Raw genomic sequence first — 144,179 nt, 5'->3', positions numbered from 1 at the left:
AAATTTAAAAACCCTCCTCATGATTAAAAGAAAAATGAAGTCATTTAAATTACAATGTAATAACGATCCTATCACATCCAAAAAAAAACTCGGATTAAAACCAAATATATTTGTTACAAACAAAAGATAAGAAAGCAAGCTTAATAACCACAAGAACAAGTATGCAAATATACATATGTGTACAAGTGTGTTGAGTATGTACATTTTTTTATTTTCGTGGATTTGCATACTGAAAACATGACCACAGAAAAAATGATAGTTCATATGCCAAGGAAATTACCAGCGAGCACTTGAATAAGATTAAGGATAGGAGAGGTAGGCCGTAGGCCAATATCAAGGTTAGGCTGTGGTCGATATTCAGGCAAGAATGTAGTAGTTATTAGCCTACAATTATTAGTATCGCCCATTTGGATTGAAAGGAGAGGGAGGGAGGGGGAGTGGAGGGGAATAGAGTATAATTAGTTGAAAATATACTAATTTTAAGCCAACTTTACTCTATTATACACTACTCTCCCTCCCTCTCCTACAATCCAAACAAATCATTTAGTGACAATGTTATTTAAATGTACAAGGGAAGGGAAAAAACAGAGAGAGGGAGAAAGAAAAACTACCAAAAAAAAAAAAAGAGAGAGAGAGAGAAAGATCCATAGTCTTTGGGGTGGATTTGTCCTAGATGAAAAGAGAGAGCTGAGAGTTTCAGTTGTGTGTAGGCTGTAGTTGACTAGTTGTCATGTGAAGTGGGTAAAAATAAAAATAAAAATGCAAAATTGACCTTCTAACTTTCACCGTTTTTCATTTCAGTCCTCTAACTTTCAATATTGTCAATTTAGTCCTCTAATTTTCAATTTTTGCCAATGTAGGGTTTCGTTACAACTCAGTTAATGACTGCCATTAGAACTGCTGAAACGACAAAGTTTTGAATGTTTTTATTTTTTATTTATTTATAAATTCGGAATTAGAAAAAAAAATCTTAAAAAAAAAAAAACATTAAGTCGTTGCCCTTCCCTTGAAATCAAAACAAAGAAATCACAATCCCTAACTTAGAGAAATTGGGGAAACGATTTGAGAAATAGAGATGAAGAAAATCTGGGTTGTTCGTCTCTAATTGCTAGCAGAGTTGCTAGCTGAGGAGTAGTGAGAGGGAAATTAATCTTCGCTTTCGGACCACGCAACGACAACGCTGCGGTGTCGTATGCACGAGCAACATCCTCCGCAGAATCGAAGGTGTCGAGCCACACACCTGTCTTCTTCCATGGATCTCGAATCTCGATCATGAAACGACCCTATGGCCGTTTCCTTACACCTCTGTATTTAACGTTGTTGCTGTTATTGTTGTTATCAGTTGATGTTCTAATGAATTGGTTGAATGTTGTTGTTTTGGTTGGATCTGCGGTTGTTGGTGCTCTTTGCCGCATGGAGAAAAGGATAATAAAAAAAGGGGGGGTTGGTGTGTAGTGGTAGAGCTAAAAACATGGCTGTTTTGAGATTATATATTTTTGTGAACAAAGAATACCACCAAATTAATTAAAAAACCACTACAAACAAAGATTGAAGAAGATATCGTAGCTCCAGCTAAGATTTACATAACTCATATCGTTTCCCCAATTTCTCTAAGTTAGGGATTGTGATTTCTTTGTTTTGATTCAGGGGAAGGGGAACGACGAGAACGACAACGTCATTCCCTTTAATGTTTTTTTTTTTTTTTTTTCAAATTTTTCTTATGTTTTTTTAATTTCGAATTTATAAATAAATAAAAAATGCAAAACAGCATCATTTCATGAGTTCTAACGGTAGCCACTAATTGAGTTGTAACGGAGCCTTATTAACAAAAATTAAAAGTTGAAGGATTGAATTGAAAAAAACTGAAAGTTAGAGTACTGAAATGAAAAATTATGAAAGTTAGAAGGTTAGTTTTGTATTTTTGCCAAATAAAAATAAAAAACCAAATGATTACTGAACTGGACTATATTTAGGCCCAATAGGCCTACTTAGGGATCCATACACTATGTGCGGACAAAATATAACCTTCTCCTCCAAAAGCCCATTTCTTAAGGAAGTAGAGCTTACAATATTGATTCAATAGAGTTACAGACAGTGTGCTCACCATTGATTTTTTGCAACGATAATCCATATGCTCCGACTAATTAAATTTATGATGGAATCACTTGTGAGAAGATGGACCAACATTTCCAAGGTGTTTCAAGAGCACTTAATAATTTTCTTATATTCATTGATCAAAATATCATTGAATGGGCTAAAATTCAATGATATTTTAATTTATAGAGATAGGCTTTTGGACTAACAATTGAGGCTTAAACAATAATTCTCAGCAAAGAAAATGTCAACACGTAATAAGTACAAGTGTGATTCTCAAGAATCAAGTAATATTGTATAATAATTTTTCTTCCTCAGAGTGACTGAGGAGAGTTTACACTTAATGAATACAAGTTTAACTATTATTTGGATTCGTTGTACTTTTCTCTCTCTATTTTTTCATTTGTCTACTAGCCCTTCACTAATATGGCGGATGATTCTTTTTCAGGATATTCGTTACATCCTTCTCTTTTCCTCCTTTTGAGGCTAAGCTGAGTAGGTAATAAGTTGTGATAAAACTATTCAGGTGTCATTTGTCATTAATACCGCGTGACTAGTTGATATATACGGAACCTTTAACACATAGGTGATGGTAGTTTTGCTAGAAAGTTTCCTCCAAGACTTATGTAGGTCTTGTACTGTTACCTTCCTCAAACTCGTGTCCAACTTGGCTTGGGAACCTTGTAGCTTTCTTGGCTCGTCCAGCTCCTAGCTCCTTTCTTGGGCTAAGCGCTTCCTCAGGTTAGCTTTGATTCAGTTCTCTGGGGCTTACATAGGGCGTTTAGACCTCTAGTTGGGCCTAGCTAAAACCCATCTAAGGCCCAATGTGCTGCTAATTAGCCTCTCGGCCCTCACAATGATAATTCATCTAACAAGATTTTAGGAAGTAGGAACATAGGGAAAGAAGAACTAATGCAGACTTCAAGTACTCTCGGAACACAAAAACGTGATTTCTCCCTCATTTGATTCATCATTAATTTAATTAATAGAATTTTTTTTGTGAATGTCATGAGATGAGAGAATACCATCTGGTTGTACTTTTAAAAATGCCTAATAATTAGACACCTTCCTATGGTTATTTTTTTTGACATGGTCTTTTCAAGATTAATACGTTTAAAGCATAAGATCCTGCTAGGATGGTACCTGAAATCCCACCTCGATCAAGATTCAAGATTCCTTTTTTTTTTCCCCTTAAAAAAATTTCTCCGTAACCAGTAAAAGGACCCATCTTCTAGTTGGACATCAATGAGCAAAGCTCGCCGAATAGATTTTTTCCTGTCTATGGTTGGTCAAAGTCGTCTTCTTGACCATCACGACCAGAAATCATTGGATTTGAGAGGCAGAAAATATAATTCTTGTAATGGTGGGCCAAGGTCCAGTTGAAGTCTTAGTATAGGCTTCTTTTTCAATCCTTTAAGTAAAGAAAGCACTGGTGTTCATCTGTGTGAATTCAGATGTACTTGCTTGTATCTCAATGGGAAAAGCACAAATGAGAGATCAAGTAACACGCTTAAGACTTCACCATTTGACTTTACCGTCTGAAATAGATGAAAACTAAAGGGAGAGAAAAAGAGAGAAAGAAAAAACAGAACATAACAACAACAACAAAATTGAAAGTTTAGGACTTGGGAGGAACAAAGTTTTCGAGAGTCAAGAGTTTGAAAATAAAGATATTGACAATGATGATAGTTTAATTGATTCACATTTCACTTTCAAGCTTGCGTTCCAGAGTACTAAAGTTAGACAAGGCTATGTAGCGTTGAAAGCATAAGATATTTGGCACAATATGAGTGCTCTTTCGTGTAGGCTGCGTTTCACGCTTGGTGCTTTCATATGCATTTTTATATTATACTACTTTATATATCTTATTATTTCACTTTCTAAGAAAAGACCTTCTCTTTCAAGTTAGCATAATTAAGTAACAATATTCAAAGTACCCCCCCAATATTCTGTTCGTTCGGCTCCACTTGTTGATACTTTCACATTGGAATGACAACATAGGATTAGTACTGTAAATTTTTATAATAGGAGGTACGCTGTTTCTCAAAATAATAGTAAAATAATAAAGCAATAAAAATTGAATTATATCTTACCTTAAATTTTTATAATAGGAGGTACGCTGTTTTTCAAAATTAATAGTAAAATAAAGCAATAAAAATTGAATTATATCTTTTAAGAGAGAAATGTGACACCCAAAGAGTTTACAGAATCTATTTCACAGGGTAATATTACTGCATGTATTTGAAAGTTGAAACATACAGATAATGAGTTAGATCACTACAAATATGTTGCATTTTCTAACATGGTTTATTCTAAATGAAACTTTGGTAACAAAGTTTTACGGAATTTAAAATACTACTTTAACTAAATTTTAATTACTCAAATTTCACAACAAATTTACGAGAAGTTTCTTTATTTATTTTAAACGATTGACAATCTATGGTGTGGTGTCCATCGGCCTAAAAGCTATTGGCGTATAACATTTAACACTTAGCTAAGTTAGGTTGAGTATATAATGTAAGAACGATGTGTAAAATCTACCTTTTACTATAATTAAAAAAATAAAGGTAGATAATTAAAATAAATAATTTTTTAATTAAAAAAATAAAACTCTTGCTAATCATTTTTTTTTTTGAAACCCTCTTGATAATAAAAATTAGTTGAAGTATTAATTATATTTTTATAAAATTGTAATAACATTATTTTTGGTGCCAAATAATTTAATTTATTAATAAGACATATGGCAGGACAAGGAAAAGTATGTGGAAATCTGATGGTGATGTAATTGCCTTATGGAAATTTAATTAACATAATTTATCTATACAATTATTTAAGGGACTTCCCTTATTTGGATTCTTAATTTTCATGATTTTAAATGTCCATACATCTCTATTTTTAAGCCGAGACAAAATTAAAGGATAATCCAGTAAAAATACAACTCCAACTTCTACTAAAATATTGGCTAAAAAATAGGGCAATTTTGTATTTTATTTTTTGATAAAGATAATTGAAGTATTTGAATTCAAATAGATAACATATACGGATAGAAAATAGACATTTGAATACATGATAAGAACCGATCCGTTCTCCTCTAGTTAGGAGCTCTTCTTCTCGCATAGGGTGAGTCTACCTCTACTACAGTGTGAATAGCGCTACTTCTCTTCCTCTACGTAATTTGGCTCTTAGAGGTGAGAGTTTTGTCATCCTATTCTTGTTGTGGTCTAAACAGCATGGATTCCGATTTTATAGAGCGACTGCAATGTATTCATCTAACGGCCGAAGAGGGTAAGATTATCATTTTCCATTCAGACTATCGTGAAAAGACTTTAGAGGAATGTTCTCTCAATCTACTAGGATGCTTTTTCACTTCAAAATACATTAATCTTAGTGCTGCAAAGAATCTGCTACAATCGATTTGGAAATTGGGGAATGATTTAAAGATTACAAAAGTTGGTGACAGACTCCTTTAGTTCAAGGTCTCTTTGGAGAGTCAATTACTGTGGGTCATGAATAATGGCCCAAGAGGTTTTGATAATCACCTACTACTCTTGAGAAGGTGGAAGGCGGGTATGACGGCATTCTCAGTTACTTTCCAACACACTCCTTTTTGGGTGCTAGTTTGGGAATTATTATTTGATCTCATTACGGAACAAGCGGGATGGGATATTGGTCGGGCTATTGGACGAGTTCTAGATGTGGACAATAAGGCGATTGTTTCGGATCAAGCTCAATTATTGCGGATACGTGTGGAATTACCACTCGATAAACCAATTCGTCATGGAGTTGCAGTATTGACCCCGGAGTGTGATAAGGTGTGGGTGGTGTTCAAATATGAGCAACTCCTGGGATTGTGTTTCAACTGTGGGATGTTGGGGCACGAAGTGAAGGGGTGTAATACTGTGATAAGAAGGGAAGGAGAGGATAGCCCTTATGGCGAGTGGTTGCGAGCTAGCGCTCTAAAGCTAAAGTTCTATAAAAGCTGCCGGTCACCAAGCCCCCAAAGGCAGAACACGGCGAAGCAAACTAACGGTCAAGAATCATCGCGTGAGAGACACACTCCTGAAACCGAAACCCCCTTAAGTGATCCCAATATTTTCGGTATGGATGTGGGTGTGGGTGTGGGTGTTACAGTAAACTAGCTGGCATTAATTACGAGCATAGAGAAGAATATACTCCCCTTTCCATATACGTCAGGACCGGATCATGACTAGGGGTGGCAATTCATGTTCGCGTGTCGGGTTCGTGTCGTGTCAAGTCATGAGTATTCGACTACATAGGTCAACACTAATCCGACCTGTTTATTAAACGGGTCAAGATTTCTCAACCCTAACACGACCCATTTATTAAACGGGTCAGTCGTGTCGACCTGTTTATCAGATTTTATCAAAATGAAAAATAAAAATTAATGAAAAAACAAACAAATAAATATTTTTAATATAAAATTCAGAACTAACGAGTAACTGCATCACAAATAATCATTCAAAATTAAAGCATATCCCAATATCACAAATAATCAATCACAATATGTCAAAGAAAATAAATCACAACAACTAATAAGTTTATATACCTAGAGTTTGAAGGGTATATTGGTAAAATATCATTTAATTAAACGGGTCAAACGGGTCAAACAGGTTCTATGTGTTCAACACTAACCCAACTCATTTATTAAACGGGTTAGTCGTGTCAACCCGAATATGACACGAACCCGTTAAGCCTCAACCCATAACCTGCTAATTTCGTGTCGTGTCGTGTCGGGTTCGCGGGTCGTGTCAAATTTTGCCACCCCTAATCATGACCATAACACTCCCAGGATGCGCACGGAATGTAACTTTAAAGACTCCAATCTCGCAAATAAAGGAGCTAATAATGGGGACAGCTTGTTTTCCATTCCAATCTCCTATGTGAACGTTAGCAGCGGAGAGGCAACAAACCCTAGTGTAACACTAGAACCAACATGTGACTGTGACATGTCACGTGACCTTCTAAATATCAAAAAAATAGAGGAGAAAAAATGGAAAAGAGGGAGTCGAGGTGCACTGCAAGATACAACGGAGAAAGTAAAAACTGATAGGAAGGGAAGAAGAAAAAAAAGAGCATGTACTGCGGATGGCGAGTGTATTGACAGTGGTAGCATGAAGCGTAACAAAATTATGGAGACTTTTTCAGATTGCACAATGGTGGAGGTTGAAATCCAGCCTCGCCGAACACAATGATTGTCCTAAGTTGGAACTGTCAGGGGCTTGGGAATCTTTGTGTAGGCACTGTCCTCTCTCATCTAGTAAGAGAAAAAGCTCCCCATGTTTTGTTCCTTATGGAGACGAAACAAATAGTAGAGGAGATGAGGAAGATTCAAGAGGATTTGCGATGCGGTGCGATGCTACGTTGGCTGTACCTTGTGTTTGGAGAGTAGGATGTTTGGCTATGCTATGAAAGTCTGAGGTATCCCTAGATATTCAAACATACTCTTTGAACCATATTGACATCCACATCCTTAACGATCCGACTATACCATGGAGGCTAACAGGATTATACGGTAGACAGGAAGAACATCGGAAGCATGAATCATGGAGTTACCTGCGTCACTTGCATTCAAGAGCTTCATTATCGTGGGTGTGTATAGGGGATTACAATGAAATTTTGACATCTGATGAGAAACAAAGGGGACTACCAAAGGCAGGTCGCTTAATGGAGGACTTTCAACGTGCTTTATTACACTGTGGCCTTATTGATCTAGGCTTTAGTGGGAATAAGTTCACTTGGAGAAATGGTCGTCCTAGAGATGCTTTTGTTCAAGAGAGACTTGATAGGGCCTATGCTACAGTTGAATGGAGAGAATTATTCCCTCACAGCAAGGTTACTCACTTACAAGCGGCCTACTCGGACCATGATCCTATTTTACTCACAACTCAAGGAGCTTCACAATTGACATGACGAAAGAAGATACCAAAGCAATTTGAAGACAAATGGACTTCTCATCCTAATTGTGAGAATATAATTTTGGAAGCTTGGCACGACATAAACCCCACTGGCAGCCCCATGTTTAAGCTATTTGAAAAAATAAAAAATTGTCGCATGGCCTTAGTGGGGTGGAGTCGCAACTGGGGAAGCGCGAAGGTACGTATTGATGAAAAGTATAAGGGATTGGAGTCCCTGACAACGATGAATAATGCTGAAAATATTGGCCAGATTAATTATGTGAGGGATGAGATCAATGTACTACTACTACAAGATGAGTTGTTATGGAGGCAAAGATAAAGGGCAATTTGGCTACCAGCTAGGGATAAAAATACAAAATATTTTCATCAAAGGGCAAAACAAAGACAGAGAAAAAAATCAGATTACTGGATTTATGGATGAAAATGGAAGGTGGTGTCCCTCAGACAATGAGATTGCTACGGTGGCCGAATCATATTTCCAAAATTTATTTTCATTAGCCAACCCGAGCAACATGGAGTTTGTGTTAGAGGCGGTGGATAGGGTGGTTACCCTAGATATGAACAACACACTCCTACAGCCATACACACCGCTGGAGGTCAGGCATGCTTTGTTTCAAATGCATCCCTCCAAATCACCTGGGCCAAATGGTATGTCCCATTTCTTTTTCCAAAAGTATTGGCATATTGTTGGTAGTAATGTCATTGATGCAATATTATCTGTATTACTATTATACTCCGGATATCTCTTGCATAAGATGAATTACACTCACATTGTACTAATACCTAAGAAAAATAAGCAAAACTTGTATCTGATTTTCGAACTATCAACCTTGGGAATGTGGTGTGTAGGATTGTCTCAAAAGTGTTGGCAAACCGCTTGAAAATTATTTTGCCTAATGTAATTTCTAACTCACAAAGTGTCTTTGTTCATCAGCGGTTAATTACTGACAACACTAGTGTAGCTTATGATGTTTTGCACCGGATGAGAAATAAAAGAAAATGGAAGAAATGGTAGATGGCTATTAAATTGGATATCAGTAAGGTATATGATTGAGTTAAATGAGAGTTACTATGCAAAATTATGCTCAAACTAGGACTTGATACACAATGGCTCTAGCTAGTAATTTTGTATTTTTTTTTTTTTTTTATAAAAGTATTTGAATTCAAATAGATAACAAATACATATAAGTTTTAGACATTTGATACAAATAGGTGGTGTGAATAACGGTTTTTTTTCTTTTGTACGAGAGATAATATTACTCTTTTAGCCTTTTTTGTTTTTTGTAGGAAAAAAAATTAAATTTTTTTATTCTAGAAAAAAAATTAAAAACAAAACCACCTTATTAGTAGTATAGATAGGTAAAAAAATATTTTATATATATATAGGTCTCCACTATGCCTGGAATAAACTATAAATAAATAAATAAAAAGACTGTCTTTCAGGTAATTAGTGTTCAGATGACATGGTGGTCCCCTAATTCGGTGAGCTCTAATTGGACATCTTTAAAAATTGTGTTGAATGGACAATTTGTTATAACAATTCATTCCTTTCTTTTTCTTTTGTTTTGGTCGGAATGGGGTTGAAAAAGTCACTAGATTGGCTTGCATCTGTTTTGGTCATTCAAGTCTGATATCTATGTTTTAACTCTACTAAATTTATCATGATAAAATTCGTGGAAGTGTAATGGGCAAAGAGCCTCTCCTGCTATACCATAATCCTAATTCCTAGACCCCTTATATGTCCTATTTGTTCTGATTCTAGAAGCAATTAACATTAGAACGATGAATTAGGCTTTAATTTGTTGTAATTCATCATTAATTGTAATCTAGTCTACTTCAAATAAATTTACTTCGATGATTTTTTTTTTTATTTCAAGATGATGCACTTCAAATCAAATTACTTCGAATTAGTTTGTTTAGGAATATTTACTTCAAACCAATTTAATTTACTTCGAATCAATAACAATGGAAACAACTTAGACTTAGGCATTGAAATTAGTCACCTTAGGAACAATTGTCAATTAGAGGTTCCCATCTTTAGCTAACTTGTGCATTCGTCAACAAGTCCTCTTAAGTGAGACATTTTTAAACACTAGATCCTTACACGAATCATATTGTATTGGGTGTTGTACCTTAAATTTCACTTCAAGCAACCTGTGAAAATTAATAAGAGACCAAATGTAATTAAAAATATGTTTCTATTCATTCAATTAAAATTTTCCTATATTTAAAATACTTCGAAAAGTAAAATCACTTTCATTGAGTTCTTTTTTTCTTTTTTCTTTTTTTGACACGGCGTGGGAAATTGGGAATGCACAGTTATTACATAGTAAATAATATAATTATCTAACGCATAATATCATCTTCAATAAAAATACGGGTCAATTGCAACTTACCCACCTGTGATTTGACCGAAATTTAAGTTGTCTACCTGTAGTTTAAAATTTGATATTTTACCCATCTGAGATTAGTTTAGTTAGAATTTCATAACCCACTTCTGTTAAAAATTGGGCTATCTATGTAATTTTGCTCCTATTTTATGTCTCTCTCTTCCCAAAACATTAAAAAAAAAAAGAAAAAAAAAAAAGAAAGTAAAACGAGATCAAAGGGTGAGGGTTTAGTAAAAGTTAAGAACAAACATTAGTCTATTTTTAATATTTCCCTTTGCTTCTTAGTAGACTTTAATTGCATAGTCACCATAGTATAATAATGGAGCCCATAAAGATCCAAACACATTATGCTCGTTTGGAAGGCTCCAAATCTGGGCAGCTGAATTTTTGACAACGTTCCAAATTACGGAAATGTGTTGGTATAGAATTGATACCCCACAGTCCACACGAAGCTCTTGAAGAAAGCCTTCAATCTCTACTTTCCCCTATGTGTTTCAATTTCGGAGTTTTTGTTCTGTTCCATAACGTGGTGTTCACCTTTTTTTTTTTTTTTTTAGTCATAGACTCAATAATACAGACTACAGATTTCTGCAAAATGCATCGTACAGTTTTATCTAAACAAGTGAGTACAATTCCATTCAAGTCTTATAGAATTTAGGAGATAGCTCTTGTTCTTAATTTTTACTAAACCCACACTTTTTTATCTTGTTTTCCCTTATTCTTTTATATTTTTTATGTTTTTGAGGAGAGAAATATAAAATAGGAGCAAAATTACATATTTAGCCTAATTTTTAATAGAAGTAGGTTACATAACCCTAACTAAGCTAACCTCAGGTGGGTAAAATGTCAAATTTTAAACCACAAGTAGACAACTTAAATTTTGATCAAATCACAGATGGATAAATTATAATTAGCCTATAAAATATTTTCAAGTCAACATTAGAACCCATCTCATTTTGCAGTCAATCCAACGTATCAATGAATGCTGCCGTATTGAAATTAAATGAAATTACATTGCAATAAAATTAGGAAGAAAAACAATTTAGTGGAAACTATATTCATACTTTTTTATTATATTTGAAATTATCATGGCTATAAGAACTAGATATGACTTACTACAATATACAATAGTACATAGTCTTAAAACTCAATTGGTTAACACTTTCAAATTTCAAAAAAATTAAAAAAAAAATGACAAAGTTTAGTTACAAATTTGTAAACAAAACTACATATTTTAAAAATATAATCGTTGAAGTACACGTTCTTTATGCTCTTAATACGCATGTCAAATTTTGTGTCAATCAGATTTTATTTACTATATAATCCATTATCTTATATTTTATGCATAATTTTAAACTATAAAAACTTGTAATTTTAATTAATTTATTAATGACATAGCTATTGAACTTTATTTTTTTTATGAAATTTTGCAAATATAGAGAATATAAAAATGTGTAATCCAATGGTTGATTTGTCAAAATTTACTTACAACTAAAAGATATTGAGTAAAGTTATCACATAAGAGTACAACAAATTTTGTAACTAAATTTTGTCAAAAAAAAATTGTGTCATTTTTAATTTTCCAAATAAGTTTTGTATACTAATTTTGTTAGCTTTATTCAAATATAGCTTTAAATATAAGAAAAATGATATATCCATAATATTTTCATAATATTTTTAGAACAAATCTGAAGTGATAGGTTGTTACCAATTGTTATTATTAGGATAAAAAAATAATTTTAATAATAAATTTAAATTCTAATATTAACTAACCACTTACTATTTATTAGTGAATATATCATTTCTCTTATAAAAATGTTGTGAAGCTTCTTCCGTAAAAATAGGAGAGGGTCCTAGTCTAAATGAATCAAAACACCTTCAACGTTCAAACTAATAAGGACTTGCCGAATAGGAAGGAGTCGAACGGAGAAGGATCCTCACAAGTCACAGACCACATAGTAAAAGAAATAGAAAGCATACGTGGCGCTAAACCCCAATAACACGGACTTCAGATGCTCTCTCTCTCTCTCTCTTTCTCATCCCAGTCATAGTCTCTTTTTTTTTTTCTCTTGTTTTTTTTTTTTAAGGTTTATATGATTCACTTCGGTCTCTTTACTCTGTTAAATCCGAAATCTCAAAATTTCCCAACTGTTCAAACGCGTCAGCATGAAAGAGCTTCGAAATGTCCAATAATTCCCACCACTCCTTTATATACCAGCATTCCCTCTTCTCTCTAACTCATTCTTAAACCCTACCATCTATCTCTAACAGCTAACGATCCCCAACAAAGTTTTCTGTAACTTCCTGAATAATTAACCTTAAAACCAACTACAGTTACAAGGTGGTCAGAAGAGCTACAGGACATGGTTGTCGCAACCATGGCCTGGCTCTCTGGGGCAGCCAAGAGCCTCCATTATCGCCAACTCTTCGCTCACCGCCCCCACCAAAAATCAACCTCGTCTTCCACCCTCGGAATCCTCACATTCGACGTCGCTAAGACTATGTCTCGCCTTGTCTCTCTCTACAAATCTCTCGCTGATGATCAACTCGTAAAGCTCCGAAAAGAGATCATTAGGTCTAAAGGTGTCGCCTACTTGAACTCCAAAGACGAAGGCTTTCTTCTCAACCTCGCTTGCTCCGAACGACTCGAGGATCTCAATCAAGCCGCCATCACCGTCGCTCGGTTCGGCCAGAAATGCTCCGATTTGGGACTCAACCGCTTCGATCTCATTTACTCCGACTTAAAACTCGGGGTCATCGACCTGGGAAAACTCGAATACAACACGAAACACGTCCTTAAAATCATCGAAAGAATGGAGAAATCCATTTCCGCCACCGCCAATCTACACGCGGCGTTGGAATCTTTAGCAGAATTGGAAGCATCGGAGCGAAAAATAGAGCGGTGGAAAAACACTATCGGTCCCAAACAGATTTCGAACTTGGAATACATAAAGCAGAAAATCGTGGCTCAGAGAAAACAAGTGCAACACTACAAAGAAAGCTCGCTGTGGAATCAAGGCTTCGACAAAAGCGTCGGACACATGGCTCGAATCGTTTGCGTCATCTACGCTCGAATCTGCTCCGTTTTCGAACCCTACATTTCGGATCTACCATTTTTCTCCAACAACAGCCACCTACGCCTTGTTTCAAATCATAACAAAAGGCAAAACTTTTGGATTCGCCAAGACGATGAAAACGAAAGTGAAGACCAAGACAAGAACGAAAAGCCGAATTCGAAATCGGGTCCGATACGGAATAGCAATAAAAGGTTTATAGTCAGGTTCTTGAGTCACGAACTGAACCCATCTTCACAGGACCGTGATATCGAGTCCACGCCGACCCAACGAAACCGTGACGCGATGATGACAAATTACAACAATCACGTGTTCACGCTGGCGCCACCGCACACGGTCGGTGGTTCCGGGCTATCGCTGCGGTACGCGAATGTGATAATATGTGCGGAGCAGTGTTTGTACGCGCCGGCGACGATTGGAGAGGAGGCGCGTGAGGCATTGTACGAGATGTTACCGGCGAGGCTGAAGGGGACAGTGAGAGCGAAGCTGAAGAGCAACCTATTGAAAAGGGACGATGAGGATTGCGATGGACACTCGCTCGCAGAAGGGTGGAGGGACGCGTTGGAAGAGATCATGGGGTGGCTGGTGCCTTTGGCTCATGACACGATGACGTGGCAGGCGGAGAGGAACATGGAGAGGCAGAAGTTCGATTCGAAGCCGAGAGTGTTGTTGTTGCAGACACTGCATTACTCAGATTTGGAGAAGACGGAGGCCGCCATTGTTGAGGTTTTGGTGGGGTTGAGTTGTATATATACGTACGAGAATCGTTGCTTGCCTGGAAGGCCTGCTACAGTTCAGTTTATATGAACATCGCTGTTCTTTTTACATTACCATCAATTTTTTTTTTTTAAATTAATTAATTTACGATATTCTTTAATTTCTTTTAGACTGTTTCTTTAAAAAAAAAATCTTTTAGATTGAGTGTGGAAAGAAAGAAAGAAACAAAGAAAAAGAAAGGTGTGTGGTTACTTGTTCTTTTTTCTTTTTTCTTTTTTTTTTTGAGAAAGAATAAAAAATAAGAAATGCTTGGATTATGTTTGCGTTGATTGTTTCAAGAATATTTCGAGGATTGAACCTGAAGGAGTTAGGTGAATAATAATAATAATATGTTACCTTTCCTTCATTTGTTTTGGGTAGATTTTTTAAATTGCTTTCATATATGTTTATTGTCTGAACCCAGTCAGCTGATTACAATTACAAATAAATAGTGAGAAAGGGGGGAATATGCTTTGCCAATGGGCACATTAGAACTTACCAAAAGAAAACTGCGTGACTCAAGAACCATATACACAATTTAACTCTCTAAAATTAGATCAGTAGATTCAATACATATGTTTAGATGTAAATTATTAGCTTGATTGGATGATTCATAGCTTAGGTAGTAAAAAGAGTTTTATTGTACTTGCAGTTGTACATAAAGTTAACTTAATCCTCTCTCTCTCTCTCTCTCTCTCAATAGTTCTTATTGTCAAGAAATCCAAAGGATAAGTCTTTTGGACATATATGATTGAAATCCATTTATTTAAAAGATACTCCTATGTTAACTTTTATTATAGGATTAATTACAGTTAACATACTAGTGGTTAGGTCGATTTTTGATAGTGCATACTTGTAATTTGAAAAGTATTACTTAACACATGTGAAGTGATTTCCATTAGACATCTGTAATCTACCTCTCCCTTTCCATTAGAAAAAACACTTTTAAGACGCAAAATAGAATAGAAAACGGATCAAAAACTGACTCATGAGAACCTTTTTTTAATTACCATTATATTGGACAAATCTAAACCAAATTTTCAATAAATCAAATCTACTCATGCAAGAAATCATAAAGGAAAATTTTATATTTATCTCATCTCCAACGTCTATCAAGTTTAGATCAACAGGTCATAACCTTTATTGCCTTCCATCATCAAATCGAATAGTTCTTATATCACGGACTAAAGTGGGAGTGAAAAAAAGAGAGAAGCAACGAAAAAGTAAACACATACTCACTAGATTAGAGTTCCAAAGACAAAGAACCAACAAAGAAAGAGAAGCAAAAAAGAGGATTTCTTGTGAAATTAGGGATTTTTGGAGTTTCAAAGAATCTAGGGTTTCATATATCAGTATTGAAGAGCACTTGTTCATGTATGGTTGTGTGGTTGTGATCCAGTTAGTAATACATGTCTTGATTTTTATTTTATTTTATTTTATTTTTTGTTGTTTTGGGGCGAAGTCTGCATTAGGCGTGGGCACAATTGAGTTTTGATTTTAACTGGAGTAATGGGAGATCAAGGTGGTTTTGATTTGGAGGACAAAAAAAAAAGAAGAAGTTAAGGAGAAATTACGAATAGTAGAGGAGGTGACATTTTGACTAGAAAAACTAGAACTGAAAGATAGAAAGAGAACCCAACATGCATGAAAACCAAGTTCTATATCTGCATCAAAATGTTCTTATGCGTGTCTGTGATTTTACTTGGGTTTGAAATAGTGTCTTACTTGAAAAGTTGGTGATAAGGATAATTTTGTAGTTAGACCATGACAAGGAAAACAGGCGACGAACCCAACGATCCTGTCGGCAGCGCTTGCCATAAGTGACTGCATCATGAAGTCTATAGCTTCATAACGACTGACGACTCTAACAAAGGGACGACGCCGTAAGCTAACAACTTTGACAAAGGGACGACACCATAAGTTGACGAGAACAAGCTGAAGAGGATAAGCTAATCTCTGCCTAGTCTGGTATAGCCTTGCTTGATCTCCACGCATACATGTATAAGAAAACTTCTTGTGTTGCACACTTAACCCTAATCAAGAAAACTCCCATAAGGAAAAGAACTCCAGGAGATATACAAGGAAAAGAACTCCTGGATACTACTGGCCGACTATGCAGAAGGACGCTCAAACTTATGTTAAAGCCTGCGACAAATGTCAAAGGTTCAGCAATATCATCGGACAACCAACGAAAGAGCTGACCCTGGTAACAGCTCCGTGACTGTTCGCTTAATAAGGACTGGACATCATGGGTCCATTCCCGATAGCAGTAAGGCAGCTGAAGTTCCTAATAGTCGATATAGACTATTTCACTAAATGGGTGGAAGCTGAAGCCCTGGCCATTATCACTGAAAAGAACGTACGAAACTTTGTTTGGAAAAACATAATTTGTAGGTACGGAATCCCTAGGGTCTTGGTCTCGGACAACGGAAAATAATTTGACAATGACTCCTTTAGAGACTTTTGCTCACAGTTAGGAATCAAGAACCACTACTCCTCCCCTACCCACCCTCAAGCCAACGGACAAGTTGAAGTCACGAATCAATCCTTGCTTCGAATCATCAAGATTCGGCTTGAGGCAGCAAAGGGCTTATGGCTAGAAGAGTTGCCCAACGTCCTATGGGCGTACAGGATGACTGCCAAAACCCCCACAGGAGAGACTCCATTTCGACTAACATATGAAAGTGAAGTTGTCATCCCAGCAGAGGTCAGACTCACGAGCTATAGGGTGGACAATCACAACAAGTAGAGGAACAACGAAAGCCATACGTCTACAACTTGATCTAGCTGACGAGGTCAGGGCGACAGCTGAATAGAGACTTGTGCGATACCAGGACCTCATGGCCAAATATTACAACTCCCAGGTCGAGCACCGAGACTTCAAAGTTGGAGACCTCATCCTAAGGAAAGTGATGGGCGCCGCGAGAGATCCCACACAAGGAAAGCTCAACCCAAACTGGGAAGGACCCTACAGAATAACGTCATGGTTAAGGAAGGGCACCTACCACTTAGAGACACTTGACGGGCAGAAGCTACGCCACCTATGGAATGCCGAACATCTCAAGAAGTACTACCAGTAGAAGACAGCATAAAGAACGCTACTCCTCATTCCCAATCTATTTCTTTTAGTCATTTATCTTAGTTTACTTTTGCCTATAGTACTTTTCAAGCCCAAAGGGCTGAAGTTTATTCATTTTGGAACACTGTTCTACTTATATATGCATTCATCATAATAAAAGGAGTTTATTCAGAAACAATTAGCGTATTTGTTGTGTAGACGACCTTATTATTAAGTCCAAGTGGACGATCTTATTATTAAGTTCACAAAGTAAATGAGCATAGTACTTAGTCCACAAAGTGGACAAGTCTACTGTTAATTCCACAAAATGGACGAACTTATCACTAAGTCCACAAAGTGGACAAGCCTACTGCTCAGTCCACAAAGTGGACGAAATTATCTCTAAGTCCACAAAGTGGACGAGTCTACTATTAAGTCCACAAAATGGACGAATTTATTACTAATTCCACAAAGTGGACGAGCTTACTGCTTAGTCCACAAAGTGGACGAAATTATCACTAAGTTCACAAAATGGACGAGTTTACTGTTAAGTCCTCAAAATAGACGAACTTATCACTAAGTCCACAAAGTGGACGAGTCTACTGTTAAGTCCACAAAATGGACGAACTTATCACTGAGTCCACAAGGTGGACGAGTCTCCTAGTTTGTCCACAAAATGGACGAATTTAGCACTATGTCCATAAAATGGACAAACTTATCACAAATCTACAAACTAGATGAATTTAATATAAAGTCCACCATGTGGACGGGTTTATTAAGTCCACAAAGTGGATAAGTTCAATATAACGTCCACTAAGTGGACGAGTTCATTACAAAACCTACAAAATGAATGAATTTATTAGAATCCACAAAGTGGACAAGTAGTCAACTAAAAGAAAGCTGACGCCATTATCCGTAAGTTGACAGATCCATGATGAGTACCCAAAGTGACGGGTTGAAATCAGTAAAGAAGACGAGCCTAAGGATAACCTAAGTAGACGTCTTCGCCCTATTTCACTAAGAACCCTAGCATACAAGTGCAAAAGATAAACACACACATGCCAAATAAAAAGTAATGCATATATACTAAAAGTGACGGGCAAAAACTGATTTTTACAAGAAAAAGCCCAAAAACAAGAAGGCGTCAAACACTGTCTGAAATTAGCTTACATTTTACAATAAAGAAAGAAAAAGCTTAAGTTCATGGAACCGGCAAGTCTTGAGACTTTTCGTCACCCTTTGGAAGAAGGGCCTGGACGCCTGGAGTGGAAGGATCTTCAGCATCAAGGTCTTCAACATGAGGATTGGCTGATGGAGTCAAGGTGACGGGCTTGTCCACAACAAGCTGGGCAAGGATGATACTATCATCTTTTGGGTATGCCTCGAGCTTAGTAGCATCATCACTTTCCTCAAAGATAGTATCACCCACAGGAGTCGACGGTAAAGGCTTGTTCATACTAACTTTGGATAAATCCAAGTCAGGGTAGATGGACTTGACCTCCTTTAGGTAGTCCTCAAACCCCGTCACCGTAGTAGATAGCACAAGCATCTATGAAGGGCTGCGAATCCTTAAATTCCGCCACGGCGTCGCTCTTGGCCGTCTCCACCTGGCTTGAAAGAGCCTTCAACTCTTTTTCTACCGTTTCTTTAGCCTCTTGTTCCTTTTTCCTCTGACGACCCTCCTCCTCCAGCTCTCAAGTTAGCTCCTTCACTTTCTGATGTAAATCGCGGACAACATCCTTGTATTGCTTTTGGGCGTCAGCTAGGTTCTTAATGCGCATATGCAAATAGGTGATCACTCCCTTCTTAAAGATGCCCCTATCCTACAAAGCCTTCATATGAACCAATGCCTATGCAACGAAAACGCTGTCAGTAACGCAAAAAAGAAGAAGAAACGCTAATAAAGAATAAAGTCACATACCCGGGAAAGGTCAAAGAGACCTAATGCCCTCGACTCTTCCGTCACTTGCTCGGCACAAGGATCTAATTCCTCATTCTTGAGGACGGACTCCATCACCTCAATAGTATAGTCCTTGTGGGTAAGAACGCGACAGACACGTTCCTGAGTGACGGGGCCAAATGACGTCATTAACCCCTTGCCCGCTCCATGACTCGGCATCAGGGGCGATGTCTTCTTGGGGTGTTTGCCCTCAAGGATGACAATGGCTTTCTTGGAGGGATGTTCGTCCTTCCCGTTAACTTTTATTTTGTTAGCTGTCTTCCCGACAACTTTAGGGGCTAACGAAGACGTCCCCTCCCCCATTGCTTTCTTCTCCTCTTCCTTCCTCTTAGCAATAGCTGCGTGAACCGTTTGCCTAGCTGTCTCCATTTTTGCAAAAGATGAGAAGCGAGAATCAAAACAGGAGAAAACGATGAAAAAAAAAAAGAGACAAGAGAAATCAAGGGATGCGTACGTCAACGGGAGTAGGCATTTAACTTATGAGCTTTTGGCGTCGGCTCTGGACCTCCACAGTAAAAAATGTAAAGTGTCAAGTGTAATCAGGTCTCGACACTTCCGCTCATCCAATGAGATGGTTGTTACCCGACGGATAAAGTCCTCTTGTTCCGCTATGATATGTGGATGAACGCTAGCTGGAAAAAAAAAAAAGTAGACGGTGTTAGAACTTTGGAATAAATAGACTAAGTAAAGAAGCAAACAGGATCAACTTGTGTCCCTGACATAAGCCCAAGTGTTGTCAAAACCGTGGGGCATCGACTCACACTCCTCCTGACGGGACACCCAGTTCGTCCTCTCGACAAAAAAGTACCTGCCCTTTTAATTCCTATTTGAATCGAGCATATCCATCACCAACTTTAGTTCTTTTTTCCTTACTATGAAATGATATATCCCCTAGGACGAGGAGATATGCTAGGGTCAGGAGCACCAAAAGAACTTGTCAAGGGTTAATTGACGGTTCCCGCCACTTAGACGACCCCACAAGATCTCAGCCCCAATAAATATCCACCAAGCATTAGGGGTAATCTGGCTGACAGATAAACCCAAAAAATTAGCCAACTGATGATGAAGTGCCATCAGCAACAACCTTAATCCTGCTACGAACATGGCGTCGTACATGCCAACATCTGCGGTTTGCCCTAAATAACATTTCTCGCCCTTCTCAGGGAGACGGATTGGGATATCGTCTGGAATTTGGTAACGGACAGGTAAATTATTGAGGGTCATCCTCAGGGACTCTCGAGGTGCACTCTAAGACCTCCTTACCACCTTTGTTTTCACCCCCATCACCCGTTCTCTCCCCTTCCTCTTCACCAGTCTTTTTGTCTCCGTCACTTACTCTTTCTTCCTCCCTTTCATCATCCTCGTCTTCGCCCTCACTCACCTCACCTTCTCTACAACTCTCCACTTCCTCGTTAGAAGAATGGGCTGACGTTTCCCTCTCTAATGACCAGGAAAAGCCCTCCTTGGGCTCACAATCTGACTGGAAGAGGATACACCATAAGCTAACGACATCATAAGCTGACGAGTACAAGCTGAAAAGGATAAGTGAATCCCTGTCTGGTCTGAAATAGTCTTGCTTAATCTCCATGCATACGTGTATAAGAAGACTTCTTACGCCTCACGCTTAACCCTAATCAAGAAGACTTCCACAAGGAAAAGAATTCTAGGAGATATAAAAAACCCTCATATATCAAAGTACACATAATTCATCCCAGATCTGGCACTCTAAAGTTGCAAACAAGAAATTTCTCTAACTTAACCGCTGGAGGGTATTTGGCCAGTACCACACCGATACTCCTTATAAGGTTTTTAGCTTTTGTGTTGTGCAGGATCTATATCAAGAGCATGTGAGGACCGTGTGACTTACTGACAATTTTCGACATCATCAATTGGCATTTTAGAGCCCCAAAATTGCTTCAATATCAATTGCAAATTTTGTCGGCAACACCATTAGGTGTCAAGCATGTGTTGATTGGATTTATTCTCAGTGGGTTTTGTTTTGTGTGACATATCTTGCCAATGCTTTTTATTGTCCTTTTTTTTTTAATCCAAAGCATTGATATTTTACTGGTCTATATTAGTAAAACCATTTTATGAAATTTTTTATAAAAAAGTGAAAAAGTAACTGACTTTCTTGATAATTTTTTCTATTTTTTATAAAATATTTCCTAAAATAGATGATTAATGTATGTTCAAAGGATACACATTAACCGGACACTATTAGTATATATGTTAAGAAAAATGAAGAAATCAACTTCCTCTTTCTTATCAAATGATTTTTGTTTTTTTTTTTTTAATAGAGAATTTCAATCTATGGTATCCGCTCATGATAATAGTTGTTTTGTCGTTAGGCTAAGACACCGATCGGTTTTTGGTATAGACATAAATTGAACCTCAGATTTCTTATTTAACCATCAGAAACTTTATCAGTTGAACTAACTAAAACTCACATTATTTTTGTCTTCTAATAGTTGACAATTGGGTTATTTCCTCTACCACTTCAATACTGATTTACTCACACCTCATTGTAAAAAACTCATCATATATATTTATATTGAGTGTGAATTTTGAAAATCTAACCGTTAGACTGCATGTTCTTCTTGCTTACAAAATTTCAAGAAAATAAATAATCAATTGCTATGTCATCAAATAAATGTTATAATTTCAAGTTTTTATAATCTAAAATTGTATATAAAAAATAAGTTAATTAATCAAAATAGTAAATAATATCCAATTTAAACAAAATTTGATATGTATATTAAGAACATACGAAAAATGAAATTCAACAGCTAAATTTTTAAAATTTACTCTCAATATAAATATATACTCCTTCGGAATAATTTTGTGGTTTTGGAAATCAAAGAAAATGATGACCTTGAGTTGCACCAAGTCTAAAACCAAGTGGATTTATCGTTTGTCCCATAATTTCCCGATGACTTTGTTCGCCGACTTTCAATTGACTGGCCCAGAGATCCCACTCTGATGGAAGCAAAGTAAGGCCTCTTTTGCTTTAGTGAGTAGGAGTAGACCATTTTAATCATGTCTAGCTAGTGTCTACATCCAAATTGAGTAAAGCCTGACAAAGAAGAGCAGTGTGGATGAAAGAGCCGAAAAAGACAATCTGCTGCAACTAGATCCCTCTCATTTCATGGTGAAGTTCTCCAAGAAGATAGAACTCAAAACTGAAAAAGGTCGAGCTCAATTATTGCCCGCTCCACTACATACTGCAATTATTCCCAAACAACAAAAACTGAATCATCATAAAAACGAAAATGAGATGTCTTCAGCCCTTGAGTTGTGAAACGTGTCCTCCCAAATAGAACCAAAATAAACTCTGAGGGCATTCACATTTGGTACTGTAAATTATATATATATATATATATATATATATATATATATATATATATATATATATATATAGATAAAAGAGAATTTTAGTATTAATGCATCAAACAATAATTATTGAAAAAAAAAATTGCAATAGTGCTACAGCACTAGCTCAATTCTAAGAAAAAAAAACTAATATTTTATTCACTTTATTAATTCTTATCTCTCTCATCGGGTTTTAGATTTTTGTTTTTATTTGGGTTTTGAAATATATTATTTTATTGTGTAGAAATATTATTTTAATGTGTTGTATTGTAAAATAAAAGTTGAAATGTTGAAAGTATTGTAAAATAGTATGGTATAATTAATAAAGTAATTTTTTAAGATAGTAAAATAAGATGTGATAGAATTTTGATATGAGAATGCTCTTATTGGTTTGGACTTTACCACGTGACTAGTTTATTACATAACAGCCATTAGCCAGAAAAGTAGAGGAGGAATTTCATAGAAGAAGTTTATCGACTTTCAATTTTTTTTTTTTTTTTTGCATTTTTTTTTTGAGTAGGTTTTGCATTTTTCATTGTCGTGGTTTTGGCGACAGATACAATAACCATCTAGTCCATCTCGAAGGATGGAGATTTAGAGAAACTCCCTTTTATTTTTACCAATGACAATTTATTCATTATGATTTAGATTTATATAACAAATAATCTCATATTATAGTTGTAAGTGCACAATTTGTACCCAGTCCTATCACTAGATGGACCGAGGCCCAAAGAGCCTTATACAATAAAATTTGTAGAACGTGGGCTTGAAACCTAGGTTTATGGATATTAGATAACAAACAAACAGGCTAGATTGCCGCAACTACGCAATTAGAATATAAGAATAATAGAAATTCTCCTCGAATACAAGCCAAGGATGATTGGGATTGCTCTTCTCTCTTTTTAATGAAGTATATTAATCAAGAAGCAGAAAAAAGTCCCCTCTCTTTCCTACTTCCTCCTCTTTTATATCACTCCTTCTTCTTCCATTTACCTTCCACGTGTAGCACAAATTATCAATTGGGATACTTGTCCTATCCACCGCCCTCTTCCAGTCTTTAAACAATAGCTGGAAGGCTGAACCTTACTGTTCAGAGGTCATTTCCCCATTAATTCGGCCAGGGAGGTAGGTGCAGGGTCTTTAATGCAGTGGTAGCAGCTTTTTCCCTTGATCTTTCTCATACGTTACTTCTCTCCACAACTATATGGAACACATCTTTACCCATCAGACCTTTCAGAATTCTCTCCCAATGCATGATGACACGTCATACGGTCTTTAGCTGACTTGGCAGAGGAGACGCCTCTCCTCGGACGACCTCACCAGTCTATCTAGCTCAAGTCGACTTGTGGGCTTCGAAGGCTCTGCTCGAATAAGGTCGTACCACCAAATTAGGCCCAAGGCCCAAATGCATATTTTAACCATTTCACCCCCACAATAGCCCCTCAAAACTTCATTTTTCTCCCCATCCGAGGAGAGAAGTGGAGTTTTGAACCATCACCACAACCTTCACACGCTTTGCGAATCGCCACACGTGAAAGGGTCACCTCGCTTCTTTTACACCGCTTTTGACGCTTCGAAATCCGTAGTGCCCACATTAATGGCTACAAGTTACATCTTATTCCCCATGTTCAACGGTGAGATGCACATCTAACAGTCCAGATCCCTTCTCAAAATTTGAGTGAGATAACTCCGATTCAATGCTGCCTCCCACACGCCAAAACACCTAGGAAACAGAATTCCAATCTATCACTTCAGAAATCAATCAAATCTAAGAATTACCTATTCTCTTTCCTATCAAGAAGCTCGTGAAGAATCATCTACTTATTTCCTGTAAGTTCTTAAATCTTTTTTATTCATTTCTCCTCGGCCATTACTCATATCCTCGCCTTCCCTAAATCTCTATTCTTACCACCACCAAATGGGTAGATTCAAGTGTCTGGTAGATACTGATGCCTGAATGGAGGGTTTCCGAGCCAAATACCGTATTCCCCAAGACGTAGGCTTAAGATATTGCCCTTCAAAAGCCATAGGTAACGCTAGGGAAGAGGGAGAAGTTATCATCCCCATCATTGCATTCCTAGAGGGTGGGATGACCCTTCCCATGAAAAACGTAACCAGCGAGTACCTACGTAACCATAGGTTATGCCCAGATCAATGTACACCCAACGTGTTTAGAATCTTAGGTTGTGTCGATACTTTAAATGAGCAAATGGGTCTGAACCTCACATGGCACGACGTCGTTTATATGTACAAGTGCCATAAACTTAAAGACGTAGGGTATTACCTTAAATCCAGATCTAGCATCGTTAGGCTCATATCTTGCCTTCCCAAATCCAATAAAGGCATGACAGACAACTACCTAATCGCTTCGGGAAATTGGTCTGACGGTCCTCATTACCCAGTCAAATGGGGAGACCCAGGTGTGACTCCATAGGAGTTAGATTCCCTAACCTATGATTTAGTCCTATTCACTTCACCATTTCTGGTTACATCGTATATTATTACATCTTTATTTGGCATTTATTATTGATCTAACCATGCTTGTCTCCTAGGATGTTCTTGCAGACAAACAAATGTACGGCCTCGTCTAAGTCTTTGTAGCGTCGCAAACCTCAATCGCGTTCTTCGATCCGAAGTGTTCATAAGCGAAGATCTACAAGTGAGGGCAGCCCATTTGATATTAGGATACGACCCTTTATTAGACGACTTCCAGGAGATTGGCAACGCGATCACTACGGGTGACCAGAGACATAAAAGGATAGATATTTCAAGACAAGGCTTTCTTTCTGCCAACAAATTGCCAGACGACCCTTCTATCATCCTGTACTCATGCCCCATTGCAGCAATTCCTCTTTCGGCGCATTTCCAGGCAACGACCATCCGAGAAGAGCCAATATCTTGGCAACAGTCACTCGAGGAGGGAATAGATCAATTCCAGCTTGAGCAAGCTGAGAGACCCCTAGAAAGCCACATTGTCACCATTTCGAACGAAGAAAACGAACCCTCGGAAGGTTCCGACATAAAAGGCTTTGTACCAGCGCAAGTTGATACTAGTGACGTAGAAGAAGATATGGCCTACTTTGAGGATGCTGATGTCCAAGAGAGGTACACAAGCTCCCAAAAAGGGTGTGGTTGGATCTCAACCTCCTCCCATGCTGCCACCACCTCCTCCTATTTCTGACCCTAAGATTCCAGCCTCCGACCCCAAAAAGAAAAGGAAGAACGAGGCCGAGGAGGCAGAGAGGGCAAAACAAAAGAAACTTAAGCAATAGCAACAAAACGTTGCCAAGGGTAGAACACGTGCCCCTTCTATTAAGAGTGGGGAAGGCCATGACGTGGCCGAGGTGCGCCGAACGCAAGCCAATTGGTCTCCTACGCTAGAACTAGATGGGGCTCCCATATCTGGCCAGTCTAGCATCAGAGCATTCCAGCAAGGACATGCTCACCACCTCGTGAATGCCCTGGAACATTCTCTCCTTCTACCAAGGTATATGGAGGCTTTAGACAAGATGAGCCAACCACACCTTTTTCTCTCCCTAAAAAGGGATTTAGCTCTAGTAAGTACCCTTCAATTACTTGTATCCCGTTACTTCATTATCTTTCTATATAATATCCTTCGTATACGTTTCCATATTGTTTATGTCATTATGTGCTTGTTTACTATTTCAACACAAGCCATCCAAGAAGTGTTTGCTGCGGAGAAATTGGTGGAAGACTCCCGAAAAAAGGCTACAGCCGAACTCCAGGTTAGAGTCGAGACCGAGAAGGCTTTAGGCCTTGCCAAGGCGGACAACGAGGATCTGGCCAAGGAGTTGGCAGATGAGAAGAGAGAAAGAAATGGCACCGAGGCCAGCCTCAAAACAACCAAGACTCAAGTGGAGGGGCAAAGTAAGCTGCTACGCCAAAAGGACGAAGAACTATCCAAGGCTCAACAAGAAAATTCAGGGTTAAAGGAAGAGCTTGCTAGAGCGAAGGAAGAGGTTCGCACCCTCAAGAAGACCATGGAGGATGTCAAGAAGGCTTCTTACAATGAAGGGGTCGAGGCGACAGAAACCCGACTAACAGAGGAGTTGGTAGAGTTATGTAGGGAATATTGCCAACAAGTATGGGCAGAAGCCCTGAACGTGGCAGGAATCCCCATGACCTTTAAGTTGAGGAAACCTGAGAACATTTGGATCCCCCAGGATATCTAAGTGCTCGAAAAACTTCGTCCTATCATACCTACCCTCGAGACAGTGCCCTCAACACAACCATCCATCATTCAAGAAACCATTCCAACTCCTAAAGAACCTACTGGTTCCGACAAAGAGAAGGAACAAGGTGACGAAGCCGAGAAGCGTCCAAGCGAGGATGTCGAGCCAAATGTTCCTCCACGAATGGCAAAGGACAAAGGAAAATAAGTCCAAACCTCGTTCGAAGTGGAATTTAAGCAAACAGAGGGGGAGGACAAAACAAAAGAAGCTGCCAACAAGTCCAAGCAGGACTCCCTCGCCAAAACTTAAGGCATAGGCCAATTAGGACCCTTTTCTTTATACAATAATAATTTTTTGTATTAGGGTTGTTATCTTGATCTTTTTATCTCAAATTTTCTATTCCAATGTACCTCTGGATAGAATTAATGAGAAATCTAAAAGGTTGTTGTTTAACTCATTGCCAATCATTGATATTGAAATACTAATTCCTTTCACCATAATGTAAATTATATGCATGGAACAATTAACTCAATATTCCAATGCGCAGTGAAGCCTTTGCAACGCCTCTGTCATCAATTTTATCAATTTTAATAATCAGTAGATAAATTATGGATCGAAATTGTAATATATGAAGTACAACAACACATAGTCGAATATGAATGAACATTTCTACATTTAAATAAGAGAAATACAGTCTAAGACTTAATTTGGTATTCAGAGTGGGGCATAAAGTAAACCGTCAAATTTACCATGGTTTACCAATACGCCAATTTCCACGAGGTATGTGGTCAGAGGACCATGCATAACCAAGTTTCTGTTTGATACTTAGAATAATGAATCGAGATGTTAATTTTCCCAAAGTAGAAGTTCTACAGACTCGACATAACCAAGGTTCTATTTAACATTCAATAAGATATCAATTTTCATAAGGTATGTGGTCCGAGGACCAAGCATGACCAAGTTTCAGTTTGATACTTAGAATAATGAATTAAAATACAACATAATGATAATTGAACAAAAATGACAAAAGTGTCTTTCATTAATAATAATACCTCCGTAGGTTATTTACATTCCAAGGACGTTGTACAACTTTTTTCATCTAAGTCTACTAAGCGATATGACCTTATACCTGCCACTAAAGTGATTCGGTATGGTCCTTCCGAGGTAGGTGCTAGCTTTCCCCACGCTGGATTCTTGGAGGTACCCATGACTTTTCTCAAGACCAAATCCCCAGGAGCAAGCGGCCTTAGTTTCACGTGATCATCATATCCTCGTTTGAATTTGTGCTGATAATAAGCCACTCAAACCATGCGACCTTTCGCCGTTCCTCAACCAGATCCAGGCTTTGCTCCAGCAAACTGTCATTATTTTCTAGGCTGAAAGAGCTTGTCCTCAAGGTCAGAAACCCAGTTTCTAAAGGGATCACGACCTCGGCCCCATAGGTCATGGAGAAGGGCGTTTCTCCTGTGGACCTTCATGGTGTAGTTTGATACGTACACAGGATATGTGGTAATTCTTCCACCCACCTTCCGTTTGCATCATCCAACCTCTTCTTCAGTCCATTTACTATCACCTTGTTAATAGTCTCGGCCTGCCCATTTTCCTGAGGATAAGCTAGAGTGGAGTATCTATTCGTGATACCCATATCACCATAGTATTTTTTGAAAGCTTTGCTATCAAACTGCAAGCCATTATCTGAAATAAGTGTATGGGGTACTCTAAACCTTGTGACGATGTTCTTCCAAACAAATTTCTTTGCATCCACATCCCTAATATTTGAAAAATGCTCTGCTTCAACCCATTTGGTAAAGTAATCGGTCCCTACGAGTAACCATCTTTTATTTCCCACCACTATATCCAATCTCCATTGTGCGAACGACCACTAACTAGATAGAGGGATAAGTACACCACCGGGTTGGTGAATGTTAGGAGCAAATATCTGGCACTAGTCACATTTCCTAGCGTAATCCTAAGCCTCTCTCTGCATATTGGGCCACTAATATCCCTAGGTCAGAGCCCTATGGGCTAAGGTTCTTCCTCCAGTATAACTTCCACAAATCCCCTCGTGCAATTCTTCCAAAAGTGTCTCCGTTGCTTCAGGGTGTACACACAGCAAGTATGGTCTAGAAAATGAGCGTTTATACAGCTTCTGATCTTTGGACAACTAGAATCGAGGTGCCTTTTGACAAACTTTATCTGCTTTAAACTTCTCTTCAAGCAAAACATCGCTTTTTAGAAAAGAAACTATAGGGTCCATCCAGCTAGGTCCGAGCCTTACCTGATGAATACAGATGGCACTTGCAGTTGTCAGAGCAGGTTTCAATAAGTCTTCGACGAGGATGATCCTAGGCAAACTCTGAGCCGAGGATGTTGCCAGGGTGGCCAATGAATCCGCATGTGTGTTTCCACTTCTAGAAACATGCGTCAGGATAAAAGAATCAAATTTGGATTGCAAATATTTGACCTTGGTCAGATATTCTTGCATTCTCGGATCTCTGGCCTCTATTGTCCCCATCACTTGGCCCACGACTAACTGAGAATCCGAGGACACATGAACTGACTTTCCCCCCATTTTCTAGACCATATCCATGCCAATTAAGACAGTTTCGTACTCAGCTTCATTATTAGTGGCCGAGAATGCCAATCTCAACGATTTCTTAAAAGTAATTCCTTCAGGGGATACCAAAACAAGTCTGACACCTGACCTTCTCTGGTTTGACGTCCCATCAACATATACTTTCCAAACCAGAAGCCCCTTGCACTTGATAACGCCAACTGATTTTTTATCCATGTGCAACTTCTTTGTAGTTTCTTCTAACGAAGGTTCGGCGAATTCGGTCACCAAATCAGCAAGGACTTGGCCCTTCACAGAGGTGCGAGGAATATACTTGATATCAAAGGCTCCTAGAATAGTCCCCTACTTGGCTATCCTCCCTAAATAGTCAGCACTTCGCAATACCGACTTGAGGGAAAGTTGAGTCAAAACAACAACAGTGTGGAGTGTGGGATTGGAAGTAATAAGGAAGTTTATGCGTGGCATGCACTACGACCAGAATCGCCTTTTCCAAAGGTAAATAACGCACCTCAGCTTCATTCAAAGATTTGCTTACGTAGTAAAACCGGTCTCTGTACACCACTATCGTCCCATATTAAAATCAAACTGACAGCATGAATAGCCATAACTAAATATGCAAACAAGACTTCATCGACCTCTGGCCGAGACATGACGGGTGGTTAGGAAAGATACTCCTTAAGTTGTTGAAAAGCTAAAGCACACTCTTCGGTCCATTCAAATCCTTTCCACTTATTCAGCAACTGGAAGAAAGGTTTGCATCTATCAGCAGATCGAGAGATAAACCTGTTGAGAGCAGCAGTCATCCTAGTCAACTTTTGAACTTCCTTTGGATTTCGAGGTGGTTGTAGGCCATGGATAGCCCTGACTTGTGCCATATTTACCTCTATTCCTCTATGAGTCACCATGTAGCCTAGGAACTTACCAGGGCCCACCCCAAAAGAGCACTTAGAGGCATTAAGGCACAACTTGTACTTCCTAAAAGTTCGAAATGTGTCATCTAAATCTTTCACATGCACAAATACCGTCTTGCTTTTTACCACCATATCATCCACATATACCTCAATAGTCTTTCCGAGCTGCGACTCGAACATCCTAGTCATCATCCTTTGGTAAGTAGCCCCTGTATTTTTCAAACCAAATGGCATCACTTTATAGTGATAATTTCCCGTATGAGTAATGGAGGCGGTCTTCTCCTAGTCATTTGGTGCCAAAGGTATTTGGTGATAGCCTTGGAAGGTATCCAAAAAACTTATCCGAGGATGCCCAACTGTAGCATCCATCAGCTAATCGATGCGGGGCATTGGAAACGAGTCTTTAGGACAGGCTTTGTTCAGGTCTGTGAAGTCCACAGATACCCTCCACTTCCCGTTCTTCTTTTTTACTATGACTGTGTGCGCCAACCATTCTGGGTAAAAAACTTCTTTAATAGCCCTAGCCCTTTTAAGCTTGAGCACCTTTTCTTTGATGGCCTCGACATGTTCTTTGGAAGAACGCCGATGTGGTTGCCTCCTAGGAACAACAACAGGATTGACGTTCAAATGATGGCAAATGAAGCTAAGATCAACCCCCAGAGCCTCGTAGGGATCCCATGCAAAAACATCAACATTTTTTTTCAAAAACATCACCAACTCCATCTTTTCTCGATGTGGTAGCCGAACCCCAACCTGAAAGAACCTATCTGGGTCATCATTGATAAGAAATCTTTTTGACTCTTCACACGTTGCCTCTTTTGCTGTCACCGCACTGATTGCATTCAGAGTCGTTAATTGTTATAAGTCTTCTGCAGCCGAGGCTGAGGATTTGGGTTCGGCCTAATGTAGCACTACAGTCGATATGCATTGCCTTGCTACTGATTGGATCCTAAGAATTTCTTCAATCAGTCCACCCGAGGGGAACTTCACCTTAACATGTAAAATCGAGGAAACAGCACCCAGAGCATGCAACCAAGGCCTCGCGACAATGGCCGTGTATGGGGAATAAGCATCAACCACAATAAAATCTACGTCAACTGTTTTGGGACCTGACTGCACAGGCAAGCGAATTTGTCTCTTTGGTATGAAAGCCTTCCCTTCAAAACTTATTAATGGTGAATCATAAGGAGTAAGGTCTTCGAGCTTTAAATTAAGCCCTTTAAACAAATCGGGGTACATAATATCTGCCCCACTGCCCTGATCAACCATTACTCTCCTCACGTCATAGTTACCTATCTTTAGTGTAACCACCAGGGCGTTGTCATGCGGTTGAATGGTCCCAACCTTACCCTCATTCAAGAATCCCAAAATAGGTGGAGTACCCCCTTTAATCCTCTTTAGCCTCGAGCCAAACTCCTCGGAAAGTGTATGTGACACTGTCATCACCCTTGCAGGACAGGAGCCAGTCCTTCTAGGAGCAATGAAGATGACATTAATCGTTCCCAAGGGCAATCGAGATGAGTTGTTCATTTGGTTATTTGAACCTGAATGGCTTCCTTGTCCATTGGGCTGATGCAAATGTTGCTTCAATTTTCCTTCACTAACCAGCTGTTCTAAATGGTTCCAAAGTGTCTGGCAATTCTCGGTTGTATGACCTACATCCTAATGATATTGGCAAATAAGATTCTAGTTCCGCTTCGTAGGATCTCTAGCCATTTTACTAGGCCATTTGAAGTATGGCTCCTTCCGGATGCTCTCTAGCAACTGATGTACCGATTCTCAGAATATAGTGTTGACTGCTTGTGGTGTGGCCAACCCAAACGGCCCAGAGAAATCTCTCCTCGGCCTATTGTTATTATATCTATCTGACTTGAAATCCCTTCTCTCCTGAGGGATAACCTTCGCTTTCCCCTTACCTTGTTGTTGATTTTCCTCAACTCTTTTATACTCGTCAATATGATCCATGAGCCGACGTACACTCCGTACGGGTTTTTTGGTCAAAGATTTCCTTAAGTCGTGATCAGTTAGGAGGCTCACCTTGAAAGTGTTAATCGCCACTTCGTCAAAATCGCCATCGATTTCATTAAACATCTCCCAGTATCTATCAAAATACGTTTTCAAGGTCTTACCCTCCCTCATGACCATAGACAACAATGAATCCAAAGGCCGAGGAACTCTGCTGCATGTAATGAATCGAGACGCAAATGCCCTAGTGAGTTCCATGAAAGAATCAACAAAACTCGCCTTCAGTCCATTAAACCATCTCATAGCAACAGGTCCCAAGCTAGAGGGAAAAACTTTGCACATTAAAGTCTCGTTCTGAGAATGTACTGCCATCCTCTAATTGAAATGGCTCACATGCTCAACTGGGTCCGTCCTGCCATTATAGATGGTGAAAGTGGGCTGAGTAAACCACCGTGGAAGCTTTCACTTTTCAATCCTGTGTGAGAAAGGGGACTTGGAGAACTGGTGCAACACCCTGCTTATAGCGCCGTTTCCTAAGCCCTTGGAGGGAAAATTTTTATGCCTACAACCTGGAAGCTCGTCCTTCTCGTATGAGAAGATTTCGCTAGGAAGAGACCTGGATCTTGGACTGTAACTGCTTCCTAGGGAGCCATCATAAGAAGGATCAGAAAGAGACGGCGTCCACCTCCGTCTCGCACGGCAGAACCTTTTCTTGAGGTGGTCAATCTCCTTCTGCATAGCCTTAGCATCATCCTCATGGGTGGCTTTGCTTCCACCACGCGAATGGCCTCCTCCGGGGTGCACTGTATGCACACTTCCCTCTCGATCCCTCTCACGTTCGAGATGCTCAAAATGATCTTCACGCTGGGACCCTTGAGACTCTGCATGATGCGGATCTGAGCCTGCCATAGTGTTCCAATTCCTTAAGAACTAGATTCTCACAGACGACGCCAATTATAAGTGCACAATTTGTACCCAGTCCAATCACTAAATGGACCGAGGCCCAAAGAGCCTTATACAATAAAATTTGTACAGCGTGGGTTTGAAACCTAGGTTTATGGATATTGGATAACAAACAAACAGGTTAGATTGCCACAACTACGCAATTAGAATATAAGAATAACAGAAATTCTCCTCGGACACAAGTTGAGGATGATTGGGATTGGTCTTCTCTCTTTTTAATGAAGTATATTAATCAAGAAGCAGAAAAAAGTCCCCTCTCTTTCCTACTTCCTCCTCTTTTATATCACTCCTTCTTCTTCCCTTTACCTTCCACGTGTAGCACAAATTATTAATTGGGATACTTGTCCCATCCACCGCCCTCTTCTAGTCTTCAAACAATAGCTAGAAGGCTGAACCTTACTATTCAAAGGTCATTTCCCCATTAATGCGGCTAGGGAGGTAGGTGCAGGGTCTTTAATGCGATGGTATCAGCTTTTTCCCTTGATCTTTCTCATACCTTACTTCTCTCCACAACTATATGGAACACATCTTTACCCATCAGACCTTCCAAAATTCTCTCCCAATGCATGATGACACGTCATACGGTCTTTAGTTGACTTGGCAGCGGAGATGCCTCTCCTCGGATGACCTCACCAGTCAATCTAGCACGAGTCGACTTGTGGGCTTCGAAGGCTCTGCTCGGACAGGGTCGTACCACCAAATCAGGCCTAAGGCCCAAATGCATATTTTAACCATTTCACCCCCACAATAGTTATTTATGTTGATTATAAATAAAATCAAATAACTATTTTTCTAATTAAATTCTAGTCTAGAATAACTTTAAAATAATGCTTATTAATTAGACATTGGTTATGTGATAAATTTTTTAAAATTAAATCAAAAGTAATAACCACAAGAGGTGTATTTTTTAAAAATAGAGAGGAGTTTCTAACACTCCCCAAAAAGTTAGTGCATATATAATACTTGACTACCATGACCAAAGCCATGCCTGATTTTGCTCAGCAACAAAAAGCAAAGTCCACAAGGGGCCTCTAGGGTAAGTGCAATACTACTATTTGTCTATTTTGATTTGTTTTATAAGAAAAGCCAAGCTCACATAAAATAAAATAAAAACATTGATTAATATATGATTCAATATTTTTTTTTCAATTTATTCACAAAAGTGGGGGTAAAAATTATCAAAATTTGAGGGGAGAAAAGAGAAGCTTTAAACCGTAGCCTCAAACCAACCAAAGTTCCGAGAGGCATCGATTTTGCTTGTAATCAAACCACTATCTATATAATACTAACTAATAAGGTGATGGATGGGTCCGTCTAAGCCCACATTCCAAAACCAGCGTCCGTCTAATACCAGCAATTCCTATTTGTGTGGCCGTTAGCAAATTCGTAACGTAATCGCAAGCCAAAATCCGCAGTATTTCCATTTCCATTTTACCTTTCACTTTCTCCAAACTCCCACTATATATATTATGTCCCTCTCACCCTCAACACTTACACAGTGAAAACTAGAGAACAGAGAAAACTCAGTTCCATTTCGTCTTCTACCTCTCTACCCTCCAACGTACCTACTTGACCACAACCGTAGGGGACCTTCAATGGCTGCTGCTTCAGTTCCAACTGTAGGAGCTGTTAACAGAGCACCGGTACTACTATGTTTTTCCCGCCCTTTTTTTACTACTATGTAGTATTACTCAATTTCCTTTAATTTTTCTTTTTTTCTTTTTTTCTTTTTTTTCACCGAATAAATTTATTGAATTTGCTCTCTTTTTGGTGAGCTTTTTTCATTGTTTCCATCGAGAATTCTCAATCATGCATTTCTGAATATTTGCTTCAGAGTTTTAAGTTTTAACTTCGCCTCTGTTCTCAATTCATTATACTTTATCAAAATTATTTAATGGAATCAGTGATTTCATTTGGAGCTTTTACTATATTGGGTGTAAAGAAAGGTGCATGTTTTTTGCAGCTGAAATTGAATGACTTTGGGACTGGAGCTTTGGTTCCAAGCTCGGCATTCTGGGGCAACAGCTTGAAGAAAGTGAGCCCCAAGATCACCAACCAGAAAATATCTTCTGGGAGTTTCAAGGCTGTTGCGGAGTACGATGAGCAAAAGCAGACATCCAAGGACAAATGGGGAGGACTTGCCTTTGACACTTCGGACGACCAGCAGGACATCACTCGAGGAAAGGGAATGGTGGACACAGTTTTTCAAGCTGCCATGGGTTCTGGGACTCACTATGCTGTCATGAGCTCCTATGATTATATCAGTGCTGGTCTTCGCCAGTAAGTACTTAGGATGTTGATAAGTGGTATTTCAAATCATTGCTCAGATAGGTTTTCGGTGTTTTATTTGTGTTAGATTAAATAATTAAATTCGCAGTTTCTTAATGGTTTAAGATTTTGGGAGAACTGGTAATTTATTAAGTTGTGATAGCTAGTACCTCGATTAACATAGTTGGAGACGAATTTTGGGTCAGATGGATTTGTGTATTTTGATTCTCTGAGTTTGGTTGGATTTAGATTTAGTAATAGAACACTGTTGAACTTTTTTTCCAGATTCAAACTTGACAACAACATGGATGGATTTTACATTGCACCCGCATTCATGGACAAGTTGGTTGTTCACATCACCAAGAACTTCTTGAACTTGCCAAACATTAAGGTTGGTAATAGAACGCTTTAAAGTACCAGTAATTTGTTAGTTGTTACACATTTATGACAATTTTTTAGAATTTTGGATGATTGGTGAGTAATTGTGACAGGTTCCTCTCATCTTGGGTATCTGGGGAGGCAAAGGTCAGGGAAAATCATTCCAATGTGAGCTTGTCTTTGCAAAAATGGGAATCAAGTGAGTCAAATTTTTTTTTCCTGCATTTCGTCTTCTGTTAATGTAGCAAGTCTTCCAGACAGAAATTATGAAATATTATATATAAATATTGGGAAGATTCTGGCCTACTTGGAAAAGTGTTGAACTTTCAAATTTTTGTTCAGCCCCATCGTGATGAGTGCCGGAGAATTGGAAAGTGGGAATGCTGGAGAGCCTGCAAAATTGATTAGGCAAAGGTATCGCGAAGCAGCAGACATTATCAACAAGGGAAAAATGTGCTGCCTATTCATCAATGACCTTGATGCTGGAGCGGGTAGGATGGGTGCAACTACCCAATACACTGTCAACAATCAGATGGTGAATGCCACTCTTATGAACATTGCTGATAACCCAACCAGTGTCCAACTTCCCGGTATGTACAATAAGGTGGAAAATCCACGCGTTCCCGTCATAGTCACTGGTAATGACTTCTCCACATTGTATGCCCCTCTGATCCGTGATGGTCGTATGGAAAAGTTCTACTGGGCACCTACACGGGAAGACTGCATTGGCGTCTGCACGGGCATATTTCGGACAAATGGTGTACCTAAGGAGGGCATAGTGAAGCTTGTTGACACCTTCCCTGGACAGTCCATTGGTAAATATATGAATTGATTAGTAAATTAATTCTGTCTCATGCGCATAGCTTTAAGCCTTTAATTATTTGTATATAGATAAATGAAAAGGCAGAAGTCATGTTGATCATATATTAAAATTTAGATACAACAACTGTTTTATCATGATTCATGAGTGACTAAAGACTTGACAAATAGTATTCATATGAAATGCTGACTGGGATAGAAAAGGAACATATGCTTTACTGAAGTACTTTTAGGTGAAGGTTTTATCAAAGAACATGACATAGAAGGAATAGAAAATGACTAGATGGAACTATTAAAAAAAGTTAGAAGAAGCTTTCTAGTTTGTTTAAAGAGGCAGGGAAAAGAACAGACAGGATGAGTTTGTACTTTTTAGTATTATTTTTTTGGCCTTGGACTGTCTCTAGTTACATAGTAAACCATCCTAGTTAAATTGACATGGTAGACAAGACCTTAACCGTTTTCAATATGACCATAAGATATGGAAACTACTGGACTTTTTTGTTTTCTTAATCTGTTGGGTGGTTGTAATTATATGCTATTAAATTTGAGACCTGTGAAACTAATGAACCCAAATGAAGTGATTAATATCTTTGAGTTTGTATGCAGATTTCTTTGGTGCTCTCAGGGCAAGAATCTATGATGATGAAGTGAGGAAATGGATATCTGGCGTGGGTGTAGAGAACGTAGGTAAACGGCTCGTGAACTCAAAGGAGGGACCTCCAACCTTTGATCAACCAGAAATTACACTTGAGAAGCTCCTTGAGTATGGAAACATGCTTGTTCAAGAGCAGGAGAATGTAAAGAGAGTTCAATTGGCTGAGAAGTACTTGAATGAGGCAGCTCTTGGAGATGCAAATGAAGATGCTATCAAGAATGGAAACTTCTACGATTAGATTCTTAATCCTAAAGGCCTTGATGGAAAGTTTGCATCTGGCTTTAGGATTATATAGGATGGAACAAAGATTAGAGAAGAGATTATTTAAGATTTTAATAATTGTTTGGATGCAGGCAAAACAGCCCAACAATTTAAACTTCCTGTTCGGGAAGGCTGCACTGATCCATCTGCTGCAAACTTTGATCCAACAGCTAGGAGTGATGATGGTTCCTGCCTGTATCAATTTTAAGTCTGTTCCAGGCATTTGAGTATAAATTGCAAAGGGAAAATAACCTCCGAGAATGGGTGTACCAACTCTATTCAACAAAAATTGTTAAAAAAAAAAAAACCCCTCTATTTAACAAAAATACTGTGTTGTAATTGTGTAGAAGTGAAAATAAGTTTCCTTTTAAATTCTCTTTTCTTTGTTTCCCTCTCAAAGAGTTCTTTGTTTCTAATATCAATTCAAGGTTGTCAAAGCGACTTTTGTTGATAATGCAACTTGTATATTGGATCTTTTAGTAACACGCTGCAGGTTAGGTGTGAAGAAAGGAATCCATAGCGAGCTGCCATACTATAGAGAACATGATATCACCTTATCACTCATGGAATATCCATTGATTATCCTTTGAGCTGCCATACCTCATTCTCAACCTTATCCATACTACCCCAATTGCATATTTTGCTCAAGCCCTTGGTACCCTTGTATGGAATTAGAGCTCTAGTATTTGTACAGCATTTTCGGCCTATAAATTTTTCTGTTCTAATCTTTTCAATTCTATATGGTCATTGATTGTTACACTCTTTATTGTACATTGTCCGTACACATCACTTATTTTACATTTTAAATATATATATATATCAATAAAATATATAGACATTGCACATAAAATAATGGACGTTTTATGTACAAAGTGTTAATCAAGATAAAGAGAACAATTACCAATTCTAAATCTAGAAAATCATGGACTTGATTTGGAAATCACAATATCTACCTAAAATATGTAATGAAAATGTGCGGGTACAATTGTATTCTAACAAGACATGTGATCTTCTCTCACTCTACACATTTGTTCTAAGAATTGTTCCATGTGTACTTCTCAAGAGTCTCCCATTCATTTATTAAGAAAATCTTTAGACCAAACTAGTATGGCACCAATTTAGCCTTCTAAATCAAAAAGGGAAGTTCTGACAACATATGAGTAATCTTATAGAAAGACTAGCTGAGCAAACAGCCAGGCTAGAACAATTTAAATATTCTTATTCTTAAATTTTAAAGGGCGTAAGATTGGATTTTGAAAATGATCTTGAAAAATCAAAAAATTATGTCAATATAACACCAAATTTAGAAAGAACCAAAAGAAGTATGATGTTTGAAAAAACAAAGGGTTTGCCCCTTTGTGATATTTTTGACAACATACAACAAAAAATTTAAAATCATTGACTAAGATATAACAAAATCCTGCTCTGATATCACAAATATATCTATCTTTGAGATGGTATACTGATGAAGCCGAAAAAATCACCAGCAAGTTGCAAGCACTATCCAACTCGAGTCAACACCTGCAAAGAGAAAACAAAGAGACCTAAAAGAGAGCACCGGTGTGGTGCCGGCCAAAAACCCTCCGAAGGTCAAGTTAGAATTTCTTTTCAACCCTAGAGTGCCAGAGTTGAGTTAAATGTGCGTACCTCGATATCTAGGGTTTCTAGGGTATTTATATTGGCGTAAAATTGCCTTTCACTTTAGGATGCAACTTCCTCCTTGAGTTCTTTTCCATATAGGGGTCTTCTCAAACGTGTGATGCAAGAAGTTCAAGTGTACACGTTTGCGTGGAGATAAAGCGAAAGTCGACTCAAACATATCAAGTGACATACAACCTGGAATCTATAACTAATTCATATATGACGGATACAACAAAAATTCAACCGTCCTATTTGCGTCACCAACAGTGTCGATCCGTCTTCCTACTCTCCGTCCCTCCAAGTTCAATGGAGATATCTGTCTCCTATTTTTATCCCCTTCAGTTGCCCCCTTCAGTCCTTGGATCCGTCTTTGAAACCTGACGGATTCATGGAATGACTCATAAAGCAACGTATTGAGATAGGACGGTCTTAGTGTAACATGACGGAGGACACGTGGCCTGTACTTCTGACGATGGACACGTGGTCCTTATGGATTGGCTGTTTCCCCAAAACAAGGCGACGCTTTGTATTCCGTGCCCTTCGTTCTATAAAAGCCTGCCGTTTCTCCCTTCATTTTCTCTTCTTATCAGAAATTTGTGAGCAGAGCGCCCCCGTCATTACTACCGTGCATTCTTGTCGTTCGGCTAATCTGATCCGTCGTCTTGCATTGAAAGCCATCTCGATCCGGTATGTACTCCAAACCCTTCTCCCGTCTTTTTCTTTATTTTACTGTTTATTCATGCACTTTAGACCCGTCAGCGTCTTAGGTTATATCGTCATAAATGTAGGTTATGTCTAGTGCGTCAAGTAATCAGTCGTTTGTCCGCGACGGGGCGGGCTACGATGAAAGATTCCCGTCAGGTCCAAGAGAACCTGACACTTCAAGTGAAGAAAGGAATCCGTCCAGTACCTCTTCTTCCCTAGATCTGGAGACGAATAGTTCAGAGTCGTCAAGTAGTGACCTAGACGGTGTGGATCCCCCCCGTTCAATCTACGATTGGACCGGACGGTCTCAGAGAGTTCATCCTGCTACCCCTCTGGACGGTAAACGATTTTAGGTCCACAATCACCGAATCCCACCTCCAAACACTTAGGACCAAGTATCAAATACCAGATAACATCCGTCTACGTCTTCCCGAAAAGTCTGAAAAATGTTACTATAAGGGGGTGGACGGTGTTGGGATCTATGAGCAAGCCTTAAAGGCGAGGCTCAGATTTCCATTGAGCTCTCTCCACCGTCATCTTCTTCAGTACCTCGGTCTATCTGTCACCCAGATCTCCCCAAACGCCTGGAGAGTATTCATCGGGGTAGAAGTTTTGTATGGGGCAATGTCTGACGGTTCTCGAAGGTTGATGGTGGAAGAATTCTTCCACTATTATCGTCCGACGGAGATCGTCAAGTCAAAAGGGATGTACAGTTTTGTGGCCAGAAGCCCATTGTTGAGGCTCGTCAGTGACACACCGGACTCAAATAGAGACTGGAAGAGTCGTTATTTCTTTTTGGAAGGGGACGAATGGATGTGTCGTCCTGGGGATAGAACATACATGCCCGTTGACACTACATGGGGCATAATGCCTCCGTCGGGTATGCCATTGCTTTAGTTTCCGTCCAATTGATCTTTAGAAAGTTAGTTTATTTTATTATTATTTTTTAAGGTCTAACCGTCTTTGTTGCAGCTCGGGACCGTCCACAAGTTAACTTAGAGCAGTGGAGTTTTCTGAAGAGGATTTTCAACAAGACAAAGCTCCAGGAGAGGACGTGCGCACAACTCGTCACCCTCGACACTCTCCACTAGTACTATGACGGTCCTGATCCTTCGTCCGCCGCCCGTCGTTACGACACCAGAGTTAGAAAACGTAAGTTAGCTGTAATTTGCTCCGTCTTATTTTAGTGTCGTCATTTTTGCTTCTATTCACACCCGTCTTTGATTTGCAGAGATGGACGCTGCCAAGAGAAGAGCCTTCATCAAACAACAGGCAGCGAAGAAAAAACAAGAAGGTGGCCAAGCTAAGGGGACGGTTCCATCCCTTCCGTCAAAACGTAACCAACAAGAGAAGGTGGATCGTCCTACTAAGAAGTAGAGGACCACACCAGAGCCCGTCGTGGCGTTGGAGGCTGAGAAGGCACCCGTCAAGCATGGAAAGGGCAAGGGCTTGATGAAGGGTCCAGCTCCCACAGGAGAGAAAGCACCCGTCCTTTTTAGGGAAGACTCAAGCTACACCCTGGGAAACGTCTCATCCATCCTGACGGCTGACGACTATGAAGACCTCGGCAATCACGCGATGGAGGCGATGGGAGAGACGGGTCTCTTTAATATTGCGCAGGTATTTTTAAATTCGTCTAACTTTGTTATGCTCATACTTATCCGTCATTTACACGGTATTGTACTTTGCTTTCAGGCCATGCTGATGATGAAGGAATTAATGGGCCGTTGCGTCAATCATGAGACAACAATGGACCGTCTAAGGAAGAAGAACAAGACGATGGAGGATGAGCTTCACGAGTTGAAGACATACAAGATTAACATGGACAAAAAACTCAAATGCTCGGAGCAGGTCAGAGGCGAGGTGGAGAAGGAGAATGAGCACTTGCGCGAAATTTTGAAAGACAAGGAGAAGGAATTGACGGACACAAAGACTAAACTCCATAATGCGAAGGAGATAGCCGTCCAGGAATATCGCGACTCCGACCTCCTTCTGACAGAGCTTGGGAGCTCCTTTGCTGACGGATTCGACGAAGCCATCCGTCAGGTGAAGTCGTCGTATCCTAACCTGGACGTATCCCACATTTCAATCGAAGCTCAAGGGTAAACACTTGCACAGTCCGTCCGTTCAGAAAGCACAGACGAAGTGTTTGCCGTCACTACTCTAGCTGACGAAGGTGAAACTCTTCCTCCAAGTCAACCAAACGACAGTCCATTGATTGGGAATTCTTCGCCAAAGAATGAGTAGTAATAATTTTTTTTTTTTTTATCTGTAAAAATTCTTACCGTTGTAAGCGAACTTGTTGAACCGTCGTTTGTAATTATACAATTTAACTTATCGAATCTTTTATTGCCTGTTTGCTTGCTTATTGTCCGTCGCACATTATATGCACGTTTATCTCATTTAGATAACCCGTCTATTGTGAAGAATTTTAGACGTCCGTCCTTTATTTGGGCTGGACTTTCGGATGTATTTCTTGAGACCCGTCCACTTTGTGAACTAGGTTTTTCATCCCTTTGGGATGATCCGTCCACTTTGTGGACTTGTAGGTTTTCATCCCTTTGGGATAATCCGTCCACTTTGTGAACTAGGTTTTTCATCTTTGGGATGATCCGTCCACTTTGTGGACTTATAGAACTTTCATCCCTTTGGGATAATCCGTCCACTTTGTGGACTTGTAGAATTTCATCCTTTGGATGATCCGTCCACTTTGTGGGCTCGTAGGCTTTCATCCTTTGGATGAATCCGTCCACTTTGTGGGCATGTAGAATTTTCATCCTTTGGATGATCCGTCCACTCTGTGGACTTGTAGACTTTCATCCTTTGGATGATCCGTCCACTTTGTGGACTTGCAGAATTTTCATCCTTTGGATGATCTGTCCACTCTGTGGACTTGTAGAATTTCATCCTTTGGATGATCCGTCCACTTTGTGGACTTGTAGAACTTTCATCCCTTTGGGATAATCCGTCCACTTTGTGGACTTGTAGAATTTCATCATTTGGATGATCCGTCCACTTTGTGGACTTGTAGAATTTCAACACCATGCATTTCATATTTTCTAAATAAAATTCCTCTCCTTATATCAGTTCAACAGACCAAATTGTTTATGGAAAAGAAAACTTGGGTTCTAGTAAGTAAAAACTATGAATGTTTAAAATTAAACTGAAAATAAAGCGGTAGACATTGTCTTATGACTACTGCACTACTGGTAGTACTTCTTCAGGTGCTCCGTGTTCCAGGGATGGCCCAATTTCCTTCCGTCTAACGTCTCCAAGTAGTACGTTCCTTTCCTATGCCATGAGATAATTCTATACGGGCCTTCCCAGATAGGACCCAACTTTCCCAGGGATGCATCCTTTGTAGCGCCAAGCACTTTTCGTAATACCAGATCTCCCACCTTGAAGTCCCAGTGCCGGACCTTGGAGTTGTAGTGTTTTGCCATCATGTCCTGGTACCGCGCCAGTCTCTGTGCCGCTGCTGCCCTGACCTCATCTACAAGGTCAAGCTCTAGACGCAATGCTTCATTATTCTTGCTCTCGTCATAGCTTTCCACGCGGTAGCTCGTTATTCCCACTTCTGCCGGTATGAGGGCCTCAGTACCATACACCAATCGAAACGGTGTCTCTCCTGTTGGCGTCCTTGCTATTGTTCGGTACGCCCACAGAACACTTGGTAGTACGTCCGGCCATATGCCCTTTGCCCCCTCGAGCCGGGTCTTGATAATCTTTAACAAGGACCGGTTCGTGACTTCAACTTGTCCGTTGGCCTGTGGGTGGGCGGGTGACGAGTAGTGATTTTTGATTCCCAACTGAAAACAAAAGTCCCGGAATGCATCGTAGTCGAATTGCTTCCCGTTGTCTGAAACGAGCACTCTTGGAATCCCATATCTGCAAATAATACTTCTCCATACAAAGCTGCGAATGTTTTTCTCCGTGATTGTAGCAAGAGCTTCTGCCTCCACCCATTTGGTGAAGTAGTCAATACCAACCACCAAGAACTTCAGTTGTCTTACCACTATTGGGAATGGACCCATGATGTCCAATCCCCATTGTGCGAACGGCCATGGAGCGGTCATAGGTGTGAGTTCCACCGTTGGCCGTCTAATGAGATTGCCAAACCGTTGACACTTGTCGCAGGCTCTGACGTACGTATGGGCATCCTTTTGCATTGTCAGCCAGTAATATCCCGTTCGTAGTAGCTTGTGCACCAAAGACCTTGACCCAGAGTGGTTCCCACAAATTCCTTCATGAACCTCCCTCATCACGTAGTCTGCTTCCTCACGGCCAAGGCATCTTAGGTATGGTCGGGAGAATCCTCTTTTGTAGAGGATGTCTTTAATCAGGATAAATCAGGCAGCCTTAACCTTCAATTTCCTCGCGTCTTCTTTGCTATCTGGCAGCTTGCCGCTTTTGAGGTACGTCATAATTGGAACCGTCCAATCGTCTTTAGCACTTACTTCATGCATTCTAACGTTGTCTAATAGCGATGAATGTTGGATGAAGGACAATACCTGTTCTGGGGCAACCATAGGTTCAACCAAAGCAGCCTTTGCGAGTCGATCCGCCTCTTGGTTCTCTTCTCTTGGGATCTGAACTATCGTGAATTGGAGGTCACTCGTTCGACCCTTCACTTCCCCGAGGTACCTTCTCATTCGTTCATTCCTACAATCATAACTCCCATTAACTTGACTGGCTACGATTTGAGAATCGGAGTAGACCACCGCCTTCCTAGCCCCAGCCGTTATCGCAAGCTCCAATCCTGCCACCAGGGCCTCATACTCTGCTTCGTTATTTGTAGTGGTGAATTCCAGACGGATCATGCATTCGATCTTATCTCCTTCCGGGGTGTGGAGTACAACCCCGATTCCTCCTGCATGCTTGTTAGAAGATCCATCTGTGTGAATTCTCCATGTGGGCGTCTCTTCTGCCCCCTGCTCCTTAGGTCTAGTGAATTCCGCAATGAAGTCTGCCAGTATCTGTCCTTTCACAGCTGTTCATGGCTGGTATTAGATATCGTACTCACTCAGCTCGATAGCCCACAAAGCCATCCGTCCTGCAGATTCAGGATTGTTCATTGCTCTCCGCAAGGGCTGATCCGTCAGGACTTTTATGGTATGTGCTTGAAAATAGGGCTTGAGTTTTCAAGCTGCAGTTACAAGAGCGAAAGCGAGTTTCTCCATCCGCGGGTATCTTTCCTCTACGCCTCTTAGCGCCCGGCTAATAAAGTATACGGGCTTTTGTATCTTCCCTTCCTCTGTGATGAGAGCTGCACTTACCGCTGCTGATGAGACGGCAAGGTACAAGAACAATTGCTCCCCTGGCGTGGACGGATTAAGCAATGGCGAGGCAGAGAGATATGCCTTCAACTCCTCAAATGCCCTTTGGCATTCTTCCGTCCACTCGAAAGATCTCCTTAGCATTCTGAAGAAAGGGAGACACTTGTCCATCGCTCTCGATACGAACCTATTTAAGGCTGCTATCTTCCCTGTCAAGCTTTGCACTTCCTTCACCGTCCTCGGAGGAGATAGTTCCATAATCGCTTTCACTTTCTCTGGGTTGACTTCAATGCCCCGCTGGGACACCATGAATCCTAAGAATTTTCCAGCGGTAACTCCGAATGCGCATTTGCTTGGATTCAGGTTCATTTTATACGTCCGAAGAGTGTTGAAAGTCTCCTGGAGGTCCCTCAGATGATCAGACACCTTCACGCTTTTCACCAACATATCATCTACGTAAACCTGGACATTTCTGCCAATTTGGTGCGCGAACATTTTGTTCATTAATCGTTGATACGTGGCTCCCGCGTTCTTGAGCCCGAACGGCATCACCTTGTAGCAAAAAAGCCCATGGCTTGTCACAAATGATGTTTTCTCTTGATCAGTTTTATCCAATTTAATTTGATTATACCCTGAGAAGGTGTCCATGAAGCTCAACAGTTCATGTCTTGCGGTGGATTCCACTAAGGTGTCAATGCGCGGGAGTGGGTAACTGTCTTTAGGGCATGCTCTATTCAGATCCGTGAAGTCAACACACATTCTCCACTTCCCATTTGATTTCTTGACCATTACCACATTGGCCAGCCAATCAGGGTAGTACACCTCCCTTATGAAGTTTGCTTCTCGTAGCTTCTGTACTTCCTCTGCCACGGCTCGATCCCGTTCGGGGGCGAACACTCGCTTCTTTTGTCGAACTGGAGAGAAAGAAGGTGATACGTTCAATTTGTGAGCTATGATTGCTGGATCTATTCCCAGCATGTCGTCATGGCTCCATGCAAACACGTCTTGGTTCTCTTTGAGGAATAACATAAGCGAATGTCGAACCGTTTGGTCGACTGAGGTTCCGATCCTAGTGGTCCGGTCGGGCCTTGAATCATCCAATCGTACCTCCTCCAATTCCTCCACGGGTTCTGCTACTGTTCTCTGTTCCTCGATGTTCATTGCCTGTACATGGTCATCCATCTCCATCATGACAACGTAACATTCCCGCGCAGCCACCTGATTTCCGCGCAGTTCTCCAACTCCGTATTCGGTGGGAAACTTGATCATCAGATGGTAGGTAGAGGTGACGGCCTTCCATGCATTGAGAGTGGGTCGTCCAAGTATGGCATTATATGCTGAGGAGCAATCAACCACGAGAAAGGAAACATCCTTGATTATTTGATGCGGGTAGTCTCCTACGGTCATCGCCAACGTGACGGATCCTAAAGGATAGACCTGGGTTCCTCCAAAGCCAATGAGGGGCATGCATGCCGGGATCAGGCACTCTTTAGCAATCCCCATCTTCTGGAACGCGGGGTAGTAAAGGATATTTGCTGAGCTCCCGTTGTCCACCAAAACTCGGTGGATGTTGAAGTCCCCTGCATGTATGCTAACCACGAGCGCGTCGTCATGGGGGTGGTGAAGGCGCCGGGCCTCCTCTTCCGAAAACTCGATGCTAGAGCTGTTCCGTCGCGTTCCTTCTGGTGAGGAGCCCGTCGACTGGACGCTTTGTACCGTTCGTAAATAGGTCTTTCTGGCCTTTTTAGATGACCCTGCTAAAATACTGCCCCCTATTATCATCCGTATGTCTGCTACCGGTGGTCTGGGACGTTCGTTTTCCCGTCGGGGATTTTGTTCATGGTTTTGATCCGTTCTCTCCTTCCTGACGAACCTCTGCAACCTACCCTGCCTAATGAGGGCTTCAATTTGCTGTTTCAAGTCATAGCAGTCCACCGTATCGTGACCATGATCGCCATGAAAGCGGCAATACCTGTCTCTTGGCCTCTTATTAGGATCTCCCTTCAGCTTGCCAAGGAACGTCAAAGTTCCTTCGTCCTTAATCTGCATCAACACCTGGTCAATTGGGGCGGTGAGAGGGGTGAAGTTTGTAAACCTTCCTGTAGGCGGCTTGGGTCGCCGATCCTCCCGATGTTCTATGGTTCTTGCCCTTTTGTGCCCCTTGCCTGGTTGCATATCTTCCGGCCTTTCCCTCTTTTTGGGCTTGTCTTCTCTAGAGAGCAAGGCGTCCTCTGCGTTCATATACTTTGTCGCCCTGTAATACACGTCGGACATAGTCTTTGGGTCATTCTTGTATAAAGAGAACAGGTACTTACCCTTCCATAGCCCATTCGTGAATGCTACCACAAGTATCTTGTCATCGGCCTCGTCTATCTGGAGGGATTCTCTGTTGAATCGGTCGAGGTATGATCTCAAGGTCTCGCCTTCTCGCTGCCTGATGTTCAACAAACACGCAGTGGATTTCTTATGCCGGTGACTCCCAATGAAGTGGGATACAAACTGCGCGCCTAGTTCCTTAAAAGTGCTGATGGAGTTAGGCGCTAGCCTACTGTACCAGTCCCTTGCAGGTCCTTTCAATGTGGTGAGGAAAGGCCTGCACATGACTTCATCTGGCACGCCCTGAAGATGCATCAGGGTCTTGAAAGATTCCAAGTGATCCAAAGAGTCCTTGGATCCGTCATGGTTCTCAATGTTTGGCATGCGAAATTTTGGAGGAAAGGGGCACGAAGTCACGGGCGTTGTGAATGGCGAATCTGTTCTGTGGACTAGGTCGTCCAAGTTGCTAGATATTCGTCCCCTCAAGGCGCTCATCATCACGTCCATACGTTCCCTCATCTGCTGCATCTCAGCTGCGATGTGAGGTGGTAGGGAGTCCGTGACGGACGGCGAGTTTGTCTACGGCCGCTCCGGTCTAGTCGGTCTGCTGCTAACCTTCGTGCCCGACAACCGGCTCCTCCGGCTCGCGACTTCCTGGTCTTCCTCTGGTGCACTTTGATGTGCATTCCTTTGTCGCAGTTGCTCTTCTAAGTCATGATTCTGCTTAGTGAGGCGCTCAACAGCCGCAGCAAGCGTTTCGACTTGCCTTTCTAGCGCTGTAGCATGCGGTTCTTCGCCCTGATTGTTGATTGTCGCCATCGATCTGGTGAGTACCATGCAACTTTTTGTCTTAGGAATAGAGCAAAGGCTAAATAGTCCTTCCTACGCCCTCTTCTTCCCACAGACGGCGCCAACTGATGAAGCCGAAAAAATCACCAGCAAGTTGCAAGCACTCTCCAACTCGAGTCAACACCTACAAAGAGAAAACAAAGAGACCTAAAAGAGAGCACCGGTGTGGTGCCGGCCAAAAACCCTCCGAAGGTCAAGTTAGAATTTTTTTTCAACCCTAGAGTGCCAGAGTTGAGTTAAATGTGCGTACCTCGATATCTAGGATTTCTGGGGTATTTATATTGGCATAGAATTGCCTTTCCTTTTAGGATGCAACTTCCTCCTTGAGTTCTTTTCCATATAGGGGTCTTCTCAAACGTGTGATGCAAGAAGTTCAAGTGTACACGTTTGCGTGGAGATAAAACGAAAGTCGACTCAAACATATCAAGTGACATACAACCTGGAATCTATACTAATTCATATATGATGGATACAACAAAAATTCAACCGTCCTATTTGCGTCACCAACAGTGTCGATCCGTCTTCCTACTCTTCATCCCTCCAAGTTCAATGGAGATATCCGTCTCCTATTTTTATCCCCTTCATATACCAAAGTTAACAGTCGTTATTAATAACGAAGAATGTATATTGTCTATTGAAGATATAGAATGGGGAATAACTAATCAAGTGATTTTCAAGTTTTATCATCAGATAAATGGTAGCAGTTCCCAGCTATGATCAAATCAATGCTCTCTTATTTAGCCAATAATATAAGATGGGCAAAATATTACACCTTCTGGATAACAAGTTCAGTAAGATGGAGAGAGACAAATTCCTCCAACCATATCGAATATGGTTCTTAAAGGCCACATATTAAGAAGATTTTACCGAAAGAAAAATTAATTCATTTGTCCAATATTGGACAAATTAATAGAGCAAGAGAATCAAAGAGACAACCAACTTTTGAAAAGTTATTATGACAGATGGTAGAAGGCAAATAAAGTTTCACTCCAAAGTAGCTTGGAGAGAAATTCTTCAACTCTTTATCTATTTTTATATTGAGTATTAATTTTAAAAATCTAACAATTGGATTACATATTCTTATTATAACCTTCATGCTTGCAACATTTTAAAAAGATTAAAGATTAGTTGTTATGTCTTTAAACAAGTGTAAAAGTTTCAAGTTTTTGTGATCTAAAATTTTGTATAAAAGATAAAGTTTATTGATCGAATAACAAAATAACATCCAATTTAAATGAAACTTGATATGCATGTTAAAAATATAAGGAACAATAATTAGATTTTCAAAATTCATACCTAAAAAGAGATATATAAGAAGTTTGAAGAGTTTATCTTCAAACTAATTTATTACATTATTATCAATTGGCAGACGTCAACAAAAGATCAAGTTATGGGTAGAAAATTTGCTAGAAAACATAGTTTTGAGAATAAATCTTGATGTGCTATATATGATATACCCCTTTTCGCAGACGATATCAAAGTATCACGTTAAATAGATGAAAGCCAAAGTCCTACAAGTCTTTTTTTTTTTTGATAGGAAAAGTCCTACTACTCTTATCTCTTCACCAGAAATGAATGATGCAGTAACCTCATTAACCATATGAACGAATAAGGTAAGCATACCAAAAGTAGGACCCCTTCATAACAGTAAAATGTCAAGTATGCGTGGTGGATACTCTTGTAATCACCAAAATATTAAGACGTAGATATCCATTTGGGGACATGTATTGTCCTATTCCTTGTTTTCTTCCTAGCTTTGTTCAAAGCTAGTGTGCCAAAATTGTACTTAGTGACCGTTTGGATCCGGATTATAATTGCTGCGTTTTGCGTTTTCTCCTTTTTTTTTTTCTTTTTTTTTTTCAACGTGCATAAACAATGACTGGTACTGTCTATGCACGTTATTTCACTGTACCGGTTACTGTTAATGAACAGTAACTAGTACTGTTCAGCACTGTGTGGAAGACAAAGTTACTGTTTATGCACAGTTCACGCATTGTTCATGGGACTTACAAGTATTTTATTCAAAAAAAAAATATATTAAAAATAGGTCACATGGTACTATTTACACATTTAAAAATTATTTTGCTATAGTATTTTTAATTTTCCATTTTTAACAATAAGTTCTATCCAAACCAACGTTTACTCTTTTAAGTTGCTTGCTAAATTCCATTATAGCTATTTTCAAATAATTGCACTTCAACTACAAGGACATGTAGTCCTTTGGATAAATATTGGGATTTGCCTGCTTGCATCTCCTTCTTTTCCATAATAGGGATGCTACTCTTTGTAAATGGGCTACAATGTGATCACCAAGCCCAAATTAAATGGGGTCTGGGTTTATATTCCAGTAAGCTTAGAAACCTGGCGATAATGGCAAAGCCAACCGGGAAGCTTTCCTTATTGGGTTAGACACATGGCCCAGGCATGAATTCTTCACAGAATCTCGAATTAATTGCCAAAATCCGAAAGCAAATTATTGCTTTCGTAATTGGGCCTAGCTTAGATTGTGTTGGCCTGCCTTTCCGAGAGGTCAACAAATGCCGTCATACTATGGGGAAAAGAGTGCAACACTTAGTTTTGCTCCAAAAAGAAGTGGAACACTTTGTAATCTATATTGAACATCCCAATGCAGCTATTTTGGTTTGCAGTTTTGCTCATGATAACTCAAATCTGTTTATTCATATAAGAAAAAAAGACTCAAATCTGTATTATAATCGTACTGTTATGTCTTTGACTTGTTGATTTTGTTAGATGAAGCATTATTAAGTAATAACTACCAAAAGAATAAGATAAAGTAATATTTTAAAGTGCATTAGACACGCATCTGACTACACTATATATCCTCCATCTTATTAAAAATCAGTATAAAAATGGACCAGATGACCAGAGGCATATTTTAATACCAAACATTATCGATGATAGCCAAATCCAGCTTGTAGTTTTGAAGAAAACCACCTGGAGAATTTAACCATGTCAGAAACAACCAACCAGTGTTTGTTTCGAAACACGCCAGTGCTTTGCTGCGGTCCATCCCTAACTACATCTAAATTAATACTACTTTATAACATTTGTATTATTATTTATACCGTTTTTCCCTCCGTACAAAAATTTCAACGGACTAAAGTTAATCACAATTTTTGTAACAATTATTTGCCTAATAAACTGTGAGTTATAGAAAAAATAATAAATTTATATGATAGTAATACTAAAAAGCAATCAATCATAATTTACCATGTAGGATAATTATGACAAAAATTGACTTAGTTTGTGTCACTAGGTTTACTTTACACTGTATCATAATTTGAAACTTAATCTAAGCTTTTTCTACCTTGTAAACTATTGCAAGTAAATGTGTTGAGCCAAAGAGAGTGTCCATGAGCCAAAAACAAATATGGAGTCTCGCTTTTTTTTTTTTTAGTAAGTATATGGAGTCTCACTTATTACCAAACCACTAATGGTAATTATTTATGGGGTCGCAGACTCGTAGGTAGGTGGATTTACTTTCTTTTTTTTAAAAGGTCACCAACCAATCAAACAGACCTTTAGATCAAGCCGGCGGTGAAGAAAGAACCTTTAGGATAAAGATATGAAGGAAAGATACTAATAAGAGAGGCACACATTCCACATGGTAGCTATGTTCTAAATAAAAGTCATACAAGCTACTGTCTCTCTCATCATAGCGTGGGCGTGACACATATAGTCCCAACTAAACCTGTTTCATACCCAAGATTTAAATATTTTCCTGTACAAGTTGATATAAATCATGATTAAATTAGTAAACTAGAGTGGGTTCTAGCTAGATCAACTGGTAAAGTCTCTGATGATTGTATAAGAGATTTAGGGTTCAATCTCCGCTTACACCAAAAATTAATTGGTGTGAGTGTCTTGGTCTGATGATAAAGAGTTATCATCAGGAGCGGATGCCATAGGTTGAAACTCTCTAAAAAAAATTAGTAAACTAGATTATGTTAATATATTATTATAACCCAAAGTTTGGTAGCCTAGTCAATTTGCATTTCTTTTCCGTCAATCTAGAATTATAAAGTGGGTAAGTGGGTTTGAATTTTGAAGTTTTATTCCCTCTTCTTCAATCACCTTTCATGTTTCAAAGCTTAAGACCTTAAAATAATGAACTGGCTGTTATTGCAGACTAGAGTACTTCTTGATGCTGAGATTAAAATTTAGATTCCTCTACACCTGATAACGATAACATTATGTTTGTAATTATGTAGCTTATTTGGTGTTCCACATAATGAAATAAACAACCAAAAGAAAACCAACTTGGGTTTTATTTGATGGTGTTAAAGCAATCACATCACTCCCTCTAAAATCTTCAACAACAAAAAAACTACCAATTTTACACATTTTGAGTAAAAAAACACCAACATCAGTAGGTGTAAAAATATGCAAAATTGTGCAAATCCATCCACGAGCTACAATAACTGTATTTATTTACATGGTTACTACAGCTTGTTTATCCATTATTTTATTAATTTCCATTCGCTCATTTTTTTCTCTCTCTTCTCCGTGCTCAACAAACCCAGCTAACTGCTCATCTTCTTCTTTTTCCTCAAATGCACACAAACACACCCACACACAAACACATCCACACAGACAAATAACACAGAGATACACTTGCTCCAAAAAAAAAAAAAACAGAGATACACAAACACAAATCAGTGCTTGATCAGAAAGATCGGTGCTTGACTGGATCGGAGCTCGTGGATGTGGATCGGAGCTCGTGGTTCGTGGATCGTAGATCGTGGATTGTGGATCGGATTTCGGAGCTCGTGGATCGTGGATCGGAGCGGATCGAAGCTAGGGAGAGTTGATCGAGAGGGAGAGTTTTCAGGGGAGAGGGAGAGTTTTTCAGGGGAGAGATGGGTATAGAGAGAGAGAGCAACAAACAAAAATGGGTAGAGAGAGAGAGAGGCGTGTATATATATCCGGGTAGTTAGAGAAATAAAAAAAAATGTGAAGAAATTGATTATTTAATTAAAAGATGTGTAGAATAGATGAACTGATCTGGGTGTTTTGTAAAATTAGATGTGTAAAATAGAAAAAGTAGATTTTTAGTGTAAAAATAAATGTGTAAAATAAAAAAACTGATGTGGTTGCTCTTATATCCTATTCACTAGCTCAGATATGCAATTTGTGAAGGATTGCTTTGTGATGCATTACTTTTGTAGAGAAGCTTTAATCATTGCAACAATAACACGCTTGATATAATTGTATTGGGTCACAGTAGCATTTTTATATTCATGCATGCTCTATTATAATGTGCTTGTTCAAAGACATGAATTCCTTGAAAAGCATAAGACTAAACAATGCGGAAAGTGGCAACATTGATTGGGGACACTCTCCTTTATATTGATGAATTAAGATTCCTCTCCACCTACTGCAAATAAAGAGAAACATTTCAAAGCGAATTCCTTAATGTTTTCAAACATAATATTATTAATTCAAATACGGTTACCACAAAAATGGACAACATTGTTTCTCAGTCTAAGGCCATCATTGAACTGGGATGATATATAACTACAGTTTCAATGTTCAAAGCTAGCAATGACATCTAACAAAAAAGAAAAGTGTCAATGAAATACCACCACTATTCTTGCAATTTTAAATCTGAGGCACGTTTTTTTTTACCTCATGACAGCTTAAGAGCATCAGCATGAGTAGTGAAAAAAAAAAATTTAATATTTGGCATTACAAAAAATTACTTTATCTATTTTACCACTTTATTTTACAAAATACTCAAGTTTTATTTTAGCATTCAACACATGAATATAGTATAAGCAACAAAATAAAATAATATATCCACTACAATAAACAATAATCACAACTACCACCACCACCACTGTGAGGATACTTCCCCAATTAATCGGATTTATCCGCTTTGGGGAGCCAGTCCCTCACGGTTTATCGGCTCGTCCCCGAGTGCAGGCAGGATTTTCACCTCGACCAAGGGCTGGCCTTGTAATCGCAGGCTTGACACCAAGTCCCACATCGGTTAGAGTTCCCTCCCACACATGGTTTATAAGCTTCTGGAGCGACCATGTGTGTACCACTACAACACATGTGTAGTAGTGGTACACACATGGTCGCTCCAGAAGCTTATAAACCATGTGTGGGAGGGAACTCTAACCGATGTGGGACTTGGTGTCAAGCCTGCGATTACAAGGCCAGCCCTTGGTCGAGGTGAAAATCCTGCTTGCACTCGGGGACGAACCGATAAACCGTGAGGGAACACATGGTTTATAAGCCTGCGATTACAAGGCCAGCCCTTGGTCGAGGTGAAAATCCTGCCTGCACTCGGGGACGAGCCGATAAACCGTGAGGGACTGGCTCCCCAAAGCGGATAAATCCAATTAATTGGGGAAGTATCCTCACAACCACCACCACATATTAGCAAATAATTGCCTAGTTAATATTTTTTTAATCCCGACTTTTCTCTAACATATATATATATATAAATTTTTAATAGGTGCAATGGCAAAATGAGAAAAGAAAGGAAGAGAACAAATAAATAAAGGAAATGATTTAATAATCTGAAAAATATAATTTTTTTTGTTTAACATCTTAGCTATAGTGCACTACCAAAGATGGTTATGCGCTACAGCTCAATAGCAAAAAAAATTAGCTTTTCCTCTATTGATGTAGCCCACTTTTGTTATATTTGGTTGTTAAATTTAGCACTTTAGCACTACCAATAATAATGCTCTAAGGACGCTACATTTATTGCATCAAAATTTTTTGTATATTAAAACTTCATTCCTAAATCCTAAGCTCAAGATGAGCATGTATGAAGCTGTACATTAAAATAAAACATAAAATATAGGTTCTAATTAGCTCAATTGGTAAAGTTATATATATCTTCAAATAAAAAATTTAGGATTCAAATCTAACCTACAAAAAAAAATCGATTCAAATCTAACCTGCAAAAAAAAAATCAAATAGTGTCTTAACTTGATGATAAAAACAATTATCATGGAGTAGACGCTAAATTCTACCATATCTATAAAGAATAAAATAAATAAAAGCATGAAATTGCCATTTGCGATTTGCCCATTTTATATCAAGAGATTGCACTATGAGTTACTATTATCAAAATTCAATGTCTATTGTGAGTTTTGATGCAAGGGCTAAGAGCATTCACATTTGAGTGTCTAAAAAAATACTCATTTTACCATCTAAAAACCTAATTTCACTATTTTACCATCTAAAAACCTGATTTCACTATTTTACCAATACATTCTACAACTCACCCAACATCCCTTTTTTATTCACATCATACCCAACCCTAATTTTTTTTTCACTCTCTTTTGATATCTTCGTCTCTATCTCTCTCTTCTACCAAGCAACTGTTACTCTACTACCTACCAAAATCACCCACAACCCATACCAAAAACAACTTGATGAAGTTGTATTTCGTTGATTTGCTAGGATTCGTCCAGATGGCTCCTGGAGGCACTCTGACGGACCTGTGGGAGCAGGGATTGAATCAAATGGTCACCGGTGTGGTGCCTGCCACAACACCTCCGATGATAAAGTCAGTACGGAAAAAAGACAGTTGTTGAGATATTAGGAATAAAAATAGCTAAAATTGTGATGTAGTTCTTTTTTTGTATGTACCTTGTTTTGGTGTTGAAAGGGTTTTATATACCCTTGGGGATTGTATCCGTTGGGGCATTAATGCCTCTTCTGATAACGTCTTCAGGGGAGTAATGGGAGTTAATGCCTTCCCGTTAGTTCGTCCAGCTGGTCTTGTAACGGTTGAGGCTTTATTGGCAGCATTCAATGGCCTTAACTCTTCCTCTGATGATGACGATAACGGGTTATGTTCGTCCTTGAGGCCACCTCGTCCATGTTTCACCTCGTCAGTCCCATCAGATGCCCCCCGGGTTTCACGATCGTCAGTGACGATTGTGGAAACCCGAACGGTTTTTTATTTTATTTTATTTTTTATGGTTCCGTGCCGCATTGAATGCGTGGTGGCGGCGTTATGTGGGTTGTGGCCACGTGGCATGATGTGGTTGGCGGAGAATTATGTCCCTTGGGTTTCCGCCGATTTCGATTTCACCTTCATTTGGTTTTAAACTTCTTCTCCCTTGCTTTATCTTGCATTTTTCTCATTCTTATTTTGTCTTAGCTATTTCTTTCTCACCCATTTCTTCATCTCCCTCTGGTGGTGCGCGTTGGGCTTCTTGTTTCTTTTTTGAGGTATGCTTCTTATTCTATTTCTCTTTTCCCTTTTTTTGTTTTTTTTGTTTTTGCAGGCGTTTTATTACCTTTTCCTTTTGGTTTCTTCTTTTTGTTGTTTTTAAGTACTTTACAATTTTACTTTGCTTTGTTTGGGTGTCGATGGTCGGTAGCTTAGAAGTTAGAAAAACTTGCCCTTCGATTTCCTTTCTTTTTGCTCGTTTAGGAGGGTCCTTAGGTGTTTTTCCCAATTTGGAGGGTTTCGTTTTTGCGGGTAGTGGCTTAGGCATTGTTTTGGGCGATTTGTTTCCATAGCCGCCGGTCGGTCGGCGGTTTGAGGGTTTGGTGAAGAAACAACGGCCGATGTACGAAGTTAGGTCTAGCGATCTTGAGACGGGGTTATCGTCTAGTGGGGATCTTATGGAAGGGGGATACTTGCTGCGTCGTCCTTGAGAGAGATTAAGGCTTTCCACGCCCTCGTGGAGGCGTGTGGGCTAGATGCCGATGCCGTGGGTAGGTTTAGGGATAGGTTTCGGTTCCGGAGCGAGTTCGGGTTCGTCGGCCTTCGACGATGATAGGGCTGTCGGTTTTCCGGTGAAGTGTGCTTCTATGAGGCCGCTTTCACTTGTGGATTAAGGCTCCCCGTTCACCCGTTTGTGATGGAGCTTTTAGCTTACTTGGGTATTGCTCCTAGGCGGCTTATGCCCAATTCGTGGAGGATAGTAGTCAGGTTGTATGGAGATATGGTTGGCTGCTAATGGGGATATGATCAAGGTGAACGAGCTTGTGTACTTGTACCGTTTGAAAGAGTCGAAGGAGTATGGGTATTATGAGCTAGTACCTTGGGAGAGAAGAACGAGAATCGTCAAGGGCTTACCCTCGTCCTTCGGATGCGGAAGTCAGATTTATATTTGTGTCGGGGGACGACTTTGAGACCCCCTGCAACCGAGGATTGGGGAGATATCCCCGATTGCTTCGTCGGTGGGGAACCGAGCTTTATGTGCGTCGGTATCCTTTCCTTTCCCTTCTTTATTGAATCCGATGTTATCGTTGCTAATCTCTCCTCTTTTTTTGCAGTCAAAAGGAGGCCGAAACTAAAAGCGAGGTACAAGGAGTGTGTCGAGGCAGCCATTGTGTATGCTCGGTCCATGGCCAGGGACGACTTGGTAGATCCTCGGACGCTCGCTTTTTACAATTTAGGCCCCGATCCATCTTCCTTCGTCCTCGGAGCCTCGATATTGAAGGGAAAAAGAGTAAGTGTTTGGGTTCGTCGGATCTACATTCGTATTTATTTGTTCTGTTTTTGACAATACTTTCTTCTATGGCGAGAGATGACGACTAAATTTAATAAGGGTATGTACGAGAAAATGCGATCCAAGAAGGACGAACCTTTGTCCAACATAGGGAAGAAAGTGGTCCGGGTGAAAGGGAAAGTTGCTTCCGTCACCCAGATTACTTCTTCTACCCCCGTGGTTTCGGGTGCCGACACTACGAGGACGGCCTCGCCGGCTACTTCAATAGAAGAGATCCCGACCCACAGCGAAGAGGCCTCGTACGGCGGAGAGGGGGAAGGAGACTACATCTTCGTCGACCATTTGGGATGACGAGAAGGCGGCGATGGACCGGGCTCGCGGAGTCGTGAGCTGGAGAAGACTGAAAGTGTTCTCGGGCATGCCCGCAAGTGAATTGATGGGTCGTCATCTCCGAAGCTCGTCCGGGTAACATACGTGTCTTTTACGTTGGTTTATTTTGAGCTAAATGTGTGTGTATAAACTAACATGTATATTTTTAGGTCTTTGGGAAATGTTCACCTCTCTTCGAGTATCTTGCTCGGGGGAGGTTAAGGTTGAGTCTTCGTTTGTCTCGGATCAAGGTCTTGGAGATGGAGAATTCAAAGATGAAGAGAGAACTAATTGCTTCGATGGAGAACGCCCGACAAGCCGGGGAGGAAGCTAGGAAGTTAAGTGACAGGCGAAGGTAGAGCGAGCGGCTCGTGCTTGAAAAAGACGGGGAGTTGGCGAGTTTGCGAAGGAAAAAATCAAAGTCGTTGCTACCACAGCGATTGAAGTTTTCCGGCGGACGGAGGAGTACAACTCTGTACTCTAGTGGTACTTCAAAGGGTTCGAGCTTCTACGGAGGAAATACTTGCCTCAAGCATCCTTACAGGATCGACACGGAGACCTTGGATATGGAAGAGGTAGGCAGGGAAATCTCGAGTGACGAGGCTGCTCAAGCCACGGTGGCGACGCTCCGAAGGCCTTCACGATGTCCCGATCCTTGAAGCTCCTGCTCCCGACGTCCCCGGCGAAGACGATATTGATCCGGACGTTTGAACCTGTTTTTGACCAGCAAAAATTACCTCTCTCTTTTTTTTTTTTTTTTTTGTGCCCGATGTTGTAGGGCTTGCTTTCCAGAACATTTTAAAGGTTTCTATGTGTATTTTTAGCCCAGTGTTTATGGGTTTCTTTTTCGTTTTTCGCACAAACAATGGCCTCTGGTTTTTAGGCTTTTATAATATAATATCTACTTTCACATGTTCTGCTATATAGAAATTTTTTTTTTTGCATCCGTCAGTAATGTTCGATCATTTAATGGGAACATTATTACTTAAGGCTTCTCATGTTTTTTTGTGTGGTCTTCGTCAGTAGTGTACATCCGTCGGTGCAGAATTTATTTAGACAAAAGTTCTGTGCTTTTGCCTTCGTCAGTAATGTACATCCGTCAATGCGGAATCTTATTACTTAGACAAAAGTTCTGTGCTTTTGCCTTCGTCAGTAATGTACATCCGTCAATGCGGAATTTTATTACTTAGACAAAAGTTCTGTGCTTTTGCCTTCGTCAGTAATGTACATCCGTCAATGCGGAATCTTATTACTTAGACAAAAGTTCTGTGCTTTTGCCTTCGTCAGTAATGTACATCCGTCAATGCGGAATTTATTACTTAGGAAAATTTTGTATTTCCAATTCTGCGATACTTTTGGTATGAGCACATCGTTTGAACCATCATTTCATTAATTTTGAGGAATTGGTACATTCTTGATCTATATCTATTGGTGGTACTTCTTCAAATGTTCTATGTTCCGGGGTCGTGGGAGTCTTTGTCCGGTCTAGGGTCTCCAAATGATAGCTACCTTGTCGGGAGTAGTGCACGACCCTATAAGGTCCTTCCCACGTGGGACCGAGCTTCCCGTGGGCGGAGTTTTTAGTTGCGGTAGTCACCTTGCGTAGGACGAGATCGCCAATTTCTAGTCTTCGAGCTTGACCCTTTTGTTATAATACTCATTCATCTTCGTTGGTACTTCTTCGTTACGTCGAGGCCTTATCCCTAACTTCGTCTAGGCAATCCAGATTGATTCGAAGTTGGTCGTCGTTGTCCTCCTCGTGGAACACTTCTCGCCCGATCTTGGCCATCCCTACCTCGACGGGAATTACGGCTTCGGTGCCATAGGTGAGCTTTGAAAGGTGTCTCTCCCGTTGGGGTTCTTGCCGTCGTTACGTAGGCCCACGAAGACATTGGGAAATTCTTCGGCCATGCACCCTTGGCTTCGTCTAGCCGGGCTTTGAGGATCTGGCGGGGTTCGATTAGTTACTTCGTTTGTCCGTTTGTGCGGGTGTCCGGGTGACGAGAATTTGTTCTTGATGCGAGTCCCGAGCGAAGTCCCTAAATCCACAGGCTGTCGAGCGTCGGCCATTATCCGAAATAAGCTTGTTCTTGGAATCCCGAACACACGGACTATATTTCTCCACACGAAGTTACGGATTCTTGCTTCGTGATCGTTGCTATTGCCTCGGCTTCGACCCATTTAGTGAAGTAATCAATAGCGACGAGCAAGAACCTTACTGTCCTTTTCCACGGGGGTAATGGGCCGACGATATCAATCCCCCATTGTGCGAATGGCCACGGGGAGGTAATCGTCGTCATCTTTCCTTTGGCTGGCCTTTGGACATTCCCGAACCTCGGCACTTATCGCACCTCTTGACGAGCTCGTGGCATCTTCTGCATGGTTGGCAGAAATATCTGTTCTAACAACTTTGCTTACACCGGGGATCTAGGCCGGCATGGTCTCCGCAAATCCCTTCGTGGATTTCGTGGAGGACGTACTTGGCTTCTTCCTCGTCAAGACACTACGGAGTAAGGCAAGGAAAATCCTCTTTTGTATAAGGTATCATTCAAAATTGTAAACACGGCCGCTCTTGCTTTAACCACGGCTTCGGCGGGTCACGAGGGAGATGCCCGTCTTGGAGATATGAGACGATCGGTTCCATCCATCCACCTATGTTACGGATGGAGAATACATGGACTTCTTCGATCTTTGGGGTGTTTCGAATCTCCATGAGAATTTCCTTGTTCGTTGGTTCTTCTATAGACGAGGCCATCTTGGCGACCTCGTCGCCTCTGCCTCGGCTTCTCGGGATCTGGCGAAATTCAATTTGTCGAACCCACGAGCTAGATGTCGACCAACTTGAGGTACTTACTGCATCCTTTCTTCCTTCGCCTCATACTCTTCCATGATCTGCCCTATCACTAGTTTCGAGTCACTCTTGAATGAGCAAGTTCTTAATCCCGAGAGCATTGCCAAGTCTTAGTCCCGTCGGTATGCCTTCGTATTCAGCCTCGTTGTTGGTTGCCGGGAATTTTAATTGGACACCATATTGGAGTTTTCTCCATTGGGGGTGTTTATAATGATCCCTACTCCTCCCCTCTTACAGGTGACGATCCGTCGGTCTGAGATCGTCCTTGTCCCACCTCGTCCATGCCGTCACCATCGTACGGGAGGGTGGTCGCTATGAAGTCCGCTAGAGCTTGCGCCTTGATGGCCGTTACGGGATGGTATTCGATGTCGGGCTGGTGAGTTCGATTGCCCACATTTGGACCATTCTCCATTGTGCTTCGGGCTTGTTCATGGATTTCTTTGATGGGTTGATCCGTCATTACAAGGATAGGATGTGCTTCGAAGTATGGTCGTAGCTTTCGCGAAGCCCTTTATTAGGGCGAAGACAATCTTCTCAATCACAGGGTATTTGGCCTCTTGCTCCTTAGAAGGCTTAGTGACATAATAAAGCGGAAGGCTTGCTTCTTGTTTTCTTCCGGATTAAGGCACACTTGACGGTTTGTGGATGAGGCTGAGGTATAAATAAAGGCTCTCTCTGTTTTTGAGGGACTCAGATGGGAGGGCTGCTAGGTAGCGCTTGAGTTCTTGAAAAGGGCGCCTCGCACTCGTCGATCCGGGCGAACGCTTGTTTCAACGTTTTGAAAAATGGGAGACATTTGTCCGTCGCTTTAGAGACGAACCTATTCGAGCGACTATCCTTCTGTGAGCTTGGGACTTCTTTGGTGGTTTTGGGAGATGCCATGTCGAGTATCGCTTGCACTTTCTCCGGATTTGCTTCTATTCCCTTTTGGGATACCATGAACCCTAAGAATTTTCCGAAGCTACCCCGAAAACACACTTGGGGTTGAGCTTCATCTGGTATTTTCGGAGGGTATTAAATGTCTCTCCGGTCGTCCGGAGTGAGTCCACTCTTCTTTGCTCTTGACGAGCATATCGTCCACATACACTTCCATATTTCTTCCAATTTGCTGTTGAACATCTTGTTCACCAATCTTTGGTACGTTGCCCCTGCGTTCTTCGGTCAGAAGGGCATTACCTTATGTGATGAGAGTCCTTGGCTTGTAATGAAAGCGGTTTTTTCACGATCATCCTCGGCCATTTTTATCTGGTTGTAACATGAAAATGCATCCATGAATGTTAGTAATTTATGTCCGTAGTAGAGTCTACCAAGCTGATCTATCCTCGGCGAGGGGAAAACTATCTTTCGGGCGAGGCTTTGTTTAGGTGCAGTGAAGTCTACGCACATTCTCCATTTTCCATTTGCTTTCTTCACTAACACGACGTTGGCCGGCCATTCGGGATAATAAACTTCTCGGATGAAGTACGCAACGACAATGCGACGTTAACTTCTTCCATGATTGCTTGGTTTCGTTCGGGGGCAAAGACCGTCGTTTCTATTTGGACGGGTTTCTTCTCGGGATACGTCTTCAACTCGTCTTTGGATTATCGGCACGGTATGCCACGGCATATCTTCGTGACTCCATGCAAATACGTCCAAATTTTCTTTAAGGAAACGAACGAGTTCACTCCTCATCTCGGGAGTTATGGTTGTACCTATCCTTGTCACCTTTGAGTTTTCCCCCTCAACGAGTTCCACCGTTTCCAGGGCTTCTATTTTGTCTTCTTTTTCTCTCTCGATCGTCCATGTGTGGTTTTCTCCTGACTAACACGGCACCGGTAACATTCTCTGGCCAAGACTTGGTCTCCTTTTACCTCACCGACTCCATCTTCGGTTGGGAATTTTATCTTTAGGCAGTAGGTGGACGTTGCTGCCTTCCACTGGTTGAGCGTGGGCCTACCAATGATCACATTGTACGAAGAAGGGCAGTCCACAACCCGGGAAGTCCGGATGGCGGGTCGCTGCTTCGGGTAGGCGCCTATCGTTACTTTTAGTGTCACAATGCCCTTGGGGTATACCTGTCACCGCTAAAGGCGACGAGGGGGACTCGAACGGACGCGGTCTACCGGGACCTAGCTTCAATTGTTGGAAGGCCGACGGGTACATAATGTCCGCGAGCTACCGTTGTCGACTAGGATCCTTTTAGTATTGAATCCTTCAATTGTGAGTGCTATCACTAGAGGGTCGTTATGGGGTTGCACGACCCCCTTGCGTCCTCTTCACCGAAGAATATATCTTGGTTCGTCCGTCTTTGTTTCAATGGGGGTCCCGTATGGACCTTTGTTTACTTGTCTACGGTATGCTTTTCTTGAGGGACTTGCACGATCCCCCGCAAAAGGTCCTCACTGCTATCGTGCTTATCTCTCCGATCACTTCTTGTGGTTGGGATTGGCGACCTTCATTTTTGGACGAGGGCTCTCGTTGGCTCGTGTTGCCCTCTGAACTGTTGGAGTCCCCCTTCCTCACGTACTTCGAAGTTTTCCTTTACGTATCAATTCTTCTATACGTCGCTTTCGGATCTCGGCAATCTTGTGTAATGGTCGTGGTCCTTGTGGAATGCGGTATTTGCTTTTGTCTCGCACATTTGGTGACGAGTGCGGGGGCTTCGGCCACTTCGGGTGGTGTTGATCTGGATGCATTGCCAAAATTTTGTCAACGGGCATAATTAAAGGAGTAAATTTTACCGGTCGTGGAGCTTTCTCGTCTTTTCGTACGTCGATGTCGCCTCCCCGGCGACTTGGACGTTCCCTGCTTTTGCCCCCTGCGTTCGTCTTCCTTCCTTCCTTCCGTCCTTAGCTTTCCCTCGTCTACGATGGCCGCCGGTGCGTCCTCGGCATTCATGTGCACTTTTGAGCTTTCAACAACATCTCTGCCATCGTCGGGGTGGATTCTTTGCTAACGAGACGACGAATTCTCTGGACTTGAGTCTGCCTTAAATGTCGTCAAGCTGGACTTTATCGTACGCATCGTCCACCTCTAGAGTCTCCGAGTGAAGCGTTTCACATACGATCGCAAGGTCTCCCTCTCCTTGCTTAATAGTGAGTAAGTGATCCGGCGTGGTCTTTTGGGAGGACGTTGCCCCCGACGAAATGGCGCGGAAAGCACTACTCGAATTTTGCTGAAAATTGTCGATGGACGAAGTGGGCAATCTCGTGAACCATTCTCGTCCGGCTCCCTTCGACGTAGTGGGGAATGAACGACACATGATTTCGTTAGGGGGCTGTTGAAGGCCTAAGGTCGTTTTGAAGGTGTTAAGGTGATCTTGGGGGTCTTTGAGCCGTCGAAACTCAGGCGGGGTAGCGAAATTTCGGCGGTGCTTGGTCGTTCCGGCTTGCCATGGTAAATGGGGAGTCCGTCGCTCGACCATTTTATCCGGGCTTCGATCCGTCTTTTCTTTGATCGCGTTTCTTAATTCATCCATCTCCTTCCTCATTTCTGGAGGATGTCGAGTCTTGCTCTTACGGGGTTACCGTTCTCCGTCGGCCACTTCTCCCATGGCTATCCCCTTCGTCCTCTTGAACGACTCTTGACCGGTTCTCTTCTTGTTGTAACCTCTTGTCTCATCTCTTGATTGTCTTGTAAGTTCTTCGACGGTGGTGCAAGATTTCGGACTTTGCGCCAAGGCCGATGAGTCTGGTTGGATTCCATGCAGGTTGGTAGGAGCTTTGTGTTCTTGTTGTATGAGAAAGTCGATTCCACGAGACGGCGCCAAGGCGATGAAGTTGTATTTCGTTGATTTGCTAGGATTCGTCCGGATGGCTCTGGAGGCAACTCGACGGACTGTGGGAGCAGGGATTGAATCAAATGGTCACCGGTGTGGTGCCTGCCACAACACCTCCGATGATAAAGTCAGTACGGAAAAAAGACAGTTGTTGAGATATTAGGAATAAAAATAGCTAAAATTGTGATGTAGTTCTTTTTTTGTATGTACCTTGTTTTGGTGTTGAAAGGGTTTTATATACCCTTGGGGATTGTATCCGTTGGGGCATTAATGCCTCTTCTGATAACGTCTTCAGGGGAGTAATGGGAGTTAATGCCTTCAGTTAGTTCGTCCAGCTGGTCTTGTAACGGTTGAGGCTTTATTGGCAGCATTCAATGGCCTTAACTCTTCCTCTGATGATGACGATAACGGGTTATGTTCGTCCTTGAGGCCACCTCGTCCATGTTTCACCTCGTCAGTCCCATCAGAACTAAACCCCCATTACAAATCCAACAAACAACTGTGAACCACCATTCACCTGGCAAATCCAAAAACAACCTATTGAACCCATACCAAACCACCACAACCACAGCACCACCAACCATCACAATAAACCTATTGAAAAAGCCACAATCAGAACAAATGCCACTGTGTCGTGCCAATCTCTAGCAGGGCAGGGTAATTTACACCATCAAACATTGATCTACACCACTGCATGCTGATCTCCATGCAAGGTTTGTGTTGAGAGAGAGAGAGAGAGAGAGAGAGAGAGAGAGAGAGAGAGAGAATTCCTACATGACAATGTCTTCTACCCAGGTTGGCCCACCGAGGTGAGCCTTGGGTCCAAAAAGAGGGTAAAAGCTTGCTTTCGATTTACACAATAAAATACTATATTTTAGGTTTACAAACTTAGCTATAATGATTCCTATATTTATTGTTCATAATTGCTAAAAATTGTTTAACAATACCCACTCGGTTAAAGCTCAATTTGATTGTGTGGTTGTAAAATAGCAATTTGGAGAGTTTTACACCCCAAAATGCTAATGCTCTAATTCAGAGGCACTAGTTGAAATCATGGGTCTCATAGTCGGAATTGCATGAAATTTGGCAAGCTGAAGCGAAACGGCCTTCTAAGCAACAGTCGTTGCATTGCCACGAGGTACCCCTGAAAATGACGAATTCCTTCATTTAAGCCCCGAAAATTGTAATTTTTCCGTTTATAGTAATATTTGTTTCCTTAATAACTTTTTACTTAAAAGTTAGAATAAGGTCTCGCTTGTTTTTGGATAACCCTTAAGGCCAATAGTTTATGATTCTGCATTTAACTTCATTTTGCCATTTTTGGTAAATTTTAGAATTTTGTCACCTAATCACATAATAAATGTGAATTAGGGTTTTAGACATTTTTCTTAGTATTTATATGTTTTGTAACTGTTAGAAGCAAGGAGATTATTATCAATAAACACATACGTTTTGTCAAATTTTCTTCTGGTGGATTCTAGTTTTTATCTTCTTGTGAATTCAGGGAAACCCCTCGTGGATTTGAGATTTACTACCAGAAACTAACAGTTTAGTTTCTGTTTATTAAGAAAGTATCGTGTGTACTTTCTTCAGACTTCCATGACATCAGATAAAAAAGAAAGAAAATGTTAAAATTGCTACTTTATTTTCAACCTTACTAAAGAGAAAAAAGAGGCTGAGAAAATAAGCTATAATATATTTTTTCAAATAGTTAAATTTTAGAGTATAAAAAATTTATAATTTAACCCTTATTAACACAAAACAAGCCATAATAAATTTAAAAAATCTAAACTCATTCCCGTCATGTTAGGCTAAGGTCGCCTAATCCCACTCCACGACCTTTACGGTTAGGAAAAACCTACACGGAACGAAACCAGGAATAGGGGGCCAAAATTGCCAATCTCACTAAAAGAGAACAAGACACCGCCTAGGCGTCACAATTTTGTGTCCTGCTCAGTTTACTAAGATAAAGACGCCTCTGTCTCTCGTGCTCATAATTGTTGAGTTGTGAGCTCGGATGAGATCCAGAGCTCTCTGTTCTCTTCTACTGTGTCAATGATATAGGATTCCGGCTGCAAAATCAAAACCCATCTTTATATACCATCCCATTCCAATTCCATTTTTACCATTTACTCCCACTTCATCATCTGAAACTGTGTGCCCATGTAATGTGACCAATTGCTGTCTTAAGGTTACGAACTTCCTAGAAACTCATCACAAATTCAAATCTCCTGCGCCAACCTTTTATTAAACACAACCCTCATTACAATTAGTGCTATCAAATACACATGCTTTACCATTCTTGCACTTCCCTCATAGTAAATGACTAAATTCTAAACTCACCTACCCTTTCAAAAATCTTAATGCCCATTTCATTCACATGCCTTAAGATTCTCTTCCTAAACATGGCCACACTTCTTAGATTGTTCTTTTCTCTTATCTTCCTTTCAATCCCTGTTTCATCCCAGCTTAACCAATTTTTCTTTGCTGGATTCAAAGATGTGGGCACCAACATAACCTTAAATGGAATCGCTGAGATCCAAAAAACTGGCATTCTTAAATTAACCAACGAGACCGGTCGGTTAATGGGTCATGCTTTCTATACCTCTCCATTTCAGTTCAAGAACTCCACCAATGGTAAAGCTTTCTCTTTTTCCACATCTTTTGCTTTTACCATAGTCCCCGAGTATCCAAAGCTCGGAGGCCACGGCCTTGCTTTCACAATCGCAACCACTAAGGATATACAAGCTCATCCAAGCCAGTACCTTGGCCTTTTCAATCCTAGCGATGTGGGAAATTCCTCAGATCATCTCTTCGCAGTTGAGTTCGACACTGTCCAAGACTTCGAGTTCGGAGACATCAACGACAACCATGTTGGAATCGACATCAATAGCTTAACCTCCAATGCCTCAGCCACCGCAGCATACTTCACCGACAACTCAACAAAACAAGACCTTAACCTCAAGAGTGGGAAAGCTATTCAAGCTTGGATCGACTACGATTCAGTTCAAAATGTTCTCAACGTTACCATTTCGCCATTTTCTGCAAAACCCAGTAAGCCAATCCTATCTTTTCCTTTAGATCTCTCACCAATCCTTCAAGAATCCATGTACGTTGGCTTCTCTGCTTCGACGGGTTTGCTTGCGAGCTCACACTACGTTTTGGGCTGGAGCTTCAAGATTAATGGGCAAGCTCCAGCTCTTGATCTCTCTTCTCTGCCTTCACTACCTGGACTCAAGAAGCAACAGCACACAGCTCTAAAAGTAGGTATTTCTGTTTCAGCTATTGTTCTTGCACTATCTGCAATTTTCGTTGCTATATACTTGTTTAGGAAGATTAAGAACGCCGACATAGTCGAAGATTGGGAGCTCGAACTAGGCCCACATCGTTATTCTTACCAAGAACTAAAGAAAGCAACCAATGGTTTCGGAGAAAAAGGACTACTTGGTAGTGGTGGTTTTGGTCTAGTTTACAAAGGTACGCTTCCGAATTCAAAAACCCAAGTTGCTGTTAAGAGAATCTCCCACAAATCCCAACAGGGTTTGCGTGAATTCGTATCGGAAATCGCTAGCATCGGTCGACTTCGCCACCGGAATTTGGTTCAATTATTGGGTTGGTGTCGTAAACGCGATGATCTTCTTCTTGTGTATGATTTTATGGCTAATGGGAGCTTAGATAATTCCTTGTTTGATGAGCCAAAAACAGTTCTTTCTTGGGAGCAAAGGTTCACCATCATAAAGGGTGTTGCTTCTGGGCTTTTGTATCTACACGAAGGCTATGAACAAGTTGTGATTCACAGAGATGTTAAGGCTAGCAACGTGTTACTAGACAATGAGCTCAATGGAAGACTAGGCGATTTTGGACTAGCAAGATTGTGTGAACACGGGTCGAACCCAGGTACTACTCGGGTCGTTGGCACGTTAGGCTATCTTGCACCAGAGTTGCCTAGAACAGGCAAGGCCACAACATGTTCAGATGTGTTTGCATTTGGTGCACTTTTGCTCGAGGTTGCCTGTGGGCGTAGGCCCATTGAGCCCAAAGCGATGCCGGAAGAGTTGGTCTTGGTCGATTGGGTTTGGGACAGGTTCATTGAAGGAAAGCTACTTGCTGTGGTGGACCCAAGGTTGAATGGTGATTTTGATGAGAGTGAGGTGGTGGTGGTGTTGAAGTTGGGGCTAATGTGTTCAAATAATGCACCAATGGCACGGCCTAGTATGAGACAAGTGGTGAGGTACTTGGAAGGAGAGGCTAACATCTCGGATGATTTGAGAGCCCCAAGTGAGTTCAATAATGGGAAGGGTCATGTGGAAGGGTTTGATGATTTTGTGCACTCATTTGCATCTTCCTCGTTTGGTAAGATGAACTCGTTCTCATCCACAATGAACAGAAATAGAAGTGTTAGTTTTGCTTCTCTTTCTACTTCGCCTCACTCCCTTCTCCAAGGCAGAGGGGAAACTAGGTAGTGACTAGTGACCAGTGACACAAAATTTAGCAGAAAAGTCTTTCTTCTTCTTCTTTTCTTTTTTTATTTTTTGAAAAAAAAAAAAAAAAAAAAACCCTTGTGAGATTCCATTTGATTTTTTTGAAAACCTTCCAAGGAAGTTTTTGACTTGAAGGAAAAAAAAATCCAAGAAATTCATATGCAAATGGTTGATTTTGTGTGCTAAACTAATAATATAGCATGTTTCACAATGAGTGAACCTCAGTACCTTTGAAGGATGAGCTAACATCTCCTGTTGTAATATCATTTCTCTTTCACAAAATTTGTAAAAGTGAAGGTTTTGTGGGTAATTACTCTCAAAATCATTTTCTTGTACACAATATTGCATTTTGTATGACTACAACAAACTTCTCCTCCTCGAATATAGCCATTGTGGTTTTTGTTATCTTATGCATGTGAAAAATGTCTAAGAGATTAATTTGCAGTTTTAGCTTGCTTAATGTTGTCTAAAGAAGCGAGCTTAACGGTATTAATTTTAAATTAAATCACTTATAGCTATTTCAAAATGTAATTTGCAGACAAGCTTTTTCAAAAACAAATTCCAATTGTTCAATTTATTTTTCTAGTGATAAACGTTAGGAATGATTCAAAATAAGGTAAAAAGATGAGTGTTGTTGAGTGCCTAACACATTTCTTATGCATAATTGAGCTTTTAAGTACATATCTTTTGATTCGAGACATGTTTCTGTTTCCTAATTTAGCTTTAAGTACCCTTAGGATCTCTATTAAGAAATAAAATATATTAGACAACTAATCATACTTAGAAATTTCATAATCGGTGACAACTCTGAAAATCATATACACCTATCGCCCTACGCTTCAAAATTCAAAACCGCCACCAAGATTCTAAAATGGTGGGGTCGACCCTGAAACCGGTAGTCGACAATAGTCACAATACCACTAGATCGAGTTTCGATCTACTCACTTCCACGTGTTTGTAAATGGTATTCATTCCTATGTAAAAAATTTACACATTGTAGCATTATAAACCAGTCCTAAACTGGTCCTAGTATTATAAGGAATGATGGCCTTACAAGTGTAGGTTTGGGCATTATAACTAGTCTGGGCCCAATGGGTTGTAACATATCTAACAAAACAGAAGAATTATTAAAGCTATTGAAACATCTCTTCACATCTTCAAGAGTCAATGGGCTTCAATACATCTACCAAAACAAAGGAATTATTTAAGGAATTATTTATAGTATTGTAACGTCTCTTAACATCTCTAATAAGCATGTTTGGTAGACTGTAATAGATACTATAATATAATAATTATTCTTATGATTTTGTTATTTTTTTAGTTTGATTATGACTTTATTACAAGAAATAGTCATTTTTTATAAATAGTTATTCTTCAAAATGAGGAATAATTATTCTTCTTTTAAAAGAGTTATATTAGCTATTCCTTAATAAGTGCAATAATTTCAAAACTTAATATAATTTCAAATAAACAAACTTTCCATATACATCTAACAATTATAAAAAAATAAAAAAATAACACATCTCTCAAATTAAAAAAAAAATAACAATTTTTAAGAAGATAATTGTATGAGTAAGATATTTAAAAATCAAAATATTTTCATTCCATTATTTTCAAGGTTCTAAAATTATATTGTTACCAAATAAATGAATAGTAATATTACATTACAGCATATTGTATGAGTAATTCTTAGGTATTCTTGGAGTAAATAAAATGCTGCTCCCTCCTCTCACATTTATGGTAGGATCCACTCATTAAATTCATGGTGGAGTCTACCATAAATGTGAGATGAGGGAGCACCATTTTTTTGTACTCTAGGAACACCTAAGAATTTTTCTATTGTATTCGTTGTAATACCTATTCCTATATAATTACCGATACCGTCTACTAAAGGTGCTCCAAGAGTAATGTTTGAATATCATGTCATATGCACATGAAAGTGCAACAAAACGTGATCTTTGTTCACAGTTTAATGTTTCAAAATAAGAATTTAATCATTACGTTACTTATCAATAGGCATTTATTATTATTATAACTAATGAAGTGTATAAATATAAGATGATTTATGCAATATTTATAGAATTTAAAATGTGGGCTTTCAACCACCATACACCTTTGGTGCGATGGTCACTTCACAAGTATAAGTACTTGTGGGGTGTAGGGGGCAAGGGCCAGGAATCAAGTCTTCAGGAGGGAGCTTCACACACATATACACTTAAATTAGACTAGAGTAGAATTCTATCTTGTATAAAAAAAAAATTGTGGGCTTTCAAAAGTTCATGCGTCAATATTAAAGAAATTTAATGAAAAGTCAAAAGTTTTTATTTTAAATCATACTAGTCACAAACCACTGCAATGCACAAGAAGATTTGTACATTAAATTAATTTCAAAAATTTTTGGTTAGAATGTTATAATTTCAAATAAATAAAAAAGAGCATTTGAGTTCAACTATAACATTTTGTCTCTTAAAATCAATATCAAAAGCAAGCAAGGTTGGCTCTATAGTGTAGGCAAATGAGGCTCTCAGCTTGTCAGTTAAAGTCCCCAAGTAGAAAAAGACCCCCAAATTGTAAATGTAAGGACACAATTCAAATTCCCAAACCACGACTGGGAGGAAATGGGCTTGAAAGGCCTCTCTTCACAATGAATTTGTAGAGGATGGGTTTGTAATCTAGATTTCAAGGATGGCTTAGACAATTACAAAAAGAACGGGCTTTGGGCCCAATGGAAGAAAACAAAGAATCGTTTGCAAAGAGTAAGACTGAGAATTCCTCCTCGGACTGTTTCCGAGGATAGTTTCTAATAGTATTTCTCAAGTTTAGATACAAATATTGATTATCATACACTTTTTCTTTCTCAAAAAGCCTCCCCCTTCTTCGTATGCCTTCCCTTCTATTTATATCCCTTTCCTTCTCTTCAACATCTTCCACTTTATGGTTGCAATCCTGATTTTCGGATACTTGTCCCATCCATTCTTCCCTAAAGCCCGCTGGGATTAGGGACCAAGTTCCAAGCTCTATGCTCAGGTCCCATCCTTCCCTCTATCAGTCAGCGTATCAATTACAGAGCTTTTAATGTATGGGCGGTGGTAGTAGCTTTACTTTAGACATTCCACCGCTCTTTTTATTGTCCTCCACGTATACTGTGTGTCCTCGACTTAATATTCCGAGGACTAATCTACTCCTCGGACGTTTTGGGACATTAAAATACTCCATGATCATTTTGATGTTTTCGGATTTGGGTTTCTAGCCCAAAAGACTTCGTTGGGCCGCCCTTCATAAATTGCTGGGCCCAATACCCCTACAGTAAACAATGTGGTTATTTATCTCATTGTAATAGTATTTACTAGTCGCTAACCCATGCTATACACGAGAACCTACCTATTTATGAGGTAAATTAAAATAATTTTATAAAATCTTAAATTGATTAAGAGATTACACCATTACATAATTTGTTTTTGTATGAATTCAATGTGTGTTACAATTTAATTAAAAGTCATTGTTTGAACATGCAATAGTTTACAAAAAATTTGTCAGACAGTTTTGTACAATGCAAAAAAAATAACTCAAAAATTCATATATTAAAACTTCTGATAGATTAAAAAATATTAAAGAATCAGATAATTCACTGCTTAAAAATTATTGAAACAAACATATATATATGTGTGTGTGTGTGTGTGTGTGACTACAAAACAGAGAAATATAAGAGATATATGTGTTACCATCAAAAGAATAATTCAGATGTTAAACCTTTTAAAAGGCCAAAAAATATTAAAGAATTATAAGATTTACTTCCTTTAAATATTTGAAACAAAACAAAATGTATATGATTACACAATAGAGAAATATAAAAGAAAAATTGATTACCTTCAAAAGAATAATACATCATATAGTCATTGAAATCTACTAAACATATTTAAATATTGCAAAAACTAATACAAATTCAGATGTTAAAACTTCCAAAAAACTCAAAAAGATATATAATTAAAGACTAAGTTATTGAAACAATTCAAAAATATATATGACTATTCAAAAGTGAAATATAAGAAAAAGAAAAAAGTACACAAACCATAAAGTAATAAGTTATAAATTTTAACGAGTCTAAATTTTAAATGATGAAACAAACGTTTGAATTTGAATTTAAGTTGGACTTGTTAGAGAGATAGAGTTTCACTCCCTGTTAAGTTTGGATTTTGGCTATTAATGTCAAAGATTAGCCATCCTCTGGTTGAAGTTGATATTGTTAATTAAAAAATGTTAAATAATTTTATTTTAAAAAAATAATTTTGTTTAAAAAAATGATAATGATGTGGTAAGCTCTAAAGAAGTCAATAAAAAGTCAAAAGTTTCGGTTATATATATATATATTAGCCAATATATAAAATAATTTTTTATCAAATGAAAAATAATAAGAAAAAAAATGTTATTTTCACAACATTTTCACAACAAATTCTAAGTGGTAGATTGTTACTAGCTATTATTGGTGGACAAAAAAGTAATTTTAGTGGTGGGTTCAAATTAAAACTAATAACAACTTAACACCTATGATTTGTTTTGAAAATATTGTAAATATAACACTTAAAAAAAAAAGGAGCAATACAAAAAAAAAAAATTCATAATAGTTGAGTTGACAAACTTTTACTAGTTCTCATTTAGGTCTACTACTGACATTACTTTTTCACTTACCACTGACATCATTTTTTTACTTACCACATCAATAGATGTGAAAATTTTTGTCAAATTTTTTGTCTATATATTTTCCTTAAAATATAATTATTCGTGATTAATGTTAATTAGTAATTTTGCATTTAAAACAAGATAATAGATTTTAAGTAATATTAAATTTTTTAAAGTTACACACACACACACACACACACACACACACACACACACACACACACATATATATATATATATATATATATATATATATATATATATATTGTAAGGTCACAATTTGTACTTAAGCCCAATAGTAGAAAGGGTATAGGCCCAAAATGCCCAATACAATAAATTTGTAGAAAATAGGTTCTACATCTAGTTGTTTATGGGCTTAATTAACAACGGTAGTGGCTCAAAATCATAAAACAGTATTGATGGGACAGTTTGTATGATGAAAAACTGTCCTCGGATTCAAGCCAAGAAGCTAGTTCTTATATTTCTTTCATCTTAAAGAAAGATTACAAAAATATCCAATCTATAGTGTTTTCTCTATTTCTCTTTGATCTCCTTTCCTGAATGTCTCCCACTCCTTTTGTATCATACTTCTTCCTTTCTACATCCTCCAAGTATGGATCAGATTACTGGTTTGAATACTTATCCCATTAGCCCTTCCCTGAAATCTTTGGAAGTAGCTGTAAGGCTGAACTTTGATACTCAGGCATCACTTCCTCATTAATACAGCTAGTGAGTTAGCTGCAGAGCATTTAATGCGGTGGTAGCAGCTTTATCTTGGATATTTCATAGCCCTTCTTCCTATCTTGTATGTCCACCATGCATACCTTTACTTACAGGATCTCTTAGAACATTGCTTTTGGATGTCGGACAACACTTTCCTACCTCGGCTTTATTTAGCCGAGGAAAGATTCCTTCTCGAACCACCTTCCAGGATGACCTTGAACAAACTTTACCTCTTGACTCACTAACACGGCCTTTTGGGTCGATATTTTCCCATCCTCGAATCATTTAATGTCCTCAGATTGGGCCTCTGACCCAATAAGCACATACACATGTAATATTGGATTTATTGTCCCTATAATAGCCCCTCGAGATTCTTATTTCTGGCTCCTCGGGAAGAAAGGAGGATCTCTCTCTCACCATAATTGTTCCGTGCCCATTATACATTATACATCATATCTTACTACGCATACGCCTTTTCAACTGCTCAAGGCACGTCCTTAATGCTTCAACACATGAGACATGTCCACAATTTAATTTTTACAGCTGTATGTCCCCCATGTTGTATGGCGTGAGATGAATCCAACGGTTATGGGTCTTATCAAAACTCGAGCCGGAATTTTCCCACTTACAGCTCCTCATTGATATAAAAATTGTCTAAATCAATTTCTTATCTCACTTTTGCGCTCATAAGCTGAACCTGCAAGTCTGTCTATCCCACTTGTGCCTTCACAGCTCCCAAGATCTAGTCCGAGGAGGGTGGTCTGTCCTGTGTAAGTCTACATAAATCTCCTCCTTTATTTTCTTGTTATCTACTTCCCTTTTTTCTCTGTCTTTCTCCTCGGCTCTGTCTTCTCTTTCTTCAATTTTCTATACCTTCTAACTTCCTTAGGAAATGGGTAGATTCCAGAATAGTGACCTTGTGTAGAATATCTTCACTCTCAATAGTTACATACAAGTATATATAACATATAAAAGCGGGATGCCCATGACGTGTACGTGTGGGATGAACTAAATCTTCATTGAATTTAATTTTTCCATTGGAAGGGGCTCGTACATGTTCTGCAGTACCCCCTGTGAATACTCCGCCGGTATGAAAGGTTCTTAATGTTAGTTGAGTGCCGGGTTCCCCAATAGATTGACCCGCGATAATACCTACAGCTTCTCCCAATTCGACCAGGCCCCCATGAGTTATTCCTAAACGAGTCATGAAGGGTATAACAAACATACCTTGTCTCCACATTGGATCAAGAACGGGGTCAAAGGGATCAAAAATCGCCAGTTCGTATAGAGCCATCGAACCGGCCCAACCAACAACTAGAGTTGTATGCATTATATGAACAGAAATCAAACGGCCTAAATCATTCAATACGACGGTATGAACACTCTGAAGGAAACTTGGGCATTTATTACTTGGACTATTTTCACGATTTATTTACATATTCGAACAAATCCAAATCTGGAAGGTGTAAATTCTGCAATTGTAGCCGCCCTGGGATTTCTTATAATTTGGATATGCTATTTAGGAGTCAATCTATTAGGAATCTTCTTTGGTAGACTTTGAGGAAAAAATAGAGGAGTTTAAAGCTCGGTATAGGATTCCACCGAGGGTGTCCATTAGGTAGTGTGACAAAGGAGAGTGGCATGAGCAAAGGCAAGAGGAAGAAGTAGTAATCCCAATGATCGCCTTTATAGAGGGGGGAATAAGAATCCCAATGGGCATAATTACTAGGGACTACCTTAGGGCTTACCGATTAACTCCCACCCAGTGTGTCCCGAATGTGTTTAGAATATTAGGTTGTGTAGATGCACTTAACGAAAGGATGGGTTTAGAACTAACCCATTACAATGTTAATTGGATCTACAACCTTTACCACCTAAAAGGGCAGGGATACTACCTAAAGTCTAGGTATCCCGAGGTCAGGCTTATCTAATACCTCATTGATTCCAACAAAGGCCTAAACAAGGATTTTCTGATCATGTCTGGGGAGTGGCACGATGGCCTACCTTGTTCGACGAGAGAAGGGATACTAGGTGGGGTTCTAGGCTCAAGTCAGTCATTCCATAATCACCCCCTTACTCTTTATTTCCTTCTTATGTTTGTATATATAACTTTCCTTTGATTAACATTGTTTTTCGTTAATGATTTGCAGATAAACACACCACCATTCCGAATTTCAGTCTTGTCAACGAAGCAAGTTTGGACAAGATCTTGAAAGCCGAGATATCTGCTCATAACGACGGTCAATTCAGAGTGGCGCATCTGATCTTTGGATATACCTCTATATCCAAAACCTTTCAAGCACTGAAATGTGTCATAAAGGCCAGCGACCCCCGCCTACACCGCATAAGTGTTACTATTGAGGGTTTCCTTCTTCCCGAGGGCACTCCTATCCCCAGAGGTACTCTGATCACACAACCCATACTAGAAGGCATCCCTATAGTACCTCTTCCACCTCAACGTACAATTGGTGAAGCGACCTCCTCCCAACCCATCATCAAGGAAGAGGAAGAAATCGTTGAAGTCTCAGATTCTGAGGACAAATTCGACATTTTCAACCAACCTACTTCCCTTATAAATCTGGCTGGTGATCTCGGCACTTCATCTGGAGGACCATTAATTCCTGTGCAAGAAGAAATCACTATTTCGGATACAATGCTGATTGAATGCAAGCCCCGCCAAAGTCTCCGAGACCTAATGGAAGCTCAAGTAAAGAATCAAGAGCCAAGTAAGATAGCCAAAACCAAATCTCCTTCCCCTAAGAGACAAGAACAAGGAAAGTCTAAACAGTCCAAGCTTCCCTCTCTTCCACTCGCTCAACCCCAACGTACTGACCAAGCTAATCTCAAAAGGAAAAGGGACCAGCCTAAGGGTAAAGACGTGGTAGAGGGGGGAAAAAGTAGTCCTCCTAGGGAAGTGGAGCCACAAAAAGGAGCTAAGCAGCCTCGCACATCTCAAACAGCATTGGAGAAAAGGGCTAAGGTCTCAATCCTTGCATCAGCTCTAGTTTGGGCTCTGGCCATGATCCTAGATGATCATGTTGTCACTGTTGATGCCTCCATTAGAAGCTCTAACTCAAGAACAGCTGCTTGCGTGCTTGCGTGGCTGACGCATTAGAGCAAGCTCTTTTACTGCCTGAGGATATGGCTAAGCTGAGGCAGATAAGGAAGCATGAGGTCTTTATGACGTTAAAGAAGGAGCTTGCCATGGTAAGATTGCTATCTAACTCTTCCACCTTACACTCATCATTTTTTTTATACTTAGTTTTTCTGATCTGACTATGCCCCTTTGTTCCTTCTTAATTTTGTGAATAGGTTGTCCAATCTTCTCATAGGGCTGAGGAGATAATTATTAGCTCACACAGGGCAATGAAGGATGAGGACGCCAGGCACATTAATGCCCAGAAGACCTTTGAGGTGGTGGAGAAGAAGCTGCAAGAGGTCACTGCCCAGCTGAAACAAGCAGAAAGTGAGAAAAAGAGCGCCGATGCAGCTCTGAATGTAGCTAAAAGGTAGGCCGAGACTCAACGGTTACAACTTTTCTAGGCTGATGAGGATTATGCTACAGCAAAGAAGTAGATAGAGGCCCTCAATAAAAGTCTGAAGGAGTCTGAGAATGCCAAAAAGGAAGCTAATAAAGCCAGAGAAGAAGCAATAAAGGCTAAGGAAGAAGCCGAGAAGGCAAGGGATAAGGCCGAGCAGGATAGATATGAGGCCGGTGTGGTTGAGACCAAGGAAAACCTTAGGTTGGAGGACTCGGAGGTATGTAGGTAATACTGCCTCCAAGTGTGGAATGAGACATTTACCTAGGCTGAGATTGATGCCTTTTCTGTCCTCTAGAGGACAAAAAATATCTACTATCCCCCAGCCATCCGTGCTTCTGCCCCATTTGTCCCCGAGGCGGATGCTACCTCTCAGGGAGCAGATGCTAGAAAGGACAGCTCAGTTGAAGCCCTTCCTTCCACTGGACATCAGTTCAAGGAGGTCAAGCAACCTGGGGCCATCGGTTAACCAAATGAAACAATTAACGAGGTGGCCTATGATGCTGCTTAGCCCCCCACTGCCCTAAAGAGCCTGCTAAGGAGAAGGGAACTACCCAGTCAATGGAAATTGTCTTGGCGACCCTTCCCATCACCACCAAGGAGGATTCAAAAGGCAAAGGGCTTGCTTCTGACACCACAGCTCCTAACCAACCTTCAAAGACTTCTAAGGGCAACCTTATCATAACGACAAAGCCATGACTTGCCCTTGTTTACTCTTTCTTTTAGCTTTAGTAGTTTTTTTAAAAAATGTAATTAGATATCTTGTAAGTAAATTGCCTTTTCAAAAGGCTTTAAATTAATGAAAATGCCAAGTTTTTTTTTTTAATTTTATTATGTGTATGATGCTTGTATTTTTTCTTTATATGACTTCTATTTTGCTTAGTACCTAATTAGTAGGACAATGACATATGCCTAACTTTGTCATTTGCATAAATGATAATTCCTTTCTAATTAATCACCAGAATTAAAAGTTAATTAGTCAATCAAGTTAGCAAAACGCCTTTGTAACTGCAAGATCCATACATCACAATAGAATAATCACTCACATCATTCACTATAGACCTAATAATCTTGAGGAAATAATCAGGTATTGATCAGACAATAGACAGGTTTGATATACTTACAAATGCTTTAAGTGATGCTCATGAACTCCCATCTGTTCAGGTCACTATTTTGGGAGTCCCCAAGATATGCGATCAGAATGGCTAAACACAATCAAGATCAACCTTAGACGTTAGTTGACCCAAAGTGGATGGTCCGAGGAACCAAAGAGTTCTGTTTAACACTTAGGAAAATATTGTGAAATATCAATTTACCCAAGGTATGTGGTTCGAAGAGCCAGGCATAGCTAAGGTTCTATTTGATACTTAAAGAAAGTAACTTACAGTGTTAATTTACCCAAAGTAGATGATCTGAGGAACCAAACATAATTAAGGTTCTGTTTAAAACTTAGAAAAATGTTGTGAAATATCAATTTATCCAAAGTATGTGGTTCGAGGAGTCAGGCATAACCAAGATTCTGTTTGATACCTAAAGAAAATAACTTACAGTGTTAATTTACTCAAAGTAGATGGTTCGAGGAACTAGACATACTAAGGTTCCGTTTTAACACTTAGAAAAATGTTGTGAAATATCAATTTACTCAAGGTATGTGATTCGAGGAGCCAGGCATAACCAGGTTCTGTTTGATACTTAAAGAAAGTAACTTACGGTGTTAATTTATCCAAAGTAGATGGTCCAAGGAACCAGATATAACTAAGGTTCTGTTTAACACTTCAAAAAATATTGTGAAATATCAATTTACCTAAGGTATGTGGTCCGAGGAGTCAGGCATAGCCAAGGTTCTATTTGATACTTAAGGAAAGTATGAAATATTACAAACTACATATAATAAGAAGAATTTTTATTAATAATAATACTTTCACAGGTTATTTACATTCTATAGGCGTGGTATAACTTTTTCATCTAAATCTTCCAAATGATATGCCGCCATCCCTGCTACCGAGATAATACGATATGGCCCTTCCCAATTGAGCCTTAATTTTCCCTATGCTGAATTTTTTGCAGTACCTAACACTTTTCTTAATACCAAATCTCCTGGCACTAGTGGCCTCAACTTCACATGTGAATCATAGCCTTATTTGAGCTTATGTTGATAATACGCTAGTTGAATCATGACATTTTCTCTTCGTTCTTCAACTAAATCCAAACTTCTTCCTAATAACTCATCATTATTGTCTGGAGTGAAAGAACTTGTCCTCAATGTTAGGAATCCAGTTTCAAAAGGAATTACAGCCTCAGCCCCATAGGTCATTGAAAAGGGTGTCTCCCATGTAGATCTTCGAGGTGTAGTACAATACGTCCACAAAATGTGTGGTAACTCTTCCACCCATTTTTCCTTAGCATCATCCAACCTTTTCTTGAACCCGTTCACTATTACCTTGTTGACACCCTCAGCCTGTCCATTCCCTTGTGGATAAACAAGGCTGGAATATCTGTTTATAATGCCTAAATTGTAGCAGTATCTCCTAAAGGCCTTGCTATCGAACTAAAGGCCATTGTCTAAGATGAGGGTACAAGGAACTGCAAATCTGGTGACGATATTTCTTTGGACAAACTTTTTTGCATCTAAGTCCCTGATATTTGACAATGGCTCAACTTCAACCCACTTAGTGAAATAATCTGTGCCAACCAACAGTCATCTCCTATTCCCTGTTGTCTTCGGAAAGGGTCCTGCAATATCCAAACCCCACTGAGCAGAAGGCCAAGAATTGGACAGAGGATTAAGAATGCCCTCTGGTTGATGAATAATCGGAGCAAACCTCTGATACTAGTCACACTTTTTCACATATTCTTGTGCTTCTCTCTGCATATTTGGCCATCAATACCCTTGGGTTAGTGCCCTGTGAGATAAAGATCTACCTCTTGTATGGCTTCCACAAATTCCTTCATGTAATTCTTCCAATAGTAACTCGGTCGCCTTAGGATGTATACACAACAGGTATGGACCAAAAAAAGAGCATTTGTACAGTTTTTAGTCCTCGAATAACTAGAACTGAGGAGCCTTTCCTCGCACTTTGTCAGCTTTGGACCTCTTTTCAGGTAAGACATTTTCTTTAAGAAACAGCACAATAGAGTCCATCTAATTAGGCCCTACTCAAGTATAATGAACACGAATTGCATTCTCATTCATCCCATTAGGCCTACATAAATCTTTCACCAGGATAACCCAAGGTAAACTTTAAGCCGAGTACGTTGCTAATGTGGTAAGAAAGTCTGCATAGATATTTCCACTTCTGGGGATTTGCACTAAGATGAATGACTCAAAATTTAATTGTAAATGTCTAACCTAGTTTAAATACTCCTGCATCCTTAGATCCCTGGCCTCCAATTCCCCTTTGACCTGGCCTACAACCAGCCTCGAATCCGAGAACATTTCCACCATCTTTCCTCCTATCCTTTGAACCATGGTCATCCCTACCAAGAGAGTCTCATACTCGGCCTCATTATTTGTGGCTTAGAAGTTCAACCTCAAAGATTTCTCAATAACGATTCTTTCCGGAGAGATCACAACCGCCCCACTCCTAATCCTTTTTGATTTGCAGCGCCATCCATGTACACTTTCCACAACAGAGGTTCCTTTAAGGAGATTGTGCCAACTGATTTTTCATCCATGCCCAACATCTTGGCATTTTCTTCTAACGAGGGCTCAGCGAATTCAGCCACCAAATTGGCAAGGACTTGGCCTTTTACAGAGCTACGAGGAATATACTTGAGGTCAAAAGCTCCCAAGATGGTACCCCATTTGGCAATCCTTCCCGTGTAGTCGGTGCTTCAAAGTATTGACCTAAGAGGAAGTTGAGTCAAAACAACAACTGTATGGGATTTGGAAGTAATGGGGAAGATTACGCGTAGCATGCACTACTGCTAGAATAGCTTTCTCCAACAGTAAATAATGCACCTCAGCCTCATGTAATGACTTGCTCACATAATAAATTGGCCTATGTACACCACCATCAATCCGTATCAGCACCAAACTAATGGCATGATGAGCCACAACAATGTAGACGAATAGAACTTCATTCACCTCGGGCTGAGACATAATTGGTGGTCAAGAAAGATATTCTTTAAGCTGCTAAAATGCTAAAGCGCACTCCTCGGTCCATTCAAATCCCTTCCACTTATTCAACAACTGGAAGAAAGGCCTACATCTGTCTGCGGACTGAGAAATAAACTGGTTTGGAGCAGCAGTCATCCCTATCAACTTTTGAACTTCTTTGGGATTCTGAGGTCCCTCCTCTCTTGAGAGACCACCTTCCCCTTGCCTTTACCCAATTGTTGATCTTCCTCGACCTGCTTATACTTGTTAATGCGGTCCATAAGTTGGCGTACACTATTAACCGGCTTTCCTGTTAGTGATTTCCTCAGACCATGCTCAGCAAGCAGGCCAACCTTGAAAGTTCTTATTGCCACATCATCAAAATCTCCATCTATCTCATTGAACATCTACCAATATCTGTCTGAATATGTTTTCAAAGTTTCTCCTTCTCGCATAGTCATAGACAACAAGGAGTCCAAGGGCCGAGAAACCCTACTACACGTAATAAAGTGGGATCCAAATGATCGGGTGAGTCTCTTAAAAGAATTAATAAAACCCGCCCCCAAGCTATTAAACCATCTCATTACCACAGGTCCCAAACTAGATGGGAACATCTTACACATCAAAGCTTCATTCTTGGAGTGTACGGCCATCCTTTGGTTAAAATGGCTCACATGTTCTACAGGGTCTGTTCGTCCATTGTACATGGTGAACGTTGGTTGAGTGAACCGCCGAGGGAGTTTGCCTTCCTCAATATTGCGTGTGAAAGGTGATTCAGCAATTTAATTCAACACCTTGTTCATAGCGTCGTTTCCCAGGCCTTTGCAAGGTAAACTTTTCTTTCTGCGGTCATGCAAGCTGTCCCCTTCACACGAATATGACTCACTAGGGGGAGTCCTCGATCTGGGCCTATAACTGCTGTCTCCATCATCGCTAGAAAAGGGGTCAAAAGTGGAGGGGTTCGTTTTCGCTACTCATGGCGTAGCTTCCTCTTCAAGTGATCAATCTCAAGCTACATGACTTTAGCATGCTCTGCATGAGAGGCACATCTCCCACTCAATGATTGACTTCTGCTAGTATAGGCAGTATGCACACTCCCCTCCCAGTCTCTGCCTCAATCAAGATTGAGGAAACGCTCTTGGCGTTGGGACCCCATAGACTCAGCTTGGTGAGGACTCGAACCTACCATAGTTGAATGTTAGGCTCAATAAAACAACAATATTCCCATAGATGGCGCCAATTGTAAGGTCACAATTTGTACCTAAGCCCAATAGTAGAAAGGGTATAGGCCCAAAGAGTCTAATACAATAAATTTATAGAGAGTGGGTTCTAAATCTAGTTGCTTATGGGCTTCGTTGACAATGGTAGTGGCTCAAGATCATAAAAAAATATTGATGGGCTAGTTTTTCTGATGAAAAACTGTCATTGGACTCAAGCCGAGGAGCTAGTTCTTTTATTTCTTTCTTCTTAAAGGAAGATTACAAAAATATCCAATCTATAGTGTTTTCTCTATTTCTCTCTGATCCCCTTTCCTAAATGTCTCCCCATCATTTTATATCATTCTTCGTCCTCTCTACACCCTCCACATATAGATCAGATTACTGGTTTGGATACTTGTCTCATCAGCCCTTCCCTGAAGTCTTTGGAAGTAGCTGTAAGACTGAACTTTAATACTCAGGCATCACTTCCTTATTAATGCGGCCAGTGGGTTAGCTACAGAGTATTTAATGTAGTGATAGCAACTTTATCTTGGATATTTCATAACCCTTCTTCCTATCCTATACATCCACCATGCATTTTCTTACTTACAGGATCTCCTAGAACATTGTTTTTGGATGTCGGGCAACACTTTCCTACCTCGGCTTTATTTAGCCGAGGAAGGATTCCTCCTCGAAAAACCTTCCGGGATGACCTTAAACAAATTTTACCTCTTTACTTACCAACACGGCCTCTTGGGTTGATATTTCCCCATTCCCAAACCATTTAATATCCTCGGATTGGACCTCTGGCCCAATAAGCACATACACATGTAATATTGGATTTACCATCCCTACATACATATACATATATATATACACACACAATGTCTCAATTCAATTTTCGCTTTAGGCCCCCGAATGCATCAAACTGCCCCTGAAAGTAAAAACCTCATGTTAAAGTGCATGAAGTCCTGCAATGTGGCGCTCTAAGTTTGCAGACTTCACATTAACTTCTTTTCATTAAGTTCTTTTCACTATTTTTGAAAATTAGACAAAATGTTTTGAAAATCCCAAACCCACTTATTACATTACAAATTCATGTAGATGAAAGCAAAGACCATGATTGACTATAGAGTAGAGAGTAGAGACACACTCTTCAGCTTCTTTGAAAACAATGGTTTTTGGTTCGGATTCAGTAATTATTTGACGCAATAAATGCAAAAAGATTAATTTAAGCCTTTTGAACTTCAATGTAGTCACTTTCCCTTATCCTTTCAGCTAATTAGACATACGATTTGGTCACCTTGATTTCGCCTTCTAATTCAGGGTTTGATTATTTTGTATTCTCTTAAGCTTTTATTTCTTTTTTTTCTCTCTCTTTCTCTCTCTCTCTCTCTCTCTCTCTACCAATCATCCCCTTTCTCCAAAAAAAAAAAAAACTCCTAGGGGGATACCATCGAAAATTTGTATTACATGCATGAAAATTGTTTGATAAATACCTATGGACATGTATACTTTTTCCTACAGTATATATGTCCAACAAATTAGTATGTAGTTTTCTTCCACCTTCAATTTTGTATCAATTTATTTTAGATTTTTATTTTTTTGTAATGTACTTTTATCAAAGATTTTCCCCAGATTTTAATGTTTATGTGAAAGTAGGAGCGTGGGCAAGAAAAGTTAAAGACTCAACTTGGCAAGGGCTTTCCCTTTTTCCCCGATTTTAATGTTTTTCCCTAATTTTCTTAGAGATAACCAATATGAAAATCCATTTGCAATCCATCAACCCATGTTATCTATCACATTAGGTGAAAGCTATTTTATTTTGTAGAAATTAAATTCTTGGTCTCAGGTACTTAAAATAGTTCTTTCAATTGTCTATATAAAATATATCGTTCTTTAATTTTATAAAGAACATTCTTCTGCCACTGAGTTGCTTGATTAGAGTTGGAGTTTATGTAATCTGATTTAAATCTAACCCACATATGTAAGAGGTTTGTGATGTTGCCTTCTATAGTGTCCATATGTTATTTTCTTTGGAAAGTAGAGGAGACATCTAGGCTACAGGACTTAGTCTTTTGTGACAAGGACCAATTATAAGACATCTAAATGAATTTCTATGCTTCAAGTTGAAGACACCACAAAGTTGAACTATGAGTAGTGAACATCAAAAATAAATTATCATTTCTTCGATTTTTTTTTTCTTTTATCATTTCTCTTCTTGCAAATATTTTCCTAAATGTTGGTTAAATTTTAACTTTGCACGTCAAAATAAATTACTTTGTTTTCATTTTAATTTTTGAAAATCATATAAAAACAAGACTACACAAAATTTGACTATAATGATATAGTAATTGAACCAAAGTTGGACTAATATGGTCCAGGCCTATTTTGCAAAACAAATTTCTCAAATTGAGTGTGGTATGATGAAGATTTGAAAGCTTTTTAGGGGCACAAAAATATATATATATATTCTTGGAATTACTTTTAACTATTGTGGTTTGTGGTTGTCAAATGAGTACATATTGCAAAAGGTCATGTTCATTTTAGTTTGGGAAACTTAAAAAAAAAAAATAGATAGTGTTGCTAGATATGAATTTGGCAGATTTCAAACTATCTGCGCTCAATAGAAAATTTTCTTAATTTTGAGTTTCAACAAGATTTGATTAAACATTGATGGAAAAACCTTGACTATCAATAATAGTATGATGACCCTTATAGGTCATAAGATAATTTATTACAAAAAAATTTCAAATTGCTCTGCGCATTGCTTAGAATATTGGCTAGTATATGATAATTGCTTACCTACGAAGATTAAGGAGTTAAACAGAGGTGAAATGTCAAACACAACTAAATTTCTTCAAAATCATTGCAAGTTTTGAATTGGGGTTCAAGCAATAGGAGTAGTCAATTTCCATGTCCTTGGTTTGAACCAAAGTAGTCAATTTCATAATGTACCGTATTGGCAGAGAATCCAGTATAGGAATATACCTACTAAAACATACCACCATTTTATTTTATTTTGTTGGTGGTGAAAAACGTACCACCTTCAATACAGCAGAGTAATCCTAGAAAAATCTAAAACGTACCACCTTCAATTAGAATTAGAATAACCAATCTAAACCAGGTAGCTTCTCATCTTAACTATCAAGAGCTTCATTGAACAACCGATCAACATATGAATAAATGATAAAATTTAACTACAAATTAAAATCTACAACTAATTTTATAACTAAACTTTATCTATGATTAAATACTTAATATGACTCCACATGTAGCATTTGTCTCTACCTTGAAATATACTCGTAAATTCATAATGCTCTGTAAGTACTTGATTTCAAACCTTCTTTTAACTCAAGTGGTTTTCTAGCTTAATCTTTAACAATAATATATATTATAGATATAAATATAGATTATTGGAACAGCCAAAATTCGAAACTACAGATGTTCAAACATAAATTCAATTCTTCTTCTTTTTTATTTATAAATAAATCAAACACAAATTCACGTCACTTTTAAAATATAAGGGAAATATTGGGTGAAAGCGATTGTTGTTTAATCACAATCCTAAAATATCCTCTTTAATTTCTAGGCTTCCTTCTTTCAATCATCCTTCTATTTCTTTCTCCAATCCTTCGATTCCTTTCTTCTCATATGTCTTTCTAAAATCTCCGTAGTCAACCATGTCTATCCGAATATATTTATTTAATTAAAAAAATCACTTCCCTTTCAATATGGGGTCAATATAAATAGATGGATACAGAAAAAAGTAGAATATAGAATTAAATAACTACAAGAATTCTCGTTGCATTCTATCATAGAAAACACGTACACGTTTTACGTTACCCTTGCACCAAGGCTACCTTTCTTTTCTTATTATTATTTTTTTCTTACAACCATGAACCATCCCTCATCTCTTGTTACAGAAAATATCATTTTATATATTACCATACATCGTCTATTTTACAGGTAAACAATGCCCACTTGATTCTGAAAAAATATATACACATTTTAACACAAAAAAATTAAAATTAAAAAATGAATGAATGTAAAATAACAAATACAAAAAAACTGACGTGAGAGAGTAAAAAATTCATAGGTTTCAGTTAGCTTAACTGGTAAAATCTCTGATAGTTGTATAAGAGATGTAGAGTTCAATCCCCGTCTACACTAAAAACTGATTGGTGTAGACACCATATGTTAAAACTCTCTCTAAAAAAAAAAAAAATCTTTGTGAATTTACCTACCATTATGGCCTATTAAACTAATCCTAGATCAATTGAGGTATAACTAGGAGGGTGCAGCTTCTGTCCAGTGGCCAGTGCCACTGGACGTGTTGGATTGGCGACACGTGTCTAAAACTGGCCACTGGACAGAAGCCAAATCCTAACTAAGATTGAGATCTAATATAATTGCTTATAGTAATTTCATTGTGTAATTCATCCTCACCATTTCACAAATTTTTTTTTTTTCACTTTTACTTTTATACTCTTACTTATTTTTTATATTCAATTATTAAAATTTAAAATTATTTTTTACAACTTTAAATCTCAGCCAACTATACCAATTATTGCATCTCAATCCGTATAACTACTGCGCCATTGAAAAGATAGACAGCATTCTAAAATTAGAAGATCTTTCGGGTAGACTTTTCCCTCCTTGCATTGAGGGTGAGCCTCATCCATGGATCCCACACTAAGACCCATCACATCAAGACATGACCCTTCTCTCCTGTTAGAGCATTAACATGGTGCTAACAAGTCATATGGTTATTTTAGCAATACGATTTTTTAGCACTGTTAATACTAAAAAACATAAGGTTATAGTTGCGCAACTAAAAATGATTGTACATGGTAGCACAGGTGAAAAAAAAAATATTTTATTATGTTATTAGTGATAGTTATTATTTATTGTAGTAAATATATTATTTTATTATATTATTTATATTATTTTATTGTGTTAAAAATTAAAATAAAACTAATTATATTAAGTATTTTATAAAATAAAATAATAAAATAGATAAAATAATTTTTTATGATCTCAAATTACTAAATTTATGGTTACACGTTTAATTGCTACTGGAAGGAATCTTTCCTATAATAGAGACTTCTTAAAAGTTAAAATCAATAAAGTCTCAATAGCTACCTAATACAATAATTTCTACTACCACCGAGGCCTCTTAAAATCAATGAGATCCCAATTGACAAGATTGCAAATTACCCGAAAGTTTTAATTTTTATACCAATCACATTATTTATTTTTATTTTTTAAAATGTGTGGAGTGTGGATAGCAATAATGCAAGGTTGAATTGGCTTTGTAAGGCTACTGGAAGGAGTACAGGATTAATGCTTTCTAATTTTTTTAGGTGAAAGATTAATTGCTTTCTACTTGCTCACCAAGAACATGACCCAGAAGCAAAAACTAAAAGACAGTGACATGCCAAGCGGCAAAAAATGGGCTCGTTTTTGTTTTTTCCATTGTTTTTCTCGAATGGCAGCCGCGATTGTGAGGCCATATCTCCATAGTTTTTGTTGTGTGTCTGCTACTTAAGGAACGGCTTCCATCACCCAATAACTACCGGCACTTGTAAACCAACCCTGTATTTCTTAGAATGAAACCAAGAAATGTGAGAAGAGAGTAAATTGCAAATATTAGCCATGTTTACCAAGCTTCTAATACTGTTGCCTCTCCTGGGAAGCTTAGTGGTCTCCCAAGATACCAGCTTCACCTACAATGGTTTTACATCGGCCAACCTAAGCCTAGATGGCTTAGCCATAATCACTTCAAATGGCCTTTTGAGGCTCACCAACGACACCAAACAGCAACAGGGTCATGCTTTCTACACAACTCCAATAAGCTTCAAGAACTCGTTGAATGACACTGCTTTCTCTTTCTCTACGACTTTCGTCTTTGCCATTGCTTCCGGATATCCAACTCTAAGAGGTCATGGTATAGCTTTCGTGATTTCTCCAACAAGAGGGCGCCCAGGAGCTCTTCCAAGCACTTACCTTGGCCTTTTCAATGAGACCAACAATGGTAATGCTACCAATCATGTCGTTGCTGTAGAGCTTGATACAATCCAGAGCCCAGAATTTAAAGATATCAATGATAACCATGTTGGGGTGGACATAAATGGAATGGTGTCCGAGAATTCTTCTCTAGCAGGTTATTATGCTGACAGTGGTGCCTTTATGAACTTGACCCTTATCAGTGGAAACCCAATGCAAGTTTGGGTGGAATATGATGGTGTCAAGAAGCAACTCAATGTAACTTTAGCTCCAATTGGTGTTGGAAAACCCAAATTTCCACTATTGTCTTTATCCCGTGATCTTTCACCTATCATTAACAAAACCATGTATGTTGGGTTCTCTTCCGCAACTGGCTCTCTCCTAACTTCCCATTATATTTTGGGTTGGAGCTTTAAGATGAATGGTAAGGCTCAAGAACTTGCCCTTTCTCAACTTCCCAAGCTGCCTCGAGGTAAAGAGAGATCTAAACTTTTGACAATTGGATTGCCTGTGATTCTTGTTAGTTTAGTCTTGGTAGCAATTTCAGGTGCAGTTTATGTCATAAAAAGGAAAAGGAAGTTTGCAGAATTGCTAGAAGACTGGGAGGTTGACTATGGGCCTCACAGATTCAAATACAAAGATCTTTATATTGCTACAAAAGGATTTAGGGACAAAGAACTATTGGGTAGTGGTGGATTTGGTAGAGTTTATAAAGGTGTACTAGCTACCTCTAAAATTGAGATTGCCGTGAAGAAGGTCTCTCATGAATCAAGGCAAGGAATGAGAGAATTTGTGGCTGAAATTGTGAGCATAGGTCGGCTTCGCCACAGGAATTTAGTACCACTCTTGGGCTATTGCAGAAGAAAAGGAGAACTGCTCTTGGTGTATGACTACATGTCCAATGGAAGCCTAGACAAGTACCTCTTTGATCAACCTCAGGTCACTCTCAGTTGGAGCCAGAGATTTCAAGTCATAAAAGGTGTGGCATCCGGGCTGCTTTATCTACACGAAGGATGGGATCAAGTTGTCATTCACAGAGACGTGAAGGCTAGTAATGTTTTGCTAGATGGTGAACTGAATGGTAGATTAGGTGACTTTGGTCTTGCAAGATTATATGACCATGGAACTGATCCCCAAACTACCCATGTGGTTGGAACTCTTGGGTATCTTGCGCCAGAGCATACTCGAAGCGGCAAGGCCACAACAAGCACCGATGTGTATGCTTTTGGGGCCTTTATGCTCGAGGTTGCTTGTGGAAGAAGACCAATACGGGCAAATGGGCCATCAGAGGATTCGATTTTGGTTGATTGGGTGTTTTCTCATTTGAGCCGAGGCGAAATTATGGAGGCAAGGGATCCAAATTATGGTACAAATTATGTAGCAGAGGAACTAGAGTTGGTATTGAAACTGGGATTGATGTGCTCTCATACAGAGGCTGCTGCAAGGCCTAGCATGCGCCAAGTTGTGCAGTACTTAGAAGGTGATGTTCCTTGTCCAGACTTATCATCGCTTGGTCTTGGTTCCACCGGCTTAACATTTGGCCACAGGGAAGGTTTCGATGATTTTTTCATGACTTACTCGTCTTCTATGAACAAGGGGTTTTCTCATTCGTCTTCCGTTGCAGATTCTCTTCTCTCAGGGGGACGCTGATATTGAAAGCTTATAATATTTACAAAAAACTCCGAAAGTTGGGAAATTGTTTTAATATGATCTTTTTAAATGATTGTACTGAATTACAATATAGTTTCTTTTTAAGGTTGTGCGGTATATATTTCATGTTTGCTTAGCACATTTCCTCTAATTCTATAATTCATAATAACAATATTTCTTGTGCAATATATATAATTCATAATAGCAATATTTTTCTTAACAGTATATATAATTCATAATAACAATATTTCATGTGCAGTATATATATAATGATTGTACTGAATTACAATATTGTTTCTCTTTAAGGTTGTGCAGTATATATTTCATGTGCGTGTGTATTCTTTTGGTGTTTTTGATTGAAGGGAACAATATTCTTCTAAATATTGTTATTATGAATTATATTTTTATTAATTACTTTTGGTACAACTAAAATTTTAAAGTTTCAAATTTATTATTTTAAATTTTCCCTCTCAAAGAGATTATCATGATTATAATGATATTAAAAAATTATCACAACTACAATTGATATTATTCAAATAATTGATAGGCACATTTAAATTCAAGATAGTCATGTAGATTGTGTTTTGATATAAACTCAAACTCTCGCTTCCAAACTAAGTAAGGATTAACTCAAATAAATATCAAAGCAAAACTATATGAGGGAGTGAAAGGACTTGTAATGCGAACTCAAAAAACACAACACATAAACGTATCAATAGTTGCAAGAAAGAATTATCTATCTATCTATCTATGTGTGTGTGTGTGTGTGTGTGTGTGTGTGTATAGAGAGAGAGAGAGAGAGAGAGAGAGAGAGTATATCACCTTTTTTGGGGAGAGAATAACAAATATAGAGTAAAAGATAATGAGAAGAATATTCAAAATAAAAGATATAGTTGTAAACACACCAAATTATCAAAACATGCCATGCAATAGAATAACATTATAATATTATTATATAATATATTTATAATAAAATAGGACCACATCTAACAATCAAATAAAAATAAAGATAACAGTTTAAAAACACAACCAAATTAGATCAACTTAAAGTAGAGATGCAAAATTGAATTAAAAATCCACCAAAAGAATACACACGCACACATACGCATGCAAACATACATACACACACACAAAGAGAGAGAGAGAGAGAGAGAGAGAGAGAGAGAGAGAGAGAGAGAGAGAGAGAGAGAGAGAGTAATCACATTTTTTTTATGGGAGAAGAATTCAAAACAAAAATTCATTACCCTATAGTGGAGAGGCAAGAAAGAATTATAAACCCACCAAAAGAAAACCAAAAAAAAACTATGAGGGAGAGAGAGAGAGAGTTGACATATTCTGGTGTGGGAAATATGGATTGAACGGGAGATTATAATTTATTTATAGTAAAGAAGATTGTATAAGAAGAGTCAACATAGAAGGAAGATGAATGGGCAGAGAAAGAATAATGGGGTAGAAGAGAGTGGGAATATCAAAAGGTAAAAAATAGGACGAAATGTTGGAGAAAGTGGGAAATTAATAAAGAAAAGAAAAGTTAAAAATGAGAGAATAAGAGGGCGTTTGGATGCAGCTTATTGCTGCGTCCACGTTTTGCCCCTTTTTTTTTTTTTTTGTTTCAGCCGAAGTTGTTGACTAATTCCTCATGAACAGTGCATCCGTGCACTGTTCGTGGACCCACAAATTTCACTTTTCAGTCACTTTTTCATTAAAAATAGGTCCCACGGCACTATTCACACATTTAAAAATTATTTTGCTACAGTATTTTCAGTTTTCAGTTTTCAGCAATAAGTTCTATCCAAACGGACCCTAAGAGCTAAAAATAGGTGGATGATGTGGAACAATAAGAGAGTAGAAACATTAAATTCTATTCTTCAGCTTTTAAATATAAATAGGGAAACGCTAACGAATGCCCTTAGGGCATTGTTTAACAATTCATTTAAAGAAAGTTTTTATGGGGAAAGAAAGAAAAGCAATTAATATTTTGACAGTTTTTTTCATTTCCCATAAAAGTGATGTCAAAACATTCTTAAAATGGATGGTATAAATATATAGATATAGATATACATTAAAATAAAAGGTAAAATAACTTCAGCTCATACATTCTTAATGCAAATTTCATCCTCCAAGTTTGACTGAAATAAATTTCAATATTTTAACTTTATCTTCATTCAATTGAGTCCTCTAAATTTCAAATTTATTTAATTTAGGTTTTCCTTCTAATTTCTTTAACAAAAAATTCATTAAAACAATATTTTTCTCAAGTGGAAAAAAAATTTTAAATTAATAAAAATATTTATAGATTTTTTATGTGAGAATCAAGAGCACGTCAAAGGATTCACAAAAAAAAAAAATGTTTATATTCTTGTAATTCATGAAATGGGTTCAAGTTTTTGTGAACCCTAGATCATGAACACCAAAGTGTAGATTTAAGTTAGCAAGACATCAACACTAAGATACCTTGTGAATGCCCAATTCTTTCTAATATAAAATTTTATAACATGTATACGGGATTGTCGGATATAATAAAAATTTTATAAGCTAAAGCCCACCTTCTTTAAAAACTGTACAAAGCCCAAGCCCACAAACCTATTCTAAAAAACTCAGCCTGTTAGATTGGGTTTGGTGGCTGTAAAATCCAGTCCTCTCTTTCTCTTTCTTTCTACAATATACCGATCTCTTCAAAAATATATCGGTTTCTTATGGTCTATTTAGATTGAGAGTGAGTAGAATAGAATTATCCCAAAATTAACATATAATAACTTATGGTACACTCCTCACTATGGCGCAAGCTTATAAGTGAGAAAGTGGGGTGAGATGTTCTCGATGTGGGACAAAAGGTGTCAAGCCAAACCCTATAATAATATTATAAATATCCTTTTTTTTTTATTGAATCTTGCTTCTTGTCTGCTAGACTCATGAATCTTGCTTCTTATCTGCTAGAATGAGGTGTCTCTACTTGGACTCTCTGTTTCCTTTTATGACTTTCCTATAGCTATGAGAGGTTTTCGGTCAGCCGAGTCCGAATACATACCGCCAGTAGACGGGCATTGAATAGTCCCTATTCTTAAGTATAGGTAAGTCTATTCAAGGGATTTCCTAAAAACTGATGGTACACTCCTCACCATGGCACAAGCTTATAAGTGAAAAAGTGGGGGGAGATGTTCTCGATGTGGGACAAAAGGTGTCAAGCCAAACAAGGTTACAAGGCAAAAAGCCCTTGACCCGAGAGGTGAAAATCCTGAGTACCCACAATAAAAGGAAACTTCTTTTTGTGGGTACTAGGATTTTCACCTCGGACCAAGGGCTGGCCTTGTAGTCATGCTGGCTTGACACCTTTTATCCCACATCGAGAACATCTCCCCCCACTTTCTCACTTATAAGCTTGCGCCATAGTGAGGAGTGTACCATCAATTATTTAATAACTGATGGTACACTACTTCCTTCAGCTCACGCTTATAAGACAGAAAGTGGGGGAAGTTCTCTTCGATGTGGGATACAAGGTGTCAAGCCAAATAAGGTTATAAGGCAAAAAGCCCTTGGCCCGAGAGGTGAAAATCCTGAGTACCCACAACATCAATCACACTTTAATGTTTTTTATATATATTCTCTTCCCTCTTGGAAAGTCAAAAACTTTCAAACCCTCAAAGTCAACGTTTATGAATTTGGGGATTTACTCATTTGGAGATAATTTTCATAGAGAGCACATCGCACATCGCACATCAAGCTTGCTGTTGCGTAAGTCTGGCTATTTTCTTACTAGACGTACACTACTTTGTTCTACATAAGGATAGCTTTCGAAGATCAAATATACAATACTCTGATTTTTTTTCACTCTCTATCTTATTCTTATAACTTTCTCTTTAGGCATCTAAGATGAGTTTTAAACTTTGTTTGTAAGTGCGCATTAATAGAGTTATCATTGTATCCTAAAGAGCAACCGCCTAAGCCATCTGCACTGGTAGAGTCATTCTAGTGGGGCAAAATCGTTTTTTAAGGACAGTGGATTTAGTTCCATGCCTCAGTTCAAAAAATCCATAAATTTCTTCTTTAAATTCTAGAGTTTATTTATGCATTGAACCATCTCTTGGTTTGCATAATACTGAATTTTGTATGCTATTACACTTGTTGATTTTGTTAAGTTAATTTGAGCAAATTCTTGTTTTATTGTATTGATATACTATTGAAATTGATTTATAGTTTTGTTAATTAATTTGAGCAATCTTCACACACTTTTCAACTAGTAATTGAAGGGAATATACCCGGAATCCGGATATTGTGGCGGCTCTATACATTCTTTCTAAGATAGCCATTATAAAATTTAAATTATACAAACGCTACTTCCACCAAGATTGAGGCCTCTTAAAATTAAGGAAAATTTCTATTTAAATCCCTATATTTTGGATGCATTTTCATCTTGGCCCTTCTATTTTTATAAGTTTTAATTTTAATTTTATAGAAATATAAGCTTCATTTTGATCATGGTATGTTTAATAATGTTTCATTTTAGTCATTACTATCATCCAAGGGATAGAAAATGCTGATATCGTTAACATAGTGTGTGTCAAATAATTTTAATTACAAAAAATCATTGAATTAATATTTAAAAAGACATAGTAACGTATAGATGACCAAAAAAATGTTAGCAGTCAAACGTTAATTTTTTTATTTCTTTTTCTCTTTCTTTTCTCTCTGCTCTAACAAAGATAATTACTAGACCACTATTGCTTATCTCCAGTCTCCACTCACCTAGCTGCCACCAATTCAGGGCTTGTTTGATAATGTTATTATAGTAACATTGTTTAAGTATTGTAGAAATACATATGGACGAAAAAATGTTGTAAAAATACTTGTTGTATAGTTTAAACAACGAAAACTGTTGTTTAAACAACACTAACAAACAGCCCTCAATTGCCTTAAAGGAAAGCAGTGTGGAGCTTCAAAGAATTATGTTTGGTTCTAATATGTATTTTCATTTTTTTTCTTAATATGGTTTATTGCGAGATAAACAAGTTTGTTGATAGGATGTACAAGGAAGAAGGATAGCCTAGTCACAATTAAGATTTTTTGTAGTTATTAATAAAACTTGGATTAACTAATAAGCTCGACCTAGCACACACCCCACATAACACACACTCGCTCAATATCTAATCAACTTGGGGGTAATTTTAAGTTTATATATGTATGTGTTTGGTTGCAAAAAAAAAAAATCTAAATGAAAAGTAAAGAAATTGGGATAGATTTTTTTTTAATAAAAAAATTTATTTTATTCTTTTACGTTTTTATGTAGAATTTTTATTAAGACGCTTATGCAGATGTGGCTTTTTTTATGTTTATATATGCAAATGTTTTTATTACTATTTTGTTAGCTCTTAGCTACCTTATTTTTAAGGGTGAGCATTCTGTTAATCACCTTAATGTTTATGGTCACTGAGATAAGGAAAAGAAAAAATCAAAATGAAACATTGTTAAAAACACAAAAACCATAACAAAGCCTTTAAGAATACAAAAACTAAAATAAAAATACCCAAAATATAGGGAAAAAATCTCATTACATCAATTTTTTCTTTCTGAAAATTTTTATGTGGACCAGTAATGAATAATCCAAGGAGCTGATCAATGAGCGTAGGGCAATATGCACTCAAATTAGTGCCTTCTACCAACTACCCCGCTCACCAAGAATATGACAATTGACTGAGAAAATCAGTAACAAGTATAGCAGAAAAAAATGGGCTTATTTTAATTTAGCTCTCGTTTTTCTATAACGGCGGCCATGACTATTGCTACTCAAGGAACGGCGTCTACACCACACACATGCACTACTGTTAGTATCGGTGTAGATAGTGGCCACGTCTAGCATTTTTTGTGCATCCAACATTTTTTTGTCCCGTGCATTATTCACGTAACATGCAAGTATTTTTTTTTATTTTTTTTTCAGAAAAACAACTTTAAAACTGAGTCTCACAGTATTATTTACATATTTAAAAATTATTTTGTTACATGATTTTTAGTTTTTAGTTTTCAATTTTTAATTTTTAACAATAAACGGTATCTAAATAGACTAATATCTTGTTTAGTCCTTAAGTAGGAGACTTCTCACTTCTGCAATTACATGATAAATTATAAAGCACCTCCTCCGGAGGTGACTTACGCTCTGTTTGTTTTGTTGGAAAACCTTCTGTAAAGATAGTTTTCCACATTTTCTAGTGTTTGGTAGCACAAAAAAAAATTGGTCAATGGAAAACTATAATAAAAATAAGGCTTATTTTCTATAAGTTGTTTTCCAAAAAAAAAAGTTGGAAAACAATCTCTCTCTCAAGCCTCTCATCTCCTATAAATATTACATTCTTCTTTAGCCACATGAAACATAAAATTTTCGCTGTCTTATTGTCATCTTTAATTATTTTATCATTCTATCGTTATTTTGATTTTGTTATCTATTGTTAGTTCTTATTGTTGTTATCACCATACTCGTAGGAGTGGTTAGCTAGTTGTCGAATAAGTTTCCAATTGAGAGATAATTGTTTAGCTCTAAATATTAGGATCTACGCCATTAGGAAGTCATGGGATGAATCTCCGTTCTTATCTTTTATGGACAAAATATAGCTTTTAATTTATTTATTATTATTCATGTATGCATGACACAGGTATATATAAGCTTGATTTCTAGTTCCAAAGGCCTTAGAGCCATCTAATAAAATTTGGTCATCAAACTAGAACAGACGGTGCAAGCATAAATTTCCTTCTGTCTGAAACATGTGTAATAAAGCAATATGTATTCCTATGTAAAAACTAAATCAATGGTAACAAGTCCATTTCCAATCTTCGTCCTAGTATTCATAGTGAGAAGAAGTATATTGTGGGTACTCTTCTTTCATCCACTAAATATATACTATTTGAGATATTTCTGTCCATAGGACAGACAATAGGCTGGCCTCCAAAAATGTTGATTTAGTCAACCACAAATACATGTTAAGAATATATGCATCCCTAGGTCAGTTTTCCATGTGTCTGACATTTAAGTTTATCCTCTATTCACTTCGTAATTGCAGATTAGTAAATTTTCCATTAGTCCAATATATAATAAGTGTAAGTTACACATATACATTAATGTTGAAAAATGACAAACTTCGTAGACAATGGCTGAACTTCTTTAACAACTATTCAAGCCAATTTTGATTATGTAGGTGCATTTTGTTAGAATTTAGACATGTGAATTTGGACAATTTGGCATTTTGGTATTTATCAAACTATTTGGACTAGATTATTTTGTAGGTTAAACTATTTGGCCTATGTGGCATTTTGCACTATTTAAAATGGAGCTTATGGCTATTTTGAATTATGAGAATTACTATTCATATATATAAGCAAAATGATTGGTAGAAATCATGAAAATTGAACAACTATTTTTTATTATATTTATTGTCAAAATTTTACTATGAAAACCAAATTCCTTCTTGGTTTTTTATTTTTTATTTTTTTATATTGATCACATTAGTTGATTTACATAATACACATGTTTTAAATTATACATGAAATGTTATAAAAAATTTATGCATATCAAACACCATAAAACATTCTCAAAGCACACTTTCAAGGTTGTTACCAAATACCGGAAAATGAAATAGTTTTTCAGAAAATGTTATTTGAAAAATGAATAATTTTCCAGAAAACATTAATGCTGAAACAAATAGAGCGTTAGTAGTAAAGACTAGAGAGCTTTTATGATCCGTCGTATTTCTAAGTTCGGTAGTTGTGTGTTCTAATAGTACCACACTACCACGCCTTATTACTTACTTATTGGTTATTTCTTATTAGTGCTTGAGTGACACATCATAACGTAATGCAATGACTTAAATAACACGGGGTAGTGACCACTCGATTTCTATTTTAGTCCCTACATTTTATTTTTACCACTTTTAGTCCCTAAACCAATTAACGCATGACATTTAATTCCTTACCATCACTCAACTAACAGAAAATGCTGACGTGACTGACGGCATAATAAAATAATAATTAAAAAATTTATTTTGACATTAAAAAAATCTACATCAGCATCTAAATTAAAAAATTAATTTAAACTAAATAAAAAAATTGCAAACATAATTAAAAACAAAAATCATTTATCTCAAATCCTTGAACAAGAACAATAAGATTAGAAACCCATAAACTCATAAATTTCACATTCAAATTATCAAATTCCTATTGCAAATTCATCTTGATCATGAACACACAAGAACAACAAACCTAGAATATTCAATCCCAAGAACAAAAGAATAGAAACCCAAAATATTCCAAAATTTGTACACAAATTCTTTCACAAAAATCAATTGTACACTAACACCAACCCAGATCTGAATGGTTTTTTTTTTCTTTCCTTTTTTATGTTCTTATCAGGAGCAGATCTAGGTTTGGAGCAGATCCAATGACGTCGTTTCTGGGTTTGGAGCAGATCTGGGTTTGGGTCTCCCAATACTTTTCTTTGCCGCTTCTTTCATTTCATTTTAGCCAAAACTAAAAATGGCTGTTGTTGCTGCTTCCATTTCTTCAACGAGCTTATTCTCTCCCTACACTCTTGCCAGCCCAAAAACTGACAATCCTCAACCTCACAAGCCCACCAATTCCAATTCCAAGAGAAAGCAACTGCTACGAAACCCTAACAAGTTCAAGATCCAATCCAATCGCTTCAAGTCCCCGCCGGAGCCGATTGTTCTCTCCTCCGGCGACGAAGCCACCACCTACACTCGCCTCCCTCCCAAGGAAGATTTCTCAGTCCCTTCTCTCAATCTCTCCTCCTTAGTTAAGCACACCGACTTCGCCTTGCCGAAAATCCAGATTGAAATTCCCGATTTGATTAGCGAAGATGAATAAGCAGATCTGGGTAATTTAGGGACTAAATTACTAGGTTTTTCGGGGTAATTTGATTAGTGAAGATTGTGTTTTTATGGGTTTGAATCTATTGTCGTAATTTGTTTTTTGCTAGTTTGAATTTGCGTGTTTGATTTTTCTGGTTTGTTCATCGTGTTCTTCGTTTTTTTATTTTTCTAGGTTGTTCTCTAGTGTTCTTCATTTTTTATTGTCTGGGTTTGTTCATCCTATGAGGTAAAAAATAATTAATTAAATTATTATATTTTTTGAGGTAAAAGATAGAATTAAATTATTTAATAGTTTGGTAGAAATAATTTAAAGTTTTTTAGGTTATTTATGAAATATAATTTTTTATTATTTTCTAATTGGTCACATCAACATTTAATGTGCCAACAATGCACTCAATTTGCCACCTAAGAAATTTCCATTAGTGGGCTAACAGAAAGGACCAAAATGAAACGTGTTAATTAATTTAGGAACTAAAAATAGTAAAATTAAAATGTAGGAACTAAAATGGAATAAACCAAAATGTAGGGACTAAAAGTACATTTACGTTTTTTTTTTTTAAAACACACACACACACACATATATAGGGGAAGGGGGAATGATGACATTGTTTCTGTTCAATTGGTTAAATCCACTATTTTTATTTGGGCAAATTACAATTTACCTACTTGTGGTTTGGCTAAAATTTAAGTTACCTATCTGTAGTTTAAAATTTTGATATTTTACCCATCTAAGGTTTGATCAAAATTTAAGTTGCCTACCTGTGATTTGAAATCCTATTATGTAAGTGTTCCACTAGATTCTTTTTTATCTTATTTGATCTTGTATTTTTATGTTTTTGGAGGAGAGACATAAAAGTGAAGCAAAATCACACATTTGGCCATATTTTTAACAAATGTATGTTAAGGAAATCTAACTGAACTAATCTTCGATTAGTAAAATGTAAAATTTCAAACCACATGTATGCAACTTAAATTTCGGCCAAACCAAAAGTAGAGAAGTTGTAATTTGCCATTATTATTTATTTATGAGAAAATCCACTATATGTTTGAATTTAATTGTATGGCAAATTGTACTGCAATTAAAAGAACTATATCTAATCAAAGGGCACAAGAGTCTCGGGGAATTAGAAAATATAAAAGTAGCGTAGACAACTACATTTAACCCTACCATAGTACAATCTCACTATTTAAAATTGAGAAATGTTAATGAATATCCTAAGAACATTTGTCATGAAATTAGTTTAAAACTTTTTTAAAATAGTGTATTAACAAGTTCCTTAAGGGCACCCGTTAACATGACCCATTAAAATCTTAAAAATGCAAATCAAGTACATCCACATTAAATTAGCTCAAATATGGGTAATCTTAGGTGACAATTGACAAGATTTATCCTAGATTGCCTAAGAAAATTTGTGGTTAAAAGTTTTTTTTTTTTTTTGATAAATTGTTACAAATTTAAAATTTTGTTAGCCTTACAAATAAACTAGTTGTTAGGTTATAGATTGACCCCAATTAATTAATTCAATTACCCAAGTTGATTAATTATATTAAATTACATGCAAATTTTGGAGACACAAACAAATCACCAAACAAACTAAATACAGCAGAAATTAAATTAACATGGTGATTTGTTAATGAATGAGGAAAACCTCTCACAAGGCAAAAACCCCCCACTGGGTAATTTTCAGATTACCACTCTCAAGAATCCTCTAATCAAGAATCAAGCAGTTACAAGTATAAGGAATCTTACTACTACCCTAGACTATTCCAAAATACTAACCTACATTTGAACATTTACTCTAATTCCTAATTGGACTTGATCTTATAGAGAATTCTTCCTGTATGCACGGATCCTAGTACATGCCTGACTTCCTAACAACTGATTGATTATTGTTGGATGCAAAGTTCTTCACTTCAAAACACATTGAAAATCTAGAAGCACTAGGTTACAGAATCCTAAGGCGTACAAGAACACAGGAGCTTCTCACAGAGTGAATGAGATCTCTAAATTGAGTTCCTGTGTCTTTGATGACTTTAAAATAAAGTTTTTATATGCTCTAAAGATTTAGTGAATGAAACCATTGCAATCCAAGTCACCATGGGCCAAAATTCTAATATGAGAATTCTAGATCTGCATAGCTTGATAGATCAAGAGGTGTCAAGCTTTGTGTCAAGAATTACTCATTTAGTCTCAATAGATGCTAGTGTTGAGCTCGTGTCGAGACTAGCGTCGAGAACCACTAAATCAGCTTTTCTTCACTCATTTCATGGTTCAATCTTCATGTCTTTAAAGATACCATTTGTTTTGTCTTATCAAAACACTTCTTGATATCCTCAACACATCTTAGATTATCAAATTACAAGTAAAGTGTATTTTGTCAAAGGATACGCCAATACGTAAAAAATATGACCCTAACACTAGTTAATGTATTAAGTTGAATGACATTATTTGGTTCTCTCCTTACACACACACACACCCAAAAAAAAAAAACTTAAGTTCAAAGTCTTCTCTCCAAGGGATTTTTTATGAAATGAAGACCTTCTACAAAGGTGTGGGCTGTTGGAAAGTTGTCTCAAATTCTAGTTGTAACTTGGAAAGCTATTTAGGGGCTGTTTGGATTTTAGATTTCTATCATGCATAACTCTGTTTCCATCACCCATAACTCAAAATATGTGAGTCCCACGGCTAAGAAGTGTCTTTGGCATTGTTTCCAGTTTTTGTTTCCATCACTCAATTCTCTGATTTTTGAGTGATGAATTATGGAAACTGAAAACACATTTTAGGTGTTTTCAAGTTATGGAAATAAAGTTATGATGACATTTTCGTAATTAAACCCACATACCTAACCGCAATGTTTGACAAACAGACTATTTTTTTTTTTTTTGGTGAAACCCAACTGCAATGTTTGACAAACGGACTGATTTTCTTTTATAATTTTTTTTTTGTGAAACCCAGGCACAATTTTTTACTTAAGTTTTAAAAATGGGTCTGTTTTTGAAGTTGAAAACTAGGCTTGAGTTAAGATGTCAAACGTGGGTTTGGGAAATTGGGGTATTTTAAGTGATGAGTGATGAGTAATGAAAACTGAGTGAGGAGTGATGAGTGATAAGTGATGACAAAAAAAAAAAAAAAAAAACCAAACAGCCCCTTAGGTTTCCTAGTTAAAGAAGAAAAAATTAATTTGGTTATTTTAGCTATTCCTTGGAGTAAAATGAAAGTATATTCATTGTGAAAAAAATACTGTATTCTTTGTCTACAAAGGAATATGAATTGAGTCTTTATAAATAGATGGTACTAAAAATAATTTTATAGTTTTGATCCAAGGGCAGTGAGGTCATCCCCTAAATAACTCTCCTACTTGTTAAATAAGAAAGATGTATCCCCATCCAATCAATTTTAAAATCCTTGATTTTAGATAAACTTCTACTCTCCTACTACACAAATTCAAATGTTCTTAATGATCTGTTTGGATTGAGGGAAAAGAAGGGGAGTAAAGTAGAGTAGAGTAAATTTAGCACAAAATTAGTTTATTTTTGCTAACTCTACACTACTCTCCTCTTTTCCCCTCCTTCTCCCCTCCATCTAAACAGTCCATAAGTTTATGACATCCAAAATTTCGGAGATAACTTCTTCAAAATTAAAACCATTTGAAACTTCTCATCTATTTAATGGAAACTCCCCGGCTTGTTATAAAGAAAATAAAAAAGTGTATCTCATCCACCTGAGATAAGATAAGATATAACTATTTGCGTGGTTTATATATAAATAATGATTAATAAGCTTAAGCCTGACTTTCATGGAAAATGTGAGATTCCTTAAAAGTCAAAATCGTTTACTCGAGACTTGGGTGATGGCTGCCGGGTGACCCATGAATTGGGGGAGCTTGACTTTAGGTATGAATACATATTACATTTACATATGATGTTCTCCTCAACATGATGTATGTAAACCAACCCTGCATTTCTTAGAATGAAAAGAAGAAACGAGTATGCAAATACAGCCATGTTTTCCAAGCTTGTAATACTGCTGCCTCTCCTAATAAGCGCTGTAGCCTCCCAAGATACCAACTTCACTTACAATGGTTTTAGATCAGTCAATCTAAGCCTAGACGGCATAGCCACAATCACTTCTAATGGTCTTTTGGAGCTCACCAATGACACCAAACAGCAAACGGGTCATGCTTTCTACCCTACTCCAATAAGCTTCAAAAACTCATCGAATGACATTGCTTTCTCTTTCTCTACGACTTTTGTCTTTGCCATTGTTTCTGAATATCCAACTCTGAGCGGCCATGGGATGGCTTTTGTGATTGCTCCAACGAGAGGGCTTCCGGGAGCTCGTCCAAGCCAATACCTTGGCCTTTTCAATGAGACCAACAACGGTAATTCCACCAATCGTGTAGTTGCCATAGAGCTCGATACGATCCAGAGCCTCGAGTTCAATGACATCAATGATAACCATGTTGGGGTTGACATCAATAGGATGTATTCCGCAACATCTACCCCAGCAGGTTACTATGCTACCAGTGGTGGCTTTATGAATCTGACCCTTATCAGTGGCCACCCAATGCAAGTTTGGGTGGAATATGATGGGGTCAAGAAGCAAATCAATGTCACTTTAGCTCCAATTAATGTTGATAAACCCAAAATTCCACTATTGTCTTTGTCCCATGATCTTTCATCCATCATTAACAAAACCATGTATGTTGGTTTCTCTTCCTCAACTGGCTCTGTCCTTACTTCCCATTATGTTTTGGGTTGGAGCTTTAAGATGAATGGTAAGGCTCAAGAACTTGTCCTTTCTCAACTTCCCAAGCTGCCTCGAGGTAAGGAGAGATCTAAACTTTTGACAATTGGGTTGCCTATAATTCTTGTTAGTTTAGTCTTGGTAGCAATTTCAGGTATAACTTATGTCATAAAAAGGAAGAGGAAATTTGCAGAATTGCTAGAAGACTGGGAGCTTGACTATGGGCCTCACAGATTCAAATACAAAGATCTTTACATTGCCACAAAAGGATTTAGGGACAAAGAACTATTGGGTAGTGGTGGATTTGGTAGAGTTTATAAAGGTGTACTACCTACCTCTAAAATTGAGATTGCTGTGAAGAAGGTCTCTCATGAATCAAGACAGGGAATGAGAGAATTTGTGGCTGAAATTGTGAGTCTTCGCCACAGAAATTTAGTACCACTCTTGGGCTATTGCTGAAGAAAAGGAGAACTGCTTTTGGTGTATGACTACATGTCCAATGGAAGCCTAGACAAGTACCTCTTTGATCAACCTCCGGTCACGCTCAATTGGAGCCAGAGATTTCAAGTCATAAAAGGTGTAGCATTGGGGCTGTTTTATCTACACGAAGGATGGGATCAGGTTGTCGTTCACAGAGACGTGAAGGCTAGTAATGTCTTGCTAGATGGTGAACTGAATGGTAGATTAGGTGACTTTGGTCTTGCAAGATTATATGACCATGGAACTGATCCTCAAACTACCCATGTGGTTGGAACTCTTGGGTATCTTGCGCCAGAGCATACTCGAAGTGGCAAGGCCACAACAAGCACCGATGTGTTTGCTTTTGGGGCCTTTATGCTCGAGGTTGCTTGTGGAAGAAGACCAATACAGTATGGGCCATCAGAAAATTCAATTTTGGTTGATTGGGTGTTTTCTCATTTGAGCCAAGGCGAAATTATAGAGGCAAGGGATCCAAAGTTTGGTTCAAATTATGTAGCAGAGGAACTACAGTTGGTTTTGAAACTAGGATTGCTGTGCTCTCATTCAGAGGCTGCAGCAAGGCCAAGCATGCGCCAAGTTGTGCAGTACTTAGAAGGTGATGTTCCTTTTCCAGACTTAACATCGCTTGGTCTTTCTTCCACCGGCTTAACATTTGCACATAGGGATGGTTTCGATGATTTTTTCATGTCCTATCCGTCTTCTACGAACCAGGCTTTTTCTCGTACGTCTTCCATTGCAGAGTCACTTCTCTCAGGGGGCCGTTAATACTAAAAGCTTATATTTGTGCTTGTGATTTGTGACTTCCTACTTATCCAAAAAGACACAAAGTAGTGAAATTTTTTGAATGTGATCTTTTTAATGATTGAACTGTACTACAATATAGTTTCTTCTCCAATATGTGCAGTGAATGTATATAACAATGTGATTGTGAAAAGTGTAAACATGAAAATTGCCGTCTCTCTAGCTCTTTGGGATTTTCTCTAGTCATGTTTGCTTAGCACATTTCCAGATTTCCTTCCTCTTATTGTACAACAATTTGCATTGAATTCCACCCGTCCATTTTTTTCTTTTTCTTTAAATAGACGGTGAAATATCATCAATTCATAAATCCTGACGACGTCTATTTCATTTTTTTTTTTTTGTTCCACTCCATAGGCTACCAATTATAATATAATAATTTACTACTATTTATTTATTTAATTTTCTTAACAAATGTTCTAAGAGTATTCGTTTAGAAAATACTTTTAGAACTTATTATACAAAATGAGTAAAACAATTTATTTTTATGACAGTTTTTGATATTTCTTATAAGAATGGTAGCAAAACATTCTTTAAAATTGTTTATTAACAAATGCCCTAAGAGCACCTATCAACTTAATCCAAATATAAAATAGGGAAAAAAATCAACCACATAGCATATTATGATTAGTGAAATATAAAGTGGAACATAAAAAATAAAAAAGATAATTTGTATTCGAATCTAACTATTAATTGAAGGGAACATACTAAATTGTCAATGACATTTATACCCAAAGACAAATCGTCAATGACAAATTAAATTTCCATTGTTAGAAATTCAATTTTTTCCACTCATTATATGTCAAAGGATTAAGTTTATGTCCAATCAAACTTTTCCATTGTTAGAAATTCAATTTTTTCACTCACTATATTTCAAAGGATTAAGTTTATGTTCATTGCACTGATGCATTAGATAAAAATTGTGTCCAATGTCTTTAACACGTGGTCAAGGATTTTTTTTTAATTTTGAAAATGTCTCGTTCAATCAAAAGGACTTGAGCCAAGGCATGATAATGCATAAGTAATTAACCAACAACTTTTTGTCCTTGTCTTATAAAGAAACACACACAAAAGAAGGGAAAAAAGATTCTAACAAAAAGTAAAATGTTGAATTAGAATTGCTTGCTTTTACGTTACAAACCTACTATGATTGAGGTTAAATCTATTTCAAAGAGAGATAACAAAATGATATATTTTAAGTTGTGATTTCTCATGTTCTTGGTGGACTTCATTTTGTGCCAATTTCATTATAATTTCATACACATTTTCTATGTGTTATGTGGGTTTTATTCTTAGAAATCACATAAAAAGTAACTAGATCTACCATCTCATGAGATAACTCCCCAAACAAAGCAAAATAGTGATTTTTTTTTTTAAGCCAGAGAAAAGGAAAAACTACCAAAGAAAGCAATTGCAAAAGATCAACCCCATAAAGTAGAATCTGCAGGTAAAGATCGATTCTTAAGTTGCCTTTGTTTTTACATGATTAGTAAATATTATCAGTTAATAAATTGAAGTAAGGATAAAGTTTAGCTACAAAAATGATTATAGTCTAAAGTTACAACTTTCTTCAATAAAATTAACATTACTACATATTTTGAAAATCTAACCATTGAATTGTATATTCTTTGCACTCTTAATACATATGTCAAATTTTGTGTCAATTGGGTATTATTACTATATAATCTATAAGCTTTTATTTTATGCATAATTTTAAACAACAAAAACTTATAATTTAAACAATTTATCGATGACATAGCTATTGATGTTTAATTTTCTAGAAATTTTACAAGCATAGAGGATACAAGAAGAAAATGTAATTCAATAGTGAATTTGTCAAAATTCACCTCCAATAAAAAGATATTGAGTAGGGTTGTAATTTTAACTAAACTTTGTTCTTAAAGTAATTCCTGATGTTTATACTACTAATCTTTGTTACTGGAGGTAGTTTCCTTTATTGCTAGAGGTAGTTTATTGTTTTAGTTGGCTCACGGTGGCTCTAGCATCTTTTCCTAATTTTAACATTGATTTTAATGGTATTAGATGTGGAGGTTCAGTGCTAAGAGCATTCACATTCAGAATGCTAAAAAATTTAATATTTTGAAAAAGCTAATATATCTATTTTAACATCTCACTTAACAATGCATGATAAATCTCATCTCCTATTTTAACATACAACCAATCACCATGGCGTAACCAATAAGACAACAACCATGGCACCCAACCACAACAACCCATGGCACCCAACCACAACAACCCATGGCAAAACCCATAGAAACCAGCCACTCAACCACCACCATAATCCAACAACCCAACACACAATCCAAGTAGAAAAAACCTAGCAACCAGCACCTAAAACCTAGCAAAGCCAATCCACAACCCACCACAATCGAATAACACCTTTCTTGGCAGCCTAATCCAAAATCAACCCAACCACAAACTTGCGTATCCACCGTGACTTGTGTACATTGTTAGGTTTTAAATCCTTGTAAAATAAATTGTTTAACCTAATTACTTAACCAAATGAATACTTAGGTTTATTATTCAAATCTATGTTAAAACAAAACAATCATATCATGCAAAGCAGTGAAAAAGTAAATAACACAACGATATGATGACTTAGGAAAACCAAACCAGTAAAAAACCTGTCTAGCTATCCTTTAGGTAAAAAGCAAATCCACTAGAAAGATTTGAAGTTTACAATAAGACTTAGACCATTAACATCCTATTGCTACCACATGTAGAACTTACTAATACAATCATGTGCAAGCTCCAAATCCACAAACTTCTTCTCTCTTTGGACTTTGCACCAACACAAGCTCACCTTCTTGTGACTTTGAGACTCCACTCATAAGTTTTAGATCTCCTTAGACGTTGATGTTGTATGCGGCAACTTCTACAACACCGAAACTTAAGATTCTTCAAGGAATAACACCAATAGAAGACTTTAGAGAGCTTTTGGGTATAAAATCCTAGATCTACAAAAGAGGCACAAGATGCACTCTAATCTCTCTAAAAAAAAACTCTGAAAGCCCTCTTCAGGGTTACCTTATAATGTCTTTTAAATACTGGAAAAAACGGCTTGCAATTTAGGCTTCAAACGGTCCAGTTATGTGCTTTTTACGTTTGCTAATTTTTTGCTAACATGCGACTTTTGATCGATCGAGTACCAATCAAGTACCGATCGAGTACCAATCAAGTACCAATCGAACGAAACAAATTGTAACTCATTTTTTTTCATCCCGAACTTGAGTTTTTTGTCTTAGACTTGAAAGTATACTATTCTAAACCAATGAGACTTACTTTTTGTCATGGTTTGTCAACATTACAAACTCAAAACCTAACATATATTATCGGCTGTTAAAAGCCTAGGCCATCATAATCATTGTCCACCCTAGGCTGATCTAAGAAAGAGAGTTTTGAGAGTGTGAAAATAGAAGAGAGTGCAAGAGACAAGGAGAGTGTGAGAGAAATTATTTAAAAAATGAATAGCAACTTGTTAGTAGCAATTACTATAACAAGTTGCTAAAATTCCTTTAACTTAGGCAATTTGGATGAAAAATGGTTTTTTTTTTTAATTTTATTTGGGGTGCTAAAAAGCATTTTGGCTATGTTAATCAAAGATTATGAGATGTTATTATATGTGACCATTGTGTAACTAATTATATTTAAATGTTTCCACAAAAAAAATTGTATTTAAATTTTGGTAAAATACTTAAGGCTGTTAAAAAAATAGTACAAAAGATTTAGGGTATGTTTGGTAACTATTTTTTCCCTTTATTTTTAGTTTCCAAAAATAATTTTCTATTTTTGAGACTAAAAAACTTGTTTGGCAACCCAAAATAGATAGAAAATAAAAATTGTTCTCAAAACTCAATGTGTGAAATAAACTAAAAACATGCAAAAGATTGTTTTCAATTTTTAATTTTCAAAAGTCAATGAAAATATGCATTTAATTTAATGAATTTGTCTCATATAATGAGTTAGCATTAGAATTCAAATCTTAGTAATAACATATTTTAGTATTTTCTTCTTCTTTTTTCAAAAAACTTTTTTTTTTAATTTCAACTAACCAAACATGTTTTTTACTTCAAAAATACAAGAAATTTTTTTTTCTTTATCTTTCCAAAAATAAATTTTTAAAAATAAAAAATAAAAACTATTACCAAACATAACCTTATATTTTTCATGAATGAATAAACTTTTTTATTTATACAAATACCTGTTTGAATTTAGGATTTAGCTTTTGTCTAGTGGCCAGTATCACTGAACACGTTAAATTAGCGACACGTGTCTAAAACTAGACACGTGTCATGAATCAAATTATCCAGTAGCACTGGGCACTGGTCAACCCTTGAATTTAAACTCGCAGGTGAGATGAAAAAATAAAATAAAATGCAATGATAACCAAATAAAAGCGGTGAAAATCGAGGACGCGTCGCATAAAAGAAAATAAATAATTTAAAACAGGCAACAAGTGCCGAGTCGGATCCACTCTGACCGGACCGCCCCGGATAGTGGGTAGATCCTTGGAGTTGGACCTTCTGTCACTTTCGGAGATTTTAGACAAAATCGAATACCCGAACAAGGAAGGGAACTGTGATTGGAATTGGATCATATCAATCAACAAATCAAATGCCAGTGAGAGTGGTGGAAAGCTCCGCACCTTCTCAAGTTTCAGGTTTTTTATTTTGTCTTTACTTTACTTTACTTTCCTTACAATAATTCTCTTACGTTAGGGCTTTCCTTACGTTCTTTCTTTTTCACTCCTACGTTAATTTTAAAATTGCAAAATCTCTCTCCGATAACAGAAATTTAGGTTCACAGCCAACCTACTGACAATAATTTATACACAAGTTTAGATTTCTTTATTTTCACATGTTGCCCTTTCATTACATGTTTTTAGAGGTGCCTGCTATGCTTAATTTTAGATTTCATAGTGAATTTTTCAGGATCCTGATTTAAATTTAGGTATAGTAACTTAGATGCTGTAGTACGTTAAGTATCAGAATTAAGTTCATACTCGTGATTACATTGACCAATGAAACACAAACAATGATATCTTTTCTGTGGAATGCAACCAGGTATTTGAATTTTTAATGTACTAAGTTTTACCTGCTTTTAAATTTTGCTTATGTGTGGTTTTAATCTATGTATGTTTAATTGTGAAGGTGCAAATTCTGGAAAGACTTCACCCCCGGCATGCACACTTTTGAGTGTTGGACAGGTTATTCTTTGGCCCCCCACTTTTTTTTCCCTTATGTAAAGTTTACTTCTCGGTAAGATTTTGGTACTCGGTTTAACATACATTAAAGCCTATGTGATCTGAGCTTTAGATAGTTATTTTTATATTCAACTATTACTAGGTACCGCGTGTACAATTATAGTCAAGTTCGAGCAAATGCATGAGATTTCCCTTTAACCATTTGAAGTGAAAATGGAATCATTTTGATAAACTCTTCTTAATCGAAGATTCGTAAGCCTAATTATATGAGTTGGCTAAGCATCATTTCCTTAGTTGAGAAGTACTCTGGTACTCAGAATGTTTCTTAAAGCATAATTTTGTTGCAGGCGTTCTCTGGAACTCAGAATGTTTCTAGTCTTCAAAAAGATGAAGCATGGAGAGTTAATGTTCGCATACAGGGATGTGACCTTGAACATGGGTATCTATGTGGCACCATGGAAGCTCTCAATGTTCCTATGGCAGACACACCAGTAAGCACTTCTTCAATTTGGTTTTTTCATTTAACAACCACCAGAAACATTAATAATTCTTTTTGTGTGTGTGTGTGTGTGTGTTCTCTGTTTTATGGAGGATAGTACTAAAAACGTGACTTACGAATATAAATACACAATGGCCAATGAGCTCTAGCCCCTAGGCCTTTAACTCAAATGGTACCTCCTCCCTTTTTAAGAGCAAAATGGGGGTGAGGTCGTGGGTTCAAGACCCACCTGGTGCATGTGTAATTTCCTAATAAAAAGAAAAATGTGAATGCACCATGAAAGACTTAGGCAGATACAGAGTTTTTGTGAACTTCTGTTTACAATGCTTATCTCCTAAGTAAGTTAACAATAGTTTTCTAAGAGGCACCTGATCAAGAGGTTTCTTCCCCCACTGGCCTTTCAATATTCTGATTGTTGTGTAATTCTCCTTAATTGCCATGTAACTGTATTACATTGCCATGTTTTCCTAATTGATTGTTATCATGCACTTTTCATCTTCTTTGGTTGCAGCAGCCATGAATTTCAGTTGCTCAAATTCAACTTTTACTCTTTGTTTTATACTTTTTGTTTATCAGCATGATGTACACATGAATGCTCCATAACAGAATATGTGATGCAATTGTACTTTTGGCCATAAATTGTTTGGTTATATATTCTCAACCTAATGAAACTGGGCTGAATAGCATGCTTGAATCTTGATATGCAACTGGCACTTCATTCAGACAACTGCTAAGGTGTCATGACCCCCTTGTTTGCTCCAGTTGAAATATGGCAATTTGCCTTCTTTGTTTGTGGAGAATTTTGTGTTTCATTTACGATTATGTCAGGTAGTGACCTTCTGGGAAGGGGAGATTGTTGATACGATAAATTATACTTTCTTCACTGGCAAATGGGAAGCGACGTATGTTCCTCTCCTCTTCCATCTATTTTATCATAGAAGACTTTTTAAACAACAGTGATCATGGACAAAACAATCCAATGCTGACTGGATGATCTCTTGACAGGCCAGAGGATGATAAAAAGCATTGGGACAAGTTTCCATCCTTTTCTCCCTTTAAGGTAAAGATTTGGAACTTTTTTGTTCACATGTGCTGTATATGCTCTGCTCTACTTATCAAAAAAAAGTGCAGTATATGCTCTGCTCTGTTAACTAGTTCTATTCTTTTCAGAGTCAAGTGGAATTTGATGGTGGCAAAAATTTGGACCTGAGTAACTATCCATACATATTTATGGTAACATAGTCTCAATTATTTCATCATTTGGTGAAAGAGCTTGCCATATGAAGTACTAATGTGCCTATTTGTTTTGTTGGTGCAGAGATGGAAAGAGCAATATTTTGTGAATGTTGGGACAGACTGTGGGTTAACTATAGCTGGTTTTTACTATGTTTGTTTCTCTTGTAGTGATGGCTCCATCAGTGGCTTCTATTATGATCCTAATAGCAGGTATTCCCTCCACACTGTTGGTTAAACTGTTCTGGTTTTTCTTTCTTCAAATTATAGAATGCAGTGATTTCCCTTTACCAACAGAGATGTGCATATGCTCGTAAAGTATTTTGATTTCTGTTAGATGACTCCACCACCCCCCCCCCCCCCCCCAAAAAAAAAAAAAGATCATGGGCGCATACAAATAAATTAAACTGATTTACTTGAAACTGCCTGCAGCCCATTTCAGAAGCTTGAGCTGAAATCAACTAATGATGGAAGATCAGGTTTCAGTTTTTCATCATATGAATTGCAATAATATGGAAGAAATGCATCTGATTTCAAGGTAGAACTTTATTGAACTTTGCTTGGTCAGGTGAATTTTTTATTTATATCTTGGACAAACTGAGATATTATGCAAGAGCACAATGTATCCAATTATTCTACAAGTATTATATTGGAAAAATTGATGAGTGATGTAGACCTGTTTGTACTGGTTAGAGTACCTCTTGAGTTATTATATGTGAATTTAAGTTTAAAATGCACGTCAAAGCACATGGGTTTTCTTCTTCATTTTTTCTTTGAGATTTTATTGCACAACGATAACAGAATATATTTTACACAGTTATTTCAAGCTATACAAGTGAACAAACCTTCAAAAGGCAATAGATTATAAAAACCAACAGATAACAACCAAGTGACCAACCAATTAGAGCAGTTAACTTTAGTATGATAAGAAAAATACCTACTAATTACAAAGCCTTCTGTTAAGCTTGGAACATCAGCATCTTTAACATCCCATAGAAGGCGTCTCAGGATCTAACATCAGCATCTTTATCATCCCATACAGGTCAAGTCAAAGTATTTCTATCCATTTTAATTTTAATGGATCATTTTCATTTCAGAGATCTATAGCTTGCAAACAACTTTCCCAGTGTATCTAATTCTTGTGATCTTACTTTTATGTATATGAGAGGTGGAAAGGAGTGGAATAGAAATAATCTTTTATAAATTTTCCTTACATTCTTGTGTTTGGAAGTTTAAACATGGAAAGGTCATTCCCTTACTTAAAAGTTTAAGCATGAGGGAATAATCATTCTTTCATTTTCCATCAAAAACTTATTATATTTTCATTTTCCTCAAAGTTGGGAAGAATTGGTGGAGGAATTGAAGGGAATAGAATGAAATGAAGTTTAATGACATTTTGACTTTTGACTAAAATGCTCATAATGTTTTTTTTTTTTTTTAACAAATTTTTTGTAATGTTTGCATGACAAAGTTTGGCTACAAACTTTTTTTTGTTTTTAGATAGTTTCAACTTATGGCGTCCGCTTCTGATAATAGCTCTTTATCATCAGACCAAGACATCAACCAATTTTTTGTATAAGCGAGGATTGAATTTCAGATCTCTTATTTAACTATCAGATACTTTATCAGTTGAGTTAACTGGAACTCACAGTTTAGCTATAAACTTGGTTGTGTAGCCAATGGTTACAACTCCCACTAAAAAAATTAATATAGTTACATATTTTGAAAATTTAACTATTAGATTGCATACTCTTTATGTTCTTATCATGCATATTAAATCTCATACTAATAAAATGTTATTTACTATTCAACTTACTTCTTTATGCATAATTTTAGATTACAAAAACTTGAAATTTAAATATTTGACTAATGACATAGCTATTAATTTTTTATCTTTCGAAAATTTTGCAAGTATTTTGCAAGTATAAAGAATACAAGAAGAAAATGTAATTCAATTTTGGATATTTTAAAATTCACATCTAATAAAAAAAATATTAAGTGAAATTGTAGCCATTGGTTACAATCAAGTTTGTAACTAAATTTTGTCCTTATTTGCCTCACCTTACCTGATAATATCTTATTATTTTTTGAACAAAATTTAGCTACAAAATTGGTTGTAGCTACAATCTTACTCAATAAAATAAATATTACTATATTATTTGGAAATCTAACTGTTGAATTGCTTGTTCTTTACACTTTTAATACACATGTCAAATTTCGTGTCAATTGGATATTATTTATTCTATGATCTATAAACTTATATTTTATGCATAATTTTAAACTACAAAAACTTGCAATTTAAAAAATTTATTGATGACATAGCTATTGATCTTTAATTTTCTAGAAATTTTGCAAGTATAGAGAATATAAGAAGAAAATGTAATGTAATAGTGAATTTATCAAAATTCATCTTCAATAAAAAGATATTGAATAAAGTTTTAGCCTCCAATTTTGTAACTAAACTTTTTCCTTATTTTTTCTACACAATTTTTGTAGTTGAATCCTAGATCTTGTCTTGCACCAATGATCTATATTTTTAAGCCATTATCATGATAGTGGACCCTAATTGGTCAGATAAAAACCAATGGTTCAACTAGTAAAGATAAAAAATCAGACACTTTTTTCGGTTCTTTAACTGTTCCGAATTTTAAAGTCATGAATTCATTTCATTACTCTCTTTTAAAACATCCAAAGAAGATGGGTTAGTATTATTTAATTCCATTTCTTTTCTTTCATTATACTTATTTACTTTCATTCTATTTGTTTAAATTACTTTATTATTTAATCATTCCATTCCATTTTATTTCATTCATAAAGATGTTGGAAAATAAAAAATATTTGCTCGTGGGCAACTTGTAGCTCGAATGACACCTTTCCTTGCTCCTTCCCCATGTCACAAGTTCAAACTTCAAATTAACTCTCTTCCCATAATAATAATAATAATAATATCCTCCATCCTACTTCGAATGTCCTACCATAAGCTCCACAAATCACAGCTTATTGCACGTTTTTTCCTCTTATAAATTAAAAAAAGTTTATGATGAAGAAAAAAAATACATAGCATATACTATACTATAGTTTGTGAAGTATAAAATAGAACACTAAGAATGAAAGGAAATTTATATTTTTTGTATAATACTAATTTATTACAAAGTTTATCACAAAAATGTTTATAAATTAACGTGATAATAAATATGATTTGTATTGTTTTAACTCATACTAAATAAATTTGATTCTCAAAAAAGTAAAACTCATATTAAATAATTTTATAAATAATTTTTTTTTAATTTATGGCACATCAATTTATAAAAGACTCATGTGAGTTGCCTATAAGTATCTAAGCTGGCCTCACTCGCTGCATCCGTATGGAAAATTGTGGTTGTAGCATTGGCGTGGCAATTGATAGCAAAGTTATACAACCCCCACTCATGGCCATGGAAACTTAGTGTGAGCTATAATTTTTTTAGTGGAGTTTGTAGTATGTTTTTGTATTTAAATTCCTTTCTCTCTCCTTGTGAATGGGTTTGCTTCTCAAATAATATTATATCTCGTTAGCCAATTAATCTAGCCCCCACGGCCTCATGATCATGACTTGAAAATGAAGACAACGTGGTCCACACTGAACTGGAAAAGCGACATGTCGAATGAAAATGGGACCAGACATGAGCTGAACTAACTACATGGGGTGATAGTTGGTCCTTCCCCATATTGAAGGGAGAGGAGCCATGTACAGTACATGTACATTTATACAACCAACACAGCTATCCTCGTGCTCTCACTCACGCAATAGTTTACGACCCTCAAATTAAAATAAATAAATAAACCATAATAGCCAGCCATAGCCATAGCATTTACCCCATTTCATGTGGGACGTGTCCCTCTTTTTATTCCCCGCTCTGCTTCTAACTACCCAAGTACCAACTCAACCCCACGTCCATGTATGGCCATATATAACTTTCTTTCATTCCCTCTAATTTCTCGCATATTCTTTCCGTTTTGGTCATGTACGAAAAGCTAACCCTTATTGTTCTATGATTATCACGTCAATGTCATTTTCAATTTCATTGACAATGGTACACGTACATACATTCCCCCATTGCGTAGGAAGTTTGAAGTTTGAACAGTAGATTACAAGTGTTTTTAAAGAGTTCTTTCAAAAATCGGTATGGAAAGCTTGCTTTGTGATGAATCGTGGCTATCTAGCCCAGCAACACCTATTCATCAACATACACCTAAGCACCACAGTTCAGAGATCTACTATTGTTCGTTTTATACGGCTAAGGAAGATTGTGAGCAGGCCTTTGCTATATACCTAGAGAAGGAGATGAGTTACATGCCTGAAGCTAGTTATATTGAGCATCTCCGGTCGAAAAATTTGATCTTTGCTAGATTTAGAGCTATTCAATGGCTTTTCAGGGTCAGTTTCACAGAGTCTTGCTTCATGTTTTTATTTCTTTCTCCACTGGAAAAGTATCTTCTCTTATTGGACCCATTTTATAGTTCATATTAGATATTACAAATCTAAATATGTATCTAATATTGAATCATATAAAACTTTAATGACATGACAGTTTGTACAAAATTATAAGACCAAGAAAATAAAATCTTAATCATGAAATGAATTTTTTTCATTTCATATGGAAATGATTTGTTCTTGGTCCTAATGGATATGTCAGATTATGTATAGCTTCAAATCTAGATCTGCATTGAAAGAAAAAGAGTAGTATTGCTAAGTTATAAAGGTTTTATAATTTATTTACCAGTCTCACAATTTCCCTTGTTGGGTTGTTTGTTTCCAGTCTAGAAGTCGCTTGAATCTCTCTTTTGAAACTGCTTTTCATGCTGCAAGTTACCTTGATCGATTCATATCCATGAATCAATGCAATGTAAGGAGTACTCCTGGAAACATATTGATTTCTTCTTCCATAAAACAATATTTGGATTGAGTACTAAAGTGTAAATTATTTTTAAGGGATGGGAACATTGGATGGTTGAATTGTTGTCTGTTGCGTGCTTATCTATTGCCTCCAAGTTCAGTGAAACCTGCACTCCTAACTTGCATGAAATTCAGGTAACTTTTCTTCTTCTTGTGGTTGTTGGTGTTTTGTTATTAAGATATGTAATTGATTGGCTTCTGCTGTTGTGACTGAAGATGGAGAATTTGGACCATTCATTTCATCCAAGCACTATCCAACAGATGGAATTGAAGCTGTTAGAGGCACTAGGATGGCGCCTTGGCTCTACAACTGCTTATTCTTATGTTGAACTGTTGATGTGGAGTACTGACTCTTTGAAACCTCACCTCCATGAGGAGTTTATTACCCGAGTAACCAAGTTACTTCTTGGGGCTATTTCAGGTATATGCATTATCTTCATATATTGTGTACTCAATAGGAGGCAAATGAGGGCTAATGCCATGGTTTTGTTAACTCTTCAAATTGACATTGTGCAGTTTTTACTTTTAATAGCTTACATATATAGTTATATAGGAAGTGGCCGACTCTTCCACTAGTCCACTTCAAAACAATTGTCTTAAGGTCCCAAAGTGAAAGAAGCCCGAATAATTTTAATCTTAGAATAGTCTAAAGAATTATCTCATAATATACTTGAATATGTATATAGTTTTTAAAAGATGGCCTATGTCCTATTAAAAATATAAGAAACCCAGATACTTTTTTTTTTTTGTTCTCTTTTCCTCTCTAATTTGAAATCAGGATTTGTATCATTTACCCAAAAAAAAAGTTCTACCCATCAATAGGCCCCATAATTTTATCTTAATCTCAAATTGTTTTTTTAAACAAGATATTTATTGTGATATAAACAGTTTGTATATAAATTAAGAAAGAAATTTTTAAAAGAAATTTTGCAAATAGAAAAAACACTTAAGTTGGATGCTAAATACACAAAACCATTAAAAATATTTTCCAAATGCATGTATCGCTTTTTATACTCTTATATTGACAATACTATAATTGTTTATGCAAAATAAGAAGTTTTTCAAAAATTAAGAATTATAAAATCCTATCTAAAATCGATTATGACCGGAACAAAAAAAAAAAGATTAGATTAGTCATATTATTACTTGAAAAGTATAGATTAAAAAAAACTTGAATGTATAAAATTAGTTATTAATCTTTCGTGTTGAAAAGGCAAAAATTGATTACACTCTAACTTAAACTTATCATCTTAAACCTCAAATCATACATATGGAAACCAACACTCATTAAATTTATCCATATATTTTCAAAACTTAAACTCTTGTCACTAGCAAATTTTAGTTGCTGCTGTCTATTTATATAAAAATTATCTCTTATGACGAAGTTACTCATGTTATAAGCCGATGCGTGAATATCATTTGAAATGTTGGTAAGATCAACAACTTTTGGAATATAAAATTAAATCACATAGCATTCACTTGATATGTTACCTAGGTAATTTGGTATGCTTGTTATGGGATATACTCTCTCCTATTTATATGCCTATTGATTCCGACCTTTACTTTAAGCTTTAAATTGCATCATGAAAGGCTGGCACAAAGTACTGTACACGTAAAAAAAGTTCCGATAGAATTGCCTCATGCTGTGGAGCAAAGAAGTATTGCTTTATCCATGAATTTTCTCATGCCGAAGGTAGATCCTACTTGATTTGATTCCACTGATATTTAAACTCATCAAAACGTCCAGATTCAAAAGTGGTGGAATTTAGGCCAAGCGTTATTGCAGTATCTGCACTTTGGTGCAGTCTAGACGAGTTACACCCATCAACATTCGATGCCTACCTAGCCTCTCTGACAAGACACTTTAATCAATCTCAAAAGGTAAAAATCTGGAAAAAGAAAGAAAAAAAAAATTCTAATTGAATAGAAAGTACTGTTTTATTGACAAGGTTCTCAATTTGATAGGATGATCTAGTGAGGTGCCATATGATCATGGAAGCTCAGCAGGTTGGTTTGATAGATAATGATAATGGGTACTATTATGATTGCCCTTCAAGTCCCACCACAGTGTTGCCGAAGCAGCCCATTGACATATGTGATTGCAGTCTTAATTTCTCTTTCTTGAAGATGCGTGGTCCAAATGTCAGTCTCAATTCAAGTATGAAGAAAAGAAAGAGAGAAGAAGACTAAAAATCAAATGGTTATCATGGCCTTTTATATGTTTGTGATTGTTGGGCCAAGAAGAGTTGAAATTGTAAGATAATAATAATCATATAACAAAGGAATTTATATAATTCAATAGATAAATGACCACGGAAGCAGTTTGGTCATCTCCTTCTCCATGTACGCTGTCAACTTTGATAATAAGATAATGATATTGATCCTTTCTTTTTTCTTTTTCTTTTTTTGAAATCAAGACTTTACCATTTTTTAAGACAAATTTTTACCAATTAAATTAAATTAAATTTCAAGTATATCTTCTTTTTGTTTTTTTTTTTTTTTTTTACCTAGCTATATTACTACATAAATACCCCACCCCTCCCCTGCCCCCAAAACTCATATCAAGGCCCCACATTCCCCATGCACTACTTAAGTCACCTGATTGCACATATATCTTTATACTTATGTTATATAACCATAACTTAGTCGGTTAAATGTTCCTTTTTATATATAAAGTCAATTATATATATGCATAAAATTAATTAAATATTGTTATTCATTAGAAATTTTAATAAGAAGCTTTATCTATCTATAAGTATCAATTAAAATTAAAAAAAAAATGTGACATTCAACAAATTATTCTACAACTTATATTAGTTTTATCTAAACCTCTACCGTTAATTTCTAATTTTTTTTTTAAATTAAAAACACTCTTTAATATTGTGTAAATGATATATGATATAACAACTGACTTTTATATGTAACTTACACCAATTTCCTGCCTTCTCTTTTATCCACCCAATCTTTCTCTCTTCTTAATCTTTTAATCTAAAGAAAATTGTTAGTTATAAAAATAGAGAATGATATCGATACATATCGGTGAAAATATCTGTTAGAAATACTAAATAATTGTACATATTTCTCAAGTGATAACATATACATGAATATCTTTACATAGAAGGCAGAAGTGTGCAATACAAGTATATATGATATACAAGTAAGATAAATAAAGTGGGCCTCCCCAAACCTTGTTACATGTTAACTTTGCATGTTAACAATATCAAACTCTTTGAATCTTGAAAGTATAGGTCTAATAAAAGTGAGTATATAAATATATGTGAAAAATCGAAGGGAGAAAAAATTAAATATGCTAATATCTCTTTTTTTTTATAAAATCAAATTTTTTTTTTTTATATACAAGATAGAATTTTTACTTTAGCATAATCTATGTATATGTGTGTAAAGTTCTCTCCTAGAAACTTGAACTCCGATTTTTGCCCCTTATTCCTTACAAGCATTTATACTCATAAAGTGACCACCACACCAAGGAGAACGGTGATATGAATCAAAATCTTTGGAAATATTGGATTAGTAAAATATTAAATGATCATTTATTGTAATCGACTTAAATAATTAATATTTTTATATTTAAAACGTTAATTTTAAGAGAATTGGTGGCACATATGTAAATGTATATTAATGAAAAATTATATATTTTTTACTTATTATTCATGTACTTTTTACATTTTAGATGTATATATTATTGTTCAAATTTGCATGATCAATGAAAGTAAACATATAATTGACCTAACTTAATGAAATTTTAAAGGGAAAAAAAACAAACAAAACAAAACAAGCAACAATCTATTTAATTTACCCTTTCAAATTTTAATTGTTGGGAGTGGACCCAAGACAAGAGCAATGGGCTATGCCCACTGGGGGACCCAGAAGAATTCTGCGCTGTACTCACCACAGTCCAGTCCAATATGAACGTGTATCAAAACCAGCCAGAAAAAATAAATAAATAAAGAGAAAAATAAATAAAATACAACATGAACAAGTAGATAAGGTGACTGCAGAGGCAATTGCTATGGTTGTAGAACCAAAACCAATGGCATCTTCATCTTCCATAATATCTTCTCCTCTCCTCCTTCCCTCCAGAGCTCCAATAAATCATCGAAACCAACAACTAACTCTTTTCAATAATCGTAATGCTGCATATTTCAAGAACCGGGTCTCCTTCAGAGTCCTTGCTGCAAAGCTTCCTGCTGGAGTATGTTCTTCTTGCTTTCTGCTCTTAATTTTCGTAGTAAAACTTTATTCTATGTTACCTGAGGAAATGGGTTTTGAAAATTTCAGGTAGAAATGCCGAAAGTAGAGCCAAAATTCGGAGCCCCTTTTCTTGGTTTCACAAAGACAGCTGAAACTTGGAATTCTAGAGCTTGTATGATTGGACTTATTGGAACTTTCATTGTAGAATTAGTGAGTTATTTCTTTTCTTTTGAACTTAATTGTCTTCTTGCTATTGTAAACCAAAAGATGTTTTTTTTTTTTTTTCCAGTTTTTTACCTAACTGTCACTAATAGTGGCGTTGTGTTTTTTCAGATAATAAAAAGGGGGATATTACAGGTAATTGGTGTGGATATAGGCAAAGGTCTTGATATTCCACTGTGATCATTTAATCTGGATAAATACATACATTCGTACATGTATATATTTATGTATGTATGCTTGAATGTATGTAACTCGTGAGTAGTCTATTATTCATTACAAGAGCTGTAATTGTAATTTAACTCTGTATTGTTCCTTTAAACAGTGTATTTGTATTTGATGTTTTGACTGAAAGTGTACCCTTAAATTTTACTGCTCATACAATACAACTATGTATTAAACTTTAAACCTTTAAATCAGTAACCATTGGGGCTTAGAGCTCATCAATGATCAATCTGAGGTTCATTTTACTGGTCAACCAGCTTGAATTAAGATCACCACACCAACTTTGCTATGGTATGTAGTATATGGACTTCAAAAGTATGCCATATATGAAATCAGAAAACAACTCAGCCACCTAAAGAAATTGTTTCTCACCAAAAAGAGATAATCAAACCCGAGGGTACTTGGATTTGAGGATCTGAAACTCTTTAATTTCTGACCAAAATTTATATACAGGGGATTGTCCAAAGATCACATTATACAGATAGTGTCTCTCTGCATATTCATAGAGGGATACATAATGTCATACATTTTTCTGACATGCTACAAAGGTGGTGTGTACGTGGGTTTGGACTGAATTTCCCAATTTCTTGGGTGTGATGTATCAAAAATGGAACCACAAATTCCTGCTGGAAAATATGGAAAAAGATAAATTACAGTGCCCTGCAGATTCGAGCATCTATAACAGGCACTTTGGAAGATGGGTCTGATATTTCTAGTGCCTCAGCCAGTGACAGCCTGCGGTTCGTCCATGCAGCCTCAGCCCAACTCCTCATTTTCTCTCCTTGAACCTTTCTATTCTGTTGGACACAAAGTGCTTCTGCATACCCACCTACATAATCAAAGAACTACATCAATGCAGAAATCCTGCTAAAAGTCAACATACCAAACCATGACAAATAAAACACATCGCGGTTGCAAGTGCGTGCACACACATTCTACTTAAATTTGGAGCATAGATACTACTCACAAGTCACAACTCTTGATGTGCATACATTTTGTCAGATACCATCCATGCCAAGGTGTATGCATGACACACAAGCATCTCAGCCTCAGCAGAAATATGATATGCACTCTAATCTCCCTCCATATTACAAATAGAACAGAATCAATAGATTCAACCAGTAAAACAAAAGTGACAAAAGGGGAGTCGCTATAAGTTTATAAATGTAATACACTCACTTTTCAGAATATGAACAAATGCAAATGGTAAACAAAGTCAATGTTCAGGTATATACAGTGGTGTAACATATAGCAATATAAACATATGACTTTTGAGGGCAACACTAATTCTTAATATGGCAATTACTCTGGTACAATCTCTCTGTATGTTTATAAAGGTGATTAATGTATATTGAGAATTATTCAGATGCTTAACCATTACCTCTTGCAAGGGCCACTACATCACTTCTACCAGCCTTTGTTTCTGTATCTACACAATCAAAGAGTAGGAACAAATTACCAAAAAAAAAAAAAACCATCTAATTGAACATAAGGAGAGAAATCAAGGAGCTGCTCACTATACCATCAGTCTCCAATGGTGGGGCTTTCAGCAACTCTATTGCCTTTCTATAAAGTCCCTGACAACAATTTTGAAGTAATAAATTAGAAGACATCCTCCCATAAACTACCCCAACATAATTATAAACTTGAAACGGGGGGGAAGTTGAAGGATGTAAAAGGAGGTTTTCTTTTGTTTGGTATGGTGGGAATGGGATAGGATGGAAAGGTGGATGGGTGGAGATTTTCCACCCGGGCCCACAAAAAACCATCTTCCCAATTTGGGAGGAAAACTTGAGAGAAATTTATTATTTTGACCCTTTTTATTACTTTTTTTTTTGTTATTTTTTTTAAATGTTTGTTTTGACACCTGTTAACAAGACAAGATAACCCTTTTTCAGAGATAAAAAAATTTTCTACAAAGAGTATGATTGGGAGATTTTTTTTTTGGTGATGTGTTATTTTCATAAGATGTCATTGTATTTAATTCCGCTAATTAATTTTTTTTATATATATATAAAATGGATAGGTAAAGAAATAAAAATAAAATAGAATAATACAATAAATGTGATGTAATCATCTATACTAATTTATATGATAATTCTTATACAAGAATAGAAAAAATTTAATTTTTTATATACTCATAAAAAAAGTTACTTCTTATAGTGAAAATAAATTTATAGAAATTACCTTTCCATTCTTCTCCCTTTGCCTCGACCAAACACAAACACAAAAAAAAAAAAAAAAAAAAAAAAGAGCATATCTCAAATTTCTATTCTTTCACATTTCCATTCTCTCTACCAAACTCTACCAAACACATGAGGGAAAACTGAAACCTTTTCCATCCTTCCTACATTTTCTATCATCCCATAGAATCTAAAGACTAGATTATTGGGTTGCCCAATGAATAAGTTATGGGGTTGACCACTAGGTAAACTAGTCTCATCACCAAATTGTCTTACTAAAATTATTTTCTTATTCACCATAAAGCTAAGTATCAATTATACATACTAGCTTATAACACCATACATATGTATGGATACACTTAAAAATATAAAATAAGATGCATAATATAATTCCTATATATATAATGTAAATACTATTGATAGTCATTTTTATATTTTGTTAACTCTTTAAAAAATTTTGTAAGAATATTATTACATATAAAATTTAAATTGTCCTTTTTAAAAAAAATCATTGTGAAGCACTTTTTTTTTTTACGATTCATTTATTCTAGACTCTTTGGTTTTTATACTTAATAACTCATTTGGATGAATATTTATGATATGATCCCACATTTGATTCTAAAATTAAGAAATAAAACTCTTTAAGAATAAATAACTTAGGACACATGGTGCATAATTGGAACTCTAATTTGGAATTCTAATTTGAGTTTCTCTCAGCTTCACCTATTATTATATATATAGATGTGAGACCCAATAACCTAATAACATATCCCAATAAACCATCTTATTAGAGGGAAAAAAGAGTAATTAACCTTGACCTTCACTTATTGAATTCATTCAATATCCTAAAATCATTGAAATCAAATTACTTACGCATGGCCACACATTAGCAAGTTCGTTTAAGAGCCAGTGAATGAAATAATAAATGTTAAAATTTCAAAGTTTGCCAGAATAGATAAATTTGGTCAGGTACAAGTTCTGACCTCTTGAATCATAAGAGAACTTGATTGCTCCTGCCTTGCTTTATGGCGAAACATAAGTGCTAAGCAAGTTAAGACAACCCCAACCTTTGGATGATGAGAGCCTATATCAAACAAATAAAACCACAAGACTTATCACAATATCAAGATATCATTTCAGAGATAGATGCAATTATAAAATGCAAAATATTTGTATGTCACATGATTAACTACAAAAGGCCGAAGTAACATACCAAAATGACCCTCTGTTTTTGATAATGCCCTTGTCAATATGTCCTCTGCATCACCGAAGTTCCTAAAAGAACATAATAGATTAAAGGTGTAATACCAAAGGGAGAAAAGAGAAAGGGAAAAAGAAAAGCTAAAGAGTAAGGAAAGATATACAAGTAAGCTGAGCCTACCCCATGTGTGCCTCAAGCTGTCCTAAAGCACAAGTGGCTGCCAACAATACTTCCTCTGAGGACATATTACAAGCTGCAAAGGCATGCAAATCACTAAAATCTTTATTCTCAGATGCCCCTTGAATTACTTTTTTGTATATCTCTTTTGCCAATGAAAAGTTCTGCGTGGCATGCAAGAGTTCTCCATATGATAGAGCAACACTACCTAGAAATCAAAACATCAATGGCTCAATGCACTTCACTATAATCTCTTCCACAATGACTAATTCCATGAATCTCACCAATGCTTCCTTCATTGTTCCCACATCCTTTCAAAAATGTATTCGCTGAAGTAAAACAGCTAATCATTCAGTCATTGAGGAAAACTCTTAAAACGACAAAAAAGAGGAAACCAAGGGCTCGACATACCTAATTCCAGATTACCATGTACAAGCTCAACCAGCCCTTTAGCTGCTTTAGCACGAGCACTTAAGACCACAGGGTTTCCACCACCCGTTTTCGGTTCTTCTTTCTCAACCAGTTTTAAGCATTTATCTGCGATCACTGATGAAGCATCATCCTATATAAGAAGAACCACCTCCGTATAAACCAAAAATCTCAAAACTCAAAAAAAACAATAATAATAATAATAATAATAATGAAAATAAATGAATAAATGTATAAAACACTGAAATGGGTAGTTGTAAATACTGACCTGACCCAACTCTAGAAGAAGACCAACAAGAGCTTCCATTGCAGCAACTATAAGACCCAAATATCATTTCTACTCAATACCCATTTCATCATTGGAATCCAATTTCACAAATTCACAAAGAAATGCAGAGAAAATTCACATTAAGATTATAAATTTTCTTTCTTTCTTTTCTTACCTCTAACACCTAAAGAGGATTGCCTTAATTCTTCGATTCCCTGAAGTTTCTCAATTGCTTCATCAAAATTCCCTCTGAAACCATCAAATTCAAACTATTACAATATATTTATGAATGTACCAATTGACTACCAAAGAGAAAAAAGAAAAACCTTTCAGAGCATAAGGTAGACATGGCCAACAAGACCAAACCCCTTGAATTCTCAGCATCTTGGCCCTTACTCAAATGAGTGGAAAGGCATTGCTCCAATACCAGAAGACCTTGTCCGTACGATTCCTCTACAAAATGCACAAAATACAAAAACAATATTAAAAAAATTATCAAAAAAATTAAAATAAAATTTGTGAAATTTTAATATATAGATAAAAATGGATGAGAGAAGAACCTGATTTTTGGGACCTAGCATGAGAGAGAGCGTAATCGATCATTTGAATAGCAACTGGGTTCGCATCTGGGCCGTTAGTTCCATCATGGAGTAATCTGAACGGTGGTGATGGTGGTGTTAGACAGAAAAGGCAAGGTGCATGGGAGTTGGGGCCCAGCCCGGCGGATCGTACGGCGGAGCTGGTGGCTCTAGTGAGCTTAGCTGCGACGCGTATCATGGTTGTTGCTGCTAAACCCTGCGACTCTGTAGAAGGGGTTGGGTTTTCTGAGGAGTAAAATATATATTATATTGTTTTCTGTGTTTTGGTTTTGTCTTCAGGGAACGTGGTCACTCCATGGAAAAGTCTGGATTTAGAATTATACAAAACAAAAATAAGTTCATTCATAAGTTCATGTTCCCAAATAAAATTTACAAATTAATACTTTATTATTATTATAATAATAGTAATTATTTGAATTAGTATTATTTTGAAACTGGTAATGTCACAATTTGCACCTAAACCCAATAGTAAAAAGGGGATAGGCCCAAACAGCCCAATAAAATGAAATTTGTAGAAAGTGTGCTTCAAATTTAGGTTTTAGTGATATTGAATAACAAAAATGATTAGCTAGATTGCAACATCATACGCACTTAATTGTTTATGTAATAGAAATTGTCCACAAACACAAGCCGAAGATGATTGATATTATCTTTCAAAGACAAATTACAATTATGGGTGCTAATGGGTACAGTCTTTTCTCTCCTAGTTTCTCCGATCCCCCCTCCTGAACTTCTTCTCTTGCCTTTTATATCATCCACCTTCTTCTCCCCCTCTTTCACGTATAGATCAGATTACTGATTTTAGATACTTGTCTCATTCACATATCCCTGAAGTCTTTGGAGGCAACCATAAAGCTAAACTCTGATACTTATGCATCACTTCCCCATTAATGTGGCTAGAAAAGTAGTTGTAGAGCATTCAATGCGGTGGTAACAGTTTTTTCTTAGATATTCAACAGCTCTTCTTCTTATCTTGTACATCTACCATGCTTACCCTTACCTATAGGATCTTTAAGAATATTACCTTTGGACATTAGACAACCCTTCTCTTACCTCGGCTTTACATAGCCGAGGACATACTCTTCCTCGGATCACCTACATACTCTTCTTCGGATCACCTTCTTAGATAAACTTAATTAGATAGCACTTCTTTACCCATTAGTATTGCCTTGTGGATATCCCCTCATCCTGAGAACATTTAGTGTCCTCGAAATGGGTCTTTAGCCCAACAACACTCTTGGACCAACCCAACACATATTCCTGGCCCATTGCCCTACAAAACTATTTTGGATTTTTTTTTTCTTGAAAATAAGACTTTAAGTGTTAAATTCGTGTTTTTAATTTTTCAATTAAATTTCAACAAAGGCAACCTAAAGTCTTAAATTATATTATAAAATCACGATTTTTAATGTCCAAATGTAAAAATTGACAAGTTTAGCTTTAAGGCTTCGTTTGGGAGTTCATAAGGAAATGGAATGGAATGGAATGATCATAAGAGAATGGAAAGGAATGGAATGTATTTAAGTAAGGGAAAGGAATGGAAAAGAATGGAATGGAATTAAGTAACCTTGATTGGATGTTTAAAAATAAATGAATGGAAAGGAATGAAAATGAATGGAATGGAATGTAAATAATCTTGTTTGAGAGCAACATGGAGGGAATGGAATGGAATCATTTTATGAAAATATTACTATTAGATCCCTATTTTAAAATAAATGGTTGAATATATAGGGGTATTTTGGGAGTTTTAGTAAAAAAAAATCATTAAATTTAATTTCATTCCCTCCCATTCCTCCCAATTTCAGGGGGAATGAAAATTTGAGGTTTTAAGGGAATAGAGAGGAATAAGTGTTCCCTCCTACCCATTCCATTCCCTCCCACTTAAACTCCCAAATAAGGGAATGAGTTTTCCATTCCCTCCATTAAAACAAGAGAATGGAAGAATATTCTAAAATTATTCTTTTCGTTCATTTCCATTCCATTCCATTCCCTCCTCCCAAACGAGGCCTAAAGAGAATGTCTGGTCCCCAAATAACTTTAAAATGGTATCAATTTATATAAGTAATATTAAAAATATATAACTTCCGTAAAATTTGCGATGTTCGTAAGTATGAGATTTGGTAGTTGATAGGTATATATAAAATAATATTATATATTTATTTATATACGTATAAAAAATATCTTCTTTTTTTTTTTTTGCTTTAAAAAAAATATCTATATTGACTTGAGGTTGAAATGTGTAAGTTTATAAATAAGTTCATAAAATATCATATTATTATTTGTAGCTTATTTATAATATAAATAGTTTACTTTTTTTTTTAGAAGATTAGAAATAGTCTATTTGTAGTTCACAAACAAAAACCATTTATTTTTGTATTTAGAGCCTTCAACTTATTGTACTATACTTGTACTGCATTCCTTTTTGCTGTACAACACTCATACATCAACCTTATATACTTTTATACACATCAATATATTAGAAATTTCTTCTCGATTTTAAGAAACTCAAATAATATAATTTCAACTATAATTCAGATATTAATATATTAGCATGGAATTGTGAAATAGCAAAAATGTGTTGTTCATAGAAAATAATAAGTTTGTCAGGCAGATAGTGTACATCCCACCAGCCAAGGCACGTGAGAGCGCTGATGTGGCTAGATCCGAACCCTAGTGAGCAAAGGAAAGGAAATGTTGACTGGAGAATATGATCTTTGGTCCGTGCTAAAGGCATGAACATCTTGGAGAAAAGTAAAATTTGCACCTGACATGAACCCCCAACACTTGCATAAAAGGGAGATAGTAAACCCCTATGGTCAGATACTATAGAACACCCCTTATTAGATGAGCTTATGCTAGACCACTGTTAAATACACTTGTATCACTCCTAGTATCTCTGATATCCCCTTCCTTGTCCAAGGCTTGCCCCCCACGTTGTAACAAAGCCGCCCTCCATTCCACTACCTTGACAGTATCGTGCTTTCTCTCTCCTCCAATCGTTATATAGTACAATAGCTGTATTATGATTCAAATAAAGGAATCACGGTTTGACACCTATCCTTATGTACCTAGCAACATTCCTCATGCTATAAGAGGAACAAGTTGCTGAACCATTAGGGCAAGAACCTAAAGAAACTAAGAGAAAGGCCAGAAAGTTTGGGTAGAATAGTGAGGTAGAGAGAAAAATGCTTTATTTGGGAAAAAACATCACCATTGTACAAATACCTTCATTTTTGCATAATAGAGAGTTGTAAAGAGTGAGGAACATTTCCCCTTGCACACTTGTGGTTTTTCATCCCTTCCAAAGGGTTTTCCACGTATTTCGCATACCTTCTTTATCTTCCATGTTATGCTTTCTATTTCTCTCAACTTTAAAATGTTAAAACTTTCATTTTTAGTGTTCTTAGGCTTTTTCACTTAAATGTACAATTAGATACATCACCTATTCTCTTACATAGTTTTGATAATCTAACTTGCACGTACAGCTAGTAAACAAAATCAAGTTTGCTTGACCAAAAAAGAACCAAACTTTAATATATAATTTAGCTTGGTGATAAGCTCTTGCTTAACTCTTGTTCAAAATAAACTTAAATGAACACTTCTAAACTTTTAATATTCGGTTCTACTCAACTCATTTACAACCCTATTTATGAGAAAATCGGAGGTAATCCTCAGGATTTTTTTTTTTTTTTTTTTAACAAGAGGGGGAAAATTGCAACTTTTGTTTGTTAGTTAATAATTATATCCTTTTACACTAAATTGGGAAAGATTAGAGAGGATTGAAGGCAGGGATGTGGGTTCTAACTAGCTCAACTGGTAAAGTCTATGATGATTGAATAAGAGATCTGGGGTTCAATCCCCGCCTACACCAAAAACTGGTTGGTGTCTTGGTCTGATGATAAAGATTTATCATTGAGAGCGGACGTCATAGGTTGAAACTCTCTCTCAAAAAAGGCAAGGATGTAATCGTTCGTCGTTTGGACATGGGCATATGGATTATACAACAAAAGCTCTCTCTCTCTCTCTCTCTCTCTCTCTCTCTCTCTCTCTCTCTCTCTCTCTCTCTCTCTCTCTCTCTCTCTCTCTCTCTCTCTCTCAATAGACCAACAATTGAGCCATTATGTGATTAAGGAAGTCCTCTAAAATAAATTATCTTGATTTTGTATATTAATTACTATCAATCAGTCAAAGGCCTTGTAGCTGAATTAGCATCTCCTAATGCACAAAGTGTTTGGGGGTTTAAGGAGGAAAGGGTTCAAGTTGCGGGGTTAGCAATATGTTGTAATTATCTCTAAAAAAAAATTAATATCAATCATGGTGTTAATTACTAAGATGTATGGACACGGACACAGATACAGTACGATACAGCGACACGAGCAATTTTTGAACAATTATAATATGATACGGCATATTGGACATCATTACGACACGGATACGACAATAATACAACACAGGTAGAGCATGCCAAATGAAGTGTCCGTCCGTCCTAGGTTAATTTTAGTGCTTATTGCTTAAACTGCACAATTGTTTACAACTGCAGTCCTTGTATACCTCACGTTTAAGCAATATCACATCGATCACACTCTTGCCAGTTGCCACTTCCCTTCTGCTATTCTGCATGTGGATTCCATTGAGTTCCTTTCAATTCCTTGAGTCTTCCAAAACAACAGGGCGGCTGATAAGTTTGGCTAAACTGACATGTCATAATTTTTGCAATCTGAGTTAGAGAATATGTGTACATGACGTTTTATTCTCTCTTTTTTTTTCTTTTTTTTTTTGAGAAAACGATTGGCTCTTAAATATTTGGCACTTTTGACTTTGAGTGGCATATCCTCATTATCAGTTTTTGTCTAGTCTAATTTTGTCTCTGACAAGCTTCATCTCGGCAAACTGTACTCCCACTATAACTTTCTGTTTATTTGCACTACTTCGAGGAGAGAGAAAGAGTAATGCTTATGCTACAAGTATGAGAAAGTAAGAAGCATTATTCTGATCCGTGAATTAAGTCTTGCTTTTTCCTATTTTATACTAGCGAAAGCGCAATCTACTCTGTTTTCCATTCTGGGTCTATTATAACAAAAAAGAAAAACGTAACAATCGCTTTACTAAGGTTTTTAAGTCTTTTTATAAAGTTCCATTTGGATTGTCAGAAATTACTTACACTACCATTGCACACCCTTAATATGCGTTTGGATTGCATTTTTGGCATGCTTCATTTGCGTTTTCCTTTTTTTTTTTTAATTGAGAAGTGCATTTCATATGGGAATGTGTCTGTCAGTGGGTCCTATGCACTGTTCACAATACCCGTAAACCTCTTTTTTTAATAAAAATTTCATTAAAAATAGGTCCCACGATACTATTCACATATTTAAAAATTATTTTGCTAGAATGTTTTCAGTTTTTAATTTTCAACAAAATAAGCGGTATCCAAACGGACTTTTAGTGTGATAATTACTTTATAAGTACAAAGTTCTTGTGGAGTGTGGGGGGGGGGGCAAAGGCCAAGGCCAAGGGTCAAGTTTCTAAAAGAAAATTCCACACACATATTTATTTAAATTAGGCTAGATATAACTTTTATCTCGTATAAAAAAATAATAAAAAAATTACTTACATATATGCCAATAACACAGAGTATCCAAAGAATTCAACATCTGAAATCGGACTCAACCACTAGGAACATAAGCATGTTAATGATGAAGTAGACATGTAGGAAGACTCAGTGAACAAGTTAGAGACAGACATACATAGTATTTTACTCTTTTATTTTAAAGTAAAAGAATCATAAAGACTAAAGAGACATGATTTACACAGTTTCTTTCTCCTAAAGAGAGAGGACACCCTCCAATGGAAGCAATGCATATATGCCTTTTATAGTGAAAGTGAAAGTAGAAAGAGAACACTGAAAGAAAAGCTAGCAGAAGAGAGTGACACACAGTCAGCAATAGTTGATGAGGAAGTTCTCTCTCCACAAACCGTATCACTTAAAAAGGTAACGGTTGTCCAAACCAATCCCACATTGTGGTCAAATATTTGGAAGTGCCTTACGTCCCTTTCCTCTCCCTACACAATCATCACCTCCTAAATCAAGTTAAGGCAAAAACGTAACAATGCCAACTTCCCAATTTCTCTTACCTCTTCTCCTCTATCTAATGGCATCTCTCTCCTCCACATGTAATTCTTCTTGTTCTTTCTTAATTTGTTTATGTTACTTTTTGTACTTTGTCCAATATTCATATACTCATTCATTTTGGTTAATTTTGTGGTTGCAGATGGGGCACAACTCATTCTAGTCAACAATTGCAATGAGAGTGTATGGCCCGCTATACTTGGTGGTGCAGGGCAGCCCACACCTAAAGATGGAGGTTTCCATCTGGGCAGTGGCGAGGAAGTTGTTATGGATGTGAATGAAAAGTGGTCAGGAAGGATTTGGGGCAGGCAAGGCTGTTCCTTTGATAATAATGGAAAAGGCTCATGTGACACTGGGGATTGTTTTGGCCAATTACAATGCAAGGGAAAAGGTGGTATTCCACCAGCAACTGTGGTTGAAATGACACTCGGGACCTCTAATTCGCCTTTACATTACTATGATGTGAGTTTGGTTGATGGCTTCAATTTGCCTGTATCAATGAAACCTGTTGGTGGTGGTGTCGGGTGTGGTGTTGCGTCGTGTGAGATTGATTTGAACATTTGCTGCCCTTCATCATTGGAAGTGAAGATAGGAGGCAAGGTGGTGGGATGCAAGAGTGCCTGCTTGGCCATGCAATCGGCTAAGTATTGCTGCACAGGGGACTATGCTAACCCAAAGACTTGCAAGCCTACTCTATTTGCACATCTCTTTAAGGCTATTTGCCCCAAGGCTTATAGTTATGCTTTTGATGACTCTACCAGCCTCAACAAATGCAGGGCTTCACGGTATGTTATCACTTTCTGCCCTCCCCCGTAAGGAACGAAGAAGGAAACTAAGGGTTCTATCACACTACAAGGAAGTTAATGGCATCAGGAAAGAATCAATGTCCTTGTGATTTTTACTATAGTTTTTATTTAAATTATCGTTGGATATATGTCTTTAATTATATGTTTATTAGATGATAGGATTAAGGGATCTCCTTTACAAGGATTTGTTAGAAGCAAATGGAGCATGGGTTAAGAAATATATGGATCTTGTGGCTAGGCAACTGAGTGTATTTAATAACAGGTCTACTGCATTTCCAGTTCAATGCATTGAGTTGATTTTGGGAATATTGAGTAATGATTGTTTACTTGTTTGTATGTTTGGATAGGTTAATGAGGAGAGGAGGACGTGTAAATATGCTAAAATTAGTGTATTTACAAGATGCTCTTCTCTTCTCCATCTATCGTATCTAAACATAGGGTAAAACTAGTAGAAATTAATTAGATACAAGATGGACAGACAAGTGGGAATGGACAACTTTTGATTTCATATAACCTGCATACAATGTGTCACTTTAGTTCAGTGATTTTCGGCATGTTAAAATCTTCACCTAAATCATTCATTACCCAAAAAAAAATCTTGACATAGAAGTCTTTTCCTTCTCTGTCAAGCTGTTGAATCTTATTTTCCCCCCTTTTTGAACAACCATTGGCCGCCTTAAAGTTTCCTGGAGAAATTCCTCAACAATCTCTCATATGTTCTTTATCTTACCATTCTGAAAATTTTACACAATTATTTTAGACAATATGTTACTGGCTTTTATATCTGAACCATAATAACTCACATTAAGTTACTAGCTTTTATATATAAGCTGTAGTAACCGAATGCTACTAGTACAGTAGTACATACCACAAATGATTTACATTTTACCAAGAAAAAAATTCAAAGAGAGCCTTATAAGAGAAGCCACATGTTTGTTTAAGAACTAGCTGAAGGAAAAACCATAAAGAACAAAATGCTCAGCTATGTGTCACAATCTGTGAGTTCGTGATAGGAACTAGACCACCCCACTGATGTGCTGGCCAAGAAACCAAGATAAGCATTGCTAAAAAAAAGGTTGAAATCATGGTGGACCTTTCTTGTACCTGCTTCTCATAAGAATATGTGATGACAGAAACCTGTCAAACTTATTCAAGGACATTCTCAAAATAAAGTATGTACGAGTGTTTTCTGAGCCAGTGGGAAGAGAAGAGTAAAAAGGACAAAAGAACAGATTCTAGTAATGCATTCCAAATGTGACTTGTAATGCAATGCCTGCTTCTACAATGCATTCCAATGTTCCATAGACTCTGCTCCAACTTGCGGATGTCACATCCATGAACAATCAATCATTTAAAAAGGCTATCAGAAACATGAAACAGACAACCCACATTAGCAATTTTGCAGCAGGATTGAAATGAAACACATCCCTCTACCTATTATCAAGGATTTATAGAAACAGTTTCTGATGAATAGCAAAATTTTCTGCAATTCAAATAAAGGGAGCTCCATAAGTCCAAACAGAATGACAGCTTCGTGCATCAAATGCCACCTCGGGTAACACCATTAAAAACAAAAGAATTAACGCATTTAAGAATGGTTAAGCCTAATAATATCCTTTGGAAGACCATTATATCCAACATCCTTAACCATCTTGATTGACTGTGAACTCCCATAATTGACCTATTCTTAGTTAAATCAACTGATTGAAACAGGACCAAAATTCTAAAGTTCAACCAATAGAAACAACAAACTACTTTTACAGGAATCTGATTCAGCTATAAATGCTAAAAACATGGTGATTTAGGAGATTTACCACCAGCATCAACCTTTAGTTTATACAAGCTAAATATCTAGCAGAGCTGAACCACTTCAATCCCTAATTCCTTTGTGTCAGTGAAGGTAAAAAATTAGGAAGCAGCCGTAGATTATTAACCATGGATTTTGTGGAGGCAATTCATTAGTGGTGGAGCAGTAAAAAACTGGCATGAGTCATTTATAATTAACCAAAGTATATATTATTGCTGACTGCGAATTTGAAATAGGTTTGAAAGGAATTTGTTTGGACTTTGGAGCTTAACTGGGTATTTGACTGAAAGGATACCTTCAAAAATTTACAAACTTTTTAAAATATTTTAATTTATATGGAAAATGCTCATATTCATATAAAATAATATTACTTTGCATGAAAAGTATTTAACATGCCAATAACATTGCCAAAATTTCATGATTGTCATGATTATTGGGTATTAGTACAAAGAAATCAATCAATTTACATCTAAGGCTTGTTAAAAGAAAAATACAAATACCAAATTGATGGTATTGCAAAGAAGTGAACTGGCCAATTTTTATTGGGATATTGAAAGAAACTAATAATATTTTCAAAAGTGTGGAGAAAAAACAAATTAGAGTTATGAATTTCACAAGTTTGGAGTGAAATGATGGATTTAAGACTAAGGTGTAATTTTCAATTTTGGTTGTAGTCTTTTTTTCTATGAATGGATATGTGGGAGATTATGCGGTTAATATCAATTATGTAGGATATTGGATTCTTGGTTCACAAAAATTAAACTCTCAAAGTCACATTTACAATTTTTTTTTTTTTTTTGCTTTCTTGTAATTTCAATTTTCTATGATAAATTAGAATTGTAATTGCACATAATATATGTTGAATTAGTCTCTTTTGAATGTTGTGTTTATTTTCAGTGTGTGGTATCAGAGCATTGCCTATATGGTTCAATCAGCAGGAGGTCATGTTGGCCACTTATTACCGCAATGGAGAATACAAAGAGCTGAAATTTTGGATCAAGCTCCTGCAACACAACTTCACTAATTGGAACAGAGACAAGATTAAATTGATGAAAGCGAAGCTGAATTTACCTGTTATCAAAAAAGGTTGGTGGTGAAGAATGTACAAGACGTGACAACTGTGATGAAAAAGCCTAAGGCAAAGAATTATCAAGAAGAGGAGGGCTCCTCTGAACAATGTGGAGAGGGAATACTTGTTAGTAGAGGAGGGACTTAATTGGCAGGTGGCAAGCATTTGCCTGTTTGCCATTTCACTCCATCGGTCCCTAAACATGCCGAGGACAATAGTGCCTATCGGTGACATGGATCACTTCCTCTCCTTGGAGGTCATTCATGCCATTTTTTTCTTGACAAAAAGGTTTCAATTGGGTTGGATTTTTATTGGTCTAATGTAACACATTACATGCTTAAGTAAAAATGTAATCTAATTTTCAATTTTGATTTTAACGTTAAGAAAGAGATAGATTTTGTTTGGTGTGTGGCTATGGGAAATTGTGTTTAATATTGACGATTTATGGAATTTTATTTTCTTCAAAATAATTTAGAGTCATAATTAGGTTGAATTTTTTTTGGTGATATTTTGAAAATGGAAAAATTATTAGGTATTTTCGAAGTACCATAAATGCATAGCCGTCTCTCACATGAATGGTAGGTCTTACCATGAATTTAATTAGTGGAACTCACTATTTATGTGAGATGATGGAGTATGTATTTATGATACTCCGAGAGCATACAATAATTTTCCTTGAAAACGAGGCACAAAAAATAGTATCATCCATTTTAGCGAAAAATAAAAAATAAAAAGCCACAATTACTACCATAAGATTCGGACCTTTTTATAACAGAGAGTGGGACTTTTATGAAGTGGGTGATGGTCTTTTGCAATGGGCTTGCTGAAGACGTTCCCTAGAGCAGTAGTGAATCATATCTTCAAGGGAGCTAATATGTGCGCGGATAGGTTAGCTAAATTTGGAGTTGAGCAACCCGTAGGCTTTGTTATTTTTGACGAACCACCTATAGTGGGACCGTTGCTAGCTTTTGACAAAGCTAAGTTGTTTTGTAATAGACTTATTTGCGGAGTTTAACCAAAAAAAAAAGGGTCTTTTGTAATGGGCCTTAGGCCTAAACTTGGGCCAGTCGAACAATTGAAATAGTAACTGTAATGTATATCCACTTCTATTATTAATAGGAATATTATTAGGTTAAATGAATAGTAAAATATAAAGTGTACATTGTAGGTAAAAATGTGGCTAATGTTTGCTAAAAAGTGGCTAACATTTGCCACATTTTTTTTCCTATATTGTACACTTTATATAGTACCATTCATGTGAACTAATAATTGTCCTTATTAATATATACTACTTGTCAACTTACATTACATTTAGGCCACATTTTATACATTGAATGAAGATTACAATAGGATAGTAATCTTTATTACTATCAATAAAAATGTCGTAATGGAATAACTATCCATATTCATATATTTTTGTTGTAAATTTAATTGCTAAATATGAGAATTTTGTAAAAAAATTATATATATGTGTGTGTGTGTGCGCGCGCGAGCGCGCTTGCGTGCGTGCATATGTGGAAACTTTATATTTTTTTGAAATATATTAATTTAAAAGTTAGGCAAAGATAACATTTTGGGGTCACTTTCAATTTGGTCTCTACAGTTTAATAGTAGTCAATTTCTTTCATGTTATTTTCCTTTCGTATTCAATTTTATCCATACCATCAACTCAACAACAGAAAATGTCTTTGTGGTACACAGTGTGCCCACCTAGCACAACACCTAAACCACATGATCACACCTAAACCAACCAAAACCACCCGCAAAATAGAGCAACCACACCACCTTGCCAGTGGAGGCGAAAAAAAACGCAGAACACAATGCGATGCAGTGTGTGTTTCTGTGTTAAGAAAACTGCACTATATATTACATGAAGTAATATTATTATAAAAGGAGAGTTATTTCACACTTGAAAACTTGTTGGAATACTCTTAATCAACCCAAAATAAAGGAAAAACTAGATTTAGGTTGGGCCAATCCAGCCAAAATTTTTGAAAATGTCTTAATCCAAAACCTACCAAACCACATCATGGTACATCACACTAAACCACACCGCACAACACATATGACCGCAAAATTAAGATGTAGTGTAGTGATAAAAATGGACAAAAATCACACCAAACCACACCATGAATACCCTTGGTTGAAACCCATGTGGCTTCTAAAATAATAATAATAACTTTTAGTTAACATTAAAAAAAAAACCACATCAATCTTCATTCTAAAGAAATATTTTTAAAGAAATTATACCAAATCAAGGTATGGTTGCACTAGATCCCATATCGGGGGTCAAGGAAATCAACTAATTCAATTCAGTACTTTTTCCTGCTCTTTCCTCATTGGTAATACAAGGCTATTAAAGTGTTATTCATACGTGCTCACTTTAGTGCTAAAAAACCCGTATTCAACAACACCTCCTCTTGCTCTAATCGCTACTTAAAGAACTTGGCAATGGCAATGGCGATGGCGATGGCAAGCTAGCAATGAAGCACAAAACCCAAGAATAAATACTTGATTCTATCCCTCCTCTTCCTCATCCTCCCTATAATATTCTTCAAAGTCACCCAATCTATGACAAGGAGGGATGGGGCCCCAGGAAGGGCTCAAGGCCCCCCCCCCTGGCGGCTTTTGAAAAAAAAAATTATATTAGGTATATTTTCAACCAAAAAAAATTATATTTAGGCCCTTTTTCTAAGTAACTTGGCAAGTTTCCCCTCCAAAATCATTAGCCCAACCCAGTATAGTCCAACTTAAACTAATGTAAAACCTCGGCCCAAAACATATGGATGCTTATTTGTTAATACTTTATAGATGTTTATTTAGAGTTTTTTTTTTTTTTTTTAGAAATGCTTTGTCCACAATATTTTCACAAAAAATCTTAAATGTCAAGTTATTATTGACTGTTATCAGTGGATAAATAAGAAATTTTAGTAGTGGATTCAAATTAGAAACAATGACAACTACCTAAGAATTGTTGTGAAAATGTTGTGAACGTAATATACTCTTTTCTTTTATTTTTATCCCCTAACTTGAAATCTTAGGTCATCCCCGATGATAAGGACAACCCAAATCTAGGCAACTACAAGTCTACAATCCCAAATCTAAAAGGAAGAGAAACTTAACAAAATTTTGAGATTTATATGAGACAAATTTCTACCACAGCCTTATTTGTCTCATTTGTGGTTGAAGATTCGATGAAATGAGAGATAGATTTTTTTGATGAACGAAATGAGAGATAGATTATTTGTTTTGTTTTCGATATATCATATATAATGTGTTTGGTTGCCAATAAAAAGTAAGAAAAAATTGGAAAGTAATTTTTTTTTTCAAATTATTTTTTGTTTGTTTTTTATTAATTTTTTTTCCATATAGATTCTTATGTGAAATTTTTTAAATATCAGATAAATTTTATTATTATCTATATATAAAACCGAAGCCTCTAGAATTCCCACAATTTTCTACATCACCATTATTTTCTTTTTCTTTTTATTTGCCACATCATTTTTATTTTCTTCTCCAATTCCAATTAGAACACGTCTTTATTTCTCTCTTTTCATAACCCTTCTTTACCAAAACCCACACTTCATCATTGACTCAAATAAAAGCTGCCTCCATAAACCCTAAAACTTCAACAACTCTAAATGTTGTAGCCAGCGTCTCCCTTTGCCTCTGAGAAAGCTGCTATGCTTTCCAGAGGCTTTATTCTCTCTCTGGCTACAATCTCTCCAAGTATATAATCCACTATATACATATATTTTTAATGTTTGCAATAGAGACTAAGGTACCAGCACAAGCAAAGGATACAATCGTAAAGAAAAGTGAGGCTATGAAAGACACTGCAATAGAGAAGGGAACACAAGTAAAGGACACTATTGTAAGCCCAACTAAGACAACAGCGGATTACACAACATCGACCAGAAAGAAAGCAAAGTTGCTCAACGTTTATCCATATTGGGTTCTCTATTGTACATCTAATCTTTCTTAGGAGCAGAGTATTCAAGTCATGTAGCTACAGAGATTACAATCAAGCTGCTAAGGATCCTATTGTAGCGACAAGAGAGAGTGCAAAAGAATAAACAACTAGGAAGAAAGAAAAAGCTGAGAGAGAATTGGAGGCTAGAAGATCAGCCGAAAGAAAGGTATGTGTGTACCAAAATTATATCTTTACTATTGCATAGACCCTCAATTATATGAATTTTTGAACATGACATTCTACATGTTTACCTTCACAGCTTCACAACACTAAATTGATGTTTGCAAAAGTAGATCACTAATTTAAATTTGCCACAAGACAGTATACATTTATTTAGAATTGCCAAAGACTAAGGTAGTATTAACTGTATAGATGCATAATATGAATTATGAAAACATGTAGCATGGTAAGAGGAGTCTTGGCAATAATTTAGATTGAATTTAGTAGCAGTAGCCAAAATTAGGCTACAGTTAATTACTGAAGCATTCATTGGTTTGTTGTAGTTCACCCTTCAATAGTGTACAAAGAAACATTCTCTTTGTTTGTGCTCGTGACTAATCTAACGTTAGAGACTTTTTATTTGAACTATTTTTCCTTTGTTATTTTCTGCTCTATATTTATTCTTCAAACATATTTATTCCTTTGTTATATTTTGCTCTATGGGTATTTATTGTAAAATATAGGTTAATGCACTTTTTTATTTAGATAAAAATTTGTATTTTGTTATTGTGCTTTTCATGTTTTAATACTTTTGTTGTAAGTGAATGGACAAATGCTTGCATTGCAAGTGTCCTAGCCAACGTATTCAAATAATTTTTATTTCTTTGGTTACATCTTTCATAGTTTATGAATTATGTTTGTTTTAATTATTCGAATTAAGCTCTTCTTAATTGGAGGCTTGGAGTGACTAAACTTATTGGGAATTTCTATTGAGACCTTGCATTGAAGATAAGAACATTGGCTTGATCCCTTCGTGACATTCAAGGTTTGGTCTTATCAAAATGAAAATTTTTCTAAGCAAGGTATGCTTTAGTTTCCCCACCTATCAACTAAAATCCAGCTGAATTTAATTAAGTCTCTTACTATCTTTGATGTTAGGGTGTGCTGTCTATTAGGGGTTTCATTGTACATTTTTTTCTTTTTTTGCAAACTGATTATTATTTATTTATTTATTTATGAGAATCTACAAACTGATTATTAACGTACTTTCAAGCAAATTAAATATATATAGATATGATTATTATTGAATTCTCCCGTGCATCGCACGGGTTAACGACTAGTTATTATTATTTTAGAAGCCAGGAAAGTTTAAGTGTGCCAACTTTGCACATTATGTGCCACATAGGCAATTTCCTTTAGTGAGTTAATGGTAGGTGTCAAATTGACTGTAAGTTTTTTTTTTTTTTTTTGAGAAAGAAATTGACTACTAAATTGGTTGCTATCAAAATATATGAACCAAATTGAAAGTAACCCCAAACTGTATAATCTAAAATGGTATTTTTGTCTAAAAGATATTACATGTACTAAAAATCTATTACTATCTACTAAGAGCATCCACAGCAGTGGAGCTAAAAATTTAGCTTTTTAGCTCTACAAAAAGTTACTTTATCTATTTTACCTACTCACTTTACAAAACATGCTGCAGCAGTGGATCTATTTTAGCTTTCAACACAATAAAATAATATAAACATCACAATAAAATAATATATCTACTACAATAAAATAATATATCCAATATAATAAAATAATATATTCACTACATTAAACAACAATCACAACCACCCGCAACCACAACTGCAACCGCTGCCACTACCGCCGCCGCCACCGCAATTGCTACCACCGCCACTACCACTGCCGCCGCCGCCGCCGCCGCCGCCGCCGTCGCAACAATCTTTATTTTTTCTTCTTCTTCTATTTATTCTCAAGAATTATATTTTTCAAAAAAAAATGTTACATCCACAATATTTTTTACAATACTTTCACGAAAATCATAACAAAATCTTATATGGAAAATTGTTACTAATTCTAATTTGATCCCGCCACTAAAATTATATTTTTACTCACCAATATTAGCTAATTACTTAAAAAAAAAATTGTGAAAATATTGTAAAAATATTTTTAAATTGTTATGTCTTCTTCTTTGCTTTTCTTTCATCCGTTTCTTTTCTTTTCTTTTCTTTTTTTTTTCTCTTGCATTTTGTCCACCACACACGTAGATAGGATTCCATCCACTCTTTTTTTTTTTCTTTACTTTCCCCTTTCTCCAAACCCACCCTCACTCTTTCTTTCTACCTGCAGCTCTCTCGTTTTCTCCTCTCTCTTTTTTTTTTTTTTTTTTCATTTTCTACTTGATTCCATAAATTCTCTAGCTGTTTTTGTGGTTTGGGTTCGTGTGTTTGGGTCCGTGTAGATTAGTAGTGGTGGTGGGTTTGCTCATCAATGGTTTTTTTTTTTTTTTTCCTTCTATTTTTGAGATGGGTTTGGTGATTGGTGATAGTAGGTTGATGGTGTTGGTTTTGGTTTTGGTTGTGTTGATGGTGGTGTGGATTTAATGGGTTTTGGGGTTATTTTGGTTGTTGTTGGTGGTGGTTCATGGTGGATTTATGGGTTTAGTGGTGGTGGATTTATGGGTTTTTGTGTGTTGGAGGTGGTGGAGGTGTGTGTATGGTGTTGGAGAGGTTGCTGATTTTTTTTTTTTTGTGATTGTTGGGGTGTGTGTGGTGGTGAGGTGGTGGAAGAGACAGTGTCGGCTTGGGTCAGTGACGTTGAGGCCGGCGGCTTGGGACTTGGGTCGGCTTTGGCCGGTGACGTTGACGCCGGCGGAGGTGTGGGTCGGAGACTTTGAGACAGAGAGGTGGGAGGGACTGAGA

The 144,179-nt window shown here is 37.2% G+C and overlaps 10 protein-coding genes and 1 pseudogene across 11 annotated transcripts; 9 read left to right on the top strand and 2 right to left on the bottom strand.

The window, feature by feature from the left end:
- The first annotated feature begins 12,798 nt into the window (after window positions 1-12,798).
- LOC142608880 (protein PSK SIMULATOR 3-like) lies at window positions 12,799-14,301 on the top strand. The gene has a single exon (XM_075780538.1). It carries the CDS (start codon window positions 12,799-12,801, stop codon window positions 14,299-14,301), a length of 1,503 nt encoding a protein of 500 aa, XP_075636653.1.
- Window positions 14,302-34,731: 20,430 nt separating this feature from the next.
- Window positions 34,732-37,992, top strand: LOC142609879 (ribulose bisphosphate carboxylase/oxygenase activase, chloroplastic-like). Its single transcript, XM_075781603.1, has 6 exons — window positions 34,732-34,890; window positions 35,211-35,527; window positions 35,801-35,906; window positions 36,007-36,092; window positions 36,236-36,708; window positions 37,319-37,992. The coding sequence occupies exons 1-6, from the start codon at window positions 34,843-34,845 to the stop codon at window positions 37,603-37,605; spliced, it is 1,317 nt and encodes a 438-aa protein (XP_075637718.1). The 5' UTR covers window positions 34,732-34,842; the 3' UTR covers window positions 37,606-37,992.
- A 28,780-nt stretch (window positions 37,993-66,772) lies between these two features.
- On the top strand, window positions 66,773-69,702 carry LOC142608884 (L-type lectin-domain containing receptor kinase S.4-like). The gene has a single exon (XM_075780543.1). The coding sequence runs from the start codon at window positions 67,214-67,216 to the stop codon at window positions 69,311-69,313; it is 2,100 nt and encodes a 699-aa protein (XP_075636658.1). The 5' UTR covers window positions 66,773-67,213; the 3' UTR covers window positions 69,314-69,702.
- A 10,705-nt stretch (window positions 69,703-80,407) lies between these two features.
- LOC142608879 (uncharacterized) lies at window positions 80,408-81,739 on the bottom strand. The gene is made up of 2 exons (XM_075780537.1): window positions 81,633-81,739; window positions 80,408-80,765 (listed from the first exon to the last, which is right to left on the bottom strand). The coding sequence occupies exons 1-2, from the start codon at window positions 81,737-81,739 to the stop codon at window positions 80,408-80,410; spliced, it is 465 nt and encodes a 154-aa protein (XP_075636652.1).
- Window positions 81,740-88,947: 7,208 nt separating this feature from the next.
- Window positions 88,948-91,437, top strand: LOC142609679 (L-type lectin-domain containing receptor kinase IV.1-like). Its single transcript, XM_075781333.1, has one exon. The coding sequence runs from the start codon at window positions 89,227-89,229 to the stop codon at window positions 91,225-91,227; it is 2,001 nt and encodes a 666-aa protein (XP_075637448.1). The 5' UTR covers window positions 88,948-89,226; the 3' UTR covers window positions 91,228-91,437.
- Window positions 91,438-104,043: 12,606 nt separating this feature from the next.
- On the top strand, window positions 104,044-106,370 carry LOC142610761 (L-type lectin-domain containing receptor kinase IV.1-like; annotated as a pseudogene).
- Window positions 106,371-110,490: 4,120 nt separating this feature from the next.
- LOC142609365 (uncharacterized) lies at window positions 110,491-113,822 on the top strand. The gene is made up of 8 exons (XM_075780934.1): window positions 110,491-110,803; window positions 111,294-111,349; window positions 111,694-111,837; window positions 112,674-112,747; window positions 112,851-112,905; window positions 113,016-113,078; window positions 113,164-113,291; window positions 113,511-113,822. Exons 1-8 carry the CDS (start codon window positions 110,758-110,760, stop codon window positions 113,587-113,589), a joined length of 645 nt encoding a protein of 214 aa, XP_075637049.1. The 5' UTR covers window positions 110,491-110,757; the 3' UTR covers window positions 113,590-113,822.
- A 3,266-nt stretch (window positions 113,823-117,088) lies between these two features.
- Window positions 117,089-120,358, top strand: LOC142608578 (putative cyclin-D7-1). The gene is made up of 6 exons (XM_075780268.1): window positions 117,089-117,495; window positions 117,878-117,964; window positions 118,051-118,149; window positions 118,231-118,435; window positions 119,762-119,895; window positions 119,980-120,358. Exons 1-6 carry the CDS (start codon window positions 117,244-117,246, stop codon window positions 120,202-120,204), a joined length of 1,002 nt encoding a protein of 333 aa, XP_075636383.1. The 5' UTR covers window positions 117,089-117,243; the 3' UTR covers window positions 120,205-120,358.
- A 1,640-nt stretch (window positions 120,359-121,998) lies between these two features.
- On the top strand, window positions 121,999-122,853 carry LOC142610626 (light-harvesting complex-like protein OHP1, chloroplastic). The gene is made up of 3 exons (XM_075782490.1): window positions 121,999-122,227; window positions 122,314-122,436; window positions 122,560-122,853. Exons 1-3 carry the CDS (start codon window positions 122,045-122,047, stop codon window positions 122,626-122,628), a joined length of 375 nt encoding a protein of 124 aa, XP_075638605.1. The 5' UTR covers window positions 121,999-122,044; the 3' UTR covers window positions 122,629-122,853.
- A 181-nt stretch (window positions 122,854-123,034) lies between these two features.
- LOC142610625 (uncharacterized) lies at window positions 123,035-127,879 on the bottom strand. Of its 2 annotated transcripts, XM_075782488.1 has the most exons (12): window positions 127,489-127,879; window positions 127,255-127,381; window positions 127,104-127,177; window positions 126,929-126,975; window positions 126,643-126,793; window positions 126,516-126,560; window positions 126,235-126,439; window positions 126,067-126,128; window positions 125,837-125,937; window positions 124,193-124,247; window positions 124,052-124,099; window positions 123,035-123,499 (listed from the first exon to the last, which is right to left on the bottom strand). In XM_075782488.1, exons 1-12 carry the CDS (start codon window positions 127,703-127,705, stop codon window positions 123,321-123,323), a joined length of 1,311 nt encoding a protein of 436 aa, XP_075638603.1. In that variant the 5' UTR covers window positions 127,706-127,879; the 3' UTR covers window positions 123,035-123,320. The 2 variants fall into 2 exon arrangements, with proteins under 2 accessions (XP_075638603.1, XP_075638604.1); XM_075782489.1 differs by lacking the exon at window positions 126,516-126,560.
- A 5,660-nt stretch (window positions 127,880-133,539) lies between these two features.
- Window positions 133,540-134,766, top strand: LOC142609977 (thaumatin-like protein). Its single transcript, XM_075781698.1, has 2 exons — window positions 133,540-133,698; window positions 133,797-134,766. Exons 1-2 carry the CDS (start codon window positions 133,635-133,637, stop codon window positions 134,468-134,470), a joined length of 738 nt encoding a protein of 245 aa, XP_075637813.1. The 5' UTR covers window positions 133,540-133,634; the 3' UTR covers window positions 134,471-134,766.
- Window positions 134,767-144,179: the final 9,413 nt, after the last annotated feature.

The sequence above is a fragment of the Castanea sativa genome, chromosome 9 (genome assembly GCF_040712315.1).
Source record: "Castanea sativa cultivar Marrone di Chiusa Pesio chromosome 9, ASM4071231v1".
NCBI classification, from domain to species: Eukaryota; Viridiplantae; Streptophyta; class Magnoliopsida; order Fagales; family Fagaceae; genus Castanea; species Castanea sativa.
Note: the sequence above shows the minus strand (reverse complement) of the source record. Positions and strands in the feature narration are given on the sequence as shown.

What these genes read in the sequence shown, in the direction of transcription:
- LOC142609977 (XM_075781698.1), top strand. Translation starts at nt 133,635, where the DNA reads ATGCCAACTTCCCAATTTCTCTTACCTCTTCTCCTCTATCTAATGGCA. An exon ending in GGCATCTCTCTCCTCCACAT is followed by an intron (nt 133,699 to 133,796) that starts GTAATTCTTCTT and finishes TTGTGGTTGCAG; the next exon opens with ATGGGGCACAACTCATTCTA.
- LOC142608879 (XM_075780537.1), bottom strand. Translation starts at nt 81,739, where the DNA reads ATGGTTCAAAGGATAGGAGGAAAGATGGTGGAAATGTTCTCGGATTCG. An exon ending in AGGGATCTAAGGATGCAGGA is followed by an intron (nt 80,766 to 81,632) that starts GTATTTAAACTA and finishes CATTATAAACAG; the next exon opens with ATATTCCAGCCTTGTTTATC.
- LOC142608578 (XM_075780268.1), top strand. Translation starts at nt 117,244, where the DNA reads ATGGAAAGCTTGCTTTGTGATGAATCGTGGCTATCTAGCCCAGCAACA. An exon ending in CTAACTTGCATGAAATTCAG is followed by an intron (nt 118,150 to 118,230) that starts GTAACTTTTCTT and finishes TTGTGACTGAAG; the next exon opens with ATGGAGAATTTGGACCATTC. An exon ending in ACTTTAATCAATCTCAAAAG is followed by an intron (nt 119,896 to 119,979) that starts GTAAAAATCTGG and finishes TCAATTTGATAG; the next exon opens with GATGATCTAGTGAGGTGCCA.
- LOC142608884 (XM_075780543.1), top strand. Translation starts at nt 67,214, where the DNA reads ATGCCCATTTCATTCACATGCCTTAAGATTCTCTTCCTAAACATGGCC.
- LOC142610625 (XM_075782488.1), bottom strand. Translation starts at nt 127,705, where the DNA reads ATGATACGCGTCGCAGCTAAGCTCACTAGAGCCACCAGCTCCGCCGTA. An exon ending in ACATGGTAATCTGGAATTAG is followed by an intron (nt 126,561 to 126,642) that starts GTATGTCGAGCC and finishes GTTTTACTTCAG; the next exon opens with CGAATACATTTTTGAAAGGA. An exon ending in GAACAATGAAGGAAGCATTG is followed by an intron (nt 126,440 to 126,515) that starts GTGAGATTCATG and finishes TTTGATTTCTAG; the next exon opens with GTAGTGTTGCTCTATCATAT.
- LOC142608880 (XM_075780538.1), top strand. Translation starts at nt 12,799, where the DNA reads ATGGCCTGGCTCTCTGGGGCAGCCAAGAGCCTCCATTATCGCCAACTC.
- LOC142609879 (XM_075781603.1), top strand. Translation starts at nt 34,843, where the DNA reads ATGGCTGCTGCTTCAGTTCCAACTGTAGGAGCTGTTAACAGAGCACCG. An exon ending in GAGCTGTTAACAGAGCACCG is followed by an intron (nt 34,891 to 35,210) that starts GTACTACTATGT and finishes TGTTTTTTGCAG; the next exon opens with CTGAAATTGAATGACTTTGG. An exon ending in CTTCCCTGGACAGTCCATTG is followed by an intron (nt 36,709 to 37,318) that starts GTAAATATATGA and finishes GTTTGTATGCAG; the next exon opens with ATTTCTTTGGTGCTCTCAGG.
- LOC142609365 (XM_075780934.1), top strand. Translation starts at nt 110,758, where the DNA reads ATGCCAGTGAGAGTGGTGGAAAGCTCCGCACCTTCTCAAGTTTCAG. An exon ending in CACTTTTGAGTGTTGGACAG is followed by an intron (nt 111,350 to 111,693) that starts GTTATTCTTTGG and finishes ATTTTGTTGCAG; the next exon opens with GCGTTCTCTGGAACTCAGAA. An exon ending in ACTGGCAAATGGGAAGCGAC is followed by an intron (nt 112,748 to 112,850) that starts GTATGTTCCTCT and finishes ATCTCTTGACAG; the next exon opens with GCCAGAGGATGATAAAAAGC.
- LOC142609679 (XM_075781333.1), top strand. Translation starts at nt 89,227, where the DNA reads ATGTTTACCAAGCTTCTAATACTGTTGCCTCTCCTGGGAAGCTTAGTG.
- LOC142610626 (XM_075782490.1), top strand. Translation starts at nt 122,045, where the DNA reads ATGGTTGTAGAACCAAAACCAATGGCATCTTCATCTTCCATAATATCT. An exon ending in CTGCAAAGCTTCCTGCTGGA is followed by an intron (nt 122,228 to 122,313) that starts GTATGTTCTTCT and finishes TGAAAATTTCAG; the next exon opens with GTAGAAATGCCGAAAGTAGA. An exon ending in GAACTTTCATTGTAGAATTA is followed by an intron (nt 122,437 to 122,559) that starts GTGAGTTATTTC and finishes GTGTTTTTTCAG; the next exon opens with ATAATAAAAAGGGGGATATT.